This window comes from Cupressus sempervirens, chromosome 7 (assembly GCF_028749045.1).
Source record: "Cupressus sempervirens isolate cs-2001-9-10 chromosome 7, ASM2874904v1, whole genome shotgun sequence".
Lineage (NCBI taxonomy): Eukaryota > Viridiplantae > Streptophyta > Pinopsida > Cupressales > Cupressaceae > Cupressus > Cupressus sempervirens.
The window spans coordinates 491,137,029-491,281,207 of record NC_143124.1 but is presented as its reverse complement, the minus strand read 5'-3'; positions in this window follow the sequence as shown (position 1 = coordinate 491,281,207).

Below are 144,179 nucleotides of genomic sequence, written 5' to 3'. Positions count from 1 at the left end.
ATTAAATGCCATCCACTTGCCTATCCCTAAGCTAATCCTAAACCATCCTAATCCATCCTCTAATCATTTTCACAATCCTAAGCAAGCTTAAAACCTTCCTAATCAAGCCCAAGTCAAAATTCCTCTCATCTCCCTCAAAATATCCCAACCATAAAACTTTATGAAGTCCACTAGGCCATAAATGACTCTTCCAAAGCCCTTTCATTGCTCTTACAAGCCATTATGAGGGTCTTTATGAAGATTTTATCCCTTGAGCCTCCTTTGTTGACTCATCCTTCCCCTTTCCTCCATCCTCTCACCCTGTGACATGTGTCACTCCTTGATTGGCTATAAGGAAGCACAATCTATGTGCTCTCCTCTCATGCAATCTGAGCCCTCCATGAGCTTTTTCCCATCCTTTCATCTTAGCCCTCAAACCCTCAAGCCTCTTGCCTATAAATTGGATCCTTCCCCTTTGCAAAACAACACAATCCATGAAGTAAAGTCATAATGCCATTTTAAGAAGCTATTTTACATCAAAACCATACACTCACACCCAAATTCCAACTCTATTTGAATCCCTTTTTGAAGCATAAAGCTTGAGCATACATCCTATCTATTTAGACAAAGCTACTCAACAAGAGAGCTTCTCATTGAGAGAGCCCATTAATGGCTCATATTCTCAATTGAGAGCTCATCTTAGTCTATCTTGAAGTTTATGAATTTTGTTTAGTTTGTAGAAGCTTTATTTAAATTTGGTTTCTATTAGCATACTAACATTGCTCATATACAAATATATGCTCCTATCCAATACCTTCAACCCACCATCACACCATGACCCTTTTCTCATTGGTGTTTGTATCTTGTCAATCAAATTTATTCAAATTATGCAAATGGACACAAGTATATTATTGCACCACCAATTACTTCAAAAAGTGGGTCAAGGCTATCCCTTTAACCTACACCACTAGAAAAAGGGTTTCCAAGTCCATCTTGAACTACGTTATCTATTAATTTGACATTCCCCAAGACATCATGACTAATAATGGGACTCCTTTAAAAAATTAGGAGATCACCACAATATGTAGAAAATTTAGAGTTGTCAAACATTTCTCCACCAAATATGTCCCCTAAGGAAATGGTCAAGCTGAAGCAACTAATAAAACCATTTTAAAAATCCTCAAGAAAACTATTGATGCCACTAGTTGTGGCTGGCACCTCCAAATTTCTCCCAACCTTTGGTTCTATCACACCTTCATATGTACTCCCATGGGAGCTACTCTGTTTTTCCTTGTTTATGGGTCTAAAGTTGTATTACTAATTGAAATTGAGCTCCCTTCCCTAAGAATATTTCTTAATTAGAATATGATGTCTGAAGAAGAATATTGAGTTGCTCAGTTGCAAGAGCTGCAACTATTCGATGAGAGATTCCTCACTACATCAAACCACTTCCATGTGTATCAATGTTCCATTCAAATTTGGGTTCACAAAAAGGTCAACCTTAGGAATTTGAGGTTGTATGACCTAGCTAGTGTTGTAGCATAATATGCAAATCTCCAAAATTGAGAAAAGAAAGGAAAGTTTGAAGCCAATTGCTTTGGTCTATTTATTCACAATAAAGTATAGTTCTAGGGCATATCAGATTGCCACTTCAGAGGGAGATCTACTCCCCAACCTTGTAATATTCATCATCTCAAGTAGTTATATACTTGAGTGTTGTAGTTCATGTGCAGTGTCGCTAAGTTTTGCAAAAAAATCCAAAAAAGTTGGAAGATCAAAAAATCCAAAAATATTTGGAAACAATTCCTAAAGAAAAGACTAAAAAGCATAAAAAAGTTCCTAAACAAATCATTTTTGTGGTGAAAACTTGGTGAAAAAGCACCTCAATCATCTCAAAAACATTCAAAACAGAAAGAGAAAGAAGCAATTCATCTAGTAGTGACAACTTGGTAATTCAAGCACTCTGGACAAGTACCATGGTGAAAACCTATCTAGGAACTATGTCTAGCAACTAGATCCATTATCTATGATACTTATCCCACTTATCATGATTCCTCCATTACATCCCATATTTTGTGTAGGAGCCCTATCTGGCTCACACTTTTCATGCATCCAATAAAAGGCCTCTTTTCTATGAGGCTTTCATCCACTTTCATTTTTCATAAGACCTCTATTATTTGAGACAGTTTCCCATCACATTTATCTTAATAAGAGTTCACTCTACTCCCATTATATTGAGCTTTTTCACACAATAGTACCACAATAGAGCCCAAAAAAAATCTCCATTGAGATTAAATGATTTTAGAAACTTTTTCTTTCCACATCCATTGCCAATGAAACCCCATGACAAAGGCCTAGACAAATAATGCCTCACAGAAAGACTTCTTCCTACAAAGACATAAAAAAATTTACCATCAGAATAATGTTCATGGTAGGAACGATGGACTGAATGACTACTTGGTCATGTGGTCTATTTTTGTTGTCATTAATCTAATCTTTGTGTGTTAGTGGTTGCCTCCCCAAGTTTGCCTCAAATCTTCAATATCTTGGTATTACTTGAATGACTCAAACTAACTACATGTATTATTTTAAGTATGACTTTTTCATGATTCTTTAGTACATATATGTCAATTTCTAAGTTACGAATGCACTACTTACTAGGAGCATCATGTTAGCATACTTTCCACCAAGGTCCTTAAAAGAATTTGGGTGTGCCTAGAACTCTCTAGTGTGTAAATGTCATTTGTTCCATCATGACTATGAAAACTACATCCATTGTCCTAAAGTCTATATTGTGTTGAGCATCTAGTCCATGCAAAGGAACCTTATCATCTATGCTACTATAACATTTGATACATAACTCAGTTTGTAAGATCAAACTAGGGTGTGGTCTCCCATATAAACACAACTAAATCCCTTGATATCATGTACTTAGGCTTCATGTAGTGTAGGGTTTCATTATGCTCTTCTTGAGATAAGGGTTTTTTTACCATCCCCCCCTTCCTATGCCAACTACTTGATTCCTATGAGCTACAGTCTTGTTGGAAAAATGGTTAGCACTCCCCTCAAGAATCACGACAAGGGATTAACTACCTCCTATGTACTATAAGTTGAGTGGTTGTATCAGGCATTGATAGATCAATCTTTTGGTGCAATCACAACCCCACTCTAACAAGTTGTATCAGATCTTGGTCATAGGTTCGAATCCTCAGACCCTCAGATAATGCTAAGGGGGAGATTTTTAGAAAAATGGTTAGCACTCCCCTCAAGATTCATGACAATGGCTTAACCACCCCTATGTACTATAAGTTGAGTGGTTGTATCAAGCATTGGCAGCTCGGTCTTTTGGTGCAACAACAAGCCCACTCTAATAAGTCTAACACAGGTCCATCTTGTAGGTCTCATTTGGTACATTGCATTTTCATAATTAATATTTTCATATTTTGTTGTCATTACATGTTTTTCATTCTTTCTATCATTCATGATTGGTGTGACTTGGTATGTTACTAAAATTTCCCATTTAGGTTATATTAATTTTACATGTTGCATTCATTACACCTATATTATGCATCTCATATATTATTAGCCATTAGGTTACCTTATTCATTCGTTACATTGCTAACATACGTATTACAATACATCCATTTATATCAACACATCTCATATGGTCATCCCATACATACAACATAAAATTGCATACATCTGATACATCGCCATCATATTTGACCTGCATCATACACACATTAGACATCATGTATACATCATAGAAAGAATTACATCCCATCACACACATCATAAATCAAAATTTTAGTAGCATCATCATAAAATAATTCTATGCATCATATATAGAACTTGTAACCATCATATGCATAAATATCAATAAAAAACCATCACATATACACATATAGGATCATCAAATCATGTCATCATATATGTATCAGAAAATGAGTGTCCATGTACAATCCATATACAAAAGGTTCATATAGTAGATCATGCAAGAGACATCATAAAAAAATCATTACATCTCTACATACATATATGTATGTCACTATGTCAAAACCAATTGTTCTAGGGATCAATTGCCCAGCTATCAAGCCCCTACTCCTCCTGTGTAACCTCCTTGTGGAGGTCTCAACTATCCAACTGACTGCTCTAGTCTCTAATGACCCCCTATGGCCCAAGAGTTGTATGTCTCCTAAAAGTTAGGTTTTTGTTGGTCTGATGACATGACATCATGGTACACTACTCAATAGTCTACTACCTCTCATAGAGCTTGTTCCTCATGGTAGTGTGCAAGCATGGCCTTCCACATCACTATCACCATTCCCATATACTATGTCACCTTCATGGTGATATCTCATTTTTTATGATAATCATTTTCTCATTTTTATAGAGTCTCTCTATCAGCTTGGAGGGCAGATACCTCTTGGAAAAGGGCATCTAGCTCTACAAGATCCTTTGCATCAACATGCACTATAACAACATTGAAATATTTTTCTCCCCCTAAGGCCTTCTAAATAATTTCTACTCTTTCCTTCTCTACCTATAGCTCTACCTATAATCTGGAAATCTCTTTCTAAGCAGTAGTAGTCCTGACCCTTTCTTTCACTATCTATCCCTATAGTCAAGAAACCTCTATCTGGAGGGTATCTCACTCTATTCTAACAATTTCATCAGTAGCCTACTATGCTAGTGGTAACCCCTTTGATACCTATAGTATATGTTTTGGCTATATTCCATGTCTCTATACCTATGGATCGTAATGTACTCCTTGCGCTAGCGATGACACTAGTGGTGCATGCCCTCCCCACTCACGTACTCATCATCTCTAACCTTATGGCCCCTGTACCTACCTTAGTCCCTTTTTCCCCTATATATATGGACCCTTCTCCTCCCCTCCTCCATCTCCCCTTCTATTACCATCCTCCCTATCTCATAGCTTCTTTTCTGGTGGTAGTGCTCCTAGCACTATCAATCTCACATGTTAATGAACTGCCCACCATTGTCTATATGTTAGCATCATCTTGGCATCTCCTTGATCCTTCCCCTATACCTGTGGTACTAGTTGCATGCCCATCCATGATTCTCTATCTAATGATATGGTAGTACCCCATACCACATTCTTCCCACCTCCCAAGATACCACTTGATACAGGAATCTATCTGGCACTATATCCTAGATGTGTTTGAATTATCTCTACACCCTATAGGGCATGTATCACATCAAAATATACACTATCTAGTCAATTAAATAATAGTATGACTACACATACTACAAGTAGAATCTATGATCCTTTAAATCATCATCTCCACCTATAAGAAGTGTAGGCCCCCAACACTCGTAACCTACATACGATGTCTAGTCAAATGATATTCTCATCCAAACAACATCGCCAAAATTCTACAAACTTGATCAAGGCATATTGGATGGGTGATATGTACCAAAAAGTATAGGGCTCCTTAGGCTATCATGTCTCTCACTATATAATAGGTTGTGTCACGCTTATGTGCTCTAATGACCACACCATTAGTAGTGTCAATCAAGGGCTAATGGTCCTCTATGTCCTATAGGTATACATGTGCAAGTCATAGTATAAGTGGGCTAAGATGTTGTGTCCCTAGTAGAAGATCACTCTATCATCCTATAATAGAATTCTTATAACTCATGCCCATCCAATAGGAAACCCATGCCTAACATGGTTTGATACCATCCTCCATATCAAGGAGGCCAAGTAAGGGCTAGCCAGGGAAACCCCTGGTCAATTGCCTCTCTCTATGCCAACCAAGTCTATTGAATGGGAAGATAGTGTCTCTTCCAACCAAATTAGTCACATGGATAAGTATTTGCACCTTCTAGAACATACTCTAGATATCTCCCCCAAATTGGAACTTGTAGTGTCTTCCACACATCTAGCAGTGTCACTGTCACCTCTCCTTTTGACAAATTGAAGCTTAAAGTCAATGTATGCCACCTCTCCACCAACATGAATAATTGTGTTGCATGTGTCCTTAGGTCTAGCTACTCATGGACATACTTGAGCCCACAAAGTTTTACATGTCCCCACTCTATATCTATCAATCTCTCACCTAAAGCCATGGTTTTTGGATAATGTTCCTATGACTAGAACATTATTGTCAACTTCTATAGCATAGACATGTAGTAGTTAGCCCATAGTCAGTTTACCAACATAGTTTTATTTTATCATCCTAGGGTTGGACATCTTTCCCTACTAAACCTAGTCATCTATGCTTATGTTGTTTTCTTATGTGTCCACATCCATGAAGATATCATCCACAAAAATGTGTGTTGGCTCCTATTTTAACAGTTTTGGAAATAACCAAGAAACTAGACCAATACATGTAAGGTTAGAAAATTCCTATGATGGATACACTTGATTACAGTCTTGGGCCAAATATAAGGATAAATAATTCTTCTTCTTTAGGCTCTATAAGACCTAGGTGGATGGACCTCAAATTCTTTATATGGTACTAGTGTAAAGGCATACAACTAAATCTGGAGAATAGATAAAATCCATTAATCTTCTACATTTATGCAAGCATTCATGGATGAAATAGCTAATAACAGAGCACATGAACTTGATAAACCTAGTGAGGGAAAACTCTTTTAACTCTTAAACATAAAGGGAAAGATATTCAATTGATAATTTCAATCTCAGCATAACCTGGGTATGCAACAATAGAGGACATGCAATCTCCAAGATGACTAGTCCCTTATCCATTGGGCATCAACTAAACCTTAACATATAGATGGATACCTAAATTATACTCATATATTCAGAAATTTGATCTATCTATTTAACTTGCAAATAGACATCAATCTTCATAACAAATCTCATACTTATGGTGAAATCCTTCTAGTGTAACTTGCAACCCTGTCAATGTAAACAAGTATTTACATTGATCTTTGTTCCAACAGCAAATTCATCATGACATACAACCTTAAGGGATTGCAATTGAGTTCAAGCTCTTCATTCTCAAAAACAAAACATTATAGTTAATAGAAGAAGGAGATGAGAATCAAAATGAAACTAAGAAGGTTAAACTCTTGAATTAATTTCCTTGAAACCAATACATCATCTGTATGTCAAAATTCAGTAAATACAAAATGAATGACTGTGTAATATGAAATACTTCAAAAGAAATACAATATGATATTTATAATAGAAGAACACTTGGAAAGATGAAAAAAAATGTTTCTCCCTTAAAATTATCAGGTTAGTTTGTTGAGGAAGATGAAAATTCAAGACAAAAATACATGAGTTTGAAGGAATATGAGGAATTCTAAAAACTAAATATTAGATCTAGACATGTGGATGATGAAATGGAAAAGGTGGATAGATACTTCAATGGCCTAAGAATATCAATTCAAGATGAGATTAGCTATGTTGAGATAGATAGTGTGGAGGAATCATATCAAATTTCTTTAAAGGATGAAGAAATATTGACAAAGAAACATGATTAGATATGGAGAGGAAGAGGTGGTAGATTTCAAAGAAGTAGAGGCAAAACTTATGGAGAACATAGATCTAAAAATACAGTGCAAGATAAAGGATGGAGAATGGTAGATATTTTGGGTAGTAGAGGAGGAGACGACTATGGATTAGTATGGGAAATGTATATGTTGGAGTTGTGTGCTAGGGCCCACATGCCCTAGCCTTTGGTCCTTTGCTCCTACTCATAGTTGCAAGCTACACTTTTAAGTGCATGGGGGGGGGGGGGGGGGGGGGGGTGGGCAGGGAGGTGGGGGGGTGCTTTTTTCAATGTTTAGGGGTGTGTGGACAAGATTGTAAGTCCATAATTTTCTTTGGCTAAGGGTAGACACATGTTATTGCATTTTTTGGTGATTGTTAGGTTTTTGGTTGGAGGTCTTTTTGGGATTGGAAACTGTGAGCTTCCTATCCCATCCTTTTTTGTTAGTGGATTTTTGGGTTTTCCTTATGGTGAATTAGGGTTTAGTTTTATCTTATATTTCCTCTAAGGATATGGAGATGGTTGACCCATCTTCTTCAGCACATGCCAATGGTGAAGATCAGATGGGTAAACCTACAATGGGAGATGGGGTCTCATCCTCAAAAGGGATGCCTCAAATTTAAAAAGTAAATGGATGTTTGAAAAAGATCTAATAACCGACCTATTTTGGTTATTCAACCTAAGAAAATTTTAGACGATGTTGAATACTGGCATAATCATTCCCTTATTTGCAAATTTTTGGGCCTTCATCTCTCACTACCTGTGTTGGACTCCTAGGCTCATCGGGTTTGGAATCCTGAAGGTGATATGGAGATTATATTAGTAGTGAATAATTATTTTTTGGTTATCTTCTCATGCATGTTGGATAGGAATAGGACATTTGAAGGGGGTCCTTGCTTCTTTAACCAGGTGGGGCTTTTCATCAAGCTTTGGCACATAGGCTTCAATTCATCCAAAGAGATCCCCTCATAAGTACCTATGTGGGTTCGCTCGTTGAGACTTCCTTTAGAGTTTTGGAGGGATGATATTCTCCACTCAATCTGATTACTTCTTGGAAAGCCTATGGGAGTGACTACACAAACTCAAGATCATAAGGTAATCTCTTATGCTCGTATTTGTGTAGAAGTTAATTTTAAAAACCCAGTATTAGATTCTATGGAAATATTCCTGAGATCTTCTTCTTGGATCCAACAACTAGTTTATGAGACCCTCCCTTTTAGATGCTAAATCTATCATGAATATGGTCATTTACTCCACAAATGCCCCAGATTCAAGCCCACTCCCTTGGATGCTTTCAAACCTCATAAGGGGGACAAGGGGAAGGCTCCTACATCTATTGAACCTTTGGACAATGAAGGCTTTGCTCAAGTTAAATCTTGTAACAAAGGCAAAGGTAAGAGGAGAACCTAGCTGGATAGACACAATGATGGTACTTTTAACAGATTTGATGTTCTTGAATACTTGGTATAAGAGGAAGGTATTATGGTTGATCTTTCTTCTAGAGATAAGGGTCTACATGAAGTTTAGGAAGATACAAAGGAGGATCAGTTGCTATCTTTAGAGGACCTTGAGAGTGTAAAAATTAACGTGGATCTACCTTCTTAGGTTCAAGATACCAAGAATCCCTAGGGATCACAAGCTCTAATGAGTTCAATTGTGGTGGCTCTAGATCCCCCTGCTCCTGAGGGGGCCTTAGATTTGGCCAAGGGAAACAAAGGCCATCCTACTTTAGGCCTACAATAGAAATCCTTAAAAAGGGGTCTCTTGGTAAACCATCAAGGAGTGGCAGAAAGATTGATTAGGAGAAGGTCAAGATTATGGAGGATACTTTGGTTGATTCTGGGTCTATGAAACCCATTAATTCCCACTTCTCCCACCCCCATAAATGATTGTTCTATCATGAAATGTTAGGGGGTTTAACAACATCCCTAGACAAAAGGTTGTTCATAGATTAATTGATTCTTAGTTACCTAATATGGTTTTTATTCAGGAAACTAAGCATATAGTAGAGGATTTGGTTAATTTTGCTTCATGCATTTGGCCCTAGGGAAATTGGAAAGGAGTGAGAGCTCAAAATAGTTTAGGGGGGTTGCTTTCTTTTTGAACATAAGAAAATTTCTCTCCTTATGGTGGATTTTGAGTTGATCCTCTATCTCTTTGGTTGCATCTTGTTTGGTGAATGGAGAAAGGTGCCTTCTATCCAATATTTATGCTCCTTTTGATATTTAGGGAAAGTCACATCTTTGGGATCACATTAGCTTAATTTAGGCCTTAGACCCATATCTCCCATGTATTTTGGTTGGTGATTTTAATTTTGTTACTAGTTTAGAGGGAAAATGTGGTGGAGTTGCTAGGCTGGATCCCTTTGCAAATATTCTCAAGGACATGATAGATTCCTTAAATCTAATTGATGTGTAGCCAAATAATGGTGTCTTTACATGGAATAATAGTAGATGTGGAGCTGAGGCTATCTCAGAAAGGCTTGATGGATTTTTGGTTTTTTGTTATTGGATAAATAGAAGGTTGATCACCACTTCAGAAATTCTTGATTGGAGAGGCTCTAACCACTAGCCTATCAAGCTCTTGGTTACTACTTATGGAGTCACCAAAAAACCTTCTTTTAAATTTTAGTTAATGTGGTTAAGAGATTAATATTTGTAGGATTGTATCGTGGATTGGTGGTATTAGGGGATGCCTCCCCATGGGATGAAAATGCTTACTTTTTGTAAGAGGCTTCAACATGTTAAGTATAGGCTTAAGAAGTGGAATAAATAATGTTTTGGGAATCTATAAGCTTAGAGGATCACTACTTAGGTTAAGTTAGACAACATCATTTGGTTGATTAAGGATCAAGGGAGGACCCTTGATCTAAGTGAAGTTGAGTCCTTAACTCTTAAAGGATTTGAAGAGTGGGAGCTTCAGGGGGAGATCTTTTGGAAGCAGAAATCTCATGTGAACTAGCTTCAGGATGGGGATAGGAACACTACATTCTTTCATAATTCAGTCAAGGCTCAGAGATAGGGGAATTATTTCTCCTCTTTGATCTTGCATAAAGGGGCTCATCTCTCTTCCAATGTTGATATTTCTAGGGCCACAATAAACTATTTTTAAAATCTCTTTTCTAAGGAGGATCTTGATACTAGGAATGAGGAGAGGGTATTTTGGATTGAATTCCTCACCTAGTCTCTACAGAGATGAAAGGGGCTTTCTTACATCCTATTTTGCTACCTAAATTGGAGAAAGTAGTGTTTAACATGAAAAAAGGTAAGTCTCTTGGCCTTGATGGGTTTTCGATTGAGTTCTTTTAGGTGTTCTGGGAAATAATAAAGTTCGATCTTCTTGAGGTGGATCAAGAATCTCATAGGAATAAATAGATGCTCAAGTCCATGAATTCTACTTTTTTGGCTCTCATACCTAAGTAGGAAGGGGCTAAGCAGCTAGCTCAATTTATACCTATTACACTATGTAATGTTGTTTATAAGATCATCACCAAGCTAATTACAAAGAGAATTAAGCCTCTACTCAGTACTCAGATTTCTTTGGAGCAAGGGGGTTTTATTGAAGGACAAAAAAATTTGGATGGTGTTGTGGTTGCAATGGAAGCTATTCATTCTATGGCTAATTCTAAGGAGAATGCTATTTATATGAAGCTTGATATGGCTAAAGCTTATGATTGGGTGAGCTGGGAATCCCTACAAAAAATTATCTTGACATTTGGCTTTGCTAAGGAGTGGGTGAATTGGATTCTTAGCTGTGTGACCTCTTCTTCCTTTTTTTTTCTTGTAAATGGGGAACCATCAAATTTGTTTAGTGCTTCTCATGCACTTCGGCAAGGGGACCCTCTATCTCCTTATTTATTCATTATCATGGTAGAGGGTCTTGGAAGATTTATTAAATCTCATGTGGGGTAAACTCTTATTCAAGGTTGGAGTTGGAATTATTCTCTTCCTTCCTATCCTCACCTTCAGTTTGTGGATGATATTGCATTGTTGGGCATGGCCAAAGTTAGTGAAGCTATGAACTTCAAAAGATCTATAGACATCTATTTGAAAGCCTTAGCTTAGTGTATTAATGATGACAAATCTTCCATTTACTTCTTCAATACCCTTAGCCTATTCAAAATAGGATTTCTAGGATCCTTAGATTTCATATTGGTTCTCTTCCCCTGATATACTTGGGGGTCCCTCTGGCTTTTGGTTCTTAGTATAGAGTGTATTGGCAAGGGATCTTGGATAAGTTTTGAAGTAAAGTCAAGCATTGGACTTACATCTGGCTTTCTTCTACTAGGAGAGTGGTTCTTCTAAAGACCATGGTGCAGTCTGTCCCTATTTATAGGTGTTGTGTGCAAGTTCCCCCTTCCACCTTTTTGAAGGATTTTGATGCTCCTTCTCGATAGTTTCTTTGGTTTGGCACTCTCCCCTCATCAAAGTCGAGTTTAGTTAAGTGGGAGTATGTATGTAGGCCAAAACATGCTAGGGCCATGATCTTAGGTCAATGGTGCTTGTTGTCACAACCCTAGTTGCTAAGTTGTATTGGAGGTGGTGTAATAATTAGCAATTAGATTGGGCCAAGATTCTTGTTGGAAATCTGATTGAAAAGATCATTTTTGAAGAACGAAGAAGATTGATTGCAAAGAAGGAAGATTATTGTTAAAAGAATGTTTTCAATCATTGTTTTGTTATTAATGTCAAACCTACTATTTTTTGGAATGACAATTTCTTATAAGATTCAAGTACTATTACTTAGTTGATTGATGAAGGGGATTTAATCAACAAGATGTAACAAAAGCACCTAAGGGGGAAGGTTGAGTTATAGTTTTGTAATGAAGTGCAAGGATCAGTTAAGACAATGGTTAAATGATGTATTGATAACATACTTGAAGGTACAGAGGTTGACCACACTTAGAAATATTGAAAGAATAATTTGGAACAAAGTTGACTACAAATCTTAAATTAAGTTCATTAGTAAGTGCTAAGCAAGTTAGTTCAAGCCAAGCAAATTCTTAGTTAGTGTCAAGCAAATGAAAAATCTAGTATGTGCCAAGTGATACAAAAGGAGCCAAGCATGTTTAAGTTTTGAGCAAAGTAATAGGTGTCGAGTGTCAAAAAAACTTAATATGTGTCAAGTGATGCAATAAGTGTCAAGCATCAGTAAAATGTAGTTGATGTTGAGTAACACAATGTGTGCCAAGCACCAAAATTTTAATAGTGTCGAGTTGTTGCATTATTGGAAAGGTCAAGGATTTGCCAAATCTAAGCTGACAAAGTTGTTACCTTGAATTTTTTGAACTAGTTGGAGGATAAGGATGATTAGCTGGTGGCATAGAAATTTATGGAAACCATTTTTTAGAAAATTCAAGAGGATTCTTCAAGATGTTTCTAGAAGGAACAAGATGTGGGTTATATTCAATGAATCCTACCTAATCCTTTTAGATTGAAAGTAAAGGAGGGAAGAATCGAGTGGGAAAAGCATTTCCAAACTTCTATTTAAGGAGTCACAGGCCAAGAAGCAAGAGTTGTTGGTGTGCCAAATTGTGAAGTGGTTAAATGGTGTCAAGAAGAAGGCATCAAGGAGAAGGAAGAACTGAGCACAGAGACTCTTCTTTGATTAGTGGTCATATAAAATATTGCACTGGTACATTGAGCATGAAGACTTAAAGGAGACAAAGCTTTAAAGGAAGGCAAGCTGTCAAGAGCTGGAGAGACTGAAAGCTAGGCAATGTGAAGAGTTGAATAGAGATATGAAATCTAAAAGATAAGTTGTGAATTGTAATTAGGTCAAACCCCTTATTGTTACTCTCTAGCCATTGTATTAGTTAGGGTAAAAATCCTCTAACCAGGCCCACTTCTAACAGGGTGGTTAAATCCTTCAACTAGGTCACATTTAATAGTGTGTTGTAGCCTTTAACAAGGTAGGCCTTTCATAGGGCATCACTTTAGAAGAGTGAGAATTGAGTAGCATGTTACTAGTGGATTTTTCCAAATTGGGTTTCCATGTAAATCACGGTGTTATGTGTTGATTTTCATGTGTGATGCTTGCATACTGATTTATAGTAACTTGCTAAGTAGGAAAGTCTAAGCTTGGATAAAAGAACAATTTTGAAGAAGAAGGTTTTAATTGGACATTTGGACCTTGAATAATTGATTCACCTTCCATCTTAGTTATTCTAAAGCATTTCTAACAATTGGTATTAGAGCCATCTATTGATTTAATTTGAAGGTATTAGAAGCAAAAAGATCATGATGTCCAAGAGAGAATTTCTAAAGCTCAACAAAGATAACTTGGTTGCATGGAAATTTTTTATGAAACTACACCTTGGATCAATAGGTGATTATGCAAAAATCTCAATTGGAGTGGAACATGTAGATCTAGCTCGACCCCTCTCTATAGATGATTTGAACAAAAGGAAGGAGCACAATCAGGAAAGGTTGGAGATTGCCTCTACACTCAGTTATGTTGAATTTTATGACATCAAAGGATGTGATACTGAATTCAAGATGTGGAAATCCCTCTCAGACATCTATGGAGGAGATCAAAATGTTCAAAGAGCAAAGAGAGAAAACCTCAAAAGAAAGTTTAATGACATAAAAAAGGAAGAAGATGAAAATGATGCTCAATATGCCTCTAGAATGAAAGAAGTGGTAAGTGCAATAAGAACTCTAGGTGGTCATTTGGATGATGATATTATTAATAGAAAATATTTAAGAACCTTTCTCCCCATTTATGCTTTTAGAGTTTCAGTCATCCAAGAGCTAAGGTGTGTACTAGGAAACACACTAACTTTTGAAGGTATAGTGGGAAGATTTACTGCATTTGAGTTGTATGACTTTGATAACTATAGACCTAAGAATCTTGAATCTACTTTCAAGGCCAAGCTAACATTGAAAGATACTAAAGAGGTGAAATCAAAGAAGAAGAGTAGAAAAGGAAAACATGCATCTAGTGACAAGAGCATAGATGAAGAAGATGTGGAACAATTGTAAGCACTACCAGCAAGAAGATTCCACAGAGACAAAGGTAAATTCAAAGGTAAGTTTCCTATCATTTGTTTCAATTTCAATGAAGTAGGACATATTACTACAAGGTGTACATAGAAGAAGAACTAAAAAATAAGGAAACAAGTACAAGAACAAAAGAGAAGATGATAGTAGAGATTACAAGGATAAAGGAAAAAGATGCTACATTGTTGAAGAATATTTTGATGAGAATGATGATGAGCTGGTCTATGTAGCCATGATGAATGAATTAGATGAAGATGAAGTAACAAAACTAGTGACTTGTGCAAAGAAGAATGACAAGTGGATCATAGATAGTGGATGCTCACATCACATGATAGGAGACAAAAGTAAGTTTATTGCCTTTACTTAGTATGATGGAAATAGTGTTAGATTTGGAAATGATGCTCCATGTCAAATCAAAGGAAAAGGTTCTCTCAAGCTTACAAAGAAAATTTTATGTGATAATGCATACTATGTTGAAAGATTGAACTAAAATTGTTTGAGTGTATCACAGTTAGGCAATGTAGGTTGCAAAGTAGAATTTGGAAACAAAATTGCCAAAATCTATGATACTGATCAAAATTTGATAGGAAAAGGTGAACAAACTAGGACTAATCTATTTTACCTAGATATGGAAGATACAACTTGTCTTGTTGTTAAATTTGATGATGTTTGGTTGTGGCATAAAAGGTTGTATCATGTTAACTTTGACAATCTGATTAAAATTAGCAAAAAGGAGAAAGTTAGAGGTTTTCCCAAGCTGAAGAAGTTTGAAAAGAAAATGTGCAAACAATGTCAACTAGGAAAAATGACCAAGTTAAGCTCAAAAGAAAAACCTATACTTCTAAAGAAGTACTAGAGTTAGTCCATATAGACTTATGTGGCCCAATAGAAGTGCAAAGCTACCTAGGAGACAAATACATAATGTTATTTGTAGATGACTATTCTAAGATGATGATTGCAATGTTCTTAAAGAAAAACTCTGATGTCTTTCAAATGTTTAAGTGGTATTTGGCCAAAGTTAAGAAGGAAACAGGTAAAAATCTAAAGTGCATAAGATCAAATAGAGGAGGAGAATTTACATCAAAGGAGTTTGAGATATTTTGCAATGATAAATGTATCAAAAGGAAAACATCAACACCAAGAACTCCCCCACAAAATGGCATTGTAGAAAGGAGGAATAGATCAGTAATAGACTGTGCCAAAACATTGATGATGGAGAAAAATGTTGCTCTAAAATATTGGAGAGAAGCTGTAAGTACTATTATTTACACCCTAAATCGAGTTCAAGTCAAGAAAGGTACAAACTCAAAAACTTTTGAACTTTGGTATGGTCATTCACTTAATGTAAAACATTTCAAAATATTTGGTTGTAAGTGTTATATTCTTAAAGTCACTAGAAATGGAAATTTTGATGCAAAAAGTGATGAAGGCATATTCTTTGGATACTCCACTAGAAGTAAAGCATATAAGTGTTTGAATACTACCACTAACAAGAATATGGAGAGTGCAAATATAAATTTTGATGAGCATGCAAAAGTCCAAGTTGATGAATCCAAGAAACTAGAAGATTATAGATCTTTTGTATACTTCTATGAAAGAATGACTATTGAAGATGAAGTTGCCAATCAAGTTGGGAATCAGCAACAAATTTTAGTGTCAACCAAGTCACAACCAATGAATGCCAAGTTACATTCAGAAACCAAGTTGTAGAATGAAGAAAATGCACATTTTGATTCTAAAATTAGTACACATGGAAGAGATGATAAAATACCAGAAAGAGAATAGCAAAATGACTCTGAAGCTGAATTACCAAATATGGAAAGAAGGATAGAACCAAGATTAGCCAAGTATGTAAGAAGACATCACCATGTAGAACAAATCATTGGTGACAAGGATGTAGGACCAATGATAAGAAATAGATTAAGGAATGAATCATGTCTACTGAGCAAGGTTGCAAAATAGTAAAAGATGCATTACAAGATGATAATTGGCTTAAAGTTATGGAAGAAGAGATAGATCAAATTGAGAAGAACAACACCTAGAACTTAGTTCCAAGAATAGCTAATAAGAATGTAATTGGTACAAAATGGGTCTTCAGGAACAAATTTGATGAAAATGGTGAGATTACAAAAAAATAAGGCTAGACTAGTTTGCAAAGGCTATTCATAAGAAGAAGATATAGACTATGGGAAACATTTTCCCTTGTTGCAAGAATGAAATGAGTAAGAACACTACTTGCATATGCTACTTACAAAGGTTTCAAATTCTACCAAATAGATGTAAAGTCTACTTTTATGAATGGTATACTAGAAGAGAAAGTCTACATAGAACAACTAGAGGGATTTGTTGATGACAACAATAAGGATATGGTTTGAAAATTACATAAAGCACTCTATGGTTTGAAATAAGCACCTAGAGCATGGTATGAGAGACTGCATAAATATCTTGTAAAGATAGGATTTGAGAGAATAGATGAAAACAACAACCTATATATCAAAGTAGAAAAAGGAAAAGGCATTTTGATATCTGAAATCTTTGTTGATGATATAATATTTGGAGGAAAAGATGTCCTATGCAAACAATTTGTTAATCAAATGAAACATGAGTTTGGGATGTCAATGTTTGGAGAAATAAAATTCTTTGTTGGATTACAAGTACATGAATTGAAGCATGGCATATTTGTGAAACAATCAAAATACATCAAGGAGATACTCAAGACATTTGGATTAGAAGACTCAAAACTAGTCAGTACAATAATGGTAAGTGGACATAAGTTATCCAAGAATGATGAGTCAGCTAAAGTAAATCAGATATTGTATAGATCAATGATCGGAAAGCTATAGTATGTTATGCATAGTAGGCTAGACATTGCATTATTAGTTGGAATAGTGGCAATATTTTTTGCTAACCCAAGAGAAAATCATTTGATGGCAGTAAAGAGAATACTGAGGTACCTAAAATGAACTAATGACTTTGGTTTATATTACAAGAGAAGTAAAAATTTTGAGTTGAGAGCCTATACTAATGTAGATTGGGGAGGTAATATTGATGATAGAAAAAGCACCAGTGGAGGAGCACTTTTTTTAGGAAAAAGATTGATTACTTGGACCAGAAAAAAGTAAAGTTGTACCTCACAATCCACAATAGAAGTTGAATATGTTGTAGCTGCTATCAATTGCACCAATATTATATGGATCAAAAATCTATTGCAAGGTATGAAAGAAGAAGTAACTGAACATGTGATACTCTATTGTGATAATACAAGTGCCATCAAAATATCAAATAATCATGTGATGCATGCCAAAACAAAGCATATTGCAATCAAGTATCACTATGTAAGAGAATTGGTGGAAGATAAGCAAGTAAGGATGGAATATGTTAGTTCAAAGGAACAAATTGTTGACATATTTACAAAAGCACTACCTAAAGATTTTTTAGAGTATCTTAGAGATAAGTTAGGGGTGATACCCCTAGCCAAGGCTACTTAAGTAACAAAAAAGACTACCCTGCATCAAATGAGTTGATTGTTAAAATATTACATTGATGTAAAGTACACTTACTTGAGGATTTTTCTGAAGTAAATAAAGTGCTAAAGTTTCAAATTAGTCACAAGTAAGGTGATAGAGGGAGAAATTGGAAGTACCTACAAAATGCTACACTAACATGTTAAAGATGCTAAAACAATACATCTTTGACATTGTTGTCAAGGAGGGAGAAGTAACATAAAACTAATGAATAGTTGAGGGAGAAGTGATAAGACAGTTGAGGAAGAAGTAGCAAAAAGCTAATCAAATCTATAGGATCAAGTAGACAAAGGGAGAAGAAGCTGATACTAGTACAATAGAAAATGAACAATACATGCAGAGGGAGTGATAATGAAAGAAGAAGTCAAGAATACTACAAGATCAAAGTAAATAGTAGTAAGTCATAGAAAAGAGGGATAAGTAGAATTAAAAGTAATTAGGATAGTATATTAGAGAAGAAATTGTGAAAACTAATGGTAAGAAATTTTTCTTTTTGGTATTTGACTTACTATTCTAACCTAGTTAGCACTCTGATAACCTAGTTGAATAGTTTGGTTTGATGGTTGATCAGTTTGTTTTTCCATCAATGCTAAAGAGGGAGATTTTTGGAAATCTTATTGAAAAGATCATTTTTGAAGAATGAAGAAGATTGATAGCAAAGAAGGAAGATTGTTGTTAAAATAATGTTTTCAATCATTATTTTTTCATTAATGTCAAACCCACTATTTGTTGGAATGACAATTTCTTATAAGATCCAAGTACTATCACTTAGTTGATTGATGAAGAGGATTTAATCAACAAGATGTAACAAAAGCACCTAAGGGGGAAGATTGAGTTATGGTTTTGTAATGAAGTGCAAAGATCAGTTAAGACAATGGTTAAATGATGTATTGATAACATACTTGAAGATACAGAAGTTGGTCACACTTAGAAACATTGAAGGAATAAGTTGGAACAAGGTTGATTGTAAAGCTTAAACTAAGTTCATTAGTAAGTTTTGAGCAAGTTAGTTCAAGCTGAGAAAATTCTCAGTTAGTGCCGAGAAAATGAAAAATCTAGTATGTGTCAAGTGATACAAAAGGAGCTAAGCATTTTCAGTTGTCGAGCAAAGTAACAGGTGCTGAGCATCAGAAAAAATTAGTAGGTGCCAAGTGATACAATAGGTGTCAAGCATCAATAAAACATAATTGATGCTAAGTAACACAATATGTGTCAAGCACCAAAATTTTAATAGTGCTAAGCTGCTACATTACTAGAAAGGTCAAAGATTCACCAAATTTGAGCCAACAACATTTTTACCTTGAATTTTTTGAACTAGTTGGAGGATAAGGATGATGAGCTAGTGGCACAAAAATTTATGTAAACTATTTTTGAGTGAATTCAAAAGGATTCTTCAAGATGTTTCTAGAAGGAACAAGATGTGGGTTAGATTCAATGAATCCTACTTAATCCTTTCAAATTGAAAGTAAAGGATGGAAGAATCGAGTGGGAAAAGCATTTTTAGACTTCTATTAAGGAGTCACATGCCAAGAAGCAAGAGCTATTGGTGTGCCAAATTGTGAAGTGGTTAAAAGGTGTTAAGAAGAAGGCATCAAGGAGAAGGAAGAATAGAGCACAAAGACTTTTCTTTGATTAGTGTTCATAGAAAAGATTGGACTAGTACATCAAGCATGAAGACTCAAGGAGACAAAGCTTTAAAGGAGGGTAAGCTATCAAGAGCTACAAAGACTGAAAGCTAGGCAATGTGAAGAGTTGAATAGAGATTTGAAATCTACAAGATAAGTTGTGAATTGTAATCAAGTCAATCCCCTTATTGTTACTCTCTAGCCATTGTATCAATCAGGGTAAAAATCCTATGGACTTAGGTTGGTTTAATAGCCATTTTTAAATCCTTTAATGGGGTGACATTCCAAGTGAATGTTCAATGTTCTCTAACCAGGCCCACTTCTAACAGGGTGGTCAAATCCTTTAACCAGGTCACATTTAACAGTGTGATGTAGCCTTTAATAGGGTAGGCCTTTCACAGGGCAGCACTTCAAAAGAGTGATAATTGAGTAGAATTTTACTAGTGGTTTTTCCCAAATTGGGTTTCCATGTAAATCACTATATTATGTGTTGATTTTCATGTATGATGCTTGCATATTGATCTACAGTAACATCTAAGTAGGAAAGTTTAATCTTGGATGAAAGAATAGTTTTGAAGAAAAAGGTTTTAATTGGACATTTGGACCTTGAATAAAAATTCACCCCCCTCTCAGTTATTCTAAATCATTTCTAACAATTCTTACTCACAAGTATTTTCTTGGTGTTGATAGCTCAAATGTGTCACGACTCACTTTGTTGGGTAAAGGTTCTTGTGTTTGGAACACCCTTAAGAAGGGAGCTCAGTTGATTAAGCAGGCTCTTTTTTGGATTTGTAATAGAGGGTTAGATGCTCTATTTTGGTAGGATTCTTGGGATTGCCACTTGCCCTTGATTTCTAGATTTCCCCAGCTTCAGCCTTTATGCCACACTTTTACTAGCACTAGCTGGCTTAAGCTGGAGCATTTTAAGATTGTCAAGAATTTCAGTCAGGTGGAGGTGATTTTCTAGAAAGATTCTCAGGAGTGGCTTGGTAATGGTTCTAATGAGGATCACACTCTTCTTTCTCATGTATTGGAGAATAGGTTTTGTAGCTCCCTCAATGGGAGGATGTTTTGGTTAGGAGTCCTAGCCCAAAAGTCAAATTCACTATGGCTCAAGGCTATGCTATACTTGATAGGAACCTAAATGGTCTAGCTGAAGTGCACTTGTGGAAGAAGGTTTGGAATAAATTTTCTTGGCCCAAATGTAATTTTTTCTTATGGTTGTTGGCTCAGAAGAAATGTCTCACTTGGGAGAATCTTCACAAAAGAGGTTTTTAAGGACCTTCTATTTACTTCTTATATGTGCACAATGAAGAGTGTACCTCTCATTTGTTTTTTCTTTGCCCTTTTTTGAAGGAAATATGGCATAGATGGTGGGAGGGTTGGAGTCATGGTTGCATTCACATCACTTCTCTCTTTGATTTTTGGGAAAGCTTGGGAAAACCTCCTCTGAAGACTTCTTTCTTGTAGATTTCCTAGATGGTGGGGCTGATTTTTATTCTATAAAACCTCTAGTTGGAAAGGAACCATAGAATTTTTGTGGCTCTAAGTCATATAGCCTTCAGTTGTGGAGGAAGATTCTTAGTAGGCTTCGGGAGACTATTTTGGCAAAGTGTGATATGTCTGAAAGTATAGGTCTTGGTGATCAAACTATTGTGAGTAATTTGAACCTAGATGGTAATAATAGGAGATGCACTCTTTGAAAAAGGCCTTGCCATGGCAAGCAACATGTTTGTAGGAATGGGTGATGGACTCCTCCCCCAGCTGTGATCTTGAAGATTGATATGGATGGGTCTTCTTAGGGGAATCCTGGTCATGCTAGTATTGGGGCTATAGGTAGAGGTAATGATGGTGATGCTATTTTTCTCTTCTCTATTTACAAGGGTCAACATTGTAATAATTTTATGGAGGCCCTTGCTATTAAGACTGCTATTGAGAGAGGATGTTCTTTAGGCTGGAAAAAGATCATATGTGAGTCTGACTCTTAGATTGTTGTTGATATGTTGAATACCCAGAGTTTGGAGAATGTTAATTGGAAATGAACTTATTTGGCTAAAAAAAATTAAGTCTATGTAGTTCCTTGGATTTTGTCTACTTTCGTCATATCCCTCACAAGTGGAACAGAGTTGTGAATTGTTTGGCGAAGTGGGCTTTAGAGAATGTGGATAGTTGGGATATTAGTGGAAGGAATGAATTACCTTCTGAATATCATGGGATTTTTTATCAGCTATTATTGGAAGATAGGAATATGTAGTGTTTTGGTGGGCCTTGGGCCTTGCTCTGTAATTTGGATTTGACTGAATAAATTTTTACCCCTTTTACAAAAGAAAAAAGAAAAAAAAGATAAAGGATGGAAGGATAAAACTGCTGGTAAAAGAGGTAATTACTCTAGAGGGATCTATATAGATTACTTTGAGAATTATAATGGAAAAAGGGAAGAAAGATCTAGGTTTAAGGGTACTTGTTACAAATGTGGAGAAGAAAGTCATAGAGCTTTTGAATGTACTAACTCAAGAAATAAGCTAAACACTATAGTAGAAATACTTTGGCTTGTGAAGAAGTTGATGAAACATCTAACAAACTTGAGAAGGGTGAGAAATCGATGGTGAGAAGAGTCTTGTAGAATGAAGAAACTAATGAAGAACCTATTCTAAGAAGAAGTTTATTCAAGACCAAATGCAAGATTGCTGGAAAATGTTGTAAGGTAATCATTGATACTGGAACTTCTAATAACTTGGCATTTGAAGAGCTAGTTAATAAATTGTAGTTGCAGAGCTTGAGACACCCTAAGCTATACCATGTGCTTGGATCTAGAAGGAGCATAAACTACTTGTAAGTGAACAATGCCTTGTCAAATTTAAAATTGGGAATTATCATGATTAAGTCTTGTGTGATATTATGCCTATGGATTGTTGTCATATTCTTTTGGGAAGACCTTGGTAGTATGATAGACAAACTTTGCATGATGGAAGATTGAATCAATATACTATTTGGGTGAATGAGATGAAAAAAAATTGTTACCTTTGGTAGAGAAGTTGAGTGAAAGTCATTGTACTATAGTCAAAGTATGTTTAGTTGAGGGTAACAAGTTTGCAATAGAGATGAAAGAACCTAATGTTTTCTATTTTTTGATTCCAAGGAAAACTTAGAAACAAGATGAATTAGAACATGCAAATGAGACTGAACCTTTGTTGACATAATTTTTTGACATCATTTCTAATAATGTACTTGATGGTTTACTTCCTATGAGAAGTATAAGTCATTGTATGGATTTGATACCTACCGCTATTTTTCCTAATAAAGAACCACATAGGTTAACACCTTATGAAAAAATTGAGCTAAACAGACAAGTGCAGGAATTGCTAGAGAAAGGGTTGATCAGAGAAAGTTTGAGTCCATGTGTTGTGCATGTGGTATTAGCACCTAAGAAGAATGGGGAATGGAGAATGTGCACTGAGTCTCTAGAGTTATAAATAAAATAATAATTAAATATAGATTTCCTTTTCTTAGGATGGATGACATAATGGATACTTTAAGTCGAGAAAAATATTTTACAAAGATTTATTTGAAAAGTGGATATCACCAAATTAGAATCAGAGACGGAGATGAATGAAAGATTGTTTTTAAGACTAATGAAGGTTTGTATGAATGGTTGGTTATGCCCTTGGGTAAGTTTTTGATTGCATACCTTGATGACATTTTGATATTTAATAAAACTAAGAAAGAGAACCTTGAACATATTAGAAAAGTATTGCAGAGATTGAAAGAGGAAAAGTTGTTGATTAACTTGAAGAAATATTCATTTATGAAACATGAGATTGTGTACCTTAATTTTTTAATTTTAGCTATTGATTTGAAGATTGACCCTAAAAAGGTGAGAGTTATTCTTGATTGGCCTACACTTGAGAATGTTGGAAACGTGAGGTCATTTCATGGATTAACAAACTTTTTTGGGATGTATATCAAGAATTTTAGTTCTATTTGTAATGCTATGACTAAGACAATGAGAGGAGATAAAAGGGGTTTCAAATGGATACATGGAGTACAAAAGAGTTTTAATATGTTGAAGCAAAATATTGCAGAATTGCCTACACTTGCTTTGCTTGATTTTAGTAAAAAAAATCAAGTTGAATGTGATGCTAGTGGGAGTGCAATTGGAGTTGTTTTGAGTCAAGAAGGAAGACATGTAGCTTTATTTAGTGAGAAATTTAATAATGCTAAGAGAAAATATTCACTTTATGATAAGGAATTCTATGTTATTGTTCAAGCTATTAAGAAGTGGATGTTAGGATTAAACCATGGACATAAATAACAATTACATGCAAATATAACCAATAACAAAAAATAATAGATCACATAGAAAAGAACATAAGGCATCAAGATTTAACATGGTTCACCCAAACCCTAGGCTATGTCCACCAAATAGCACATCTAATATTATTATGATCCAATGATTACAACCTGATTACAATCCATAATTCTTTATTGCTCAATACTGCTGCAAGAACCAATTTTGCATCACAACGTAATGAAAATACCTAACCCTAAGCCATTTTATACAAGTAATTTTATGTACAGTACTTTCTTGATCAATCACCACAAACTAATAGTGGAGACATTATCTAATGCTTAGGGATTTTCTATTGCACACTAACCATAAAGCTTTGCTATATTTGGGAAGTTAGAATATGGTGAATAAGAGATATATGAAGTGGGTTGAATTCTTGAAGAATTTTTCCTTTTCATTGAAGCATAAAAGTGGAAAATTAAACAAAGTTGATGATGCATTGAGCCAAAGAAGAAATTTTCTGACAGAGATGAGAGTGGAGGTACTTGGCTTTGATGACTTGAAGTGTTTGTATGAGATTTGTAAAACCTTGGAAATATGTTAAGGAACAAATAGTAAGTGACAAGTGGATTGATTATTTCATTCAAGAGGATATGTCAAGAGAAATTTAGGTATGCATACCTAGAGGATCTATGAGTGAGAACATAATAAAAGAGAAACATAGTTCTAGATTTGCTAGATATTTTGGTATTGATAAGACTATTAAACTAATTTTTGAGAGATATTTTTGGCTAGAGATTTATAGGGATATGCAACAAATGGTTAGAGGTTGCAAAATAATGTGGGATTTTATTCACATTTACCTATACCTGATAGACCTTGGGAAGATGTGAACATGGATTTTGTTCTTGGATTTCCTAGAACTCGGAGAGGTAATGATTCTATTTTGGTAGTGGTTGACAAGATTTTCAAAGATGGCACATTTGATAACTTGTAAGAAGATCTCTAATGCATTACATGTAGCTGAGTTATTTTTCAATAAGTAGTGAGATTACATGGTTTACCTAAGACTATTGTTTTAGATAGAGACTAAGTTTACTGGTTATTTCTGGAGAACACTTTGGAAAAAGATGAATACATAATTGAATTTTAGTTCTAAATTTCACCCTCAGATAGATGGACAAATTAAATTAGTAAACATAATTTTGGGTAAGTTATTGAGATGTTTAATTGGAAATAAGCTTGCTAATTGGGATTTAGTTTTGGCACAAGCAGAGTTTGAATACAATAATTCTATGAATATAAGAACTAAGAGGACATCTTTTCAAATTTTTACTAGATTTTATCCTAAAGGAACCACAAAGTTGAGAGAATTTCCTACTAAGACAAGAAGGATTGTTGAAGTTGAAGGACTTTATGATTTTCATGAAGAAGTTAAAATAAATTTGGAAGACAACAATCAGGAGTATAAATAGAGAGATGATAAAAGGAAGAGAAAAAAATCTTTTGAAGTTGGTGATGGGGTTATGATTCATTTGAAGAAGAATAGATTTCTGGTTGGTACCTACAGTAAGCTGAAAATAAAGAAGTTCGATAGTTGAAATGCCTTTTGACGTAGGGAGATAGGAGTATAACTAGTGCCAAAGGCACACCCAACTATCCTACCACCTACATGGAGTAAATATAGTGAAAATACAACACAAAGAACAACAACTCATGGAGGAAAGGAGAAAATAATTATTGATTCATCAAAAATCAGCATACATGCACACTTGTAAGGCCTTCTGGGTTATAGCCATATAACTATTCAATTATAATCCTCAATGATTCCTACCTCACATTCTTGCCCCTTCCAATTCTAAGTTCTCCCCCTAAAACTCAATCTTAGACCTCCTTAAATACTTGTGTGGCCATAGCTTGACCTATCATAAAATTTAAATCTTACATTAATGCATGTGCAACCACAAGTAGGCTCACATCAATTATTAACTACTAGCAACCAAAGACCACTTGGCAACCAAAGAACACTCAGTAGAAACTATGAACTCGGCATCATCTAGGAATCTTGGCATCCACTAAATGCTTGGTACCATCTAAGAACTTGACAACTAAAAATTAGCACTTGGCAATAATTGGAACTTGGTAGCAACTGGCCAAATGAACAAAAGTGTAGGATTAAGAGGAAATCCAGGATGCTCCTGCATCAGACAACCAAGGTTGGAAGAAATGATTCTCCTGAATCATGCAAGTGTCACAACCTAAGCTAAATCCAACTCAAATTGAGGAATCCATATAGAATCTTCAACTAGTCTATTCTTCCACTTTACCAAATATTCATAGTAATATTTTCCTCTTGTGCTCTTACCAACTCTTTGATCCAATACCTTTTCAACATCTTCAATTTTCTTCTTAGGATAATCATTTGATTTAACAACTTCATCATTAGAATCATGATACTTGTATAAATCAACAACATTGAATATAGGAGATATATCCATGTCATTAGGTAACTCAACTTCATAAGCATTACTACTATCAAAATTCTTCAAGATCTTACATGGTCCAAACTTTTTCATCTTTAGTTTACTATATGTTCCAATAGGAAATCTTCCATTCTTCAAATGAAACATCACCTCATCACCAACTTGAAAAACATGATGTCTTCTAATCTTAATAGCATTCTCTTTATACTTTAGATTACTTTGTTCCAACCTCAACTTTATTTCCTTATGCAAAGAATCCATAAAATTAGAAAATGCTTCCACTACAACTCTTCTCTTTTCTTCACTAGCAACATCCCTCAAATTTGATACTCCTCTAGGTTATATTCATATAACAATCTCAGAAGGTGTTTTCCCTGTACTCATATTCATAGAATTATTATATACAAAATAATCTTCTGCCAATACCATCTCCCAATTACTTGGCTTATCTCCAACTAAATATATTAGCAAATTACCCAAGCTTCTATTCATGATCTTTGTTTGACCATCTGTTTGCATATGGAATGTAGAACTAAATTTCAACTTAGTACCCATATTCTTCCACAAAGTCTTCCAAAAAAAACCAATAAACTTACTATCTCTATCAAAAATAATATTGCTTGGCAATCCATGAAATCTCACAATCTCTTTGAATAAAAGTTTAGCAACATGCTTGGCATATGATGTCTTCTTACATGGTATGAAATGAGCCATTTGGAAAATTTATTCACAACAACAAATATAGAATCATACCTCTTCACTATTTTAGACAATCCAAGAAAAAAATCCATACTGACATCACTCCAAGGTTTCCCGAGAATAATAATAAGTGTATACAAACCAATATTTTCACTTACTCCTTTTACAACTTGAAAAACTCCACAAATATTCACAAATTTTTAAACATCCTTATACATTTGTGGGCAATAATACTTCTCTTTCAAAAAAACTCAATGTTTTATCAATTCCAAAATGTCCAACCAATTCACCACTATGCTTATCCTTATTCAAATTAAACTCTATAGAACTTCTAGGAATACACTTGAATACCTTTGAACAACATACCATCTTGAATAAAATATTCATCATACTTACTCATGTGATCTATTAGATTTGGTGCCTTACACTCTCTCCATGCCTCAAAAAAATCAAGGTCAATATCATACAACTCTTTCATTTCATCAAAACCAAGAACTTCAACCTTCATTTTAGTCAACAAAGAACATATTATGCTCAATGTGTTAGCAACTCTGTCAGTAACTCCACTCTTATGCTTGATAACAAATGTGAAACTGTGCAAGTACTCAACCCACTTCATATGTATTTGATTCAATTTATTTTGACATCCAAAGTATTGTAAATCTTTATGATTAGTATACAACACAAACTCCTTAGGAATCAAATAATGTCTCCACTTCTTCAAGGCTTGAACAATAGCATAAAACTCTTGATCATACACAGAATACTTCCTTTTAGCATCATTCAAATTTTCACTACAGAAAGAAATAGGTTTACCTTATTGACATAGTAGAGCTCCTATAGCACTACCACTTGCACCACATTCAACTTGAAATACCTTATATTGAAATCAGGCAAAGTCAATATATGTAACTCAACAACCTTTTGTTTCAAAGTCTCAAAACTCTTATCAACTCCATGTGTCCACTTGAATTCCTTTGTATCTCCTCTCATTCTCTTAGTCATAGCATTACAAACAAAACTGAAATTTCTTATGAACTTTCTATAAAAACTAGCTAAACCATGAAATGATCTTACCTTACCCACATTCTTAGGTGTAGGCCATTCCAAAATTGTGTTAACCTTCTTCGGATCCATCTTCAAACCATCAATTGAAATCACAAATCTCAAATATACAATCTCTTCTTGCATAAAATAACACATCTTCAAATTAATCATCAACTTCTCTTCCAATCTCTACACTACTTGTCTAACATGCTCAAGATGTTCTTCCTTAGTCTTATTGAATATAAAAATGTCATCCAAATTAACAATCACAAACTTACCCAAGAATCTTTTCATAACTTCATTCATCAACCTCATGAAAGTACTAGGTGCATTAGTCAAACCAAAAAGCATAACCATTCATACAAACCATCTTTTGTTGTGAAAGAAGTTTTCCATTCATCACCTTTTTTTATTCTAATTTGATGATAGCTAGTCTTCAAATAAACTTTGGTAAAATACTTTGCTCCACTCCAATAGATTATTATGCCATCCATCTTTGGCATAGGAAACCTATATTTCACTTAGATATTGTTAATAGCTCTTGAATCAGTACAAATTCTCCATTCTCCATTCTTTTCAGGTGCTAATATAGGAGGTACAACACATGGACTCAAGCTTTCTCTGATCAAACCTTTCTGCAACAACTCATGTACTTATCTATTAAGTTCTTCATTCCCTGTAGTTGTCAATCTTTATGGTACTTTATTCAAAAAATTGGCTCCAAGAATTTGATCCATACAATGACTTATATTCCTTATTGATGGTAAACCATCAAGAATATCTTCTACAACAATATTCTTGTATTCATTCAAAAAAAATTCAATTTTTGATGATACTCAACTTCTACCAATTTCCACTGTCACTAGGCAATTCCCAAGTTTTGCTATCACTCAGTCATTACTGCCAAAAATTGGTCCTCTATGAATTATAGCAAAACAAACTTGGTTCCTTTTCATTTCTTTTTCAAATTTTTTCCCATTAACCATGCAAATTTTCATAGTAATACAATTAACCTCATCTGGACTTTCAATTAAATGCAGTAATATTTTCTTTTTTCCATTCACCTAAAGAGTATATTGATTCAATCTTCCATCATATATATCATATCTATCATATTTCTAAGGTCTACCTAATAAAATATGACAACAATCCATAGGCATAATATCACACAAAATTTCATCAAAGTAATGTCCAATCTTGAACTTCACAATACATTATTCACTTACCAATATCTTATGCTCATCTTTGATCCATGAAACATGGTAGGGTTTAGGATGCTTCAGCCTCTATAACTTTAACTTTGTAACTAGCTCTTCTAATGCCAAATTGATAGAACTTCCACTATCAATGATTACCTTGCAACATTTTCTAGCCATCTTACATCTAGTTTTAAAAAGACTTCTCCTTAGTAAAAGTTCCTCATCACTTCCCTTATTACATAAGGTTCTTCTTACCATCATATCTTCTCTAGCCTCAAGTTCACTTGGTGAACCCTCAGCATCTCCTTGAATCACAACATTTATGTTACCTTACCCACTTTCAAAAGATCTACATTCAAAGAATCTATGCCCCTCTTTACCACATCTAAAATAATTACTATAAAATCCACCTCTAAAATAAAAATAACCTCTTCCTTGGTAAGAACTAATACCTCCTTGGTAAGGATGACCACCTTTCCACTTAGTCTCTCCTTTGTCATCATTCTTCCATTTATATTTTCCCTTATCTTGTATAGAATTATCAGATCTACCACCTTCACCATAAGATCTACCTTTGCCTCTTTGGAATCTACCTCCTCTACCTATTTTTCTTTGTCCATGCTTCTTTGTCAAGATCTCCTTAGCTTTCAAGGAATTTTGGTATGCTTCCTCCACTCTATCCAATTTTACAAAACTTATTTCATCGTGAATTCTAGATCTCAATCCATTTATGTACCTTGCAATTTTATCAACATTATCATCCACATGTCTATATTTGATGTCCAATCTATAGAATTCCTGAGTATACTCCTTCACAATCATGTCTCTTTGTCTCAAATTTTGCATCTTTCTCAGAAAACTAACTTGGTAATTAGTATGAAGGAATTTGTTCTTTGCCTTGTTCACCATATTCACCCATGTTTTTATCTTCTCCTTTCCTCTCCTTTGTCTATTAGTTTGTAGATGCTCCTACCACAATGAGGCATGTCCTTTCAACTTAGTAATTGTTATTTTCACCTTCCTATTATCATAAGTGTTTTCATACTCAAAGAACTTCTCCATTTTAGAGATCTAATCTAACACAACATCGGTATCCAATTTCCCATAATAAGGAACTACTTCTACAACAGGCTTGGAATTTTCCCTAGACAACACTCTCAACAACCTTGCTTCATCTTGATCTTCTTTAGGTTCTAGATTAGGGTTTGGTGCTACTACTTCATCATCACTCGCATCATCAAGATCTGCTCCTCTCCTTTGGGCTATCTCCATGGCATCTAATCTGGCTACAATCTATCTCAATGTATCCAACATTGCATTATCAACATTTCCTCTACCTTGAACCATCTTTATAAATCAAGTTCCTACAAGATCGCATCCCTCTACAAGCTATAGGTCAAATCCATAGATTTGCAACCCTACAACCAAATTCATTTAGGGTTCTACATGATCAAACTTTACAAGGATGAACCTTGAGCTTTGATACCACCTAATGCAAGGAGATAGGATTATAACTAGAGCCAAAGGCACAACCATCTATCCTACCCCCTACATAGAGTAAACACAACTAAAACACAACACAAAGAAAAACAACTCATGGAGGAGAAGAGAAAACACTTATTGATTCATCAAAAATCAACATACATGCCCAACTGTAAGGCCTTTTGGGTTACATCCATATAACAATTCAATTATAATCCTTGATGATTCCTACCTCACATTCTTACTTCTTCCAATTCTTAGTTCTCCCCATAAAACTCAATCCTAGACCTTCTTAAATACTTGTACAGCCATAGGTCAGTCTATCACAAAATTAAATCTTAAATTAAATGCATGCATAGGCACAAGTCAACTCACATCAAATATTAACTACTAATAACAAAATTAAATTCATGCAAGGTTGGCCCAAACTAGAACTAGACAAAGATAACTCAGCAAACAAAGGCTCCACAAAATACTGACACTTGGCATCTACACATTCACTCGACAACCATACAAACTCGGCAACCAAAGATCACTTGGCAACCAAAGACCAGTCAGCAACCAAACAAACTTGACAACCAAAGAACATTCGATAGAAACTATGAACTCATAATCAACTAAGAAGATTGGCATCTACTAAATGCTTGGCACTCACTAAGAACTCAAAAACAAGTAAAAATTAGTTCTCAACAATAACTAGAACTTAGTAGCTCAGCTGGCTAAATGAACAAAAGTGTAGGACTACAAGTAAACCCAAGATGCTCCTACATCACCTATGAAGTGGAATTACTAAAGGATATGGATATATTGCCTATATTCAACATTGTAGATATCCTTGAGTATTATAAATTAGAAGATGAGAATGACAATAACCCAAGTTATCCTAAAAACCATAAATAAAGCATTGAAAATATTTTGAATAGAAGAGTAAGAAAGAGGACTAGAGGAAAGGATTACATGGAATACCTAGTTCAGTGGAAAGATAAACCAATTGAAGATAGTTCATGGATTACACAAGATGAGTTGGATCTTTATGATCTAGGTTATAATATGAGTAGTGCCTGATGTGGAAATCATTCTTTTTGCAACCCAAGGTGATTGATGTAGGAGCATCTTGGGTCATTGAGCAATCTTTCATCAATCAAAAATATTTTATTTTCTATACCAGTTTGTTATTTGTGAAGTACTCATTACTGATGTTGGTGTTGTGTTATGTGCAGTTAACATGATGATGAGGACCTATCCTTGATCATCCTTCTAAGAGTGCAAGCTTTGATCATTTGTATTTCTCAAGTTGTGAACCATTCTTTGTGGTTTCTATTTTTAGTGTGTTTCATTCTAGCAAGGCATGTTATTTCTTGTAGCACAGTTTCTTATGTTAACATGACATGTTGCCAAGTTAGGAGCCAACTCCTAGGACAAGTTTGGATCTACCTACAAGGGCACAATGCTTTATTTTTCATTTAGTGTCATTTTTGGTTTACTCTCCCTAGGTTGGACCTATAATGTAATTAAATGCTTGACTAACTAACTTGTGGCTTAGCTAGCTAGCTATATAAAATCTTGGTTAGAGTAGAAGTAGTAGAAAGGGGATTATATGATTATGAAGAAGTATGATAGGATACAATTTTTCATTCTAACTTCATAAATAGTTGTATATAGCTAAAACTAGGAAGGCCTCACAGTCAAGCATATTGATATAGATCTTTTAATTATTACATCAGTGTAGCTGCCAATTTCCTAGCCTTATATGGATCTTATTTCCATTGTTTCATGTGATATTTATATTTCTTCTATGGGTGGCTCTAAGTAAGACTTGTTGCATGTTTAAATTGGAGTTTTATGCTTGAATATACCCTGTCCCTACGTCACTTGAATACTCCAACCCACTATAATCAAAAAGCCCTTGGAAAAGAATAAATTCCTCGAGGGACATAGTATTTCTATTCATTTCATGAGGATTCTCATGGGATTGTAACCATGGTGGAATTTCTAGGTGGGTATGATTATTTGTGTTTGGGGTCCTTAAGGCATTATTTCTTGCAAGACCATCACATCTAAGTACTCTTGTGGCTATGAGGCCCTAGTTCTATATCAAGGGTACTATGAATGGAGCACTTACTGAGAACCTATGTTAGAAGCTAGCCTTTTTTAACTGCATTGACACCTTTGTACAAGGAATGATCCAAGTGGACTACTTGGATCACTCCAAGATTTGACTCAATATATTTATTTATTTGGATGTGTTAAAAGAACTCCATGAAAAAGAAAATATCTCTTTATGTGAGGTAAGGAAGCATCAAGTTGTGGGTCAAGGTATTGATGCAAGTCATGACTTTTAGGTAGATTTTTGCTCGGTGTTTCTTCATTTAATGCTAAGACCTTTGGAAATATATTGAACATACACATAATAGTATTATTAGGGATTTTATTTTGAGACCTCACACATTCTTGTCTCATGCAAGGTTACTTTGTATCTTGATTGTTTGCAGACTACTTCATGTGTCACATTTTTCTTTCTAAGACTTTCTTTTTGAGCAATAAAATGTTCATGTAATTGAGTATAGATATTGTATAAACATTTAGCATTGCCAAAAAAATCAAAATACTAAATAAAACTAGGGCTATTAAGGTCAAAAACTTAGTTTTTTGTATTTCCAAAATCCTCATTTTCTTCCAATTCTAAGATATATCATATGACATTTTAGAGTATCACCTTCCAGTCTTATGATCCATTGGCTTTAGGGGAAGTTTTCTCTTGATGTTGTTTTGTTTCCTATCTCATTATAGTGCATTGTATGACCGTTGCTTCCAAATTTCTTCCAATTACAACTTGTCTCGGGCTAGTTAGGGCAGCCTATACTTAATTTTTGTTGTCTTTAGGATACTTTTAGTATGTTAGAAGTTGTTTCTTACTTAGAAAAATCACATGGGTTCCTTCATTACACACTTGATTAATGGATTTCTCACTTGTCCATATCTTTCTTATCACCTCTTTGGTTTTTTTGACTTTATCTCTTTGATTGCTTTACAAGTGTTGTGCATAGGGTATATCAAGCCCAAGACTTGGACAGCTTGTGAAATTTATATTTGATATCTTTTTACTCCCTATTTTTCTTTTCTCTTTTGGACAAGTGGAAATTTTTCTCATCTAGTTTGGACATCAAGTCATCCTAGTCATCCTATTAGCATTTACATCACCCTTCATGTCAATGAACACTAAATACCAAATCTGCAAAGGAAATAAATCTTGGCCTCTCTTTCATGAGTCACCTAGAAAAGTCAACAAACTTGGTTTAATCCCTATAATACCACTTTTGAATCACCTCTTTTTTCACCTAGGTCTGTACAAGGCGTGTCTTTGGTCTTATATGGGGAAGAACATGACAAATACTTGAACAATATTTTAATGGTAGATTTAGATGCATAGAATTAGAAAAATGAGCTTACATGGAGGAAAAGGAAAGATTCTTAGCTCCACAATTCAATGCAAAAACCTTTTAAAATGGTTCACATTTAAGAACACCCCCAAGATCAACACACAACTAGTATGGTTCACCTCCTAGGCCATCACACACTAGACATGCCTCACACATCTTTTAACATGGAGATAAATATGAACTTGAGATTAGTGAAGATGAAATCCTAAAATTTCAACAAGATAGACATTTTAAAAGACTCATGAAGAAAACCTTAGAATAAAATATAGATCAATACTTTCTACATGTGTCCTCTCAAGGAGTGAAACTAGCACATGATTCTAATGTTGATGCCTTGATTCAAAAAGAGAAACCTTTACCCCTAGGGGATGTATCAATAGAATTGTAAAATATGGGGAAGGATATGTCACACATTAAAAAGGAGAATGAGAAGCCCAAAACAAAATAATCACTTGAGGCTATATGTACACTTTCTTTTGACAAGCATTTATACATACCTCCATCGCCTTGTAAGGTTGTACTTCCAAAATATGAAAAATATGATGGTAGTAGGGATCCTTATGATAATTGTGGGTTCCTCATGGTAGTAGTGCTTACCTATTTCCTTCCTTACAATATTATAGATAAATCAAGATTATTACTAGATGTCATCCCCCAATTTATTTTGTCAAAACTATTTATCTTACTAACCTGTGTTCTTCATTCACTAAACATCTTCATTTCCTTGATTAACACTATCCACTTGGTTAAAAATTATTTTCTTAGTAACACTTTCTTTCTTAGTAAAACTATCACAAAGTTTCTCTTTAACATATGTTTCGTACACTTCCATTGAACAATATCTTTTCTTACCAACCATTATTGCTAACTCAATAGAACACACTCATTTCTTATCTTTTTCACTTCACATTTTAGTATTTTATTACCAACCAATATAACTAACTTGAAAATCATTCTAACACTTCATAAGATCATATAAAAAATCAAACCAATATTACTATATCAAATATTGATTCATCAGTTTCCCATTTAAGCTCATACACTTAGTGTCACTTCTTCATTTCATATTTTGTCTTTTATAGCCTTTTTTTCCTGAACATCACATGCTTCAGATGATTTGACAACTTACATAACTAAGTAAGTCAATAGGTTTAACATGAATGACAATATAAAAACTAATCTAGTTCTTCTACACTCCTTTCAATGCTCAGTTAACTAACCTTGTCCATCATCAACATCTATATGGGTATCAATATTAGTTGTAGTAATGATCCTTTGACATTGATGGCAACATGTCTAAAATATATCATCCAATACTAGTAGTCTTGATCAACTATATTCTATTCTCCAATCTTCACAAATACTTTCTTTTTTTGATACTTCACATACTTCTCCCCCTTTGATTACTCTTCCCCTTGTCACCATTCTATATATTATATCCCTCTTTCTCTACTCATCTCCTTTTCTATATTTCATTCCTCCTTTGATAGCAGTGCTAAAGTTGAATGCAACACTTGAGCTAAAACTAATTTTTTTGGACTTTTCCCTTGTATCTTGATGTTACCAGTCACTTCTATTTCCTCACATCTTTCACCTTCATAACAACTTTAGGCTACTCCTAAAGAGTGAACACAAACATCAACTCATAAATAGATAATCTAACAAAATAAGAATTGATGCAACATGCATATTTCTCTAATTAACATTAGATAGGGGAATGACCCTTAGTTTACCGCTCAAGTACTCAAAAGTATCCTTAAGTAATGCCTCTGTGTAGACATCAACAATCCAATTTTTAGATTTTACATACTCCAACTTTACTTGTTTCTCATGTACTTGTTCTCTCAAATAGTGATACTTGATGGATATATGATTTGGCTTGGAGTGCATCATAGGGTTCTTTGAAAATTTTATAGCCCTAGTATTATTAAAATACATTGTCATAGGACCATTTAATTCCTCTTATATCCCTTCAAGTATCTATTTAATCCACACAATATTTGAATAATTGATTGCAACCGCTACAAAGTTAGCCTCAATAATATACTATGGAATGTGAGTTTGATTTTTTTCTTATTCATGTCACCAATATATCTCCTAATAAAAAGCTCATCTACTTGGTCATTTTTCATTATCCACATTAGTTTCCCAATTAGCATCAATATACACTTTCAAATAAAAACCTCCATTCTTTCTAAATTTTAATCCATAGCCCTCGATTCCTTTTAGATACCTTAAGATATCTAAATATTATCTTCACAAAAGTCATATGTGTCTCTTTAGGATTAGAAGAAAATATTTCCACAATACCTACAACATAAGCAATGTTTATCCTAATATGAAAAACATATTGTATCTTTCCAAACATGGATCTATAATATGTCTCACTTACCTTGGTAGATTAATCTTCCTTTGATAATTTACATCTAGTTATCATTAGTGTACCAACTAGTCTTCAGCCTTCCATTCTAAAATTTCTTAGGATCTCCTTGATATATTTTGACTATGTTATGTATATCTCATCCTTGTTCTATTGATCTTATAATATAATGATGAATTTTATGTCTTTAATCATGAACATTTCAAATTCATTTCTTATTTCATCAGAAGTTGATCTATGCAACTCATTTCCTCCAAATATAATATCATCAACAAATATTTTAGATAGTAATAGCTTATCTTCAAATTCTCTTTTCAAGTATAAGAAACTATTTTCACTAGTTCTAATGAAACCTATCCTCGTTAGATATGAGCAGATTCTTTCATAACATGCTTGGGTGTCAATTTCAAATAATATAGTGCCTTATGCAATTTGCATACCATATTTTATTGTCTTTGTCAATAAATTCTTATGTTTTATTAATGTACACTTCGTATTCCATCATTTCATTCATAAATGTAGACTTTACATCCATTTGTTATATGTTGAATCATTTTTAAGTTGTATATGCAAGTATAATTCTCACACCTTCTAATCTAGCATTAAGAGAATTTTTTTTCCCATAATTAATGTCTTTCTCCTAAGAATATGCTTTTCACACTAGTTTTTCTTTGTTTCTTGTCACATATCCATTCGTATTCATCTCACTCCTAAAAATCCACTTATTTCTAATAAAAATGTATCCCTAGGTATCAGTACTAATGAACAAGTATTTATTTTTTCAATCTAATTAATATCTTCCTTAATTAAATTAATCCAATCTTTGTTATCTAATGCATCTTTGACTAATCTAGGCTCACATTTAGAAATAAAAGATGCATTTTCTCTTAACTTACTTCTTTTCATGACTCATGCATCTTCATTTCTAATTATTTGATTCAGTGAATGGTTCCTTCTAATATACTTTGATAAGACAAGCTCAGCTCTTTATTGTTCAATATTTTCTTCACTTTTGTATCTTTCATAAAGTAACACCCACTTCAAAATATTTTAAAGTATCTAGCATTAGGTGTATGCCCATACCAAAGCTCATAAGGAGTCTTATGTGTACCTTTCTTTAGTTGTACTTAGTTGAGGTTGTAAACAATAGTACAGATAGTTTCTCTCCAGAATGTTTGTGCAACCTCCTCAAATTTCAATTTTCTAGCACAAGAAACTATTGATATGTTCCTTCTTTTAGCTATGCCATTTTTTTGTGGAGTTCTCAATATAGAGAGTTGTCTTCTTATTCCATTTTGGTTGTCGAAGATAGTAAATTAAATAGAAATAAATTTACCTCCTCTATCAGACCTTAAGAACTATAGTGCTTACTTATTTGCTGACTATACCTATCCAATCCTACATTTTGCAACTTGAAACACTTTGTATGGGCTCATCTGGACACATTTTTAGGTCCCATTTTTTTAAAAAGTGCTTTTTTTGTTTACTTTCCATATCTAAAATAAAATTATAGGGTTTTGTGGAAAAAAATATCACTTTTAGAATTAGGTCCTTTTTTGCATTGTATTTCTTTGATTACTCTTCAAAATTGTTGTACATCTGAGCTACAGTGCTTAATGAAAAATTTGAGTTTCAAAAGGTAGTTGTAACCAAACAAATTAGAAGCCCTCTTTGTACATTTTTGACAAGTGGCCTATTGTACATGCACTATCTATAAAGCACCAAATCATATATTGGGGAGTTGATTGTTTGTTTTTGCATCTTGGATGGTACAATGATTAGTACATCATGGATGAGGAAGATTTAATTACTTTGACAAAACAAAACTATAAGTAGTGGAGTCAATTGGCTCTGGCTTATCTTTCTTAGCATAATGCATTGCCATATGTGAAAGGACTTTCATACAATGGTGACACTAGTTCCATTATTTTTCATGCCCTATTTCTACATATGGATATGGAGGTTATGGATTCTCTTGATGATATAAAGTCAACTAATTTATATGATATTTGGATCTATCTTTGGGAGATGTATGGAGATCCACACATTCCTCCATTCCCAAAAGATCTTCTACCTCTTGTTATAGTTGCATCCTCTCTAGATGACATCACACCTCCTAATTCTCCTGTTGCTACTACTAATCCAATTCCAAGGATAGATGCTTCTAATTCAATGCAATAGGAACCTCCATATCTTCCTACTTCAACTTCATGGGATAACTTCCTTCCAGATATTGCAGAGTTGTTTGTGGAGTCCCACATTGAAGATGTGGGAGACACCATCGATGCTATTTGTCTTCTCTTTGTTGATGTGAATACTTCATCCATTTCCATAGTGATAGGTTCATGTACTTTGGCACAATAGGGTACACCTTGTCTTCTATTTCTAGCATCAATAGATGACTTCTTGACAAACATTGAAGGTTTAACTCATGCAATCACACATAGCAGATTTGAGAGACATTTTTGATGATCTACATCTTCTCTTTGATGAGATAGATCTTTCTTTAGTTTTTATAAGGGCTCACTCTAACCCTCCTATTCTCTACATGATCAATCCTCATAGGCTGATATGATTGTGAATCCTTATGTACAGTAGTTGTAGGAGGTCTCTTTATCATTTAAAGAGATATTTTGTTCTTTGGAACATGTTCTACATCCATCCTTGCTAGATCTACACTCCTTCTTTTCAAAAATATTGGAATGAGCGACCATCAGTATCAACATAGGGATAGTTGAATAGGTTTCTAAGACACCATCCATCTTTGGGATTATTTCTACACATACGGGAAGCATCTCACCTATACCTCTACCATTGTTTCTTCGAAAGGGGAGGAACATTATTTAGTGGTCATGGATTAGCTTCTACATTACAGCACCTCTCACTGATCACCATTCTACATTTGGGGGGGGAGGGGGAGGACTGCCTTGTCTCCTTCTTCTTCTCTTTTATGGGGGGGACTTTTTCCTCTTATGGGGTTTTTTCCTTCTACTTTTTTTTTGTATATACTTGATGTATGTCATAATGGGGGTTCTTGATTACTGCATCCATCCATGCATCTTATTTTTTTCATCTCTCTTTTTGGAGGAGGGTTTTTCCCATGAGGTTTTCCCTCTTTCTCCACTTTATGACAAATTGTATTGATTTTGTAAATGGGTACCTAACATGGCCTATTAGCTAGGACCCATTATGCATTTTCATCCTAGCTTTCATAAGCTTAAGTGCATTCCCCTAAGTTGCACTTAAGGGGGGGGGGGGGGGGTGTTACTATAAATAAGTATTCACTATTTACACTTTACTTAAGTTTACTTAGGTCAATGCATTATTTTATTATTTCTTAGGTGAGACACTTAGGATTTTGCATACTCTTATGAGTTGTCTTGTTGACAAAACTAGAGTAAGCAACTCTAATTTAACACATGGTGTCTATGACACTAGAGTTTGCATAGTTAACTAAGTTGTCATGTAGACAACATAGTTATTCACACTCTTATTTTATCACATGGTGTCTACAACATAATTTTTTGTGCTACACCTTTCTAAGCTTATCCTCTCATCATCGCACTTACTCCTATGCTTAATGGAGGATAATCCACTTCTACTGGACATGTGCCTTGTTGTAAGACTTATCAATTGATGACTCCTAGGAATTTTAGAATCATTCCAGAGGCCTTTATATTCAAGAACTCCTATTGTACTTGTACATGACAAGATAGAACATTGAATGACAATAAATTAATTTTGGATATTGTTATTCTAATCATACCTTGTTGGTCTATTGTTGAGCTTGTGCTTGAGTTCCTTGATCTTGGACCATTTTTCCCTAAGGAAAATTCTTACATGGTATCAAAGTTATTCCAAATTCTTACAGACATCTTATGCCAAAGATAATATTCAATGAGTATCAATGTACTTGATGTACTGATTCATATGTAATTTTCCCTTTTTTATTATTATATCAACTTGACTAATCTTCAACATGCTCTATTTGATGCATAATTAAACTTTGATTAGTGAGCTTCAGATAGGGGAATAACCCCTAACTAACCTCTTAGATACAAAAATGAATCCTTAGGTAATGGCTTGGTGAATATGTCTACAATTTATTCTTTAGTATTCACATATTCCAATCTCACCTCTTTGTCTTGCACCAATTCTCTTAGAAAATAATATTTTATTGCAATATATGCTTGGTCTTGGTATGCATCACAAGATTCTTTGATATATTAATCACAGTGGTGTTATCAAAAAAGATAACCAGTAGATCCTTGATATCTACCTTCATACCTACCAAACTTTGTTTGAACCAAACAACATTGGAACAATTAACTATTACTATAACATACTCTACCTCTATTGTAGACTAAGAAATACAATTTTTCTTCTTACTTATCCAAGACACTAGTCTTTTACCAAGAAAGAATGCTCCAGCACTGGTACTCTTTCTGTCATTGACACTTCTTTCCCAATCAACATTTGTGAAGGTTTTTAAATCTAAATTGCCCCCTTTGTTGTACCATAATCCATAATCTTCAATACCCTTTAGATACCTAATGATTCTCTTTATTTCCATCATATGATTTTCTTTAGGATTAGCTAAAAATCTTTCCACCATACCAACTACAAGAGCAATATTAGGCCTAGTATGTACAACATACTACAATTTTCTTATCATTGATCTATATGTGGTCTGAGCTACCTCCTTGGAATCATCATTTTTGGAAAGCTTATGTCTATTAGTCATATTTGTTCCAACTAGTCTTGAATCCTCCATTCCAAACTTCTTCAATATATCCTTGATATACTTACACTGAGTAATGTAGACACCATATTTCTTCTATTGAATCTGCAAGCCAACAAAGAGTTTGATTTCTTTGAACATTGACATTTCAAATTCCTTACTCATTTCCTCTAAAAAATCTTTGTACAAATCATCATTTCTAGTAAACAGTGTATCATCCACAAAGATTCTTGCCAACACAATCTTCTTTTTTAGTCCTTCCTTGATGTATAGGCTACTATTATCATTTGTCCTTTGAAAGCCAATCTTTATAAGATAATTATGAAGGCTTTTGTACCAAGATTTGGGAGCTTTTTTGAGACTACACAATGCTTTATGCAATTTACAAACCATGTCTTTTTTTCTAGGATCTACAAAATCTTTAGGTTGTTCTATGTAAACTTCCTCTTCTAGATTTTCATTCAAAAATGCAGATTTAACATTCATCTAATATACTTTAAATCCTTTATATGCAACATAATAAATTAGAGTCCTATTAATTGCTAATCTTGCAATAGAAGAAAAATTTTCACCATAATCAATACCTTCCTCTTGAGAATAACCTTTGCATACTAACCCTACTTTATTTATTGAAACTTCTCCATCTTCATTCATCTTATTTTTAAGAACCCACTTTGTGCCAATTACATTCTTATCCTTGGGTCTAGGAAAAAGAGTCCTTTCTATTTGGTCTATCTCCTTATTCATGGCTTCAATCTAGCTTTCATTATACAAAGCATCTTAAATTGTTCTAGGTTCAAATTTAGTACGAAAACATGCACCTTTCAATTTTTTCATTGTTATTGTACCATTTAACTTGACTCTAATGATCTTCTTAGGTGCATGGTGTCTTCTGACATATCTTGCTAATACATGCACTTTGGATTTAGAACTTGTTGCTTTAGCCTCACCATGATATTTTTCATCATGCCTGAGTCTCATTGTCAGTCACTTGGGTCCTTTAGATTTAGACTTGGGTTGCACTAGCTGCAACTCAGTAGCTTTTCACTATGACTCAGGTCCTTTAGACCATGACTCAAGTTGCACTAGCTACAACTTAGATGCTTCTTGAGATTTTGGGGACTTAGGAGGTCAAGTCTATTGACTTCCAATCAAATTAGGCAATGTATCATGTTCAAAGTAGATAATTTTTTGTAACCTTCAAGTTCTTTGTTGCTTTCTTCTTCACTCTTTTTTGCAAACTCATCAATCTTCCCATGTGAACTTTCTATGATCTTATGAGTATTTAGATTCAAATATTTGTATGCTTTACTTTTGCTAGAGCATCCTAGGAATATGCCTTCATCACTTTTGACATCAAATTTTTCATTCCTAGTATTCTTTAGGATATAACATTTTCTACCAAATACAAATAGCTTACATTGGGTTTTTAGCCATACCATAGTTCATAAGGAGTTTGATTGATTCTTTCTTCAGCTGCACTTTGTTTAAGGTATGAACTATTGTACTGATTGCTTCCTTCTAGTATTTGATTGCAACATTCTTTTCTATCATCAAGGCTATTGCACAATCCATGATTGATCTATTCTTTCATTCTACTATACCATTCTGTTGAGGTGTACCAGGGGCTAATACTTGCCTTTTGATTCCTTTCTCAGTGTAGAATTCATTAGAAATTAATTCACCTCCTCTATCTAACCATAAACACTTCAACTTCTTTCTTTTTTCTTTTTCAACTCTAGTTAGATATCACTTGAACTTTTGAAAAGCTTCAAACTTATCTTTTAGATACATTACTATCATCATTCTAGAACAATCATCAACAAATAAAATAAATTATTTATCTCCATTATAGCTCTCAATGCCAATAGTTCCACATAGAACTATATGAACCAACTCCAAGACTTCTTCATAATGATATTTCTTTCTCTTGAAACTTGCTTTACCCATCTTACCAATTTGACAATTCTTACATAGACCCATAGCAAGTTTCTTCAAACTAGGAATACCTCTCACTCTTTTGTTTTTCCTTATCTTGATCAAGTTATGAAATTTCATATGACACAACCTTTTATGCCATAACCAACTTTCTTCTACATGAGCAATGAAATATGAACTTCCACTGAGATCTAGGTAGAATAAATTACCTTTTATTTGAATACTAGACCCAACTAGATTTCCTTTTCTATCTAGTAGCTTGGCCTTCCCATTCATGAATTCTACCTTGAATTCAATGTTATTAAACTATGCCACACTTAGTAGATTATGCTTTAGTCCTTCAAACCAATAAGCATTATCACATTTGAGTTTATTGGTTAGAGAAATATAATCTTTTCTTTTTATGCAACATGCTTCATTATTTCCAAATCATACACTTCCACCATCATAGTGTTCCATATGTTTAAATTGTGTTTTATCATTATTCATATGATGAGAATAATCACTATGAATAATCCATGTATCATTTTTTCTAACATCAAAGATAAGTGCCATTTTATCTTCTTCATCATTAGATTCATCTTTTACAACAATATAGACCATTTCATCATCATCAGTACTATCTGAATCTTTAGCCATGAAACAAGACTTCTTACCTTTGTCCTTGTAGTCTTTGTAGTTCTTTAAATCCTTCTTTCCTTTATACATGTTGTTCCTCTTTTCATCTCTGTCTTCTCTTTTTGGAAACTTTATTACAAGAAAAATAGATTATAGGAATTTTACCTTTTTACTTTCCTTTGCCTTTGAGATATCTTCTTGCAAGAAATATTTCAATGCCTTCAAGATGACTATCAAAAATATCTTCCTCTTCACTTTTAGATTGTTTTCATTTATACTTTGTAGCTTTATTCTTGAGTGACAACTTGGCTTGAAATGTAGATTCAAGATTGTTAGAACTAGGAACATAATTATCATAGTTATCTATCTCAAATGTCGTCAACCTTCCCACTAGAGAACCCAAGGTTATTTTATTATTTGGATCAAATCTCATCTCTTTAATAGAAGATACTTTGATTGCATAGATAGGAAGAAGGGTCCTAAATACCTTGCTTACCAGTGTCACATCATCAATTATCCCTCTAGAGGCTTTGATTGCACTTATAATAGCTTTGATTCTCTCAACATATTTTGCAATGTTTTCATCTTCTCTCATTTTTATCTAATCAAACGAGCCTCTCAAGATTTTTTCCTTAGCTCTCCTCACATTCTAATCACCTCCATAGATATCCTTCAGTTTGGTCCACATCTCATGAGTAGTAACACACCCTTTCACCTCATCAAATTCAACATTGTTAAGAGTGGATGCAATGTCAATCATCATGATATTATGATTCTTCTTTTCAACTATCTCCTCCATAATCATAGTTCTTGTAGGAGCTTTATACTAATTATTTAAATATTTTAGACTTGAATCATTGATAGTAGCCAAATTTAGCTTCATAAGTTCCTTTCATGCCTCAAAGTTATCTTTGTTCAACTTGTGGATCTCTCTTCTGTAAGACATCTTAATATTTAGCTTAGGTCCTTGACAACTTTTCTACAAGCACCAAAAGCTCTGATACTAATTGTTGGAAATATAAGAGGAGTAACTAAGAGGGGAGGGTTGAATCAATTACCATAAAAATAAATCCCAAATCCCTTAGATGTCAATATAAAACATAAACTCTACTAAAACTATTGTTACTTGGTTAACACATAGGCACTCAATTAACACTAACAATATGTTGTAACTCAACAAATACTAAAGATGTAGATCTTAAGATGATAACTATGATTAACCTTAATTAACTTTCTTGCATACACATAAAAGTAAATAGCATGAACACAAGTGATACCAAGATTTAACGTGCAAAATGAATTTGTGAAAAATCACCAATTGCAACTAGTTACTATTTTTCACTCTTCTAAAGTGAGCCCTATTAGGAGCCAACCCTATTAAAGGTTACAAAACACATTGTCAAGTGTGACCCTATTAGAGGATTTAATCACCCTATTAGGAGTGGTCTTGTTAGAGGTCCTTAGAAACCTCAATCTAGAAATGCCACCTATTAGAAATATAGATGGAGTAACTGAGAGGGGGGTGAATCAGTTACCACAAAAATAAATCCATAGATCCCTTAGATGTCTTATAAAACTAGTTACAACTATCACTCAGTAACAACACAGAAAAATGTTGTAACTTGGTAGATGCAATGTATGTTATCTTTAATAAAGCTTAAACATTCATAGTGATTATCATGCATGCATAAAAGAAATAACATGAACACAAGAGTCACCAGATTCAACATGGAAACCCAATATGGGAAAAACTATCAAGTAACTAGCTATTGATTTTTACTCTTCTGAAGTGAGCCCTATTAAGAGCCAACCTTGTTAAAGATTACAAAACACACTATTAGGTGTGACCTTATTAGAAGATTTAATCACCCTACTAGGAGTGGCCTTACTAGAGGACTTTAGAACAATTTAATAGAACTATCACCTTGCTAGAGGATTTACAAATGGTTGTTAAACCAACTCTATTAAGAGATTTAGGAATCACTATTACAATAGTGAGAAGGTAACAATGAGTTGACTTGAATGAGATGCAACTAAATTGTTGATATAGATCTTGTTCTTCTTTACTAGATCCTCTTTGATTGAATAAATCTTTGCTACTCCTCAAGGATATCTTACCATCCTTCAAAGTTTGCTCACATTTTCTTTTTTTCATAATCAACACTTGCATGCTCGCTCATTACACTTTAGAATTCACAACTTGACCTTTTATTTATAACTTACAAACTATCGAGTCAGCTCATTTACAAGGTACAATTACCAATAATCATTACCTTGGTTGACTACAATTATTGCATAAAACAATTAAGATTTATTTCTCAAAATAATGAAATCCTTCATTGGTCGACCTTGCTTGGTAAACACTATTCTAGAACTGATTTCTAGTGTTAACCAACTCAAGCTCAGTTAACATAGCAAACTCTACAAAATCCTTTGGAGACTGAGTGAACTCATTAAGCACTAAATTTCCTTTGCTAACCTTATGAGCTTAGTTACCACTGACTTTTACCACAAAATTCTTCAATGCCCAAGTGAGCTTGGTAGAAATTGTTTCCACAGAATAATTTTCAAGAATGCTTGGTAGACTATTGAATTTTCTTTCTGACCAATTGAACTTGGTAGATACTATCTACTAACTGATATGACATTTGTGTAACATCAAAGACAACACACAATTAAAAATTGTATCCAACAATCACCCTCTTTGGAATTGATGGCAACACAACATGTCATAGCATAATGAAATTTGAAAACAAGTCTTTTTGTATCAGAACATTTCTCCCTCTTAGATTTTATGTCACAAACTTCTCTAATGTAGTAATCTCCCTCTATGAAATAATTACATATATTCTTTTCAAATAGCAAACTCTCTACAAAAAAATTCAAATTTTAGAAAGATATGACATTAAACTCTCCCTCTTTGACAACACATGCCAAAGACAAAACATACCAAATGAGTAGCAATGTACCTTGAGTACTGATTCATATGTAATGTTTCCATACCTATGTTGTATCAACTAGATCTTCAACTTGGTTCCTATTGATGCATCACTAAAATTTATTTTAGTGAGCTTTAGATAGTGGAATGACCCCTATGTTACCTGTTAGATACAAGAATGTATCCTTAGGTAATGGCTTGGTGAATATGTCAGCAATTTGTTCTTTTGTATGAACATTTTCCAATTTGATCTCCTTCTCTTGCACCAATTCTTTGGCAAAGTGATACTTTATTGCAATGTGCTTAGTTTTTGAATGCATTACTGGATTCTTTGATATGTTGATTTCACTTGTATTATCACAAAACATAACAACTAGTTCTTTAATTTCAACTTTCATGCTTTCTAATGGCTATTTAAACCAAACAATATTGGAATAGTTTACTACTGTAGCAACATACTCTACTTCTACTATAGATTGGGATGTACAATTTTGCTTTTTACTTGTCCAAGAAACCAACCTCTTTCCAAGAAAGAATGCTCCACCACTTGTACTATTTCTATCATCAATGTTTGCTGCCTAATTAGCATTAGTAAAAACTTTCAAGTCTATATTTCTTCCAAATTTGTACCACAATCCATAATCCCCTATGAATTTCAAGTATCATAAGACCCTTTTGGTTGCCATCATGTGATTTTCTCTATATTTTTCTAAAAATCTTGCTACTATACCAACTGCAAGAGCAATATCAAGCCTTGTATGAATTACATACTACAATTTTCTAATTATTGATCTATATAAGGTCTGATCTACCTCTTTTGATTCATCATTCTTGGTAAGCTTTAGTCCAGTACACATGGGAGTTCTAACTGGTTTTGAATCTTCCATACTAAACTTCTTGAGTATTTCCTTGATGTACCTAGATTGAGTAATTTAGATACCATTCTTGCTCTACTGAATCTAAAGACCAACAAAGAATTTGATCTTACCAAACATAGACATTTCAAATTCCTTGTTCACTTTCTCTAAAAACTCTTTGCATAGATCATCATTCCCTATAAAAAAAAAGTATCATCCAAAAATATTTCTGCCAAAACAATCTTGTTATCTAGTCCTTCCTTGATATACAAGCTACTATTATTATTAGTTCTCTAAAAAATAATCTGAATAAGATAGTTATGCAATCTTTCATATCATGCTCTTGGGGCTTTTTTTAGACCATACAATGCTTTGTGTAATTTGTAGACCATGTCCTTTTTTTCTGTATCAACAAAACCTTCAGGTTGCTCAATGTAGACTTCTTCATTAAGAATAACATTAACAAATGTAGATTTGATATCCATCTAATATACCTTAAAGCCTTTGTGTGTAGCATATGCAAGTAAGGTCCTGACACCTTCCAGTCTTGCAATAGGAGAAAAAGTCTCTCCATAGACAATCCCTTCTTCTTAAGAGTAGCCTTTACATACCATTCTAGCTTTGTTTCTTGATACTTTACCATCTTCATTCAACTTATTTCTAAATACCCACTTAGTCCCAATCACATTTTTGTCTTTATGCCTAGGTATTTTCTCTATATCTGCATTCATAGTCTCAATCCAACTTTCATTTTCCAATGCATCTTTGACATTTCTAGGTTCAAAATCAGCAAGTAAACAAGTACCTTGTAGCTTACTTCTTGGCATAGTACCTTTAGATTTATCTCCAATAATCTGGTTTGGTGCATGATGTCTCCTTACATACTTGGCCAATACAAGTTCCTTGCCTTTTGAATGAATTGCATTGTCATCCTCTTGCCTTTCAACTTTAGGCTCTAGCTTCTCTGGGTTGATAGGCATTAGCTCAGTAGCATCTAAATGTGACTTGGGTTCCTAATCTTTAGTTTGAACTTCTTGCAACTCGATGACTGAAGACTCAGGAGTAGAAGTTTCCTAATTGAAAGATGTATCTGGCACTATATCAGGTTCATTGAAAATAGATCTCCTGTAATCTTATAGTTCTTTTTTGTTGTCTTCTTCAATCCTTTTTATAAACTCATCAACTTTCACATGAGCACTTTCTATGATTTTGTGAGCAGACAAATTCAAACATCTATATGCCTTGCTCTTGCAAGAATATCCAAAAAATGCCTTCATCACCCTTCACATCAAATTTTCCTTTTCTAGATTCTTTCAAGATATAACATTTACTTCCAAATACTTTTAGGTAACTTACATTGGGTTTATAGCCATAACATAACTCATAGGGGATTTTGAATGAGTCCTTCAACTGTACTTGGTTCAAGGTATGAACTACAGTGCTAATAGGTTCCTTCTAGTATTTGATACCAATGTTCTTTTCAATCATTAGAGTTCTTGCACAATCCATGATAGATCTGTTATTTGTTTTAGTTATTCCATTCTGCTTAGGAGTTCTAGGGGCTGATACTTGTCTTTGATTCCTCTTTCAATGCAAAAGTTATTGAATTCATGGGAGATGAATTCACCACCTCTATCTAATCTCAAAAATTTTAGTCTTTTCCATGTTTCCTTCTTTACTCTAGTCAAATACCATTTGAACTTTTCAAATTCTTCTAACTTCTCTCTAAGATACATGATAATCATCATTCTAGAGTAGTCATCAACAAAAAGAATGATGAAATTTTCTCTAGTATAGCTCTCAATTCCAATAGGTCCACACAAATTTGTATGCACAATTTCAAAAGTTTCTTTAGATTGATAGTTTTTACTTTTAAAGCTAGTCTTTCCCATGTTACCAATTTGACAGTTCTTGCATAGACCAATATCAGGTTTCTTTATACTAGGAATGCCTCTCACTTTCCTAAATTTTCTTATTTTCACCAGGTTATAAAAATTCACATGACATAACCTTCTATTCCATAATCAACTCTCTTCAACTTGAGCAATAAAACATGAGCAATAACCAAGTTCAAGATAGAACAAGTTACTTTTTTTTTGTATGCCTGATCTAATCAGCTTTTCTTTGTCATCCAATAGTCTTGCTTTTCCATGCATGAATTCCACCTTGAATCTAATATTGATTAGTTGTGCTACACTCAATAGATTATTCTTTATTCCTTCAACTCAATAGGCATTATCACATACAAGCTCTTTGGTTAGTGATATTCTTCCTCTTCCTTTTATGTAACAAGGTTCATTATTACCAAACCTCACACTACCACCATCATAATCTTCAAATTGTTCAAACTTTGTTTTGTCAACAATCATATAATGAGAACAACCATTGTATATGATCCATGTATCATTTTTTCTTACATGAGAGATAAGTGCCATCTTATCTTCCTCATCATTATTATATTCATCTTTCATAGCAATGTAAACAATTTCATCTTCACTATTATCAGAATCCTTAGAATCCTTAGCCATGAAACATGTTTTCTTACCTTTGTCCTTGAATGATTCGAAGTCTTTCTTGCCATTATACTTGTGACCTTTCTTCTCATCCTTGTTTTTCTTGTTTGGGCACCTAGCAGCAACATGACCAATTTTCTCACATGAAAAATAGATTAGAGGAACCTTTCCTTTATATTTTTCTTTGCCTCTAGAATATTTCCTTGCAAGTAGAGCTTCAACCACCTCAAGATCACTGTCAGAACTTTCTTCTGATTCTTCTTTACTTTTTGACTAAGAATCCTTTATCTTCTTGCCCTTTTCTCTGAGTGAAAGCTTGGCTTCAAATGTTGATTCAATGTTCTTGGAAGCTGGAACATACTTATCATAGTTATCTAGCTCAAATGTAGTCAATCTTCCTATAATGGCCTCTAAATTTATCTTATGATTTGTTTCACATCTTCTTTCTTGAATTGTAAAAACTCTAATTGCATAATTGGGAAGCAATGTTCTAAGAACTTTACTTACAACTATTTCCTCTTTGATATCTCCTCTAGAAGCCTTGATTGCACTAACACTTGCTTTGACTCTTTCAACATATTTGGCAATGTTTTCGTCCTCACTCATCCTCATCTTATCAAATTGTCCTCTTAAACTTTCTACTTTGGCTCTCCTCATATTGTCATCACCTCCATAGATATCTTTCAACTTGTTCCACATAGCAAAGGCAGTTGTGTAGTCCTTGATATCATCAAATTCTTCATAGCTTAGGGCAGATGCAATGTTTATCATCATGATGTTATGAGTCTTCTTCTCAGCAATGTCATTGACAAATAATGTACCAACAGGAGTTGTATATTCTTCATCAAGATATTTTAATCCTATATCTCCAATGGAAGCTAGATGGAGTCTCATGAGACCTTTCCATGTTGAAAAGTTATCCCTATTAAGCCTTGGAATTTCCCTCTTCTAAGACATTCTGATCTTTAGATTAGATCCTTGAAATCCTTCTTGCAAGCACCAAAAGCTCTGATACCAATTGTTGGAAATATAAATGGAGTAACTAAGAGGAGGGTGAATTAGTTACCACAATAATAAATCCACAGATCTCTTAGATGTCTTATAAAACTAGTTACTATTGTCACTCAGTAACCAGACAGAAAAAAACTATAACTCAATAAATGAAGTGTATGTTATCTTTAACAGAATGTAAACATTCATAGTGATTAACATGCATGCATAAAAGAAATAACATGAACACAAGAGACACCAGATTTAACATGAAAACTCAATATGGGAAAAACTACCAAGTAACTAGCTACTAATTTTTACTCTTCTGAAGTGAGCCTTGTTAGGAGCCAACCCTGTTAAAGGTTAGAAAACACACTGTTACTTGTGACCTTGTTAGAGGATTTAATCACCTTGCTAGGAGTGGCCTTGCTAGAGGACTTTAGAACAATTTAATAGAACTATCACCTTGTTAGAGGATTTACAAATGGTTGTTAAACCAACTCTATTAAGAGATTTAGTAATCACTACTACAATGGTGAAAAAGTAACAATGAGTTGACTCGAATGAGATGCAACTAAATTGTTGATATAGATCTCTTGTTTTACTTCACTAGATCCTCTCTGATCAAATAAATCTTTGCTACTCCTTAAGGACATCTAACCATCCTTCAAAGTTTTCTTACACTTTCCTCTTTTCACAATCAACACACTTGCATGCTTGCTCATTACACTTTAGAATTCACAACTTGACCTTTTATGTATACCTTGCAAATTATCAAGTTGGCTCATTTACAAGTTACAATTACCAATAATCATTACCTCAGTCAGCTATAATTATTACATAAAACAATTAAGCTTTATTTCCCAAAGAAATGAAATCCTTCATTGGCCAACCCTATGCATTAAACACTATTCTAGAACTAATTTCTAGTGTTAAAAAATTGAAGCTTGATTAACATAGTGAACTCTACAAAATCCTTTGGAGACTGAGTGAACTTAGTAAGCATTGACTTTCCTTTGCTAACCTTGTGAGCTCGGTTACCACTGACTTCTACTACAAAATCCTTCAACACCTGAGTGAGCTTAATAGAAACTATTTCCACAAAGTAATTTTTAGAAACGCTCAGTAGACTCTAGAATTTTCTTTGCTGACCAACTGAGCTCAGTAGATACTGTCTACTAACTGATATGACATTTGTGTAACATCAAAGACAACACATAATTAGGCAATTGTATCCAACACCACCTTGTTAGAGGATTTGGCAAATAGCTATTAAGCCAACTCTATTAAAATATTTGATACACTACTACAATGGTTAGAGAGTAACAATGATATGACCTGATTGCTAATACATATATCATACGTTAAGAATAAGGTGTCTCAACCTTAGATAATTATTATTCTTTTTTTTTTTTTTTGTAAATGTATTTTTTGCAAATAATGTAATTAAGTGTGAGTGTACATATCTAATTGGCATGTTGATGTGTCACTCCACTTGTATGTGACAACATCTTGAATTGTGTGTAAAGAGATCATGGCTAAATGGTTATGAAAAATTCCTATGATGTGTAAGAGCTATCTTTAGAAGATTTAATGATGGGTGAATATGTGAAGACGTGCATCAATTGATCATTGAGTATTGTACACTCGAGTCTCCAATTATTCCTATTTTTCAGAGAATGGAAAAAACCTAATATGGTTGTTCTTTAGAAGTTTCCCTAAAATGGAAAGTGCATGATATAAGCATTTTTAGGGTTGTAGGTGCAAGAGTGAGAAAGTGTATTGTTAGTATGGTATGTTGCTACTGGATTGGTCTTTTGTGTCTTGAAAGAACTTGCATTTCAAGTGTATTGTAACCTTTTGTGTTGAAGATAATACATTGTGCAAGTTTTGGAGGGGTGGGGTTATTTTATTGACATATTTTTTTTCCCATTAGCATATCTTTGTGTTTATATGTTTTCTTTCTCTATCTATTTTATGTATTCATGGTTGACTACAATATTGCTTACATAATATCAAATTTGAAATTGTAAGGATTTAATAGGAATTTGCACAATACTTTCCTTAAGGGATTAGTGTAGGAAGTTATTTCTACACCTAAGTTTCCTTACATCATATGCATTGACAAGTCAGCTTGAATACACCTTAAAATAATGAATATTCATCTCTTTACTTGGTTGGAACCAACAAACAAATCTATTAAACTCAATACACCAAAACAAGAAAATCCTTTGTTCACTAACCATGCTCGATAGATACTAACACTGAAATGATTTTCTTTTGTTAACCAAGTGAACTTAGTTAACACTTCATCTTTGCAAACTTTCTTTGGTAATTGAGTGAACTTGATTAACACTAGTTCTATCCAGTTGTCCTTTGTTAACCATGTGAGCTTGGTTAACACTCAACTTCTATGAACTTCTCTTTGATGCCCAAGTGAACTCGGTAGAAACTATCTTTTGAAATTAGTGAACACTAGAATGCTCGATAAATATAGGAAACTATTTTCACCACACAAGTGAACTCGACATACACTAACTGGTAAAGATATGATATTTTGTGTAACATCAAAGATAATATACAATTAACTAATTATTTTCAACAAGAACAACTAGAAGGATTAATTGAATTTAATCAGAGGAACATCATTTAAAAATTAAATAAGGCATTGTATGGACTGAAACTAGCACCAAGAGCATGGTATGAAAGGTTACATTCATATTTGGTTAAGATTGGATTTTTTAGAAAAAGTGAGAACAATAATCTATATTTGAAATGTGAATCTGATGATATGGTATTGATTATTGAGATATTTGTTGATATATTATATATGGAGGAAATATCATGTTGTCTAAGATATTTGCTAATCAAATGAGTATAGAATTTGATATGTCAATATTTGATGAGATTAAATTTTTCATTAGATTACAAGTTCATCAAATAAGGAAAGGTGTATATGTCATTCATTCTAAGTATGTAAAGGAAATCTTGAAGATATTTGGAATGGAGGAGTCTAAGCCAATCAGTACACCTATGGTGACTAGAGAAAAATCATATAATGAAGATACATCTATTGAAGTAAACAAAACACAATAAAGATCAATAATTGGTACACTATAGTATGTTATGCATAGGAGACTAGATATTGCACTTTTTTTTGGTATAGTTGTAAGGTTTTCATGTAATCCAAAGGAGACACACATGACTATTGTGAAAAAGATAATCATATATCTTAAAGGAACTAAAGATTTTGGCCTATGGTATAATAAATATGATGACTTTAATTGTAAAGTCTACACATATTTTGATTGGACTAGTAATGTGGATAATAGAAAAAGCACAAGCGATGGAGCTTTCTCTTAGGAGAAAGATTGATTACATGGATAAATAAGAAACATATTTTTATTTCAGAATATATTGTTAAATATAAGTATGTTGAAGCTACAATCAATTTTTCAGATATTTTATGGATTAAAAAATTATTGCAAGGTATGCAAGAAGAGATAGCTGAGCCTATTACTATTAGTTGTGATAACACTAGTGCAATAAATCTATCAAAGAATTTGGTAATGCATGCAAAAATAAAGAAGATATCAATCAAGTATCATTAATTGATGGAGCAAGTACAACATATACAAGTGAGGCTTGAATATTTAAAGTCCAAAAAAAAAAATTGTAGACATATTTACTAAGCCATGTCCTAAGGATGCTTTTGAGAATCTAAGAAGTAAATTGGGGGTCCTGCTCCTATCCAAAATTCACTAGGTGAAGATGCATGTTGCATCAATTCATAGATGAAAGTTCACACTTTAGGAACAAATTTCATCTAAAGTTCACACTTTAGGAACAATTTGAAAGTTGTGAAGATGACTTTGATGGAACTAATGTAAATAGTACATGCAAGGTACAAGGATAACTACAAGGTTTTATAAGTTTCATATTGGAACTTATAGTTAACTTTTGCATTAATGTCAAAGGGGGAGAATATTAGTAGTAATCTAAGAGAGATAATCTACAAAGAAGAGAAGTATACCGAAGGAAGAGATTATCAAAAGAATAAAAAGAGGGAGAGCACCAGTAAAGAAGATATGGGAACTAGTGAAGGAGAATATTAATAAGAAAGAGAGAGAGGAAGATGAAGAGAATTAGAAGAATGCTATGCAAAGGGGGAGTAAATGTGAAAGAATCAAAGACATGAATTTAATAATGAACTAAGAAAGATCATATCCTAAGGGGAAGAAAGTTTGAAGATAATTGTTGTTGCTGAAGATATAGACCAAGATACACAGAACCTGATGATGAAGATAAAGAGGTAAAAAATTGTATTCTTGTTAATGTATATATTTTATTATCTTATGTAATGTAAAATTATATGTTATGTGTTGCCATCAATGTCAAAGGAGGAGATTGTTAGCCCCAAATGATAACATAATTGGTAATGCTATGAAAGTATATGAAAGAGACATATTAGTTGTTATATTGTCATAAAAGTCAAGTCTTAGTTGATGAGACATTATGCTAACACAATAAAGTGGTATATAATTTGATTGATGAAGAGGATTTGAAGAAAGTATGTTGAAGACAGAGTTGATAAGTATGGTATTCAATAGGAACTTGAAGGAGTTAGACAATGATAATATATTTTTTTATTTTTTTTAATGACATATTATTGTAATGTATTAAGCTATATAAGATATACCTAGGGAAAAGATTAAAGAAGGAAGACTATGTTCACAAAGTGACTATAGTGATCATCGAGCATTTGGCTAAGAAAGTGAAAGTTGAGTGTTACTCAAGTGAGTTTAGTATTGTCCACGTAATATTTTGCCTAAGTGAAATATTATGATCACCAAGTAATGGCAAGAAGAAAAAGTTTGTAAAAATGGAATTCGAGGCCAAATTTTGGTGGAAATAAATACTGTATGAGAAGTTCAAAGGTATGAGTCAAAGTTTGTTACAAGATCAATGACTGGAAAAATGCAATGAAGATCTAATGATGGAGATTGAAGAAGGATAAGGATGAGCACAAAGTTCTATAAAAGTTTTATTTTCTAAGTGGTTACATGCAATAAATTTTAGATCTATGATTGTCATTAAGTGATAATAATTGAAAGAATCTGGAAGCACAAATACTACTCTTTAAGGAGTAGTTGAGCATATTTTGGTTGTTGATGATGCCAACTAAGTTTCTAGTTAGATGATAAAGGTGATCAAAGTATGTTGTTGAAGGAAATAAGAGATGGGAGAATCGAGTAGAGAAGAGAGGAGATCAGAGAAAGGATAAATAAGGTGAAAGGGAGAAGGAATGAATTCTCCAAGTAAAGAGATAATAGGATAGAGATCATAAATAGACCAAATAGAAAGGAGATCTGAACAAGTAAGGTAGTGCTAAACCTAAGAGATCAATTTATACTGTTACTTTCTAATAATTTTAGTAGAAAAATATGTTGGATACAATTGTTCAATTGTGTGTTGTCTTTTATGTCACACAAATGTCATATTAGTCATCAGGACAGTGTCTACCAAGCTCAAAAGGTCAGTAAGGCAAAGGACAGTGTCTACCGAGCTCAGAAGGTCAACAAGGAAAAGGATAATGTCTACCCAACTCAAAAGGTCAGTAAAGATAGCTTTGCAGTGTCTACCAAGTAGACAGTTGATTACTAAGCTTTCAAGGCAATCAAAGAAATTTAGTTCTTACTGAGTTCACTCGGTCATCAAAGGTAATTTGGAAGAAGTAGTTTTTATCGAGTTCACTTGGTCATCAAAGGTAATTTGGAAGAAGCAATTCTTACTGAGCTCACTCGGTCATCTAAAGTAATTTGGAAGAAGTAGTTCTTATAGAAGGATTTAGTTCTTACTGAGAGAACTTGGCAGCCAAAGGATTTTAAGGATATTGCAATGTTAACTAAGTCAAGATAGTTAACTCAGGAAATTTCTAGAAGTAGTATTTACTGAGCAGGGTCGACTAGTATAGGATTTCGTTATCTTATAAAATAACATTTATTTGTTCAGAGTAATATCTGTAGCCGACTGATGTACAATTTATTGGTAAAGGCAACATGTAAATAGGTGGACTTGACAATCTAAATGGTATAAGTAAGAAGTCAAGTTGCAAATTTTAAAATGTATGAAGTGGAAAAATGTGGAATTAATGTGATATGAAGACTGATTGTTGTGGAAGCAGATTTGAAGGATGATCAGAGATCATTGAGGAGCAGCAAAGCCATATTTGATCAAGGAGGATCTAATGATGCTGAACAGAGACCTATAACCAGCAAATTCATTTGCATCTTGTTCAGGTCAATTCATTGTTGCTTTCTAACCATTGTAGCAATGATTTCAAATCTCTTAACAGAGTTGGTTTAATAGCCATTTTGTAAATCCTCTAACAAGGTGACAGTTTAGTTGAATTGTTCTAAACACCTCTAGCAAGGCCACTCCTAACAAGGTGATTAAATCCTCTAATAGGGTCACACCTAACAGTGTGCATTGTAACCTTTAATAGGGTTGGCTCCTGATAGGGCTCACTTCAAAAGAGTGAAAAATTGGTGACTAGTTACTTGGTGGTTTTTCTCATATTGAATTTCTATGTTAAATCTGGTGTTTCTTGTGTTTACTTTATTTTCAGTTACATGCATGAATGCTTGAAAAAGTAATAGTTTAATCTTATTGAGTTACAGCATTTGTTTACCAAGTAAAAGCGGTAACGAGATATTTAAGACATCTAAGAAAATTGTGAATTAATTTTGTTAGTAATTGATTCACCCCCCCTCTCAGTTACTCTATCTTCAATTCCAACAATTGGTATCAAAGCTATTGGTGCTTACAGGAAAAGATTTCAAGGATCTAAGCTAAAGATCAGGATGTCTTACAAAAGGAAAATTCCAAGACTTAACAGGAACAACTTCTCAGCATGGCAAGGCTTGATGAGGCTTCATCTAGCTTCTATTGGTGATATAGGGCTGAAGTACCTTGATGAAAAATATGAAGAACCTTTTGGTACATTATCTATCAATGATATTGTTGAAAAGAAGACTCACAATAACATGATGATAGATATACCATCTGCTCTAAGTTATGGAGAATTTGATGACATCAAGGATTGTAAAACTACTTTTGAAATGTGGAACAAGCTAAAAGAAATCTATGGAGGAGATGATAATGTGAGAAGAGCCAAAGCAAAAAGTTTGAGAGGACAATTTGATCAAATAAGGATGAGAGAGGATGAAAATATTGCAAAGTATGTTGAAAGAGTTAAAGCATGTGTTAGTCCAATCAAAGCATCTGGAGGAGATATTAGAGAGGAGACAGTTATAAGCAAAGTTCTTAGGACTCTATTTCTTATTTATGCAATCAGAGTCTCTACAATTCAAGAAAGGAGATGTGAGGCAAATAATAAAATAAATTTAGAGGCCATAGTTGGAAGATTGACTACATTTGAGCTAGACAACTATGACAATTATGTTCCAACTACCAAGAATGTTGAATCAGCATTTGAAGCCAAGCTTTCACTCAAAGAAAAAGGGAAAAAGATGAAGGATCCACAATCAGACAGTGATGAAGAATCAAAACAAAGTTCAGACAATGATCTTGAAGTGATTGAAGATCTGCTAGCAAGAAAATATTCAAGAGGAAAAGGAAAATACAAAGGTAAGGTTCCTCTAATCTGTTTCTCTTCTGAAGAAATTGGACATATTGCTGCTAGGTGCCCAAATAAACAAAACAAAGATGAGAAGAAAGGTCACAAGTACAATGGCAAGAAAGACTTTAAATCATTCAGGGATAAAGGTAAGAAAACATGTTTTATGACAAAAAATTCTAATGATTCTAATGATGAAGAAGAATATGAAATTATCTACATTGTTGTAAAAGATGAATCTGATAATGATGAGGAAATGGCACTAATTTCTCATATGAATAGAAATGATACATGGATCATAGTGATCTGGTGGATAATTTCAATGAAAATTGAAGTGTCTTCAAATCTCTAGATTTTTGAACCATCAAAAAGATCTCAGTGTCTTGATTCCAACGCAACTTGAACGAAGCAAAAAGTAGTCTGTTTGTGCAAGTTATGCTCGGTCAAAGTATTGGTCAATAGGTAGACCAAAGGACTAGATAAGAGGTGAAATAAAACCATCTCAAAAGTGGTCAACAATGGATTCCAAAATGAAGAGCCTGATGAGAGCTTTCCAACAATGTTTGTTTTGTCAAAAACGGACTTCATATGTGAAAGTTATGGCCGTTTGAATTTTGGAGGCAAAAATGTAATAGTGATGATGTCATCATGATATCAGCAGCTCAAGTGATGACACATGTCAAAAATATGAGCAAATAAAGTAGTGCCACATAGCACCTCAAGCTCAAATTTGGTGGTTTAAAAATTTGTTGAAGAGATTTGAATCTCCAACCTCTCATTCCCTACTTTCCCTCCTTGCCACTACACCACGTGGAGCTTTTAACAACTTTGTAGCAGATTTCTTATTTAATCTAGGAATGCGGCCAAAGTTGTTTGAAAAGATGCATAGGTGGGTGTTGAACCCTTGACCTAGCCGCCCCTAAAATAGCTACATGCCAATACACCACTGGTGTGGCTTGTTAAATGCATGGCAGATGTGTTATTTAACCTGTATCAAACAGTAAAGCCCCCTTAAAATAGATGTATTTGTTATTTTTAACAACATTAATCCCTAAAATTATATAGATGCCAAAATGTAAAAATGGCAAAGGGGGTTATTCAAAGGGGATTTTTTTTTTATACCCTTAGTTGGTTTTGAGCCAATTTAAGCAAGTTATTTTGTATAAAAAGGGGGGTAGGATGTCATTTGGGAAATTAAGGGAGACTTGAGAGAAATTGCTCTTGGTGAAGTTTTTCAAAGGAATAGGGGGATTTTTCTAGGAGATTTTTTGGAGGCATTTTCGTAGTTCAGAGTATTGTTATGCTATTGAAGTGCTAGAAAAAATGGTCTTCTTTGGTGCATATTTGTAATTGATTTTTGGAGATTAATCGGATTAGTCGTACTCTATTAGAGCCGACCTGGAGACATAGTCACGTTTGTGGCGAACTCCAAAGTCAAACTTTGTTTGCACTTTCTATCTTCTTCTCTCTCTCATTTTTTTTTATTTCTCCTCAAGTTTTTTTTAGTTTTGATGCTTAATTTATGTATAAATGTATTAAGACTTTCGTTGAGTTGTGTTTTTAATTAAGCATTCAATATTGCAATTAGTCTAGATCCATCCATCAGATCACATAGATAGTGGTTGTTCTCATCACATGATTGGTGATAAAACTAAGTTTGAATATTTTGAAGACTATGATGGTGGCAGTGTAAGATTTGGTAACAATGAACCTTGTTGTATAAGAAGAAAAGGAAGAATCTTGCCAACCAAGGAACTTTTATGTGATAATGCATATTGGGTAGAAGGACTAAAGCACAATTTGTTGAGTGTGGCACAGCTACACAATAATGGATTCAAAGTAGAATTTATGTATGGAAAAGAAAGATTGCTGGATGGCAAAGGAAAGTTGATTGGATCAGTGACTCAAATAAAAGGTAACTTATTTTATCTTGAACTTGGTGATTGTTCATGTTTCATTGCTCAAATTGAAAAAAGTTGGTTATGGCATAGGAGGTTGTGTCATGTAAACTTTGACAATTTAATAAAAATTAGTAAATTCAGGAAAGTAAGAGGTATTCCTAACATAAAGAAACCTAAGGTTGGTCTATGCAAGAATTGTCAAATTGGTAAAATGGGAAAGACTAGTTTTAAAAGCAAGAACTATTAGACTAAAGAAGCTTTAGAAATTGTGCATATTGATTTGTGTGGACCTATCGGCATTGAAAGTTATACTAGTGAAAAAAAATTCATTCTATTTGTTGACGATTATTCAAGAATGGTGACTGTCATGTACCTTAGAGAGAAATCAGAAGCATTTGAAAAATTCAAATGGTATTTGGCCAGAGTAGAAAAGGAAATAGGCAAAAGACTAAAATGTTTAAGGTCTGACAGAGGTAGTGAATTCATTTCACATAAGTTCAATAACTTTTGCATTGAAAGGGAAATCAAAAGATAGGTTTCAGCACCTAGAACTCTAGAATAAAATAGAATAGCAAAAAGAAGGAATAGATCTATAATGGACTGTGCAAGAACCTTAATGATTGAGAAAGGCATTGCTATCAAATACTGAAAGGAAGCTATCACAATACAGTTCATACCTTCAACTGAGTATAGCTGAAAAAGGATTCATTCAAAACACCCTATGAGTTGTGGTATGGCTATAAACCCAATGTAAGTTATCTAAAAGTATTTGGAAGCAAATCTTACATTTTGAAAGAATCTAGAAAAGGTAAATTTGATGTAAAAAGTGATGAAGAAATATTTTTGGGATACTCTTGCAAAAGCAAAGCATATAGATGTTTGAACTTATCTACTCACAAAGTTATAAAAAGTGCACATGTGAAAGTTGATGAGTTTGCAGAAAGAACAGAAGAAGAAAGCAAAAAGGAACCTGAAGACTATAGAAGATTTGTTTACATTAAACCTAATACAATGCCAAGTATACCTATTATTTAGGAATCCTCAACTCCAGAGTCTTTAGTTACCGAGTCACAGGAAGTTCAAATCGAGCTAATGCCTCCCAAGCTGCAAGAACTTAAGTTGCAAATAGAAGCTACCAAATTAGCATCTACCGAGTTCAAGCAACTAGAATCAGAACCAGAAGTTGAGACACAAAAGGATAACAATGCAAGTCATTCAAAAGGAAAGGAGCCCATGTTACATGCACCAGATCATATCATTGGTGATAAATTAGAAGGAACAATGACAAGAAGTAAGTTGAAAGGCACTTGTTTACTTACTGATTTTGAACCTAGAAATGTCAAAGATGCACTAGACAATGAAAGTTGGATTGAAGCTATGAATGAAAAAATAGAACAGATAGAGAAAAACAAAAAATGGACTCTTGTACCTAGACCCAAAGACAAGAATGTGATTGGAACAAACTGGGTATTCAGAAACAAACTAAATGAAGATGGTAAGGTATCAAAGAACAAAGCTAGACTAGTATGCAAAGAATACTCTCAAGAAGAAGGTGTAGACTATGGAGAAACTTTTGCTCCTGTTGCAAGACTGGAAGGTGTCAAAACCTTACTTGCTTATGCTGCATTCAAAGGATAAAAAGTTTATAAGATGGATGAGAAGTTAGCATTTCTCAATGGCATATTGGAGGAAGAGGTTTACATTGAGCAGCTTGAAGGTTTTGTTGATCCATACAAGAAGGACATGGTTTGCAAATTGCATAAAGCATTATATGGTCTGAAACAAGCCCCTAGAGAATGGTATGAAAGATTGCATAACTATCTTATTCAGATTGGTTTTCAAAGAACTAATGATAATAGTAGTTTGTACATAAAGGAAGGACTAGATAATAAGATCGTTTTGGCGGAAATATTTGTAGATGATACTTTGTTCACAGGAAATGATGATCTTTGCAAAGAATTTTTAGAACAAATGAGGAAAGAATTTGCAATGTCAATGTTTTGTGAAATCAAATTCTTTATTGGTCTTCAAATTCAATAGAATGAGAATGGCATCTACATCACTCAATCTAAATACATCAAGGAGATACTAAAAAGGTTTGGTATGGAAGATTGCAAACTAGTTGGGACTCCTATGTATACTAGATTAAAACTCACCAAGGATGATGAATCAAATGAATTGGATCAGACATTGTATAGATCTATGATTGGAAAGTTACAATACGTAGTGCACACAAGACCAGACATTGCCCTTGTAGTAGGGATTGTAGCAAGATTCTCAGAAAAACCAAAAGAAAATCACATGATGGCAATCAAAAGGATCATGAGATACTTAAAAGGAACTGAAGATTAGGGATATGGTATAAGCTTGGAGGAAAACTAGATTTAAAAGTATTCACTGATGTAGATTGGGAAAGAAATATTGATGAAAGAAAGAGCACAAGTGGAGGAGCTTTCTTTCTTAGAAAAAGGTTGGTTTCTTGGACAAGCAAAAAGCAAAATTGTACATCTCAATCCACAGCAGAAGCTGAATATGTTGTAGCAGCAGTAAATTGCTCATACATTGTGTGGTTTAAACAATTATTGAAAGATATGAAGCAAGAAATCAAAAAACTAGTTGTTATGTTTTTTGATAACACAAGTGCAATTAACATCTCCAAGGATCCAGTGATGCATTCAAAAACCAAGAATATTGCCATAAAATATCACTTTGTTAGAGAATTGGTGCAAGAAAAGGAAATAAGATTGGAATATGTGCATACAAAGGAACAAATTGCTGACATATTCACAAAGCCTTTACCTAAGGATGCATTCTTGTATCTAAGAGGTAAGGTAGGGGTCATTCCCCTATCTAAAGCTCACTAAAATATAGTTTTAGTGATGCATCAACAAGAATAGAATTAGAAATCTATCAATTGATGCAGCAAACAATTAAAGATATTGCATATGAATCAGTACATCAAGTACAATGTTATTCAGTTGTTTTGAGTTGTCTTTGGCATATGTTGTCAAAGAGGAAGAATATACTATCATATCTTTCTGAAATTTGCAAAATAATAAGAGTATGTGTAAGAGGGAGAGATTAGTATAAAAGAGGGAGTTTTTTTTTATGTCATTAAAAGACTTGGTTTCAAATTTCATTCTGCCATGACATGTTGTGTTGCCATCAATGCCAAAGAGAGAGATTGTTGGATACAATTTTTCAATTGTGTGTTGTCTTTGATGTCACACAAATGTCATATCAGTCATCAAGACAATGTCTACCGAGCTTAGAAGGTCAATAAGGCAAAGGAAAATGTCTACTAAGCTCAAAAGGTCAGCAAGGCAAAGGATATGTATACATACATACATACATACATACATACATACATACATACATATACATATACATATACATACATACATATCCTTTCTTTTTAGGAAGTTGACAAGGGTAGTGTTGGAGAACCTTCTTTTATCATTGAAGGAAAGTAACAAATGTCTCCCTTATGTGTTTCTTGGTATTGAAAAGATCAAACATTGTGATAGGATGTTGGAAGTTGTAAGAATATTGTTTTATCAAGAATTCTTGCAACTCATCAAAATTACTAAGAGGTGGAGAAAGTTTAATAAACCATTCCATTGCTTGTCCACCAAGGCTTCTTGGAAATAGCCTCACAAGGTAAGTGGTTTCATCTAAAAGTTTCATACTCAAATCATAAAACTATCTAATGTGTATTACTACAATTGATATAGATACCCAAATTGAAGTTAAGGATGAAAAATGTTAGTCAACCAAGCTCTAAAAGGAATGTAGAAGAATTGGATCAGTTGTTATATTTTCATTGATCATGTCAAGCCTATTGATGTATTGACTTATGTAAGTTGCCAAATCATCTGAAGGATGTGATGTTGATAAAAGAAATGGTTGGTAAAGAAAAATGATGAAAATTAAGAAGTGATGTTAAGTGTATAAGCTTAAATGGGAAATTGATGAATTAGTCTTTGACAAGTTGATATTGGTTTGACTGTTTTACATGATTTGATGAAGTTTTAGAGTGATGCACACATCAGTTATACTGGTTATTAATAAAGGATTGAAGTTGTGAAGTGAAAAGATAAGGAATAAGTGTGTGCTACCAAGATAGAAATTGTGGTGAATAAGAAAACATATGATCTAGTGGAAGTGTATTTAACACATGTTAAAGAAATATTTTTCATAGTGTTACGAGGAAAGAAAGTGTTACCAAGAAATGAATTATCAATCAAGTGGATAGTGTTAATTGAGGAAATGAGGATGCTTGGTGAAGGAAGAATATAGGTCAATAAATATAAATAGTTTTGGTAAAACCAATTGTGGGATGGCATCAAGTGAGAATTAAGATGATCTAGAAGATTTTAAGGAAGGAAAAATTTTTTTTAGAGAAATCTATGGATAAAATTGGGTAGGTAAGAAAAAATTTAGGAGATTTAAGGAAAATTTCATGACCCAAGAAAAGTTCAAGTTCCAAGGTGAATTATAGTTGACATGATGCATAAAATAATTTTTTGAGTGTCAATTACATTGAATGTAAGATGAGATGTGATTGAAAGGATTAGAGGAAATTAGGAAAACCATAATATACCTGACTAAGTGGAAAAAACAATGTCTACATAAAGGATGAGCAAGAACATTGTTGTTGTTGATATCGAAACAAGTATGAAAGGGAACATCAAGGAAAATAAAGCCAAAAAAAGGTGCAAATAAAGTGAAGAAAAGTGATTAGAATGAATTGTGTCTAGTGATCAACCAATAAGGAAGAGTGTGAAGAAGAATAAAGAGAGAAAAGGAGATTAGAACATCCAAAGGTAGTTTCTATTTCTATAGATCATTTCACTGTTACTTTCTAACCATTGTACCAAAAAATCTCCTAAACTAGTGGATTTAATAGTCTTTTTTGCAAATCCCTTGTAAGGTGGTATTATAATTAATTTACCAAGTCCTTTAATTAGGACACTTATTGAGGTGTGATAGATCTAATTGATCTTAGGTGCAAATCCCCTAACAGGGTCACATTTGAAAAATGTGTTTGTAATCTTTAACAACATTGGCTCTTAACTAAGCTCACTTTAGAAGAGTATATTTATTTTTGGGTAATGATTCCCATGGTGGTGGTTTCTACATTAAATACTGGTGTTAATGTGTGATTTATTGTGTTGCATGTTATTTCATATTTTCACATGCATAAAGTTGTAAATTGTTGTTGGCCAATTACATGTTAAATCTGCTTACAAAGGATTATATGTTGATAGTTTAAGATGTAAAAGTCATTCTAAAGGGATCTAACATTGTTAATTAATAGCCCCAATTTATCCAACAATTGGTCTCAAAGCTATTGGTTCTTAAAGGTTAAAGTTTAAAATACTTGAGCTAAAGATCTAAAGATGTATAAGAGAGAGGTACTCGTTGAACAAGGAAGACTTCCCTACATGGAAAAGAAGGATGAGATTATATCTATCTAGAATTGGAGATTATGTATTATACTACTTAGATGATCACTAAACTTCACCAAAACTTATACATATGATAGTTGAGGAGAAATGAGGAAAGAAAGAACACAACAAGTTAATAATTGAGATATCTTCTTCTTTGACTAATGTTAAATTTGATGATACCAAGAACTATGCTACAACAACAAAGATGTGGGGAAAACTTGAAATTTTTCATCAAAGATGGTTAGAATATAATGAAGGAAAAGGTTGAGAGTCTGAGAGGAAAACTTGATGACAAGAGGATGCAATAAGGTGAGAACATTATACTATATAATAATAGAATCAAGGAGATAGTTAGTGCTATCAAATGAGTTGGTAGAATCATAAGTGAAGAAGATATGGTAAGAAACATTCTTTGAACTATCTTACCTATATATGATATTAGAGTCCCTTATATTCAATAATTGAGGACCATACCTGAAAATATTGTTACCATTGATGATGTGATTAGTAGACTGACTAAATTTGAGCTTAATAATTATGATAATAGTTTTTCAAAGATAGAAACTACTTTTAAGACATATCCAACCATTTCTAGCCCAAGAAGAGAAAAAGAAAGAGAAATTCACCATAGTTCAAGTAGAAGTGGCTATGGATGCATATTACCCAAAGATAAAGAACCAAAAGAACTAGAAAATTATTAGCAAAGAGGTTGCTAAGAGGAAAAGGAAAGTACAAAGGTAAATTGACTCTAAAATGTTTTAATTGCAACAAGATGGTCATATAGAATCTAGGTGTCCTAGTGATTAAATGAATGATAAGAAGGATAAAAGGGAGTACCAATTTTGAAATTTTAGAGAAAAAAGGAAAACATAAAGATATCATGTTACTTATCTTAGGAAGGAGAATCTGATAAGGATTTGATGACTTAGAAGATGGTGAAGAAGTAGTTTAGATTTCTATGAATGATGATTTGGAAAGAAAGGTGTGCGGATAAAAAATCCCTCATTTCTCAAGTTGATAAGGTTGATACATGGATTACAGATAGTGCTTGTTCACATCATATAACTAGTGATACTGATGATTTTAAAAATATAGAAGACTATGACAGAGCATGTGTTAGATTTGGTAATGATGCTCCATCTTTTCTAAAAGGAAAAAGGAGCCATTGTTCTAAATGAAAAGATTAAGTGTAACAATGCTTATTTGGTTTAAGGAATAAAACATAATTTTTTGAGTGTGGCATAATTGAACAACATAGGTTGCCAACTATAATTTCAAGGCTAAAATGTGAAAATCTATAATGCTACTAGAGAATATATTAGTACTAGTGAACAATCTAAAAGTAATGTATTCTATCTAAACTATACTATAAATACATGTCTTATTGAAAGAAGTGTAGATGCTTGGTTATGGCATCAAAGGTTATGTTATTTGAACTTTAATAACTTTTTCAACATTAGTAAGAAGAAAAGAGTTAAGGGTTTACCGAGATCAAGAAAGCTAGACAAAGTTATGTGTAAGGGATGTTAGATCAGTAAGATGATAAAATAAAGTTTTTCAAGAAAGTGATATTCATCTAATGATATGTTAGAGGTGTTTTTTTATTGTTCTCTATAGTCCTATGAGAGTGCAAAGCTATTATGGTGATTGATATTTTGTTTTGTTTGTTGATGACTACTCTAAAATGATGTTTGTAATCTTTTTGAAGGAAAATTTTGATGTATTTCAAATGTTTAAATGCTATAAGGAAAGAGTTGAGAAGGAAAATGCAATTTCTAACAAATTTGTGCACCAAAACCAGAAAAGAATAGCACCACTAAATTTTTTAGGAAATTCTAACCAAAATTTAAAAAATCACACCTAATTTAGAGTTTGGGTGACTAAGTTATGGCCTCCCAAAGTTGGACTATCAAATCAAAACTGGATCTGGAGAGGGGTCTAGGTAGAAAATTTTGAGGTTAAATTTGATGTTCAAATGGTTGTTACTATAGTGCAAAATTGCTTAGAAATCATCGTCTAATTTAAGACAGTGTCTAGCTAACTTCAACAAAAAACTCCCCCTTGTTGATATCACTATTGATAGGGTCATATGGATGACATCAATGTGTATGGAATCATACGAAAATGTTGACTTAGTGTATAACATGGACATGGACACCTTAGATGCTGACATGTCAAAATACGACACATGGCAAAATTATATTATATTGAGGGGTGGTCTGAGACAGGTCAGCCAAAAAGCTAAACACATTGCCTGGTTGCTAGAGGTCTGAGCTACCAACACATGGCGTTGCCTCGGCAAGCTAGAGAAAGTGATAGCAGCTGTGGCCAAAAAATTAGATGGCAGTCAATGGTAAGTCTTCAATGCCAAAGGACAATTTTGAAATCCCAACTACTGAAGTAAACAAAAGGTAGTGTCAGGAGGTGTAAATGGCATGGTGGCCTAAAATAATCAGCAAATGGTTGTCAAAGTAGGATAAATGGAAACAACAAAAAAAAATTTATTATGATCAAGTTTAGCTACACCTGTGCCAGGAAAGAGGGTTTTTTCATTGTTGGGGTGAGCTTACTCAGAGCATCGACAGATGGGATAATCTTTTTTTCCCACCTTGACTATGGGAACACCTCTTTGGGTATTTAAAAAGAAGATTCCATAGAAGCCAAAGTAAATGGTGTGGCCACTAGTAGTGGTGGATCCTATGTCAAAAAATGTAATGCCAGACTTTGTATGGAAATGTCACCGAAAATATGAAGGAATATTTTGATGTGCAATGAATATTCCACCTGTAGGGGCCAGGATTTCACTGCCTAGTTCCTACAAAAAAAATTCTCTACAAGCACTATAGGCCAAAAAATTTGAAAATTTGTAGACAAAAATCAAAGAGAAAATTAAAATACTAATCTAAATTAAATTAAATTTCAGATCTAATAGATCATATTGTACATGCAAATTGGGCCTTCGGGTGCCGATTTGCAAAACAAATTGCCTCAAATTTGACTATGGCCTAGGGTAGGCAAATTTATAGTCAATTTTCATTCAATCAACATTCTAGATGTAATGGTGAGGTCTGCTTTGGCTCTAGATGCTCCCAATGACTGTGATACTTTGAATCTAGGTCGAGGTGTTCTTAGAGAGGTGAAGCAAGATCAATTTCAAATGGCTATGTGAAGAGAAATTCCCCAAGCTCTAATACCATGTAAGAATTTTCCTTAGGATAAAATCATCTAAGATCAAGGAACTCAAGCACAAGCACAATAGTAGACCAACAAGATCTGATCAGAATAAAAATATCCAAAATTGATTTGTTCTCATTCAATGTTTTGTCCTATCATGTACAAGTACACTAGGAGTGCTTGAATATAAAGGCCTTTGGAATGCTTCCAGAATGTTTAGGAGTTAACACCTGATAAGCCTTACAAACAAGGCACATGTCCACTAGAAGTGGATTATCATCTATTAAGCATAGGAGTAAGTGTGATGATGAGAGGATAATCTTAGAAAGGTGTAGCATGAAAAATTATGTTGTAGACACCATGTGCTAAAATAGGAGTGTGAATAGCTATGTTGTGTACATGACAACTCAGTTAACTATGCAAACTCTAGTGTTGTAGACACCATGTATTGAATTAGAGTTTCTTACTCTAGTGTTTTCAACAAGACAAATCATAAGATTACGCAAACTCCTAAGTGTCTCACCTAAGAAATAATAAAATAATGCATTGACCTAAGTAAACTTAAGTAAAGTGTAAATAGTGAATACTTATTTATAGTAACAATGTCAAAGAGGGAGAAGTTGGTTTTTATATCATATCATAAAAAATATATTTGAATATATGAAGGAGAACTTGGTCTGATATTGAAGAGGGAGAGTTTTCTGTCAAAAGAAGATATTGAAGACAGAAGAGTTTGCTGACAGGGGGAGAAACTGAAGTCAGAGAGAGTTCACACTAATAGAGGGAGTTCTCAAGGATGAAAATCAAAATGAAACTAAGGATATTATCCTCACTATTATTTTTATCTAAAATTTTATTATATTATGACATGTTGTGTTTCCATCAATGCCAAAGAGGGAGATTGTTGAAAACAATTGGTTAATTGTATATTGCTTCTGATGTTACACAAAATGTCATATCTTTACCAGTCAATGTATGTCAAGCTCACTCAGGAGATGAAGATATTTTCCTATCTCTTTTGAAAATTCTAGTGTTTGCTAAGTTTAAAAGATAGTGTCTAGCAAGTTCACTGGGCATCAAAGAGAAGTTAGCAAAAGTTGAGTGTTAACCGAGCTCACTCAATTAACAAAGGAAAGTTGGATGGAACCAGTGTTAACCTAGCTCACTCGGTTACCAAAGAAATTTTTTGAAGATGCAATGTTAACTAAGCTTACTTTCTTAACACAGTAAAATAATTTTAGTGTTAGTATCTACCAAGCAAGCTTGGTTAAGAAAGGATTTTCTTGTTTTGGCATATTGAATTTAATAGATTTGTTTGTTGGTTCTAGTCAATTGAAGAGATGAATATTAGTTATTCTAAGGTGTATTCAAGCCAACTTTTCAATTTATATGATATATGTATAAGGTCAAGTTAAGGATTGAAAGTGTGTAGGAATTTGTAGAAGATAAGAAAAGAATTGGAAGGATAATTAGAATATCCTTGAGGAGTTACAAAGATACAGTTGATCAAGAAAGATCAAGTACTGAAACTAGAATTGAGATCTAAAATTAGAAAAGATAAGTATGCATCAACAATCAAGTCATATCATTGTTACTCTCTAACCATTGTAGTAGTGTATCAAATCTCTTAATAGAGTTGTCTCAACAACTATTTTCCAAAACCTCTAACAAGGTGGAATTTCTAGATTGAAGTGTCTAAAAGACATCTAACAAGGCCACTCCTAACAGGGTGATTAAATTGTCTAATAGGGTCACAACTAATAGTGTGTTTTGTAATCTTTAACAAGGTTGGCTCCTAATAGGTCTCACTTCAAAAGAGTGAAAAACAATAACTATTTTCAACTTGGGTGGTGTTTCTAATGTCTCTTCATACATGTAGAAAAACTTGTTGTAATCTTAGATACAATTGATTAATAGTGTTTTGTCTTTGATGTTACACAAATGTCATATTAGTTGATAGTTAGTGCATGTCGAGCTCACTTGGTTAGTGAAGATAGTTTTCCTAGTCTACTGAGAATTCCTCAGTTTACTTTGTATAGAAGGTAGTATCTGCTGAGCTCACTTAGGCAACAAATGAAGTTATGTAGAAAAGAGTGTTAACCAAGCTCACTCAGTTAACAAAGAAAAAGTTGAACAAAGTCAGTGCTAACTGATTTCACTTAGTTACCAAAAGAATTTTGTAAGTTCACAATGTTAACTGAGCTTCTATTGGTTACCACAAGAAATCACTTCAGAATCAGTTTCTACCAAGGTGGGATGGCTACCAAAGGATTTTATTATTTTAAGCATATAAAGATTAATTAATTTACCTATTGATTCTAGCTAACTAAGGTGATGAATGTTTGTTATTCTAATTTTTATTTGAGCTGACTTGACAATCTAGAAGGTATAAGTAAAAGGTCAAGGTGTGATTTCAAAGCGTGTGATGCAAGTTGAATAAGTTGAAAGAGATCAGAAGAGGAAGTGAACTTGAAGGATAAGCATATATCCTTGTAGAGTAGAAAAGTATTATTCTATTAGGAAGGATCAAGTATTAACTAGAAAAAATATTTGTAATCAGCAATTTAGTTGCATCACAATCAATTCATTTCATTGTTACTCTCTAACCATTGTAATAGTGATCAGAAATCTATTAACAGAGTTGGCTTAATAGCCATTTGTGAATCATCTAACAAGGTGGAAATTCCATTGAATTATTTCAAGACATTTTGCAAGGCCGCTCCTAATAGGGTGATTAAATCCTTTAACAAGGTCACACCTAATAGTGTGTTTTGTAACCTTTAATAGGGTTGGCTCCTAATAGGGCTCACTTGAGAAGAGTGAAAAATAGTAAGTAGTTACATTGGTGGTTTTTTTTTGAAATTGGGTTTCTATGTTAAATCCTAGTGTCTCATGTGTTCATTTTATTTATTTAATGCTTACAAGTACTTACTAATAATATCTTAAGATCTGCTAAAGTAATACACATCTACATTTACCGAGTTACATCAATTTCTAAATGTTTACCAAGCATGAGTGGTAATGAGTTTTATCAATTTGGATTTTATTTGACATATAAGGGATCTTTGATTTATTTTAGTATTAATTGATTCACCCCTCCCCTCTTAATTACTTCTCTAATATTTCCAACAATTGGTATCAGAGCTTTTGGTGCTTGCAGAGAAGGTTTCAAGGACCTAAGCTAAAGATTAAGATGTCTTACAAGAGAGAGATTCCAAAGTTGAATAGAGATAACTTTGCAGCATGGAAAGGACTTATGAGGCTTCATTTGGCTACCATTAGTGATTCAAGATGCAAGTATCTTGATGAATAATATAAAACTTTCACTAGAACATTATCAGTTGAGGATATTGCTAAGAAAAAGAACCATAACATTATGATGATTAACATTGCATCTATTCTCAGTTATGCTAAATTTGATGAGGTCAAAGACTACAAAAGTAATTTTGATATGTGGAACAAACTAAAAGAAATCTATGGAGGAGATGAAAATGTAAGAAGAGCCAAAGTAGAATGCCTTAGAGGGCAATTTGATCAAAAGAGGATGAGAGAAGATGAAAATGTTGAAAAATATGTGGAAAGAATCAAGTCCAGTGTTAGTGCAATTAGAGCATCTAGAGGAGAAATAAAAGAAGAAACTATTGTAAGTAAGATTCTTAGAACTTTGCTTCCCATTTATGCAATCAAAGTGTCTGATATTCAAGAAAATAGATGTGATCAAAATAACAAGATATGTTTGGATGCCCTAGTAGGAAGATTGACAGTGTTTGAACTAGACAAATTTAACAACTATGTTTTTGCTTCCAAGAATATTGAGTTTGAATTTGAAGCTAAACTCTCACTCAAAGAAAAAGGCAAGAAATTATAAGATAATTGATCAGAAAGTGAGCAAGAAACTGAAGAAAGATTTGATAGTGAGCTTGAAATTATTAAAGATCTACTTGCAAAGAAATATTCTAGGAGTAGAGGAAAGTACAAAGGTAAAATCCCTCTAATATGTTTCTCTTGTGAAGAAATTATTCATACTACTGCTAGGTGTCCAAACAAAGAAGGTAAGGAAGAGAAGAAAAGCCACAAGTACAAAGGTAAGAAGGAATTCAAAGGTCACAAATCCTATAAAGACAAAGGTAAGAAAACTTGTTTCATGGCTAAAGATTCTAATAATAATGAAGATGAAATAGTGTATATTGTTGTAAAAGATGAATCTGATGATGAAGAAGATAAGATGGCACTTGTCTCTCATGTTAGCAAAACTGACACTTGGATCATAGATAGTGGATGTTCTCACCATATGACTGGAGACAAAACTAATTTTGAACATTTTGAACACTATGATGGAGGTAGGGAAAGGTTGAATCTCATTAACCAATGAACTTGTATGTGACAATTCCTATTGGGTTGAAGGACTAAATGTTGGATACAATTGTTAATTGTGTATTGTCTTTGATGTTACACAAATGTCATATCAATCATCAGACAGAGTCTACCGAGCTCAGATGATCAACAAAGCAATTTTATAATGTCTACCGAACATTCCTAAAACATTACTCAATAAACTCAGTTCTTATCGAGCTCACTCGGGCATCAAAGGATTTTGTAACAGAAAGTTAGTATTAACCAATCTCCCAAGGTTAATAAAGAAAAGTTAATATTCATCGAGCTCACTCGGGCATCAAAGGATTTTGTAATAGAAAGTTAGTATTAACTGAGCTCCCAAGGTTAACAAAGAAAAGTTAATATTTACCAAGCTCACTCGGGCATCAAAGGATTTTGTAACAAAAAGTTAGTGTTAACCAAGCTCCCAAGGTTAACAAAGAAAAGTTAACGTCTACCAAGATCACTTGGTTATCAAAGGAAATGTGGTAGAGAGTTAGCTTCTATCGAGCTCACAAGGTTAGCAAAGGAAGGTTAGTGATAACCGAGTTCACTCAGTCTCCAAAGGATTTTTGCAGGGTTTGCAGTGTTTACCAAGCCTCACTTGGTTAACACTAGAAAACCATTCTAGAGTAGTGGTCACTGAGCTGGGTCGGCTAGCAAAGGATTTTATTATTTTGGTATTAAGTTTAATTGTTTCATGCAACCGACTGATGTAATGATTTTTTCAGTTGTTGTAACTTATATTTGAGCTGACTTGATAATCTGGAAGGTATATATTTAGATGTTCAAGTTGTGAATTAAAGTGAGAGTGAAATATATGGATGAGGATAAGTGAATATTGAGTGAATTCTAATGAAGGATTAGATATCTTGGAGGAGCTATAAAGTTGTATTTGATCAGTAAGGATCCAATGAAGCCGAACAAAGATCTATAATCAGCAAAAGATAAGTTGCATATCATTCAAGTCACCTCATTGTTGCTTTCTAATCATTATAACAGTGAATCTAGAATCTCTTAACAGAGTTGGTTTAACAGCCATTTTGTAAATCCTCTAACAAAGTGACAGTTTAGTTGAATTGTTGTAAAGACCTCTAACCAGGCTACTCCTAACAGGGTGATTAAATTCTCTAACAAAGTCACACCTAACAATGTGCATTGTAACCTTTAATAGGGTTGGCTCCTAATAGGGCTCACTTCAAAAGAGTGAAAATTGGTGACTAGTTACTTGGTGGTTTTTCCCATATTGGGTTTCCACGTTAAATTTAGTGTCTCTTGTGTTCATTTATTTTAACCTTTGCAAGCATAATATTAACAACGAATGATAGATGATCAGTAATTAGTTAACCTACCAAGTTACAGTATTCCTGCACTATTTACCGAGTATCAGCAGTAAGTAAGTATTATAGACATCTAAAGAATTTTTGGAATTGTTTTTGTGGTAACTGATTCACCCCTCCCCTCTCAGTTACTTCATCTATATTTCCAACACTAAAACATAATTTACTGAGTGTGACATAGATGAACAAAATTTGATTCAAGGTAGAATTCATGAATGGCAACGAAAGATGTCTTAGAAATTGGTAAAATGGGAAAGACTAGTTTTAAAAGAAAAAACTATCTGTCAGAAGATGTCTTAGAAATTGTGCATACCAATTTGTGTGGTCCCAATGGAATAGAAACTTATAGTGGAGAAAACTTTATCATTTTTTTTCTTGATGATTATTCTAGAATGATGATTGTTATGTATCTAAGAGAAAAATTAGAAGATTTTGAGAAATTCAAATGGTATCTGGCTAGAGTGGAAAAAAATTTGGAAAAAGATTAAAATGCTTAAGATTAGATAGAGGTGGTGAATTCATCTCAAATGAATTAAATAATTTCTACATTGAAAGAGGAATCAAAAGACAAGTATTAGCCCTTGGTACTCTTGAGCAAAATGGAATAGTTGAAAGAAGAAACAGATCCATCATGGATTGTGCAAAGACACTAATGATTGAGAAGAATGTTGCTATCAAATACTAGAAGGAAGCTATCAACATTGCAATTCATACTTTGAACCAAGTTCAATTGAAGAAGGACTCAAACAAAACTCCCTATGAACTATGGTATGGCTACAAACCCAATGTAAGTTACTTGAAAGTATTTGGCAACAAATGTTATATCTTGAAAGAATCTAGAAAAGGAAAATTTGATGTAAAAGGAAATGAAGATATATTTCTAGGATATTCCTACAGAAGTAAAGTATACAAATGTATGAATTTGTCCACTCACAAAATCATAAAAAGTGCACATATGAGAATTGATGAGTTTGCAGAAAAGATTAAAGAAGAAAGCAAAAAAGAGCCAAATGATTATAGAATATTTGTCTATTATGAACCTAAAACATTGCCAAACACATTTGACAAAAATGAGACTTTATCTCCTAATCTCTCCAAATCTACATTAGTTACCAAGTTGCAAGAACTGCAAACTAAGTCACAGGGACCCAAGTCACATTCAAAAGCTCTTGAGTTAGTGCATACCGAGTCTTAAGAACCCAAGCCATAGATAGGATAGAAGCTAGAAATTGAGATTCAAAATGAAGATAGCTCAATTCATTCCAAAGTCAAAGAACTTGTATTGGCTAAATATGTCAGAAGGCATCATGCACCTTATCAGATCATTGGAGACAAATCAAATGGAACAATAACAAGAAGCAAACTAAAAGGTGTATATGCTACATTAGTATGTTAGAAACACTAAATTAAAAAATCAAAAGCATTTACAAACTAAAATACCATAACATAAATGAGAGACTAAAGAGGAAACCCCAATTGAAAATGTGAGCCAAATGAATGGACTCTCAAAATAGGATTTAGCTCTGTGCTTGGTAGATGAGTCTAAGGGTTGGAATGTATGCTAAAGTTCTCAAAAGTTTCTTCAATGGATGTTGGATGGGTAATGGAAAATTGGTAGCTTTGTGAGCTCTCAATTTGACATTATAAAGGTATGGTTGATGGCTTTTGGTTCTCAAACTAGCATTATAACTTTGGCTTAAAGGTTCTGATGATATGGCTTGGGAGGTGATTCAATTTATAGGCTAAGGGCTTGAGGGATGGAGGGTTAAGATGCAAGGAGAGATGAAAGCTTAAGGAGGGCTAGGATGCACTCAAAGGGGAGCACATGGATTGTGCTTGTTTAGCACCAACCAAGGAGTGACACATGTCACAAGGTGAGTGGATGGAGGCAAGGGGATGGATGAGTCAACAAAGGAGGCTCAAGGGATAATATCTTCATAAAGACCCTTCATAATGGCTTGTAAGGGAAATGAATGGGCTTGTAAGAGTCTTTATGGCCTTTATAAGAGCATTCATGGCTTGGTGGTTGGGATATTTTGGAGGGAGTTGAGATTGTTGACTTTGCTTGGCTTAGGAAAGTCTTAAGCTTACTTAGGGAATGTGACAAGGTTAGGAGGGGGGATTAGAGGTGATTTAGGATTAGAGGTAATAGAAAATTGGTAGCTTTGTGAGCTCTCAATTTGGCATTATAAGGGTATGGTTGATGGCTTTTGGTTCTCAAACTAGCATTATAACTTTGGCTTAAAGGTTGTGATGATATGACTTGGAAGGGGATTCAATTTATAGGCTAAGGGCTTGAGGGATGGAGGGTTAAGATGCAAGGAGATATGAAAGCTTAAGGAGGGTTAGGATGCACTCAAAGGGAAGCACATGGATTGTGCTTTTTTAGCACCAACCAAGGAGTGACACATGTCACAAGGTGAGTGGATGGAGGCAAGGGGATGGATGAGTCAACAAAGGAGGCTCAAGGGATAATATCTTCATAAAGACCCTTCATAATGGCTTGTAAGAGCAATGAATGGGCTTGTAAGAGTCTTTATGGCCTTTGTAAGAGCATTCATGGCTTGGTGGTTGGGATATTTTGGAGGGAGTTGAGATTGTTGACTTTGCTTGGCTTAGGAAAGTCTTAAGCTTAATTAGGGAATGTGACAAGGTTAGGGGGGGGGTGGGGTTTAGAGGTGATTTAGGATTAGACTAAGCTTGTTAGAGATTTGCAAGTGGATGGCATTCATGAGGGTGGGTGAGTTAGTGGCTAAGCTTGGTTAGTATGGGTGGATGGGGTGGATTAGGCTAAAAAGGAGGTTTAGGATAGTTTAGGGGTTATTAGATTTGAGGGCTTTATTTATCAAATATATTTATTTAATAAATGAGGATTTTGGAATTAGATAGAAGAATAGGATTAAATTGATAAATAATAGGTTATTTGTTTTATCAATTAGGACTATAGATAATTAATTAAATTAATCAGCTAGGGGATAGCAAAGGATTAATTAAATAGGAATTTAATTAATGATGTCTTTAGAGATAACTAAATAGGATTACCAAAGCGGTGTAGTCAAATTTAGGTGTCTACAAAAGGTACATGTTTACTTGCTGAATTTGAACTTAGAAGTGTTAAAGATGCATTGGAAAATGAAAGTTGGATTGAGGCTATGAATGAACAAATAGAACAAATAGAAAAGAATAAAACTTGGACTCTTGTACCTATGCCTAAAGATAAAAATGTAATTAGTACAAAATGGGTATTTAGAAATGAGCTAAATGAAAATGGAAAAGTGTTAAGAAATAAAGCAAGATTGGTGTGTAAAGGCTATTCTCAAGAAGAAGGTATTGATTATGGTGAAACTTTTTCCCTTGTTGCAAGATTAGAAGATGTTAGGACTTTAGTGGCTTATGTAGCTCACAAAGGATTCAAAGTATATCAAATGGATGTTAAATCTACATTTTTGAATAGAATTCTTGATGAGGAAGTATACATTTAACAACCAGAAGGTTTTCTTTTATTTAGACAAAAGAGACATGGTCTGCAAATTACACAAAGCCTTATATGGTCTCAAACAAGGTCCTAGAGCCTGGTATGAAAGACTACATAACTATTTGATATAGATTGGTTTTCAAAGAAAAAATGATAATAGGAGCCTATATATCAAAGAAGGATCAAATAGGAAGATTGTATTGGCAGAAATATTTGTGCATGATACTTTATTCAAAAGAAATGATGATTTATGCAAAGCATTTTGAAAAGAAATGAATAAAGAATTTGAAATTTCCATGTTTGGTTAAATAAAATTCTTTATTGAATTTTAGATATAGCAGAACAAAATGGTATCTATATCACTCAATCTAAGTATATCAAAAAGATACTCAAGAAATTTGGAATGGGTGATTCAAAACCAGTTAGAACACCCATGTGTATTGGACTTAAGCTTACCAAAGATGATGACTCCAAAGAAGTAGATCAAACCTTATATAGATCAGTGATTGGGAAATTACAATATGTGGTACATACAAGGCCTAATATCTCCTTAGCAGTTGGGATTGTGGCAAGATTCTCAGCTAAACCCAGAGAAAACCACATGATGGAAAAAAAAAATCTTGAGATATCTAAAAGGTACTAAAGACTATGGCTTATGGTACAAAATTGGAGGAAACCTTGACTTAAAAGTATTTACTAATGCTAATTGCACTAGAAATCTTGATGATAGAAAGAGCACCAGTAGCGGAGCATTATTTCTTGGTAAAAGATTGGTATCTTGGACAAGCAAGAAGCAAAACTGCACATCTCAATCCATAGCAAAAGTAGAATATGTAGAAGCAGTAGTGAATTGCTTTAACATTGTTTGGTTCAAACAATTGTTGGAAGGAATGAAGGTTGAAATCAAAGAGCCAATAGTGATGTATTATGATAATACCAGTGTAATCAACATATCAAAGAATCCAGTGATGTATTCCAAAAAAAAGCACATTGCTATAAAATATCACTTTGCAAGAGAATTAGTATAGGATAAAGAAATTAGATTGGAATATGTGGATACAAAAGAACAAATTGTAGATATATTCACCAAGCAATTACCTAAGGATGCATTCTTGTATATAAGAGGTAAGCTAGGGGCCATCCCCCTATCTGATGCTCACTAAATAAATTTTAGTGATGCATCAATGGGAACTAAAGTGAAGATCAATCAATTGATGTAGTATTGACAAGGACACATTGGAAATGAATCTATACTCAGGGTACATTCATACTAATTACAATTGTCCTTGGCATGTGTTGTCAGAGAGGGAGAAATTTATTGTCATATATTCCTAAAATTTTGTAAAGGGAGAAGTTAAGTAGTTCCTTTATAGAGGGAGAATACAATAGGAGAAGTTTTAAGTATAAAATCAAAGAGCGAGAAACTTTTTGATAAAGGGAGTCTTGTTCTCAAAATTTTATTGTGTTATGACATGTGTTGCCATCAATGCCAAAAAGGGATATTGTTGAATACAATTGATTGATTGTGTGTTTTCTTTGATGTTACACAAATGTGATATCAATTGAGAGTTAGTGCATGTCAAGCTCACTTGGTCAGTGAAGACAATTTTCCTAGTCTACTCAGCATTCCTGAGTTTACTCTGTACAAAAGGTAGTATCTACCAAGCTCACTCAGGCATCAAAGGAAGTTATGTAGAAAAGAGTGTTAACCAAGCTCACTTAGTTAACAAAGGAAAAGTTGAATAGAGTCAGTGCTAACTGAGTTCACTCAATTACCAAAGGAATTTAGTAAGTTCAACGCATTAACCCAACTTCTATTGGTTAACACAGGTAATCACTTCAGAATCAGATTCTATTGAGCTGGGTTGGCTACCAAAGGATTTTCTTATTTTAAACATGTAAAGCTTAATTAATTTACCTATTGATTCTAGCCAACTAAGGTGATGAATATTTGTTATTCTAATTTTTATTTGAGTCGAGTTGACAATCTAAAAGGTTTAAGTAAATGGTCAAGTTGTGATTTCAAAGCATGTGATGCAAGCTGAATAAGTTGAAAGAGATAAGAAGAGGCAGTGAACTTGAATGATAAAAATATATCCTTGTGGAGTAGAAAAGTATTTTTCAATTAGGAAGGATCAAGTATGAACTAGAACAAAGATCTGTAATAAACAATTCAGTTGCATCACAATTAGGTCATTTCATTGTTCTCTCTAACCATTGTAGCAATGATCAAAAATATCTTAACAAAGTTGGTTTAATAGTCATTTGTAAATCCTCTAACAAGGTGGCAATTCCATTGAATTGTTTCAAGACCTTTTGCAAGGCCACTCCTAACAGGGCGATTAAATCCTTTAACAAGGTCACACCTAACAGCTTGTTTTTAACCTTTAATAAGGTTGGCTCCTAATAGGGCTCACTTTAGAAGAATAAAAAATAGTAACTAGTTACATTGGTGGTTTTTCCCAAATTGAGTTTCGACATTAAATCCTAGTGTATCATGTGTTCATGTTATTTCTTTCATGTTTGCAAGTAATTACTAATAATATCTTAAGATCTGCTAAAGTAATACATACTTTGCATTTACCAAGTTATAGCAATTTATGAATGTTTACCAAGTATCAACGGTAATTAGTTTTATCTATTTGGATTTTATTTAACATCTAAAGGATCTAGGATTTATTTTAGTATTAACTAATTCACCCCTCCCCTCTTAGTTACTCCTCATATATTTCCAATAATTGGTATCAGAGCTTTTGATGCTTGCAGAGAAGGTTTCAATGACCTAAGCTAAAGATTAGGATGTCTTACAAGAGAGAGATTCCAAAGTTGAACAAAGATAACTTTGTAGAATGGTAGGGAATGATGAGGCTTCATTTGGCTACCATCAGTGATTCAAGATGCAAATATCTTGATGAAAAATATAAAACTCTCACTAGAACATTATTAGTTGAGGATATTACTAAGAAAAAGAACCATAACATCATGATGATTGACATTGCATCTACTCTTAGTTATGCTAAATTTGATGAGGTCAAAGACTACAAAAATATTTTTGATATGTGGAACAAACTAAAAGAAATCTATGGAGGAGATGAAAATTTAAGAAGAGCCAAAGAAGAAAGCCTTAGAGGAAAATTTGATCAAATGTGGATGAGAGAAGATGAAAATGTTGCAAAATATGTGGGAAGAATCAAGGCTAGTGTAAGTGCAATCAAAGCATCTAGAGGAGAAATCAAAGAAGAAACTATTGTAAGTAAGATTCTTAGAACTTTTCTTCCCATTTATGCAATTAGAGTGTCTACTATTCAAGGAAACAGATGTGATCAAAATAACAAGATATGTTTGGATGCCCTAGTAAGAAGATTGATAGTGTTTGAACTAGATAACTTTAACAACTATGTTTTTTCTTCCAAGAATATTGAGTTTGAATTTGAAGCTAAACTCTCACTCAAAGAAAAAGGCAATAAATTATAAGATAATTGATCAGAAAGTGAGCAAGAAACTAAAGAAAGATTTGATAGTGAGCTTGAAATTATTTAAGCTCTACTTGCAAAGAAATATTCTAGGAGTAGAGGAAAGTACAAAGGTAAAATCCCTCTAATATGTTTCTCTTGTGAAGAAATTGGTCATACTACTGCTACATGTCCAAACAAAGAAGGAAAGGAAGAGAAGAAAAGCCACAAGTACAAAGGTAAGAAGGAATTCAAAGGTCACAAATCCTATAAAGACAAAGGTAAGAAAACTTGTTTCATGGTTAAAGATTCTCATAATAGTGAAGATGAAATAGTGTAAATTGTTGTAAAAGATGAATCTGATGATGAAGAAGATAAGATGGCACTTGTCTCTCATGTTAGCAAAAATGACACTTGGATCATAGATAGTGAATGTTCTCACCATATGACTAGAGACATTACTAAGTTTGAACATTTTGAACACTATGATGGAGGTAGTCTAAGGTTTGGAAACAATGAACCTTGTTCCATAAAAGGGAAATGTTGAATCTCATTTACCAATGAATTTGTATGTGACAATGCCTGTTGGGTTGAAGGACTAAAGCATAATTTACTAAGTGTGGCACAGCCCAACAACATTGGATTCAACGTAGAATTCATGAATGGCAAGGAAATATTATTGGATAACCAAGGAAATTTGATTGGTTCAAGCAGGCAAAGAAAAGGTAACCTATTTTATCTTGATCTTGGTGATTGTTCATGTTTTATTTCTCAAGTAGAAGAAAGTTGGCTATGGCACAAAAGACTATGTCATGTAAACATTGATAATATGGTAAATATTAGCAAACTTAGAAGAGTAAGAGGTCTTCCTAGTTTGAAGAAATTTGATGTTGGATTATGCAAGAATTGCCAAATTGGTAAAATGGGAATGACTAGTTTTAAAAGCAAAAACTATCAGTCAGCAAATGTCTTAGAAATTGTGCATAGTGATTTGTGTGGTTCCATTGGAATAGAAACTTATAGTGGAAAAAAAAAATTCATTCTTTTTATTGATGATTATTCTAGAATGATGACTATTATGTATCTAAGAGAAAAATTGAAACCTTTTGAGAAATTCAAATTATATCTAGCTAGAGTGGAAAAAGAAACTGGAAAAAGATTGAAATGCTTAAGATCAGATAGAGGTGGTGAATTCATCTCAAATGAATTCAACAATTTCTACATTGAAATAGGAATCAAAAGACAAGTATCAACCCCTGGTACTCCTGAGTAGAATGGAATTATTGAATGAAGAAATAGATCCATCATGGATTGTACAAGGACAATAATGATTGAGAAGAATGCTGGAAGGAAGCTATCAGCATTATAGTTCATACTTTGAACCAAGTTTAGTTGAAGAAGGACTCAAACTAAACTCCCTATGAACTATGGTATGGCTACAAACCCAATGTAAGTTACTTGAAAGTATTTGGTAGCAAATGTTATATCTTGAAGAATCTAGAAAAGGAAAATTTGATGTAAAAGGTGATGAAGGTATATTTCTAGGATATTCCTATAGAAGTAAAGAATACAAATGTCTGAATTTGTCCACTCACAAAATCATAGAAAGTGCACATGTGAGAATTGATGAGTTTGCAAAAAATACTTGAAGAAGAAAACAAAAAAGAGCCAAAAGATTACAAAAGATTTTTCTATTATGAACCTAATACATTGCCAAACACATTTGACAAAAAGGAGACATTATCTCCTAAGCTCTCCAAATCTCCATTAGTTATTGAGTTGCAAGAAGTGCAAACTGAGTAACAAGGACCCAAGTCACATTCAGAAGCTCCCAAGTTAGTGTATATTGAGTTTGAAGAACCCAAGCCATAGATAGAAGGATTGGAGCCAAAAATTGAGATTCAAAATGAAGATAGCTCAATTCATTCAAAAGTCAAAGAACCTATATTAGCTAAATATGTCAGAAGGCATCATGCACCTGAACAAATCATTGGAGACAAATCAAATTGAACAATGACAAGAAGCAAACTAAAAGGTACATGTTTACTTGTTGAATTTGAACCTAGAAGTGCTAAAGATGCATTGGAAAATGAAATTTGAATTGAAACTATGAATGAAGAAATAGAATAAATAGAAAAGAATAAAACTTGGACTCTTGTACCTAGGCCTAAAGATAAAAATGGGATTAGTACAAAATGAGTATTTAGAAATAAGTTGAATGAAGATGGAAAAGTGTCAAGAAATAAAGCAAGATTGGTGTGTAAAGGTTATTCTCAAGAAGAAGGTATTGATTATGGTGAAATTTTTGCCCCTATTGCAAGATTAGAAGGTGTTAGGACTTTACTAGCTTATGTAGCTCACAAAGGATTCAAAGTATATCAGATGGATGTTAAATCTACATATTTTAATGAAATTCTTGATGAGGAAGTCTACATTGAACAACCAAAAGGTTAAGTTGATCCAGACAAAAGGGACATGGTCTACAAATTACACAAAGCCCTACATGGTCTCAAACAAGCTCCTAGAGCCTGGTATGAAAGACTACATAACTATTTTATATAGATTGGTTTTCAAAGAAAAAATGATAACAGTAGCCTATATATCAAGAAAGGATTAGATAGGAAGATTGTATTAGCAGAAATATTTGTGCATGATACTCTATTCACAAGAAATGATGATTTATGCAAAGCATTTTTAGAAAAAATGAATAAATAATTTGAAATGTCCATGTTTGGTGAAATAAAATTCTTTGTTGGATTGCAGATACAACAGTACAAAAATGGTATCTATATCACTCAATCTAAGTATATCAAAGAGATACTCAAGAAATTTGGAATGGACAATTCAAAATTAGTTGGAACCCCCATGTGTATTGGACTTAAGCTTAGCAAAGATGATGACTCCAAAGAAGTAGATTAGACCTTATATAGATCAATGATTGAGAAATTACAATATGTGGTACATACAAGGCCTAATATTGCCTTAGCAGTTGGGATTGTGAAAAGATTCTCAACTAAACCCAGAGAAAACTACATGATGGCAATGAAAAGAATCTTGAGATATCTGAAAGGTACTGAAGACTATGGCTTATGGTACAAACTTGGAGGAAACCTTCACTTAAAAGTATTTAATAATGTTGAATGGGCAGAAAATTTTGATGACAGAAAGAGCACTAGTGGTGGAGCATTCTTTCTTAGTAAAAGACCGGTATCTTGGACAAGCAAGAAGAAAAATTACACATCTCATTCCATAATAGAAGTAGAATATGTAGTAGCAGCAGTGAATTTCTCTAACATTTTTTGGTTCAAACAATTGTTAGACAGAATAAAGGTTGAAATCAAAGAGCCAATAGTGATGTATTGTGGTAACACTAGTGCAATCAACATATCAAAGAATCTAGTGATGCATTCCAAAACAAAGGACATTGTTATAAAATATTGAAATATGTGCATACAAAAGAAAATTTTGCAGATATATTCACCAAGCCATTACCTAAGGATGCATTCTTGTATCTAAGAGGTAAGCTAGGGGTCATTACCCTATCTGAAGCTCAGTAAATAAAGTTTAGTGATGCATCAACAGGAACTAAGTTGAAGATCAATCAGTTGATGTAGTATTGACAAGGAAACATTGCAAATGAATCTATACTCAAGGTACATTGATACTAATCAAAATTATCTCTGGCATGTGTTGTCAAAGAGGGAGGAGTTTATTGTCATATCTTTCTAAAATTTTGTAAAGGGATAAGTTAAGCAGTTCCTTCAAAGAGGGAGAATTCTATAGAAGAAGTTTTCTATATAAAATCAAAGAGGGAGAAACTTTCTAATAGAGGGATTCTTGTTTTCAAAATTTTATTTTGCTATGACATGTTGTGCTGCCATCAATGCCAAAAAGGGAGATTATTGAATACAATTGATTAATTTTGTTTTGTCTTTGATGTTAGACAAATGTCATATCAATTGATAGTCACTACATGTCAAGCTCACTTGGTTAGTGAAGATAGTTTTCCTAGTCTACTGAGTGTTCATGAGTTTACTCTATATAGAAGGCAATATCTACCGAGCTCACTCAGGCATCAAAGGAAGTTATGTAGAAAACAATGTTAACCGAGCTCACTTGATTAACAAAGGAAAATTTGAATAGAGTCAGTGCTAACCAAGTTCACTTGGTTACCAAAGGAATTTTGTAAGTTCACAATTTTAATGGAGCTTCTGTTGGTTAACATAGGTAATTTCTTTAGAATCAATTTCTACTGAGCTAGGTCGGCTACCAAAGGATTTTCTTATTTTAAGCATGTAAAGCTTAATTAATTTACATATTGATTCTAGCCGACTAAGGTGATGAATATTTTTTATTCTAATTTTTATTTGAGCTAACTTGAAAATCCAAAGGGTATAAGTAAAAGGTCAAGTTGTGATTTCAAAGCATGTTATGCAAGTTGAATAAGTTGAAAGAGATAAGAAGAGGAAGCAAACTTGAAGGATAAGCATATATCCTTGTGGAGCAAAAAAGTATTATTCAATCAGGAAGGATTAAGTATGAACCAAAAAAAAATCTATAATCAGCAATTCAAATGTATCATAATCAAGCCATTTCATTGTTACTCTCTAACCATTGTAGCAGTGATCAAAAATCTCGTAATAGAGTTGGCTTAACAACTATTCGTAAATCCTCTAACAAGGTGGAAATTTCATTGAATCATTTCAAGACCTTTTGCAAGGCCACTCCTAACAAGGTGATTAAATCCTTTAATAGGGTCACACCTAACAATGTGTTTTGTAACCTTTAACAAGTTTAGCTCTTAACAAAGCTCATTATAGAAGAGTGAAAAACTGTAACTAGTTACATTGGTGGTTTTCCCCAAATTGGGTTTCTACATTAAATTCTAGTGTCTCATGTGTTCATGTTATTTCTTTCATGCTTGCAAGTAATTATTGATAATATCTTAAGATCTGCTAAAGTAATATACACTCTGCATCTATCGAGTTATAGCAATTTCTAAATATTTACCAAGTATCAGTAGTAATCATTTTTATCAATTTGGATTTTATTTGACATCTAAGAGATCTCAAATTTATTTTATTAGTAACTAATTCACCCCTCCCCTGTCATTTACTCCTCTTATATTTCCAACAAATCTTATGGCTCCTTTTTTCTTTCATATTTATTCTTCTCTACAAACTCATCAATCCTTATATTTTCACATTCAATCATTTTGTAAGTATCTTTGGTCAAATATTTATAAGCTTTACTCTTAGATGAATAGCCAAGGAATCAATCTTCACCTCCTTTTGGATAAAATTTACCATTACTTTCACTCTTTTGAATGTAATACCTAATTCTAAAGATTTTGAGATAGCTTACATTAGGTGTATGACCATACTGGTGATGATCTCATAGGGTGTTTTATTTATTCCTTTCTTCAAATGAACTCGATTGAGAGTATAAATAAAAGTACTAATAGATTCTCTCCAAAATATTTATTGATTTCATACCTTGGATTTCTAGTATAATATTTTTCAACTCCCAACATATATAGATTTAAGATATGGCTCAACTCTATTAGAATTACCCCCTTTATGTTGTTTGAGGAAACATTCCTATTAAAACCATATGAATTTCTCTTTTCATGCTAAATTTTACTAGACCATGTGTATCATCTTAAAATGGAAGCACTTACATGTGAAGAGCATTTAGCCCTCCAAATAAGTTGTATGGGGTCATGTCAAGTGCCTTGAATAGGTCTTTGCATGGATCTAGATGTTCCTCCTTGTTCTTCTTTTCTTCCACTATTTCTAGTGCCTTTCCAAAAAAATTCTCTAAGAAACTAAAGACTTTGACTTTCTGGGTCAAGCATGACCTTTTGGATCAAGGTCTACCTCGACCCGGACCTAGGTCAAGGACAACTTCAACCCTGGCCTAGGAAAGGGTCAACCTTGTGCCTATCCCCAAGTCCAATTTTCAAGTTTTAGGAGTTTTGAGATATCAAGCTTCTAAAAGTTTTATTTTCTTGCTTCTAGGTCAGTTATTTTAGGTTTTAGAATGGTACACTCTTAAATTGCATTTGATCTAGGTCCATTTCTATGGGTCAAGGTTAATTGTGATTTAATACTCCCATCTCAGCCTTCTCTAGAAGTTTATGCCCTAGATCTCTATTAATTAAGCCTTCTTCTCTCATTTTGGACATCTATGATCTATCTATTATCCATCAACTTTCTATGAGTGACTACCTACTTTTATAAGGAGACAATTCGAAGATAAATTTATATGATCAAGCATCCACATTATATCATTCAAGAATTCAAGTTTTCTATTGAAGATCAAGGATTGAAGCATCCAAGCCTCTAAAGGGATTTGGTTCAAGCATTCAAGATTCATCATTCAATCCCTAGATCTATCCATCATGGTGGTGTGATCTTCCTTCAAGATCCTTTATTCATCTTCTAAATCAATTCATTCTTCTCTCAAGCTGGATTCCAAGCATACATCATGGAGGTTTTGATTTACATTTGTTAATGTTATGTTCAATCTTTCATATCAACATACTTGTTTACATTTCAAATACAATTGCATATATATTGAATATCATAGCTTTAGTGTTAGATTTACTTCTACTACTTGCTAGCATTCTCTATTTCAAATCCATTATTAAGGTTGATTCCAAGCTAGGGTTTGACCAAGGAAAACCCCTCATCCAAACAAAAAAATGCTTTTTCTTGTAGATACAGGTGTGGAACAGTGAATTAAAGTGAAAATTTGGATACCCTTTTTGTCAAACTTGTAGGGTCCATAAATAGAAATTTTGTCAATGTAGTGCAAGTCAAAGTCAAATTTTTGGGGCACAATTATGCCTCAAGGTAAGATTGTACCTTGTTATCTAGGTCAAGGTCGAGTTGCCTTCAAAAGAAAAGAAAAAGGTTTTCTAGGTTTTCTCTATCTCAACATTTCAACTCCAAAATAGGTTGCAAAATTTCTTGAAACTGTACATAGATATCAGAAATCAACATTTTTTAGTTTTTCCTTACATAGATTTCAGTAGCGCATGTATGGGCAGAGAATTGGTCCGAACACTCTATTTTGGTGCATCACCTCCTTAGATTAGACTAGGTAGATTTGCCTTCATGCTCTTCTTCTCCCTTTTCCTCTCCAAGAAGTAGACAGGTGTGCCCTGATAGTAAGAGGAAGTCGGCCTTCTCCGGAGACTCAACCTCACAGTTCAAGTCCCATAGCTTGGAGGTTGTTTCCATGTTTCACTAGTTTGTCCTTGTGCATAGGCCTTGGACAAGGGTGCAAACCTAAGTGACAACAGTTTTTGGCACACCCGATGAGATTGTTTTCGAACAAAATTTAAAGTCTACTGGTGTCAAGAAGAAGGAGTTTCAGAGATTAATGCTAAAGAGGTAGTGTTGGCTTCAGTATTCAAGCCTTCAAGAGGCTGATTCTTCAAATTACTTGGTGACTCTAAACATCAACAAATCTGGTTCCAGGCCAAAGTTGCAGTGACTCATGCCCAAAGCTGAAACAAGGATGTCTTCTAGAGGTAAATTTCAATATCAAGAGCTTTCTCTTTTAAAACCTAGAAGAAGGAGGACTAGAACTTCATTATCACCAGTTAGGGGTGTAATAACAGTTAATATACCTGTAAGATCTATCTCTACTCCTCCTGTTGCTTGAACTCAGCCTAGATTTCCATCAACACTCATCAATAGAACACTTGTTTACATGGCACAGCCAAGAGTTCATGCTTTTTCCACCTTTAATGGTGGAAGTCCTCTATTATTAGCCCAAAGACATGATATACCGGTATCTGCACTCAAAAGTATACCTAATTTTACTGGTGAAACTTCCATCTCCCCTTTAGAGCATATCCAAGAAGTAGCAAATATTTGTATAAATTCATGGTATTACAGAGGATGATGTTGCTATCAGACTTCTAGCCTCATCTTTAAAAGGAAAAGCATTACAGTGGTATAGAGGCTTAGCTCATGGTTCTATAACCGATTGGGATGGACTAGGAGCAGGGTTATGCAAACATTTTGAGGATAGAAGTGACCATCTGTCACTTTTAGAGAAATTGACTACTATTAAAAGAGCCCCCCATGAATGTATGACTGATTTTAATTATAGATTTCAGAAGACATGGGATAGAATACCTACGTCGGTAAAACCCACCCCTGGTAATGCCTTCTTGCATTACCTTAGAGCTTTTAACAGTGATATTGCCACTACAATCCCAACTATGGGAGGAGATACCTTGCCTAATGCCTATAAGATAGCCATAAAAGATGAGAACATCCTAATACAAGGAGGAAAGTTGGCTCCAAGGCTCCCTATGCCTTTCTTTCCTGATGTTCCCAACCACCAACTAGCAATGGCCCCTCTTCCTACAACTTCTACATCACAAGCCCTTCCTCCAGTCCCTCAAGCTTCCACATCCTCAAATGGGATAGATGAACTCAAAGAGGTGCTCCAAGGTCTAGTGTTGAATATAGATAAGAGAGAGAAGACCCTGGATAAAAAAAATTGCAAGAGCAGGGGAGGGAGTTGAAGGACCAAGGGAATAGATTAGAGGATAGTTATTCTATAATACAAAAAATGAGTAACAAAGTGGTGGCCTTAGAGAGGCACCAAGATCAAGGTGGCAAGCCTCCCTAATTGCAATATCAGCCTCCAAATGGTGGTAGGCCTCCTAATCAATGGAATAGCTCTTTTGATCAGGGGAGGAAAGATAGTCATGCTTCTACTTCAAGCTCAAATCAGAATAGAGCTATAGTCCCTCAAAATAACTTAGCCCAAGATCAAGATTTCTATCCTTCTTGCAACTATTCTTATGCCTATTGCATGTTCCAAAAGGCATAATCTTATTTGGCCCTAACTGACCAAGAACCTGCAGCAAAGCAATCATACAAGGAGGATCATCCCAAGGAGGCCTCATATATTCAAGGACATGATGATTGCTCTTTCATGAATCATCAGATTGGGGAGCATTGTAATGTAAACCAGGATTTCGTTGCTCATAACACAAGAAGTAAGAAGAGAGCTATGGAACATGTTGCCCCTCCTTCTCCTAAGCAAGCCTCAACTTCAAGTGCTGCACCTCATGCACATGCAGCAAATGAACCAACAAGTACTTCACAGCAGCAAAAGCAAGATTCTAGAAAGAAAGATGCAAGTGATACTTATGTTGCCCCATCTCAAACTCTTATAATTGCAGCTCCCAAAGTTTCTACCAAAGTTCCTAACACACCATTCAATGTGGTAGAGCAAATGAGGAGGACAAATGTGAAAATTTCTATGTGGGATGTTGTTGCTACCATACCAATGCAGAAGAGGATGCTGCAGCAAGAATTAGAGAAGATTGAACCCAAGGATCAGCCATCTACCATGGAGAGTGCCACAAGTCTAGTACAACTAGCAAGGGATGTGGATACAAAGAAAAAGGTTAGACCTCCTCTATTCTATGTTTCTCTAATTATAGGGGGCAAATTAGTCCACAATTGCATGATAGATTCAGGGGCTAGTAGCTCAGTAATGCCTAGGTGTGTTGTTGATGCTTTAGGAATGAAATATGAGCCCATTGTTAGGGACTTTTTACAATTAGATGGTAGTACTGTCAAAACTGTAGGTATCCTTAGGAATGTGAAGATGGCCCTACATGCATGCCCTAGTTGCACTGTGATTCAAGACATATCTGTTGCTGAAGTCAAGCCCCATTTTTCTATCTATCTTTCAAGAGACTTCACTGCTCAAATTGGTGGATTCATATCTGCTGATTGGTCATATATGTCATTTAAGACCAGATATGGAGCCAATGCCTCAATTAGAGCAAAACCTCAAGCCCTTCATCACACTAAATCTTACACCCCCAATCCCATCAACATGAATTGCCCTATTCTAGAGATGGATGAAAATAACATAGTAAATGAGCCTGCCACTTCCATAACAGAGATTCTTGATTTCTTCTTGGATGAATGGGCTAGTACATATTAGTTTGAACCTATGTCAGAAACTCTTGAGATAGGCCTTAGTACATATTGCACAATAGAGAAAGAGGCTCAAGTTCTTGATCTTGTTGGGACTAATGATGGTATAAATGGAACATGGAGTATGTACTTTGATGGCTCAAGGAATAGAAATGGATCAAGGGCTGGTGTTATGTTGATCTCTCCTGCACAAATAAGATACTACTTCTCCTTTAGGCTCCAATTCAGTTGCACCAATAATGTGGTTGAATATGAATCTTTGATTCAAGGTCTCTTACTTGCCCAAAAGAGAGGAATTCAAGCCTTGAGAGTATATGGGGATAGTGAGTTAGTAGTTAACCAAGTGAGAAACTAGAATATCACCAAAAATGGCCTACTCAAGTCTTACAAATGCAGAGTCTAGGATTTGCTTGAGGGCTTCAATGCATTTAATATTCAGAGCATTCCTAGGAAAGAAGATAAACATGCTGATAGACTTGTAGCAATAGGTGCATCTTATGATGTACCAGAGAATCTTGAAGAGAATAAGAAGCAAAAAATAAAGGTGGTAGTGAGGCCTTCCATCCCTGACAACAACACTCATTAGCAAGTGTTTGATTATGAAGAGCAAATTGTGAGTTTCTTACAGAATGAGGCAAAATTCTTGAAAAGAAACCAGTCAAGACTGGGAGATCAGTATGGTGATCAGATCATTCATCTCAGTTCTAACAAGTTGCCCAAGGGTCTCATTACCTTGGAGAGTGTCTTTAATCCTGATGATCAAACAAGAGGCAAAGGAATGAATCTAGCTCCAGAAAAGGATGATTATGCCCCAGTTACAATTGTTGATGGAAAGTTTCTAAATATGGGGAAGGTATGTTCCGAAACTGAGCAAGAAAACTTCATTCATCTATGTCAAGAATTTAATGATGTATTTTCTTGGACATATGATGACTTAAAAGGATTTGATCCTAGTTTTTTCTAGCATACCATAGATTTAATTGATAAGGCCAAACCAGTAAGGCAAAAACAGAGGCCAGTGAATCCTAAGATTGAACCTCTAATGACAAAAGAACTATCCAAGTTGATAGAGGCTAACATAATTTTTCCCATCAAACACTCATCATGGGTAGCTAACCTTGTCCTTGTAAGGAAGAAAAATGGAGAAATCAGATTGTGTGTGGACTTTAGGGATCTTAATCAGGCTTCCCTTAAAGATCACCATCCTCTCCCTTCCATGGAGAAAATCCTGTCCAGAGTTAGTGGGTCAAGGAGATTCTCTTTTCTTGATGGATTCTTTGGTTATAACCAAGTGTTGGTTAAAGAATATGACAGACATAAAATAGCATTTACTACTAAATGGGGCACCTACACTTATTTCAAGATGCCATTTGGACTAACAAATGTGATGTAACATCCCAACCTTGCTTCCAAACCCCAAGCTCTCTCTCAGGGCTACCTTAGGTCATTCACTAGACCCACTAGGGCTTCTTCACACCCTATAATTACTAGGACCTTGCTCAAGAGATCCTAATCCTTCAGTTGGGGGTACACCAACAAAGTAACATCAAATTTCTTACTAGCCGGCTTCAGTCCGCTATTAACCCTCAAGTCCATCTATAGCTCCAAGGGTACCAGTTCTTCATCTAGGGTTTTTTTAGACTCCTTCTAACATCCATGACCCTAAACAATTCTGATTTCATAGGGACATTCAATCTACTAGGGAAGATACACCAAATTGCTCCAAAAAGGCTACTAGGAATTAGCCCTCCTAAATAGCTGGAAACAAGATTTCTTGAAAAACTTCTTAACAACCCTACAAAAAAATTATATTTTTGGATACCCTTTTTAGAGTACTTCAAGATTTTGTAATTTTCCAGCCTCCAAACTTTTCGTACAATGAAAGTACAGTTTTAGGCCAAAAATGAGGATTTCAAGTGCTTTATCGTTGTTGTGATGGAAAACCACCTTAGACACCTTTCTAAGACCTCTCCTTTGGACTGGAGCAAGGTTAGACCTTCTCATTACTCACTGTGCAGCCAGATTAAGGTATTTGTACACTCAATCCTCTCCATAACTCATTTTCCAACTGTGATTCCTAGCCAAGTTGCATTTGGCTTGCCTAGGGCATCACCTTAAAAATGCTTGCTGATGCTTTCAAGGGCCCTCCTTCTTGATACATAATGTACATGGATCCTAGTTCCAAATCCCAAAATACCAGAGGTTTCCAAAGGTGGGAAGTGGCCCTAAGATCCCATTTTCTAAGTGCAACCCTGTTCAGATCAGCAACTTGCCAAGAACAAAAAGATTTTTCTACACTAATGCAAACGAATTAAAATGATCAAACCAACACTACAAAAATATTAAAAACAATATTTCAGAACTTTTCCAACACAAAAATCAGGCCATTCAATCCTCCTCTATTAAAAATGCCTTCAAATGCATAAAACCGGCCACAAAATACTTGCTCAATTCGTACAAAATGCAAAACCAACTTGTCCAACCCCCTGAAAATGGCTGTCCTCACATTTTTAAAGGCTCCTCCATCAGTTCCATAACTGTTCTAAATAGTTAGGATTTTCTAAACACACAAATGCCAAAAAGTTGCTTTTTGCAAGAAAATGTTGTCATGACAACATGACAACATTTTAGCAACTTTTGTTCTACATGGAGTTAGACCTCCAAATTTGGCACAAAAACAAAGTAGACATATAATATGCATAAAATGACTTCAAATAAACTATTCAAATCCATTGGAACCTTTCTAGACCATTTTAGCCTTTACCGGACCTAAGTCACCTAGTTGACAATAGTCGGCAATTTCTAGCAACTTGGTCACTTTGGATCTTGCCAAGTCTCCTAAACACACCTAAGGACCACATAGGACCTATTATTAGAATAGTGATGTGGCTAGCATCACTACAAGCCAAAAATAAAGAAATACCTAGGTTTCACACTTAGCCTACCTAGGTGCTCCTGCACCAAAATGTAGGTGCCACATTTCAGAAGGCAATGGAGATGGCCTTCAAAAAATTATTTGACAGGTTTGTCTTAGTATACCTGGATGATATAACTGTATATTCAAAAAATATAGAAGATCATTTTGATCATCTAAGATAGGTATTTCTAAGATGTAGAGAGTTTGGGGTTTCCCTTAACCCAGCCAAGTGTGTCTTTGCTACAAGCCAAGGAAAATTATTGGGACACATTGTATCTAAGGATGGGCTGACCATTAATCTAGAAAGAACAAAGGAAATGCTTGCCCTTCCTTTTCCTAAACACAAGAAGGGGCTGCAAAGTTTCCTTGGTAGAATAAATTTTGTAAGAAGGTTTATTCCTAATCTTGCTACCATGGTGAAACCTCTTACAACTATTCTTAAGAAAGGTATGGTCTTCTCATGGACCAAGGAAGGGAAGGAGAGTTTTGAAGAGATCAAGATAGCCATAGCCTTAGCCCCTACTCTTATGAACCCAAATTTTGAGAAAGATTTCATCCTCTACACTCTAGGTGGTGAGTCAAGTATCTGTGCTATCTTGACTCAAACAAATGACAAGGATGAGGAATAGCCCATAGCCTTCTTTAGTGAAGGGCTCAAAGAATATGAAGATAAGTACAGCTTTGTTGAGAAGCAAGCCCTTGCAGTCATTAGAGCCTTGAAGAAATTCAAGCACCTCTTGTCCCACAATAAGATACATTTTTTGGTGCCCCATGCCAGTGTAAAAGACTTCTCGTTAAGAAAAGATATCAGTGAAAAGAGAGCTAGATGGATCACTAAGGTAATGGAGTATGATATTGATATTTAGATTACCAAGCTGGTGAGAGGGAGAGGGTTGTGCAAAGAAATGTTATCAGGTCAGGATTCTGATGAAGAGGCTGTTATGGTAATAACAGAGCAGCAGGAGGAAGGAAATGTTAATGGTCCAAGGAGTTGGATAAATGATATGAAGAGCTTCTTATCAGGGAATGGATACCCTTAGGGATTGGACAAAGCTAAAAGAAGACAATATACACTGCAGTCCATTCCCTATGTTGTGATTGATGATATCCTATTCAGGAGGGATTTTAATGGGACCCTGTTGAGATGCATTGAAGAGGATCAGGCTGAGAGGATGATTAAGGAACTTCATGATGGCCCTAATGGTGGCCATTTCTCTACAAGAACAACTGCCATGAAGATCATGAGGGCTGGTTATTACTGGCCATCCTTGTTTAATGATTGTTATGGATATGTGAGAAAATGTGAGAAGTGTGCTTTCTTCTCAGGCAAACAAAGGCTTGCAGCTCTCCCCCTTCGTCCTATTCAGGTGGATCAGCCCTTTACTCAGTGGGGGTTGGATTTTATAGGCCCCATTAATCCTCCATCTAGTGTAGGTCATAAATGAATTTTGGCTGCTACTGATTATTTCACTAGATGGACAGAGGCAGTTGCCTTGAAGGATGCCAAAGAACCATCAGTTGTTGAATTCCTTGATGGAATTGTATCTAGGTTTGGTGCTCCTTCTACTATCATCTCGGACAATGCTAAGTCTTTTGTTCGAATCCAGATTTGTGCATGGGAAATGAATCACAATATCTACTTGAGCACATCATCAAATTACTATCCCCAGGGTAATGGTTTGGCTGAATCTTCCAACAAGAATCTGATCAAAATCATGAAGAGGACAATAGAAGACAATCAAAGGGTCTAGCATAAGAAATTAAGAACTACTCTGTGGGCTAATAGGATAACACCCAAGAGATCTGTTGGGAATTCACCTTTTGTGCTGGTATATGGTAGAGAGGCCAGACTCTCAATTTCATTAGAATTCCCATCCTTGGAGTTGGCTCATCAGCTTGAATTGATTGAAGATAGTGCCATGTCAGTAAGAATGGCAGAGCTAATTGAGTTAGAAGAGAAAAGAAATAAAGCTATGTAGACCCTAGAGATGCATCAGCAGTAGATGAAAAGGAGTTTTGATAAGAAAACTAGGGTCAGAACCTTCAAAGAAGGAGATTTAGTTATAAAGTGGGATGCAGATAGGGAAAAACCAGGAAGACATTCCAAATTTGATGCACTATGGAGTGGCCCCTATCTGATTGCCAGTCGCAAACAGGCTAATGCATTCTAGCTAAGCTAGCCCAATGGAGAGATTTTTCCCATTCCAGTCAATGGGATCTATCTAAAGCCCTGTTTCTAAAAATTTGGGAATCCATGTACATAAGTAAGTTTAGTTTCTTTTCTGTTGTTTCCTGCTTTTCAAGAAGTGCGCGGGCACAGCCGTCTCCCTGTGAGGTAGCGGATTTTGAGGTGTCTCAAGTTGCAGAGGAAGTTTTGTTTTTTGTTTCTAGTTGCAGTTGCAGAGCTAGGATTTTCAATGTTTTGATCTCCTCACAGAAGGGTTAGGGTTTTGTAGTTCTCAGATTCATACTTTTTTGACTCCATGGCCTAATGGATTGTTTACAGGCACTGGTCATGCATCGAGCAGGCTCATGCCCCCTATGAGTCGCCAGAAATGTTGTATTTTAATCTTCCCACCAAAATTCATAATTAATATTGCCCTTCCTGCCTTTGAAATATCCATAGTCAAATACCCGTGGAGATATTTAAATACCAAAGTTTTAAACCTTATGATATATTTTGCGGCCCGCAAGTTCTCCATCGTCAAATCTACAGAGATCAAGGGCAGGCACCATCGCGCTATGGAGAAGCTACATGAGATTTATGTTAGTGACATGATGCCCTGATGACACATTGCAATGGTGGGTCCACATCCGGGTGAACATGTTTTGATGGGCCGAAAAGTTCAAAAGGTGGCAAGGCACCATGGCGCCAAGGAAAAACTCACAAGTTTTTCGTTAGCGACATAGCGCCTGGCCAACCGAAGGGTGTTTCTACAGTGAGCCCCAATCTTCGGCAGGCAAGGTTCGCGGTACCGAAAAACATTCATGAGCGAACCAACGGAAGTGGGCCAAGAAGTCAAAAATGCTGGTGGGGTGCCATGTCACCATCAAAAAACTCATGAGTTTTTTGATAGCGACATAGTGCCCGAATAGAAAAGTCACCATGATGAGACTTCAGGAAAATGGATGGGTCCCAGCTAGTACTTTGTCAACATGCTAACCAATCAAAATGGAACACATCTGCAAAGGAAGGAATTATTACAATTGGGCGCTATGGCACTATGGGGATTTGGCCTCAATTTCCTCATAGCGACATGGCGCTTAGTTGACATGTGGCCACTCTGTGGGGTCAAAGTCTTGGGTCTGCCAGGTTGGTGCTTCGAAGGCCAATAGGGAGGTGCCAAGTGTATGAGTCAGAGCATATGTGGTTCATGAGCCCAGAGATTTTTAGGGGATGTGCAGAGTACGAGGTGGTTTCGATCATCAGATTGAGATTGATCTACAATGGGTGCCATCGCACTATGAGGAACTGCTCGAGAGATATCAACAGTGACATAGTTCCTAGGTGCCACGTGTCCTGGTGGGACCATATTTTCATGTAGCTAGCGCAGTAAAGGGTTTGGGTCACTCATGATCACCAAATCAGTCTAGATCGACAGATGGCACCATCTCACTATGGTGAAGTTGCGCGATCTTTACCATAGCAACATGGCGCCCTTTTTCCACGTGTCAGTGGGGCCAGGTCTCACCAAGGTGTGGTCGTGTAGGTGATGCCAGGTGTGCTGACAGCATTTCGTGGGCCTAGAAGTTGAAAAGCAAGCACAGAACATGACGAGTCTTCACAATCATTAGATCAGGGCAGATCAACGAAAGGCGTTGTCTCACTATGGTGAAATTATGTGATCTTTAACATAGCGACATAGCGTCTTGCTGACATGTGTCTCGCTGGCAAACTAGGGTTGACGGTTAACGGTTGGCAGTCAGTGCAATCGTCGTAGTCAATATGGCAGTTAGTTTTGATGTTGCGGCTAGATGGTGGAAAGGTGGCGCAATTAGGTTGAGACCACTAAGCGCTATGGTGCCATCAGGATTTTCGAAGACTTTTCAATAACGACATGGTGCCCAGTCAATATTAAGGGTGGTCAAATCTGGAAGGGGTGTCTAGAATAGCAGAAGGAAGGAACGTGATTCGCCCACATGGCCTAGTCAGCATGTGGAGCCATTTGACCTCGCTGACCCTACTGATTCATGAACCAAGAAATGAAGGTAATTAATTTTGTTGTGCAATATAATCTTCATGGTCAATCTCGACCTACCCAAAATGAATGCAGAGTGAGGAAGAACACTCCACCACCTCAGTCGATCCATCTACCCAGTCATAACATCGATGGCACCATTTTCAGTCCTCTCAGGACACCTGTTGCAACAAAGATTAGATTTTCTTTAGATTTCCATGATTGTCCTCTGCAGGACTTAATGGCAGGTAGCTGCGAAGTCATTTCAGCTGGAAAAGATCTCAATTATGCCTAAACTATAAAGGCAGATTTGGTAGTTTTTGTAAAAAAAGGGGGAGGACCTTCTCTCTGATTTTCCTCTACTATTGTTCTGCGATTCTAGTGTAAATTCCCCTGTGCCTCTGAACTTTCTGATTCTCCACTTATCTCCTTCAGTCAGTGGTATTAAAAGTGCAAGAATTCTTTGCCTGTGCCATTGCCTTATGGAAATGTGTAATCTGCATGACTGTATCTTTGCTAGCCTGTGAATGATATATAAGTGAAACTTCTTCCTTGTGTCATTCATTTTGTTTTTCTGATATGTATGTGGTTATTTGATTAAAGCAAGTCTAGATGTGTATATCCTTAGTTTCATTCTGGTTTAGTAGCGCATGTATGGGCAGAGAATTGGTTCGAACACTCTATTTTCCTTTGTGCTCTTCTTCTCCCTTTTCCTCTCCAAGAAGTAGACAGGTGCACCTTGATAGTAAGAGGAAGCCAGCCTTCTCCGAAGACTCAACCTCATAGTTCAAGTCCCACAGCTTGGAGGTTGTTTCCATGTTTCACTAGGTTGTCCTAGTGCATAGGCCTTGGACAAGGGTGCAAACCTAAGTGACAACAGGAATTCCCCTCCTTCTTTTATAATATAAATTTCTTTGCCTCTTGTCTCTAGACTAAGGGAAAAGAGGTGTATTTTCATCCAATCACATAGGATCCATTAGGCCTTTTATGTGGCTTAATTAGTATTCTCCTCCTATTATTCTATGATTTTGTATTATGCTCCATAACAAATATCTTATCTACGACATTTGTTTGTAAAGGTATCCCAATTAACCTTCTTTCACTTTGTCTAGGGAACTACTTTCTTAGCTTAGTGGTACTTATTTAAATTGTAATATTATTTCATCATACTAATAGATATTTTGACTATGGATAATCTTTTTATATGAGAGATTGTTGTCCTAGATCATTGCCTCTTCTTTATGTTGCAAAGGATGTTCTTTATAAATTATTACCCTTACTTTGGTGTTAGAGTTGTTTTTCTCATTCCAAACATTTCTCTTTCCTCTTCTTTATAGGGGGCTTGATGATTGAATCTTTGTTCCTATTTGGTTTATCTTTGAGAGATGATATTTTATTTAAAAGCACTCCTCTATGGTGGTGGGGGTCTTGTTGATAACATCTATTTTCTTGAGGATCCTTTTTCCATGACTGACATATTCTTTTCACAATTATCTATACTCTTGGATATAGGGATCAATATCCTTTGCTAAGAATACAGTGTACATTGTTGTTAATAGGATATCTCCTTGTGTTGTGAAGTAGGTATCCTCTTCCTATTCCTTATCATGTCTAGTAAATAGCCATGATAAGGAAGGGGCATATATAGGGTTTCCCTTCTACTATAGTTTTTATTTTATTTTCAATATCCTAAATCTTGGAAGGTAACACACATAAGTTGCTAAGTCCTGAAGAGACACGTATTTTTCAAATTTTCAAATTTTCAATATGCTAAATCTTGGAAGGTAATGAACATAAGTTGCTAAATCCTAAAGAGACATGCATTTTTCAATTTTTCAAAATGCTAAATCTTCTGAAGGTAACACACATAAATTGCTAAATCCTGAGCAGACACATTTTATATTCATAGTGATACAAGAAGGTGGATCTATGGGTATTCCAGAAGCTATCAAAAGATGTGTTACAATTACTAGAACATTTTTTGGTTGAACTATTAGGTTTTTTCACCTATTGGGCTTTCCATCTCTCCCTTGGTGATTCATGGTAAGGTGGGCATCTTACTAGGTGAGGTAATCAAATTTTCTTTTCTTTCTTTTTGCTTTCATGCTAGTAGGACTGGATCACAAAGCTATTTTATTTAAAGTCTTGCTCTTGTCTTTCTTATGTAATCATTTATGCTTTTATGATAGCTATCCAAATATGATATTAGTATGACAAATGTTTCTTAGCAAGGTTTCTTTTGCTATTTGATTTGGGTTTGTTTAGTACTAACCCTTCTTTTGTGTTTTTTTGGTTTTATTTTTTATTTTTTGCACCCTTTTGCATGTATGTTGAGTTAGGATTCTTAGCTTGGAGGCTTTTATCCTTAGCTAAGTGTTATTTTATCTCATTGTAAATCCACTAGGATCTTTTCTTCTTTCTTCTCCTTTACCAAAATTTTGAATTGATAAAGGGGGGGCTTAATGTATCATCTTAAAATGGAAGCACTTCCATGTTGAGAGCATTTAGACCTCTGAGTAAGTGGATTGGGATCATGTCAAGTTCCTTGAATAGGACTTTTCATGGATCTAGTTGTTCCCCCCTATTCTACTTTTTTCCCCCTATTTCCAACCTCTTTTTGACAACTTTCTCTAAGAAATTGAAGACTTTGACTTTATGGGTCAAGGACCACCTTTTGGTTCAAGGTTGACCTTGACTCTAACCTAGGTCAAGGATGACCTCAAACCTACCCTGGGGGAGGCTCAACCTCATCCCTAACCCCAGGTCCAATTTTCAAGTTACTAGAGTTTTGAGATATTGGGATAAAAAAGTTACATTTTCCCACTTACATGTTGGTTGTTTCAGGTTTTAGAATGGTACACTCTAAAATTTCATTTAATCTAGGTCCATTCTAGGGATTAAGGTTAATTGGGATTAAATTCTCCCATGTCAGACTTCTCTAAAAGTTTGTGCCCTAATCTCTATATAAGGAAGCCTTCTCTAATTTTGGACAGCTATGATCTATCTATTATCCATCCACTTTCTATGAGCAACTACCTACTTTTCATAAGGAGATAATTTGTAGATAACTTTCTATGATCAAGCATTTGTATTCTACCATTAAAGCATTCAAGTTTTCCATTGAAGATCAAGGATTGAAGCATTCAAGATTCATCATTCAAACCCTAGATCTATCCATCATGGTGATGTGACCTTCCTTCAAGATCCTTTGTTCATCTTCTAAATCAATTCATTCTTCTCTCAAGGTGGATTCCAAGCATACAATCATGGAGGTTTTGATTTACATTTGTTAACATTATGTTCAAGACTTCATATCAACATACTTGTTTACATTGTAAATACAATTGTGTATCTATTATATATCATAGCTTCATTGTTAGATTTACTTCTACTACTTGCTAGCATTCTCTATTTTGATTCTATTATTAAGGTTGATTCCATATTGGGGTTTGACCAAGGCAAACCCCTCATCCAAAAAACAAAACCCTTTTTCTTGTAGATAGATGTGTGGAACAACGAATTAAACTGTAGATTTGGATACCCTTTTTGTTGAACTTGTAGGATCCATGAACAGAAATTTCACTAGAGTAGTGCAAGTCAAGTTCAAATTTGTGGGGCACAATTGTGCCCCAAGGTAAGATTGTGCCATGCTATCTAGGTCCATGTCAATCAGGAAAAACTTTAAGGAACCTCCCCTTCCCAAAATTTATAAAATTGTGGTGAATCACATGTCATTTGGCCGAAAAAAAATAATAGTGTTGGCGAACTATGCATAATCGATGGATATTTGGTGGTGAATTTTTAATAGTTTAGACAATTTTTATAAAATAATGGCAATTATAATTTTTGTTTTTAATAAAATTATTAATATTGATGGAAAATTATGATTTGAAATGTAATTATGTTAAATGTATTATTTGAGAACTCAGACCATCTGATGATCCAAGATCAATGGCTGAGGTTTAATTTCAGCCAACATTTCTTGAAGGAAGAAGAATTGTCAAGGTAGTCACCGGAATGTTCACACGTATCAAGGTAAGTTTTCTGTGGAGTACAGTGTCACTCATAATTAAAAAAAAAATCACATAGGAAAATGGGAATTTGGCGAATGATGATCGTCAAAAGAGACACTCAATTAATTCCATGGTGAATAAGAGTAAACATTAAAGAGAAAGATGGGCGAAGAACCCGACTACCAAACTGAAATTATGTAATAATAGTGGCGAACATTCTGACCACTATATGAGTATTTTATAAAATTTGGGTGAACTGGTCAACTAGTATACAGTGTTTTTTTAAGCCAATTTCTATAGCCCAATCGGGACATATTAGCCAATTGGAAAATAATAGCCACTAAAAAAATCCTTGATGTCAATGTGACTTCAAAAGGACAAAAGTTTTATGGGTTTTCTTTGTCTCAACATTTCTAGTCTAGAACAGGTTGTAAAATTCCCCAAAATTGAATATAGACATTAGAAATCAGCATTTTCCATTTTTTCCTACTTTGAGGTTAGTCTTTGTCTTCTATTCATTACATATTTCAAGTACATACTTTTCCATAACCAAGATTATAGGATCTCCTCCTTTCTTCATATTCTCCATTGCTTGACCCATTTGTGCATTGATCACTTCCTTGTGGTTAATCAATTTGGACCATTCCTTTTGAGAATTTTGATAACGGATAGATCCTATTTTCTTTCTATTCACCGTGTGCAAGTTATAGATACATAAATATTTTTCATAGTAGGACTCTTATATTTTTAGTATAGGTTAGAACATAAAAAGAAGTAAGGCTTCTAAACTTCTCAAATTTTAAAGGAATCTTTCCAATCAAGCAGTTGCCATGGGCATTGCTATAAAGAAAAGGCAATTGGAATACAAACTTAGAAAACTTAAGGAATACACATCTCATAAAAAAAATATACTTTCATACTATATAACTTACAAAAAATTAAAAGCAACACATGAACTAAATTTCTCTATAATGTAACCTTTAAGTTAATTCTTAGCCAATTTTATGGATGCATAAAAATAAGACATTGATAAAAAAAAAAAATCCTTATTTAGACAACAAGATGTTCAGTTAAAAAATGTCCATTAGTCATTTTCTCAAGAAAATTTTTGAAACATATACATAACTTACAATTCAAACAACTTTTCCAATTTCCCACTCTCTAGAGGAATCTGGCCCAATAGATGATTATCATTTAGTTGTCTACACATTCGTACAACTTAAATTGATAGCTACCAAATGGAAGTCTCCAACCATGCATTTTTAGTACAGTGCGAACTTAAAGGAACTTGCAACTTTTCTGTGTAGGTTAGATTTCCCAGGATGGGAGAAATCAGTCTAGTAAGATAATTATCACTTAAATTCATACACTAATTTAACTAAATAATTTAATTATAACAAGACAAATTTTATATTTGAAAACGTGACCATTAAATTTTGAATTAAAGACTAATAGAATTCAAATTGATCCACTCTAAATAAAGCACTCAAAATCTCCATACTTTGCAACTTTTCTAATATTAGTCCATGACAAATATCTATAATAATTGTGTTATTTATGAATTCTTGTCAAATTGAATGAAATTCTCTCATCGATAAAGGTCAAACATAATACTTCCATAATAGTGACGACCTGTATAATACCAAGGACTTATGGGATCCTCCCTATCAACTTATTTCCATATAACAACCTATAAGAATTGGACAACAATATTATGATTAGTAGAGAACATACATTTTAAAGATGGAGAATTATTGAGTGTCTAAATCAAAAATGTCATCTTAATAGTCACCAACACTTAACACCCTATATTTTTTATACCCTATATTTTTTATTCTTGTGAATCTAATAGAAAGATTCTTCTTAATTTGACTTCCAAAATAATTTAAATTTCATCATGCTATGGTTTTGCAGATGCAATTTATTAGAAAATATGCATTTACTGACAATGTATCAATTTGTAGAAATCCAATAGTGAACTTGTAGAAATATCACTAGTATGTTAATTGTTAGAAACTTGTAGAAATCCTAAAGTAGGAGTCTTTTAATGTTTAGCTCTTCAAAATAAATTTTTAACATTGGATAAGTTTAGAAGGATGGGATGATGGCATAAGGGAATTAACAGTTAATCATACTCATTCGTAGCCTTATCGATAAATTAGCCAATGTAGGGGAATATGGCATTAATGAAACTATTATCTACCATCATTATTGCCCTCCTTAATCTTTCTTTGTTTTTATTTTCTCCAATCCCCATCCGTTTGCTAATCCCATGACTTATTAATTAATATCTTAGCTTGTATCCTTAACTTTTATTTTTAGTATTGATATTCTTATCAATATCTTTCCCTCTCACACTTAGGATTTTCATTGATTTACAAAACTACCCTTTCACTTTTATCATTCATTTATTAAGTGTGGTTGGTTTAAGTTAGTATGGACTCCTTGTTTAAAGAAGGTGATATTTTAGTAGGCATTTTTTTAGCGACAGATGCTCCTATTGATTTAAGATACTCTTAAAAGCTTATGGCCTTTGATGCCCCCATTACCCTAGATAGGATTCAACAATTTTCCTTGTTAGGAACAAGGTTATATGGAGGGCACTATTCCATTTTTTTGGCATCCAATACATAATTTCTACTAATAGGTTCTAGATGAATGTTGATATAGTCGAAACATTTATTGATATTGTTAGAAATACTTTAGAATAATTGAGAAGGGGGGGTGAATCAGTTATTCAAGGTCCAACACGTCCAATTCAAAAAATTTCACATGTTGTGAGCCCATTCAGCCATTCATTCATCCAAGCATTAACTTTCCTAATCAGCAAGTTACTATAAATCAACATGCAAGCATAACACATAAAAGATCAACACATAACACAGTGATTACATGGGAACCCAATTTCAGAAAAACAACCAGTAACATGCTACTCAATTCTCACTCTTCTGAAGTGATGCCCTATATAAGGCCTACCCTATTAAAGGTTTACAACACACTATTAAATGTGACCTAGTTAAAGGATTTAACCACCTATTAGAAGTGGACCTTGTTAGAGGACTTTAGAACAATCACTTGGAATGCCACCCTATTAAAGGATTTACAAATGGCTATTAGGCCAACCTAAGCCCATAGGATTTCCATATCTAATACAATTGTTAGAGAGTATTAGAAATTCTTTGACCTAATTACAACATGCAACTTAACTTACAGATCTTAGATCACTCTGTAGCTCTTCGCATTGCCTAGCCTTCAATCTCTACAACTCTTGATAGCTTGCCCTCCTTTCAAGCTTAGTCTCCTTGAGTCTCCATGCTCATTGTACTAGTGCAATCATCTCTTCTTCACCACTTGTAGAAGCAAAGCCTCAGTTCCTTTCCTTCTCCTACATGCCTTTGCCTTGACACCCTTTTAACCACTTCTTAATTTGGCACTTTAGCAGTAGCAGCATTTTCGTTTTGGTGTATGACTCCTTAAATAGAGATCTACAACTCCTTTTTCCTACTCGATTCTTCCCTCCTATTGGTGTAAATAAGTATTTACTTATTACACTTACTTAAGTTTTACTTAGTTTAATGCATTATTTAATTATTTTTCATTATTTTATTATTATTTTAGGTGAGACACTTAGGAGTTTGTGTACTCTCATTGAGTTACACAACTCTAATTATGCACATGGTGTCTACAACATAGGAGTATGCACCATTCACTGATTTTTCATGTTGACAACATAGTTATCAGCACTCCTCATTTAGCACATGTTGTCTACACCACTAATTTGCATGCTACACCATTGTAGGCTTATCCCCACATCATCGCACTTAATTTCGTGCTTAATGGAGGATAATCCATATTTGATGGACATGTGCCTAGTTGTATGACATATCATGATGCTGACTTCTATGCATTCTAGAAGCTCTCCTGAGGCCTTTATATTCAAGCACTCCTAGTCTACTCTTGTATCTAGTTATTGAATGAATATTGTCATTCTGATCATACTATGTCTATTTTGGTCTACTGCGTGCTTGTGTTGAGTTCTTTAGTTCTTGGGTGAATTCTGGGCTAAGCCAAATTCTTACATGGTATTAGAGCCAAGGGAGATTCTCATCAAGTAGTCATTCAAGATTGTTTATGTTTCAGCACCTCGACACAAATCTAGAGGATCTGCAAAAATTGGGAGCATCTAGAGCCAAATTTGACCTCACAGTTGTGTTTGGAGCGTCGATTCGATGAAAATTGACTATAAACTTTCCTATCTTCAGCTAAAGTTGATCATGAGGCAAAAAAATTTTACAAACTGGCACCTGAAGGCACCGATTTGCAAATCAAGTGCGGTTATTTTCGGATCTATTTAATTAATTTTTTAGATCTGATCATTATTTCATCTTTGCCTTTATTTTTCGATTTGAATATTTTTGAAATTTTTTATATAATAGAGCAGAGAAATTTTTTTAGCCAAACCGGGCTGTGACACCCCGGCATGACTCTATATTTTTTGTGCGATTTTAGTATTTCACAGGTTTCATACTAGTTGCAAACTATTCTGCGAACTGTACCTATTTAATCCGAACATATTTTATGGCAGTGGCTAATCAAACCGGCAACCTCATTCCCGTCATCGCAATCTAACGGCAGGCTTGCTCTTTATTGTTATAGTCGTGGGCGTTTGCTTTTAAAAACCTTTGCAATACAAAGTACAATGAATGTGGGACAATTTACCCACATCCCAGCAGTCAGTGCTCAATCTTCTGGCTAAAAGCACAATTCGGCGAAAAAATTTTGACGACGCATTTGAAACCCCTGGCACCAATACGACAGGTGTTGTAGACCCTACTGTCAGTCCCATTTGCTCACAGTCAACATTGATTATGCCACGCAGTCCATGCCAGCCTACGCTATCACTATAACATATAATTCGTACATCACGACTTTTCGTACACTATGACATCACCATGACGTCTTGTTGATGTCATCTGAGGGAAGAGTTTTGCTGAGGTCACTCGTTCATGAGTCTAAATTTGATGCTCATCTGGACGTCAAAATAGGGCAACATAGAATTGTTGCAATGGTTGTATGACCATCAAACTTAACCTCATCTTATGCTGGTGCAACCCCTCTCCAAATCAATTTTGGATTTTGTTGTTCGACTTCAAGAGGCCAGAACTCGTACGTCCAAACTCCAAATCAGGTACAATTTTTTTTGAAATTGGGTAAAATTTTCTAATTTTTTTAGTGGTGTAGCTAGTTTCTAGTTTTGGTTCACGAATTGTTCAAAATTTTCATTTTTTGGTGACTGTACTTGGATAATCCTACATTTTACAACTTCAAAAGCTCCGTATGGGCACATCTGGAGTCAAAAATAGGTTCTATTTTTTTTTAAAGTGCATTATTTTTCATCTACTTTCCAGATCTGGCATTAAATTGTAGTCTTGTGTGGAAAAAATTGTCACTTTTAGGAATAGGGCATTTCTTTGCTTTGTAATGCTTCAGTATTGTAGAACATTGTAAAGTTTCAAATTTGTACTCCATTAAGAGGTTGTAACAAGAAAAATCAAAATTCCATGAAGGCCAAAATTGGCAAGTGGACCATTGTAATCACACTACTGATAAAGTGCCCAAAGCATCTATTTTGAGGGGGTTTTTTGATTTAGTGAAAAGGGGGGGTGTTCTTGGTGTTGTTTTCTCTCCTTTCTACACTTTTCTTTCATTTTTTGCATTATGAGTAGCTTTAAGTTTCCTAAATTAACTCCTCATAACTATGCTTCGTGGTCAATCAAAATGTTGTATCACTTAATGCATAATGGAGTTTCACAATATGTAGATGGTACTCTTCCTAAACCAACAGGTGATAATGTATCAATAAGTCAAATTTCAGATTGGGTAGCCATGGATAGGAAAGTCCTAGGTGATATATGTTTGCGGGTAGATGATAAAATCATGTATCAAATCATAAAATGTACTACATCCAAGGAAGCTTGGGATACCCTCGAAAGCCTTTATGGTAAAGTGTCTAAAGAGGATGTGTTCAAAATTGAAGATGAGCTTGTTTCCTTAGATCCTAAGTCATATGACTCAATACAGGACTTCCTCATTAAGGTGAATGAATTAAGGACAAAGCTTACTGAATGTGGGAATTCTATCAAAGAAGACAGACTAATCTATCTCATACATAACAAGCTGTCATCAGAATATTCCACATTTGTATCTTCTTTTAACACCTCAAAGACTACTTTAGGGTCTACCTACAAGAAAGTCACTTTTGATGAATATACAAAACTATTGGATGATGAAGAAAAGAAGTTGAAAACAATGGGGATTCTCAAATCACCTCAGTCCAAAGCATTGGTGGCTAATGAGGGTTCTCAACATTCAACTGGGTAGTCTTCAAATAAAGGAAAGGGTAAGAAGAAGTGGAAGAAAGATAAATCTGAGGATGCAAAAAAGACAACAGCACAATCCAATCAACAAGGCAAGTCCTCGAATTCCAACAAGAAAGGGGACAACAATAAGGAGAAGAAGTGTGCTTATTGCAAGAAATTGGGTCATGAAGAGCATGAGTGTTATCTCAAAAAGATTGATGAATTAACCAACATCATGAAGAGACATAATGTTCCATTTCCTAATGAGAACAAATCTTCTTTAGATTCAAAGGGCAAAGGGAAAGCACTCATGGAGAATGAAAAGTCTTCAAAAGAATGGATATTTGACTCAAGTGCCTCATATCACATGGGTTCTTCAAAGGAGGATTTTTCTTCATTAAATCACTGTTAGGAACCTGTGTGTTCCTTCTATTTATTTTGTTAGAGTAGAGTTGTTGGACGCATATGCTTTGTAAGTCGTCCCGTGAGTTTATTTTATTATCCCACATGCATAGGTAGTATTACTTTTCTAGATCGTACCCAGTATATAAGAATAGGTTGAGGCCCTTGATGGGCACGGACGAATTTATTGTATTGAGCTTGCTCAAAGGAGGTTACTCCCTCGAAGTGGCCTGCGATCAGTAGATTTATTCTGAGTTCTGCTATCACTTTGTATTCTGTTATTTCGAGCATTCTCACGATATTGCTATAAGGAGGTTCTTCTCATCTGGTATCAGAGCACTCTCTTGGGCTCGCTGGGTGGAAATTACATCAAATTTTTTTCTGTCGTGGCCTTCAGGAGCAAAAATCATGGAAGAGGAAATTGCATCCCTCAAAACCAGACTTCAAGATCTGGATGACAAAATTCTGGGTCTTAACTTTCAGCAGTCAGCCATGAGCCGAAACCATTCAGGAGATACTGGGTCCTCTTCTGGCAATTTCCGTGGACCAAAGCTTGATTTTCCACGCTTCGATGGTTCTGATCCGACTGGATGGATCTATAGGGCAGAGCAGTATTTCAGCTTGCATAATACTTTGGATAACCACAAAGTCTCCCTTGCATCTTTTCATTTGGAACATGAAGCTCTTCAATGGTTCCGTTGGTACATCAAGGCTAATGTAGGCCCAACGTGGAGCGAATTGTGCACCCTCATTTTGGAGCGCTTTGGCCCTAGTTCCTTTGATGATTTCACAGGAGCACTCACTAAACTGCGTCAAACAGGCACTGTAAGAGAATACCAGACAGAGTTTGAAAAATTAGCTAATCACACAGAGGGCTTGTCTGATGAATTCTTCCGTAGTTGTTTTGTCAGTGGTCTGAAGGATGCACTTCGCTCAGAAGTCAAAATGTTTCGACCTACTACAATGATGGAAGCCCTTGGGTTGGCTAAGTTAGCGGAAGACAAGATTAGTGCTCTACAACGCTCCAGATCTAATTTTGTTCCATTCAGAAATACAGGTTCTCACAACCCTCCAGTCATACCAGCTCCCAGAACTACTCCGATCAAGCACTTGTCTGAAACAGAGATGCGAGTTAGGCGAGACAAAGGGCTTTGTTATAATTGTGATGAGAAATGGTCTCGGGGCCATAGATGTGTTCAGCAAAAGCTCTATCTCTTGGATGTGGATTCTCCACCGGAACTGGAAGAATATGTAGATGCTCAGGAAACAGTGGATGCTGAGGTTGAGCCTCACCAGCCTGAACCTCCTTCCCCAGAAGCTCCACCAGAGATATCTGTCCATGCTTTGGCAGGAGTCACTACTCCACAAACCATGCGGGTCCAGGGTTTTTTCAAGAAGATCCCTCTTACTATACTCATTGATTCTGGTAGCACTCATAACTTCATTGATCCACGAATAGCCAAACAGGCTGATTGCTTTATCCATCCCTGCTCTAGCTTTGAAGTCATGATTGCCAATGGGGGCACTTTACCTTGTAAAGGGAAATGTCGCAATGTGCGTCTCTCTATTGGAGATTATAACATGTGCTCTGACATGTTTGCCTTACCCTTAGGTGGCTGTGATGTGGTTTTGGGTGCCCAATGGTTACGCACTCTTGGCCCCATTCTCTGGGATTTTGCTGAACTTTGGATGCAATTTTCAGCCGAGGGGCACCAACACACTTTGAAAGGCTTACAACCAGGGTCTCTCAGCATCATCAGTTCACACCGTATGGAAAAACTTCTTAAGAAGAATTCACATGGTGTCATCGCTCAGCTCCATTCCATTCAGATGCAGCCATCAGCAGTCTCTAGCACTCCTGCCGATCTCCAACACATTTTGGACAAGTATTCTGGTATATTTGCTGAACCTGTGGGATTACCTCCTTCTCGTCCAGAGGACCACCGTATTCAGCTCCTTCCTGGCAGTGTTCCGCCCAACATCAGGCCCTACCGCTACCCATTTCATCAGAAGACCGAAATCGAGATACTTGTCCGTGACTTACTGAAGCAAGGTATTATTCGCCCTAGTACCAGTTCCTTTTCTTCTCCAGTTCTGCTTGTTCGCAAAAAAGATGGGTCATGGCGACTCTGCATTGATTTCCGAGCACTTAATCATCTCACTATAAAGGACAAGTTTCCCATTCCAGTTGTTGATGAACTTCTTAATGAACTTCATGGGGCTCATTTTTTCTCCAAGTTAGATCTTCGTTCTGGGTATCATCAAATTCGGGTTAATGAGGAGGATATACCTAAAACTGCCTTCCACACACATGATGGTCACTATGAATTTTTAGTCATGCCCTTTGGCCTCACGAATGCTCCTTCAACATTTCAGGCAGTTATGAATAACATATTTCGACCATACCTCCGGAAATTCATTCTGGTCTTCTTTGATGATATCCTCATATATAGCAAAACTTGGGCTGAGCATCTCCATCATCTGGAGCTTGTCTTGCAACTTCTCTCTGATCATCAACTCTATGCAAAACTATCTAAATGTGTGTTTGGCCAGGAGGAAGTGGAGTATCTCGGGCATATTGTTGCACACCATGGAGTGCGGGTGGATCCTACAAAAATAGATGCCATGAAAACTTGGCCGCATCCTAAAACTCTCAAGAGCCTTCGGGGTTTTTTGGGGTTGACTGGCTACTACCGCAAGTTTGTCAAAGATTACGGGAAAATTGCAGCACCATTGACAGCTCTGTTAAAAAAGGATGCCTTCTCCTGGACCCCTGTTGCTGAGACTGCATTTGAACAACTGAAACAGGCTATGTGCAGTACACCTGTTCTCGCGATGCCAGATTTTTCCAAACCCTTCACTATTGAGAGTGATGCTTGCGGCAATGGATTGGGTGCTATTCTCCTGCAAGATGACCATCCTATTGCGTTCACTAGCAAAGCCCTCTCTGGTAAGAATCTAGCCCTCTCTACTTATGAAAAAGAAATGATGGCTATTTTGCATGCTGTACAGAAGTGGCGGCCATACCTCTTAGGGAGTCATTTTTGCATCAGAACCGATCACCAAAGTCTGAAATACTTCCTGGAACAACGGGTATCCTCTCCTACACAACAGAAATGGGTCAGCAAACTCATGGGGTATGATTATGAGATCACCTACAAGAAGGGTAAGGAGAATATTGTGGCAGATGCTCTTTCTCGCACATTTGATAATCAAGCTTCCCTTTCCGCTATTTCTAAGCCCATTCCCAATTGGTTAGCGTCTGTTTAGCAGGGCTATGATAGTGACTCTTCTTTATCTCAAATCATTCACCAGCTAGCCAATAATCCTTCTGCTATACCACATTACTCTTGGGATGGTGCTTCTCTTCGATACAAGGGTCGGCTAGTGCTTCCTCAGAACCCAGCTCTACATCAGGCTATTTTTTATGAACTCCATGCTTCTCCTTCAGCAGGGCACTCAGGCTTCCTCAAAACTTATGAGCGAGCAAGGAGAAACTTCTTTTGGAAAGGAATGAAACAGACGATTCAACAGATGGTGGCTGAATGTGATACTTGCCAACGCCACAAGGGTGAAACGACCCTCCTTCCTGGCTTGCTCGAACCATTGCCCATCCCTACACGGATTTGGACTGATATTTCTATGGATTTCATTGAAGGGCTTCCTAAATCCGGTGGCAAGACAGTGATCTTGGTTGTGGTTGATCGTCTCTCGAAATATAGTCATTTTTGTGCCCTCAGCCACCCCTATACTGCCTCCTCTGTTGCACAAATCTTCATGGACCAGATATTTCGTCTTCATGGACTCCCTTCTTCCATTGTCTCTGATCGTGATGCAACTTTTACCAGTCATTTTTGGACTGAACTGTTTCAGAAAACGGGCACCAAACTGAAGATGAGTTCGGGCTATCACCCACAAACTGATGGTCAAACGGAAATTGTCAATAAATGCTTGGAAACTTATCTTCGTTGCTTCACTTCCGAACAGCAACATCAGTGGGCCAAGTGGCTCCCTTTAGCTGAATGGTGGTACAATACCTCTTACCACACTGCCTCTAAAATGACTCCATATGAAGCAGTCTATGGTCAGGCACCTCCAGTGCTCCTTCCCTACACTCCCAACAGCTCACCAGTCCAGGCAGTTGACATAGTTCTCCGCAGCAGGGATCAGATTCTTCATACCTTACAGGATAATCTTCACATGGCCCGTAATCGGATGAAACAGCAAGCAGATCAACACCGTTCTGAGCGCTCATTTCAAGTTGGGGATATGGTTTTTCTTCGTCTACAGCCATACAAACAATCCTCCCTAAAGCTGAAAGGGCGTCATAAGATGGCCCCAAAATTTTATGGGCCTTATCAGGTTCTGCAGAAGATTGGTTCAGTTGCTTATAAACTGGAACTTCCTCCTTCTTCCCGCATTCATCCAGTTTTTCATGTTTCTTGTCTAAAGAAAGTTCTGGGTACCACTGTCAGCGTACAAACTACTCTCCCTGAAATGGATACGGAAGGATCCATTATCCTGGAGCCGGTGGCAATCATTGACCAGCGCACTCGCCAGCTTCGCTCTCGCTCCATCTCTGAGGTCTTGATTCAGTGGCATGGCATGCAACCAGAGGATGCTACCTGGGAACCCCTTCTTCAGATTCAACAACAATTTCCACACCTTAAGCTTTGAGGACAAAGCTTTTTTCTAAGGGAGAGGGGATGTTAGGAACCTGTGTGTTCCTTCTATTTATTTTGTTAGAGTAGAGTTGTTGGACGCATATGCTTTGTAAGTCATCCCGTGAGTTTATTTTATTATCCCACATGCATAGGTAGTATTACTTTTCTAGATCGTACCCAGTATATAAGAATAGTTTGAGGCCCTTGATGGGCACGGACGAATTTATTGTATTGAGCTTGCTCAAAGGAGGTTACCCCCTCGAAGTGGCCTGCGATCAGTAGATTTATTCTGAGTTCTGCTATCACTTTGTATTCTGTTATTTCGAGCATTCTCACGATATTGCTATAAGGAGGTTCTTCTCAATCACTCAAAGGTACCACACATCTTCATGGGGAATGATAGAAAAATGGAAGTTGAAGGAAAACGAAATGTGGAGATGGAAAATGGATATTTTCAAGAGGTTCTCTATGTTCCAAACCTAAGTTCAAATCTCCTATCAATCTACCAAGTCACTCACTTTGGAGATGGACATAGAGTTGAGTTCCTTCCAGACTCAGTAAAAGTGCATAGTCTTAAAGATGATTCCTTGGTTACAGTGGGAAAAGTGAATGATCACAAGAGGTTGTACTCTTTCTTTCATTTTGTACCCAAGTCTTCTTCAAAATCCTTGTTATCTCAATCCAATTCAAACATGCAATTATGGCATGAGTGGTATGGTCATCTTGACTATCGCTATCTTCAGCAACTTTGCACATACCACATGGTAAAAGGTCTACCTCAAATCAACTTTTCTAAGGGTGAATGTTCAACAAATTTAGTGGATATGCATCCAGAAGGGAAGTTACAAAGAGGGAAGTCTTCTAGAGCAACACGTATTCTACAAATGGTTCACATGGTATTAGCCAATCCTTTTGCATTCAGCTAGGGTCACTACATACTCACCTTAGTTGATGACTTTTCAAAGTTCACTTGGGTCTACTTTCTACATAACAAGAATTAAGTGTTGGACAAGTTTCTAGACTTCAAGGCTCATGTTGAATGGAAATCTAGAAAGGCCATCAAAGTACTATGCATGGATAATGGTAACATGGATGTGAACAGAAGACTTAAAGACTTTCGCAGACATGAGGGAATTGATCTTCAGACTCCTTCAGCATTCAGTCCGCATAAGACAGATGTTGCAGCTTTGAGAATACAAACTCTTAAGTCTATGGCAAGTTTCATGATTCATGCCAAGTCTCTCGATCCATCATTAGAAGTCAAAGAAATCTCCAGTGCAACTCACATTCTTAATCATTCTCCTCATCCAGCCTTAGATGGAAAAACTCCTTTTGAGGCTTGGTGTGGTAGAAAATATATTGTGACACACTTCAAAGTCTGTGGTTGTCCTACGTGGGCAAAGAGATCTTCCAAGAGTCGCAAGGAAGAGTCATATTGGCCTTGTACTTTCATTGGTTATGAAGATAGTGTGAAGGCATATAGACTTCTAGATCCTAAGATACATCAGATATTTGTGGAGAAGGATGTACATTTTGAGGAAAGTTCACCTAGCTTATCCTCTAATCCTCTTTACACCTCATATAGTGTGGAAACTGATAGTGATTCTCGCGATAGTGCTTCAACAGATTCTAACACATGGGGTTCTATCAATAGATATAATGAGAGGTCACTTCATCAATTTAGTCCGCATGCATACATAGCCATAGTGATAGGTCCAGAACAATAGGGTACATTCAGTCTTCTAGATACAAGTTCAGTAATAGATTTGGGAGATAGTATTCATGATCTGCCTCTTCTTCTTGATGCAGAAATACCTTCTTTAGTTGTCACAAGGGTTCCAAACTCTCTTGTTCATTCTCTACATGATCGATCCTCACAGGTTGAAGTGATTGTGGATACTTATGATCAGCAGCTGCAGCAGGGTTCTTCATCAATTACAGAGACAGATAGTTCTTTGGGATAGGTTCTTCAACCAGATGAGTAGGTTTTAGAGACATCACTTTTTCATGGGATTCTTTCCACACATAGCAGAAGCATCTCAGTTGTACCCTTGGCATTGTTTCTTCCTAAGGGGAGGAACACCATTCTGCAGTCTTGGATCAGCTTCTTCATTGGAGTAGTCACTGTTCGGCATTCTTCTTTTGGGGGGGGGAGCCTATCCTATCTCTCTTCCTCTTCTCATCATTCTCTTATGTATATACTGGATGTATGTCATCATGGGGGGGTCTTGATTACTCCATCCATCAATGCATCCTTCTTTATCTCCCTTTTTAAGGGAGGGTTTTTCCCATGAGGTTTTCCCTCTTTCCCTGCTTTATGGGAGATTGCATATCATTATGTACATGGGTACCTAACATGGCCTAGTAGATAGGACCCATATTGCATTGCATCATAGATTTCATAAGCTTAAGGGCATTCCCCTAAGTTGCACTTAAGGGGTGGTGTTGGTGTAAATAAGTATTTACTTATTACACTTACTTAAGTTTTACTTAGGTTAATGCATTATTTAATTATTTTACATTATTTTATTATTATTTTAGGTGAGACATTTAGGAGTTTTTGTACTCTCATTGAGTTATGCAACTCTAATTATGCACATGGTGTCTACAACACAAGAGTATGCATCATTCACTGAGTTGTCATGTTGACAACACAGTTATCAGCACTCCTCATTTAGCACATGTTGTCTACACCACTAATTTGCGTGCTACACCATTGTAGGCTTATCCCCACATCATTGCACTTAATCCTATGCTTAATGGAGGATAATCCATATCTAGTGGACATGTGCCTAGTTGTATGACATATCATGATGCTGACTTCTATGCATTCTAGAAGCTCTCTTGAGGCCTTTATATTTAGGCACTCCTAGTGTACTCTTGTATCCAGTTATTGAATGAATATCATCATTCTGATCATACTCTGTCTATTTTGGTCTACTGGGTGCTTGTGTTGAGTTCTTTAGTTCTTGGGTGAATTCTGGCCTAAGCCAAATTCTTACACATCCTTTAATTTCAATTTTTATGGATTAGGTAGGATTCATTGTATCCAACCCATATTTTGTTTCTTCTAGAAACTTCTTGAATAATCTTTTGAATTCACCCAAAGATGGTTTACATAGAATTCTATGCCACCAACTCATCATCTTTATCCTCCAACTGATTCATAAAATTCAAGGCAACAACTTTGTTGGCTCAGATTTGGCAAATCTTTTTCATTTAAAATAATGCAGTAGCTCAACACTATTGAAATCCTGATGCTTGGCACATACTGTGTTACTCAGTATCAACTACATTTTTACTGATGCTTGGCACTTGAAGTTCACTCAACACCAACTAAGATTTTTTGATGCTTGGCACCTAATACTTTACTCAGCACTTGAACTTCACTTAGAACACACTAAATTTTCCTCTTGCTCAACTCCAACTAAGAATTTTCTCAACTTCAACTAGCTTGCTTAGCACCTACTGATGAACTTAGTTTAAGCTTTACAATCAACCTTGTTACAACTTATTCTTCTAATGTTTCTAAGTGTGACCAACCTTTGTGTCTTTGAATATGTTATCAATACATCATTTAACCATTGTCTTAATTAGTCCTTGCACTTTATTACAACATCATAACTCAACCTTTCCCTTAGATGCTCTTGCTACATCTTGTTGATCAAATCCTCTTCATCAATCAACTAAGTGATAGTACTTGGATCTTATAAGAAAATTTCATTCTTACAAATAGTAGGTTTGACATCAATGACAAAAAAATGATTGAAAATATTCTGTTAACAACAATCTCCCTCTTTGATCTTCAATCTTCTTCTCATAATGATCTTTTCAATCAAATTTCCAACAATCTCCCTCTTTGGCATTGATGGCAAACCAAACTGATCAACCATCAAACTAAACTATTCAACCACAAGCTAACTAGGTTAGAACAATAAGTCAAATTCCAAAAAAAAAAAGTAATTGTGTTACCATTAGTTTTCACATCTCCCTCTACTATCCTAATTACTCCTGATTGCTTCATTTCTACTTCTTCTTAACTGCTATATCTTTTCTTACATTTTCTCCCTCTATATGCATTGCTCATCTTCTACTATTCTTTGTTCTAATCAGCTTCTTCATCTTCTCCTGCCAACTGTTAATCATTTCTATCTACTTCTCCCTCTAACTTCATTTGATTAGTTTCTACATTTTTTTGACATTTCTCCCTCATACTTTTGATCAAATGTTGTTGATCAGTTTCTCACTACTTCTCCCTCTTTGACAACAATGCCAAAGACATAATAGCATCTTATCACACAAGTGTAGCATTTGCAAGTTCATTCAATTTCTCCCTCTATCACCTTTCTTGTGACTAATTTGTGACTTTTTCACTTTGATTACTTTAGGGATGAATTCTAAAGTAAACATCCTTTGCAGCAATGTGTAAAATCGTCAACAATCAGCTCATTTGATGCAGGGCAGTCTTGCTTATTCTTAAGTAGCCTTGGCTAGGGGTATCACCCCTAACTTACCTCTATGATACTCAAAAGTATCTTTAGGTAGTGATTTTGTGAAGATGTCAACAATTTGTTCCTTTGAGCTTAATATTCCATCTTCACTTGTTTGTCTTCCACCAACTCTCTTACATAGTGATACTTGATTGCAATGTGCTTAGTTTTGGCATGCATTATAGGGTTCTTTGGTATGTTGATAGCACTTGTATTATCACAATAAAGTATCATAGGCTCATTTACCTCTTCCTTCCTACCTTGCAACAAATTTTTAATCCATACAATATTGGTGCAATTAATAGCAGCTCCAACATATTCAACTTCAGCAGTGGACTGTGAGGTACAACTTTGCTTTTTTATTGGTCCATATAATCAATCTTTTTCTCAAGAAAAGTGCTCCTCCATTGGTGCTTTTTCTATCATCAATGTTACCTCCCCAATCTACATCAGTGTAGGCTCTTAGCTTAAAAGTTTCACTCCTCTTGTAGTACAAACCAAAGTCATCAGTTTCTTTTAGGTACCTTAGTATTCTCTTCACTACCATCAAATGATTTTTTCTTGGATTTGTAGAAAATCTTGCCACTATTCCAATAGCTAATGCAATATCTGGCCTACTCTGTACAACATATTGTAGCTTTCTAATCATTGATCTATACAATGTTTGATTCACTTTAGCTGATTCATCATTCTTAGATAACTTATGTCCTATTGCCATTGGTGTGCTGACTAGTTTTGACTCTTCTAATCCAAATGTCTTGAGTATCTCCTTGATTTATTTGGATTGGGTCACAAATATGGCATTCTTCAATTGATGTACTTACAATCCAACAAACAATTTGATTTCTCCAAACATTGACATCTCAAACTCATGTTTCATTTGATCAGCAAAATCCTTGCATAGAGCATCTTTTCCTCCAAATTTTATATCATCAAAAAAGATTTCTGATATCAAAATTTGTATACCTTTTTAGCTTTGATATACAAGTTGTTGTTTTCATCTATTTTCTCAAATCCTATCTTCACAAGACATTTGTGTAATCTCTCAGACCGTGCTCTAGGTGCTTGCTTCAAACCATAGAGTGCCTTGTATAGTTTGTAGACCATATCCTTGTTCTTTTCATTAACAAATCCCTCTGGTTGTTCTATGTAGACTTCCTCTTCTAGTATACCATTCAAAAAAGTAGACTTGACATCCATTTGGTAGACTTTGGAACCTTCGTATGTAGCATATGCAAGTAGTGTTCTTACTCCTTCCATACTTGCAACAGGGGAAAATGTTTCCCCATAATCCTATCCTTCTTCTTGTGCATAGCCTTTGCAAACTAATCTGGCTTTATTTCTTGTTATCTCACCATTCTGATCAAGTTTATTTATAAACATCCATTTGGTACTAATTACACTTTTGTCATCTGGTCTAGGAACTAGAGTCCAAGTTTTGTTCTTCTCAATTTGATCTATCTCCTCTTCCATAGCTTTATACTAGTCATCATCTTGTAGTACATCCTTCACTATTTTAGGCTCAACCTTTCTCAGTAGACATGATTCATTTCTTATTCTATTCCTTGTCATTGGTCTTGCATCCTTGTCACCAATAATTTGATCTGCAAGTTGATGTCTTCTTACATACTTAGCTAACCTTGGTTCTGTCCTTCTTTCCATGTTTAATCCTTAAGCTTCAGAGTCATTTTGTTCTTCTTCATCTAATACTTCATCATTTCTCTCATGTGCACTAATTTCAAAGTCAAAATGTACATTTTCTTCATTCTGCAACTTGGCTTTTGAATGCAGCTCAGCATTCACTAGCTATGACTCGGTTGATACTGAATTTTGTTGTTGATTCCCAACTTGATTGGTAGCATTGTCTTCAATAGTAATTCCTTCATAGAAGTATACAAAGGATCTATAATTCTTTGATTTCTTAGTTCCATCAACCTAAATTTCTACATGCTCATCAAAATTTACATTTTCACTCTCTACAATCTTGTTAGTGTTAGTATTCAAACACTTATATGCTTTTCTTCTAGTGGAGTGCCAAGGAATATGCCTTCATCACTTTTTTCATCAAACTTTCCATTTCTAGTATCTTTAAGAATATAGAATTTACAACCAAAGACTTTGAAATGTTTTACATTAGTTGAGTGACCATACCACGATTCAAAAGGTGTTGCATTTGTACCTTTCTTGACTTGGACTCTATTCAATGTGTAGACTGCAGTGCTTATAGCTTCTCTCTAGTACTTTAGAGCAACATTTTTCTCCATCATCAAGGTTCTTTCATAGTTTATCATTGATCTATTCCTTCTTTCAGTAATACCATTATGTAGTGGAGTTCTTAGTGTTGATGTTTTCCTTTTGATACCTTTATCATTTTAGAATACTTCAAATTCATTTTATGTAAACTCACCTCCTCTATCTGATCTTAGGCACTTTAGACTCTTACCTATTTCCTTCTCAACTCTGGCCAAATACCACTTGAACATTTGAAATGCATCAGATTTTTGTTTCAAAAACATAGCAGCCATCATCCTTGAATAGTCATCTACAAATAGCATTATCTATATGTCTCCTAGGTATCTTTGCACTTCTATTGGACCACATAAGTATTTATGGACTAACTCTAGTACTTCTTTGGAAGTGTATGTTTTACTTTTGAAACTAGACTTAGTCATCTTCCCTAGTTGACATTGTTTTCACATTGTGTTTTTAGGTCTCTTTAGTTTAGGCAACCCTTTGACCTTCTTTTTGCTAATGCTAATTAGATTTTCAAAGTTAATATGACATAGTATTTTATGCCACAACCACACATCATCAAGTCTAACAACAAGACAAGTTGCATCTTCCATATCTAGGTAAAACAGATTACTCCTAGTTTGTTCACCTTTTCCTATTAGTATCATACATCTTGGCAGTTTTGTTTCCAAATTCTACTTTGCAACCTACATTTCCTAACTATGATATACTCAACAAGTTTTAGTTCAATCCTTCAACATAGTATGCATTATCACATGAAATTTTCTCTATAAGTTTAATAGAGCCTTTTCCTTTGATTTGACAAGGAGCATCATTACCAAATCTAACATTATTTCCATCATACTAAGTAAAGGTAATGAACTTACTTTTATCTCCTATCATGTGATGTGAGCATCCATTGTCTATGATCCATTTGACATTCTTGTTCACACAAGTAACCAATGTTGTTGCTTCATCTTCATCTTTATCCGATTCATCCTTCATGGCTGCATAGACTACTTCATCATCATTCTCATCAGAACCTTCTTCAAAAATGTAACATCTTTTGCCTTTGTCCTTGTAATATTTTCTATCATCTTCTCTCTTGTTCTTATACTTATTTCCTTCTTTGTAATTCTTCTTATGTGTTCTTGCAACAATATGACCTACTTCATTACAATTGAAACATATGATAGGGAGATTACCTCTAAATTTTACTTTTCCTCTATGGAATCTCTTGGCTAGTAGTGCTTCTAACTATTCCACATCTTCATCATTTGTGTTGCTATCACTGGATGCATGTTTTCCTTTTCTTCTCTTCTTGTATGATGTCTCCTTGTGTCTTTTATTATAAACTTAGCCTTGAAAGCAAATTCAAAGTTCTTAGGTCTGTAGTTGTCAAAGTTGGACAATTCAAATGCAGTAAGTCTTCCCACTATACCTTCAAAGATTAGTGTGTTTCCTTGTACACGCCTTAGCTCTTGGATGGCTAAAACTCTAATAGCATAAATAAGATATTGAGCAGCATTTTCTCCTTCCTCCATTTTCATGTCATCAAACTTTCCTTGAAGACTTTCTCTCTTTGCTCTCTGGACATTTTGATCTCCTCCATAGATATCTTTTAGGGCTTTCCACATCTTGAATGTAGTATCATAATCTTTGATGTCATCATATTCAGCATAGCTAAGTGCAAAGGCAATCTCTAGCATTGCCTGATTATGCTCCTTCCTTTTGCTCAAATCATCTACAGTAAGAGGTCCAATTGGATTTACATGTTCTGTTCCAATTGAAGTTTGTGCATAGTCACCTATTGATCCAAGGTGCAATTTCATCCGACTTTACCATGTAGAAAAGTTGTCTTTGTTGAACTTGGGAACTTATCTCTTGGACATCTTGATCTTCCTACTTCTAGTACCTTGAAACTAAATCAACAAATGGCTCTGATACCAATTGTTAGAAATGCTTAGAATAACTAGGGGAGATGAATCAGTTATTCAAGGTCCAACATGTTCAATTAAATCTTTTTCACTATGTGTTGTGAGCCCATTAAACCATTCATTCATCCAAGCATTAACTTTCCTAATCAACAAGTTACTGTAAATCAACATGCACGCATAACGCATAAAAGATCAACACATAACATAGTGATTTACATAGAAACCCAATTTGGGAGAAACCACCAGTAACATGCTACTCAATTCTCACTCTTTTGAAATGATGCCCTGTGAAAGGTATGCCTTGTTAAAGGCTTACAACACACTGTTAAATGTGACCTAGTTAAAGGATTCAACCACCCTATTAGAAGTGGGCCTTGTTAGAGGACTTTAGAACATTCACTTGGAATGCCACCCTGTTAAAGGATTTACAAGCCAACCTAAGTCCATAGGATTTCCATATCTAATACAGTTACTAGAGAGTATTAAAAAGTCTTTGACCTAGTTACAACATACAACTTAGCTCATGAATCTCATATCACTCTTCAACTCTTTACATTGCCTAGCCTTCAATCTCTGCAACTCTTGACAATTTGCCCTCCTTTCAAGCTTAGTTTCCTTGAGTCTCCATGCTCATTGTATCAGTGCAATCATCTCTTCTTGACCACTTGTAGAAGCAGAGCCTCTGTGCCCTTCCTTCTCCTAGATGTCTTCACCTTGACACCCTTTCAACCACTTCTTAATTTGGCACATTAATAGCAGCAGAATTTTCTTTTTGGTTAGTGACTCCTTAAATAGAAGTCTAGAACTCCTTTTTCCTACTCGATTCTTCCATCCTTTTGTTTCAATTCGTATGGATTAGGTAGGATTCATTTTATCTAACCCATATTTTGTTTTCTCTAGAAACTTCTTGAATATTCTTTTGAATTTTCCCAAAAATGGTTTACATAGAATTTTGTGCCACTAGCTCATCATCCTTATCCTCCAATTGATTCACAAAATTCAAGGAAACAACTTTGTCAGCTAATATTTGGAAAAAAAAATTCATTTGAAATAATGTAGCATCTCGGCACTATTGAAATCCTAATGCTTGACACATAATGTATTACTCAGCATCAGCTACATTTTTTTTGATGCTTAGCACCTAAAGTTCACTTGGCACCAACTAAGATTTTTTGATGCACGACACTTAATACTTTGCTCAACACTTGAACTTCACTTGGCACACACTAGATTTTCCTTTTTCTCAGCTTCAACTAAGAATTTTCTCGACTTCAACTAGCTTGCTCGGCACTCACTGATGAACTTAGTTTAAGCTTTATAGTCAACATTGTTACAACTTATTCCTGCAATGTTTCTAAGTGTGACCAACCTTTGTGTCTTTGAGTATGTTATCAATACAGCATTTAACCATTGTCTTAACTTATCCTTACACTTCATTACAACATCATAACTCAACCTTTCCCTTAGGTGCTCTTGTTACATCTTGTTGATCAAATCCTCTTAATCAATCAACTAAGTGATAGTACTTGGATCTTATAAAAAAAATCCATTCCTACAAATAGCAGGTTTGACATCAATGACAAAATAATGATTGAAAATGTTTTGTTAACAACAATCTCCCTCTTTGATCTCCAATCTTCTTCTCAAATGATCTTTTCAATTAGTTTTCCAACAAATATTTCTAAGCATATTTATGAAGACAAAGATCTTATAGCTAGCTTGTATAGGGAATTATTTGAGGAAAAACTTTTAGGGGATCTAGACACAGTTATTGTCAACATAAGGGAGGACTTTAGTATCCCTTTGGATGAGAACATATATCTAGGGGTATCTCATTCCCACCTATCCAATCATTCTCTTGGGTGACCAAGAAAGGTTTTTGAAAGATAGGGCTATTTATGAGAGAAATATGTGCTTCTCCATGCTATTCTTTAGTATTTTAGACCCTATTAAGGATAATTGGTTGGAGTCTAACTTTGAAGAGGAGGGTATTTTGCATGAACAGTTGCCTTAAGTGGCCATTCTTGATCTCATGGATTTTTATTGAAGAGGGAGTTTAGGGAACCTCTTTGGAAATAATATGATGATTAGCTTGATTTGAAAGATCTCTCATCTTTCAACTATTGTAAAATTTCATAATTTTAAAAAATCATGGCTTTTTATACTAAATGATACTTATATTATCTAGTTAGACTATAAGTTTAATGCTTAAATATTTTTAATTATTGGCATAATTATCTCTATGAGTACTTTTTTTTTCTCTACAATATGGAAAGGTTAATTTGTTGTTATAGTGTTTAGTCAAGTTTTCTATTATGAGTTTAATTTACTAGTATTTTTCAAATTCCTTTAGTAGTTCTAAAACTGAAGGGAAATTTTTGGGGAAACTCATAAGGAATAAAGGGTTTGATTCTTTCTCTTTGATTCCACTGAAGCTATAAAGTAAAGTTTATTAGATATCTAGTTCTTTCTAGCATTTTTGGGACTGTTGGTTTAATTTACATTTATGTGGTTACTCAAATACCTTATTTATATCCCAATATTCTGAATGTGGAAGGCTCCACGTGTGTTATCTTATGTGTATTTATTTTAAACACTTGGTTTACTATCTTTAATTTACATAATATGAGCAGGAAAATAAATTTGGTTAACTTAAATATATTGAACAAACTCTTCTTTTGTAACTATTTTCTCTTAAGTCATGATGCTTGGGTTTTTCTAACCTCTCTCTATTCAAGTTATGTTTTCTGTATTTGGTTTATGTAGCATTATGTCTGATATGTCCTAGTTCAGGTTTATGCAACATTGTGGTTGATGCTTGACTAAATTTTAGGTTTATGTAGCATTATAGTTGATGCTTCATTTGTATTCAAAGTTAGCTACACAGGGGATAAGAGCTTCTCTTTTGGATTATAATTTTCTAATTTTAAGTTGATTAACAAGGTCAATCATGCTTTAAAAAAGAAGGTATTCCCTCTTGAATTTGTATAAATGGGCTAGTTTTCTATAATTTAATAGAGTATAGGCATCCTTCATTATGTGTATTAAGGTCTATTTTGACATCTAAAAGAAGGTATGCCTTCTTCAAGTCCCATAATGGGAAGTTGTATGTATGAATCAAGACTTTGGTTTGGGGCTACACCTGGGGTTTTCTTCCCCATTCTTTTTCCTCCAGCATCTACAATTTGAACAAGATAAAATTGCAAATAAATTTGATATTAATAACAAAGGGAATTTACCTTTTATTGACCAAGAAAAAATTGATCCTCCAGAAAATGAATTTGAGATGATGCAATTCCTATTTTTTTATTTTGAAAAATGACAAATTTATTAATGTAGATTGTTACATAATGTATTGTTTAGTCTAAAATAATTGTATCAATGTTGACTGAAAAATCATTCCTTAAGAAAATGAATCCAAGGTGATGTAATGTTATTAATATTAATAAAATCTATACAAAACTATTACCCAAAAGAAAAAAATAGAGATGAGGTGGTGGGGCCATTTTGTAATACTCTTTTGTTATTAATAAAATATATAAAAAAACTATTTCAAATAAGATAAATTTCTAACTTAAGTCAACTGCATGAGCATAACTTAATATTTTGTGTAGCTTACATACTTGTGATTATGAACTTTACCCTTTTGTGTGCTCACAACCTCTAACAATTAGGATTTCTAAACACCATGACTTGGTGCATAGCTTAGACCATTGGAATGTGAATTCAAAATTCCTAGAACTAATTGAATTTTGACCTTATGGTGCAGGAGCACCTAAAAGAAAAGAACAAAATGAGGTTAAGAGTCCTAATGTGAGATATTTAAATTCATTTGAGTGATTTTTAATTTATTTGAGTCCATTAAGTTGAGATATAAAGGCTAGAGAAGCCATTTATATAAGTTGTCAAAATTTTGCAACGAGGTCTTAAAGTTGTCAAGAAGGTCAAAATATGAAAGAATTCCTTATAAAGGATAAAATTGATGTAAAATTTCCATTTAAGTCTATGCTAGGGTGATTCAAGTGTTTATACAAAGATTGGTCAATTTTAGAGTTAAACTTGTAAAAGATGTAATATAAAATGCATAAAATATTGTCATAAAAATGCATCATGATTAAAAGAACGTAAGGAGTTGGTTCAAAAGGCAGTTGGGAAGTTGTAAACTACCAAATATTTTGTAAAAATTGATTTATGATCTAACCAAAGCATAATGGAAGGAAATAATTACATTTGAAACAAATTTGGAGTGATTCTAAGTTCTTATTTTTATTGGTTTTTCAGTTTTTGTGTTGGTTCTGTTGGCTCTTGATTTAACAAAGTTTGAATAACAAGGTATGCAAGGCAAGAATGCATCTATGGGTAGCTATCTTCAATAATAGACACAATTCACCAAGAACCCAGGCCAACTATAAGGCTACACTCCTTCACTTTAGGCTTTGCAAAACCTAAGCGAGTGAACCTCTTAAGATCTAACTATGTGACTAGTGAAATCAGCATAATCAGGATCTAGAATAATAGATGAAATCCCTAAATCTTCTATACTTAACCCCAAGAAATCAGAAGCATGAGATAGCTAAGAACATGACTGGTGAAATTGTTAAGCTAAGGGAGGGTTAGACTTTGAATAAATTTCAACATAAAAAGGGAAAAGATGATTTAATGTTGATATCAGCAAGACCTAGGTATGAACAAAAAAATTGAATGATCCTATCTCTGATCAGTGCCTTATCTATTGCACAATTACATGAATTAAAACCATACATCTCCTGGAAATATCTAACATAATTCCTACATCAAGATCCCTAATCTATCTTCCACCTTGTGAATAGACATCAGCTTCAAAATGAATCTCGTACTTAGACCATCCTATCATGAAATTTGCAAACGCTATGATAAACATCAAGCAATTACATGGCTCTTTGTTCCATCAGCAAGATACTTTAGTCACATACATTCCTAAACAAAATGCAACCTAGTTTATGCTCTTTGTTCACAAACTAGAAAAGATTACAAATCCATGAACAGGAGATAAGATTCAGACTAAATTTAAAATCCTTTGCTATGTTTTATTCATTCTCCTTGATAATGAATACATGAAAGATGTGTAGAAATACTTCACAAATCACTTAACAAACAAGAATTATCTACATAAAAACTTAAATGCTACTCAATACAAGAAAAAAATGCTAAAGAATGGTGTCTCAGTAGTAAGAAGTTTTTTTCTCAAAAAATTGGAACCAACCGATTTCACAGTAATGACTGGAACCCCTACAATGGATGAAAGAAAGCAAGATATAAAAGAGAGTGAATTCCCAAATCTGATCTAAAGATGACATGTGTGCACTTGAAATTCCCTCCTTTGCAGTGAAAAGAATCTCTCTTATCTCTCTCCCCTTTGATATGATTTGGTTTTCATTAGTATTCTATAATTGACTTGAAAATTCTCCTTTTCAATGATGAAAACCATTATGGTTGCCAAAATTCTGAAAGCCTCATGAAATACTGGTAAGATTTGGGTTTAAACTGAATAAAAGTGATCAAAATTGACCCCAACTACATTCTTACCATGTTTTACCAATCCTCTAACTGAATTTTCAATTTTTACCAATTCGACTAAGAAGGCCCTGAATTTTACATTTTTGGCTATAACTCAAACTAGTGAATTTTTGTGCAAAAACCAACCTCAGAATCGAAAAGTTTGTCTTCTCCCAATTTTGGAAATATATAATATGCCTATATTTACCTCTCGAAAACTCCCATATTCTCAATTTGAAAAATACCCCCTGCTATAAGTGTCTGGTCTGCATCTTAAATTTTCAAAAAAAAAAAAAAAATCTAAAGTTTAAACTTTAGAAAATGAACACTTTTGCATTAAAAAATGCACATAAACCTTAAGAGAAATAAAATATTAAAAATTAATATTTCATTTGAAAATCCCTCTTCCTTACTGTGTGTATTGGGCGCCACTAGGGCTGCCACATGGTAGCCCCTAAAAGGCTGGCCTATGCCACATACTCACCCACAAGCCACCATGCCATCACCCTAAGCCCCGATTGGATTGCCACCTCAGAATACATCCTGGGCCTACTGCCATGTGGTACCTAGGCACATTTACACATTCCTTAAATCCTAAGAACTTCTATTTTGTGGGCGTGCGCCATCAATAGGATCAGGATACGTGGCACAATCTTATTGCATCTCACCACATCGGTGCACTTGTCTATTTGTCTAAAATTTCCAACATGTGGCCTCCAACTTAGCATGGGCCCACATGAGCTTGCCTTTGCAAAATGTGTTGTCTTTTAAGACATGTTACTTACTATGTGCTTTTGTATTTAAACAACTAAAAAGTTACCCACACAGGCAATGTGGGACAAATCCAGATTTTGAAATTCTCCAATTTAAAAAAACATTCATGACATTTTGAGAAAACCCTTTACTCCTCCTTTAAGAAAACATTTCATTTGTTGTTTTTAATCATTTACAGAGCCAAACAATCATGTTTTCCAACTTATGGGTGAAAATTTTAGTTGCAATTTTGGAGCTTTCTGTAGGTGGATTTTCTCAACATTGTTGGTGTGTCATAGTCTTCAATTTTTTTGAAGCAACCTCATCTATTTTGGATAATAACCATGACACATCAAAGGAAACTAAGCGAATGAAGAGGGATTGGCTCTGGAGGAAACCGTTAGCGGTGCTTATACTTGAACCGTAAGTTGCTAACATTTGATATCAAGAGATTCTTTATAAGTTGAACCTGCAACATGACTCTTTTCTCCTGCATGATTTCCTTTTGTTGCTCCTCAAATGTCTCTTTGTTGGTAGCTATTCTTGCATTCAGTTGGAAGCTTTCAAGTCTTAGTCATCCCTACCCTTTTGTTGCGCGCCACATTATTTCCAACAAATCAAGCTCCCCTCTTTTATACATTGGATTCTACTTAATGCGGGTTCCTTTGTTCATCATGGAGTGTCTTTCTAACTTTTTCAGTTGAGTTCTATGGTGGTCTAAATCTATTGGGATTTCTCTCTTCATTGCATGGGCATCCTCTACCCCTTGCATGGACTTCCTTTGCTTGGCGACAGATTGTCTTCTTTTCATCCGTGGGTATCTTCTTGTTGCCATCCTCTGCCTATTTCATGTGAGCTCCCCTACCTATGACAGCATTACCATAAATTTTTCATGCATTGAACAAGGCATGCCATGCCACATCATCATATTCCAATTTCATTTTCTTGATGAAGATCTCTACCTCATCCAGGTGTCCAACACAGCCAAGATGGTCAACAGTGCAAGCATAGTGATCAACTCTTGGTGGGATGTCATGATCTCTACTCATGGAATCAAAGTAGTAATAGCCTTCATTCACTAAGCCTGCATGAGTCCATGCACATCAACAAGAGCACTTTCCACAAAGGAACTCTCATCTAACTCGCTTCTAATTATATGGCCATGAGCTTGCTTTCCCAATTCTAATGCCAATTGCATTGCATATGCAATTAATAAACTAGAAAAAGTAAACTAATTAGGCTTCATCCCCACCATTTTCATTTGAGCAAACAAATTCAAGGCCTTCTCGCCCTACCCATTCTGAACAAGACTCCCAATTATAACAGTCCATGAAACCACATCTCTATCATGCTTTTTCTTAAACACTTAGCATGACTTTTCTAATGTCCCACATTTGGATTTGATATTTGTTTACTGTAGATAATAGTCGGTGGTTATTTTACACATTTATCTTTAGTCTTGTATTTGCCAATCTAGCGAGATTAGTCGAGCCCCAAAGTGGGTCTTGCTAAAAAAAAAAATTTCAGACAACTAAAATGTTGAATTGATTTATTCACCATTTGATACAAATACAAATCAGATTTGACCACTGAATCAACATTTGAAACTTAATTCATCTCTTTCTGCAACTAATCAACTCTGTGTCAGGAGGTCCTTTGACTAGCCTTAAAAACTAACCAGAACACCTGATTGGGCTCTGAAATCAACAATACTAATTCTCTATACCACATACTTTTACCCTATCAAATCTCATCTCATGATGAATTTAGGGTCAAAAGATATTGACCGTCAAATTTTCCCTTTCAGAATTGCCTACGAGAAAACATGTCAAAAAACACTAAAATGTGTTCAATTTTTGCTTTAAAAATGGGGCAAACTGACATTTTGGGGTACAAAACCTAGGACATTGGTTCATTGTCATGAGAAGAGTATAAATCTATGATTTGAGCTCATGATGAATAATAGGATGCATTTGGTGAATGGTCAAAAGTGGGTTACTCAGAATTTGCAAATCGAAACAATGGTAGAAAAACATTTTTTGCAAATGGATTGACTTGGGAAAGTATGCAAATGGTTTTGTCATGATTTGAAAATTGACACACTTAAAGTATTTTTGAAGGAGAACACAGTGGTGCAATCTATTTGATCTCATCTATCATGGATTTTAAGTTATGACATCATGAACAGGGATACTAACAAATTTGCACTTCTTGACACCAGTAAAAACTTAGAAATTGCAATTGGAATCACATGTGAAAATTGATCAAACAGATTTGTCATAAGCTCAAATTTGAAACATAACAAGTTGTTGACTACTACAATGCAATGCAAAAGGAATTTTCTCATTTTTTTCAACTGGGTCAAAATTATAACAATTCAAATAGGGCTTCCCAGAATTCAAAACAATTCATATCAGCATGACATCAATAAATAACCAACTTTGAGGGATTCAAAACCTAGTTAAACGGACTCAAAATGACTCAAAATTTGAAACATAAGCTCTCTGGTATGGATAATAGTCACTCCCAAAGTGGATAGTCATGAAAAATTACTTGGTGTGAGATATTCACATGCAAACATGGCCTCCTATCGTTGTTTGACACAGGCAAAAATGCAAAATTCACAATTGCTCAAAACGAGACTTCACGAAATGGCTCAGAACAACAATTTATCATCATGAAATGCTTAGATGAATTGAATTCATGGTGTTAGAAACACTAAACACCTCTTGGGCCTCAAAAGGAGATTCAGGTATACATGCATCAAAAACATTTAAAAGGGCGTAATTTCTCAATGGTACTCAAAACTGAGGCTTCAATTTTTGAGTCCCAATAGTGGCTCTATCTAGGGATGCATGTCCCTTGGTGGCATGGCAAGAATTCAGATCTCTAGAAGAAGTAGACCATTCCCAAAACTACAAAAATTTTTCTCTTGAATAGCTTTATTGAAAGCAAGAACAACTACTCCTACTATGTACAAACGATGATGTCGGGCCACCAGACTTCAACAAAACTTCTTACCTCTATCATAAACCTATTTTTCATTTGCATTTTGCTGAGGTAACTTGAAATTATCTTTCCCATCAATTCCACGAATCAAATTAGCATCATAAATCAACTCTCTTGGTAAAATTGAATCTACAACTTCACTTTCATAATTTATATAAAAACTAAATTTACTTTCAACCACTTGCTCATTATGAAATTTCTAATCAGCATGCCCACAACTTTTCAACTAAAACTAAAAATCCTCTTCATTTAATGACTCATGCATGCTATCATTCTTGACTATGAAAGCTTCATATTCAACATGGGGAAAGGGATCACACATACCTTGAAATTGTGTATCCTTATGTATAACCAAAGAGTATTCACATGAGCAATCAGATTTGTACTCGCACATGTCATGAATGTTAGAATTTGAAACTAATCCAAAATCCTTCAATGATTCTTCACAATCAGCAAATGGATTAGTTGTCACATTAAAGTATTCATCGTAAAATTCATTACAAGGTGCATGCTAATTTTTAATAACACCTTCATCAAACACCTTTTCATCTATATTATGAGATGCAACATCATAATCATTTTCATTGTCATACATGGAAGAAGAACAATCTAACTTCTCATAGCAGTAAGACAAGGTATCATCATTATACTCATTCTCAACTAAATCTAAAACTTCCATGTGCTCTTCAAACAAAGGACTGATAAGTCCATGTAGTGACCCTCTTTGAACATTTTAACAAAAAATGGGTTGATCATCATCATATAAAGCATTAGTATACACTTTAAATTCACTACTTGTTTCATCTTCATGAAGACTTTTAGCATGTGAAGAAAAATCAGAACTATATGAAGACACGCTTTCTACTCCATCAACAAAGCATGTAGAATATAAAACAAAGTTACTTTCATTCTCTCCATTAAGATGATTCAAATGTCTTGCAAACTTATCATTATTTATCTTACCAATAGATGCTGATGCATTGATCTTAGGATCATTTGTATGCCGATTATTATTGCACTCATATTTAAGACATTCATCTACATGATTAGGTAATCCATTCTTATAAATAACCTCTTTATCCTCATATTGTGTAGACAAATCTTCTTCATAACTTTCAATATCAAACTGATTTACACAATTCTAAAATGGAACTTGACTTTCAGATTTAAAAGCATAACTCATACCTTTACTGGCATAAGAATACTCACTCCCATCATTTCTTTCTTCTTACCAATTTGCATTTGATTCACATGAAGATGAACATATAATAGTACTATCCTCTTCTTGACTTGAGTAACAACTCTCATCATTGTCTTCACATGAGGCTTCTTCACAATATGTTAGATGAGAAAATTCACCTTCATCACTTGACACATCACTTCCAACTTCTTCATCCTCATACCAAGATGAACACCTTTCCTCTTCTTGATTCAATATGTTTTCATCATAAAGCAAGTCACCAATAGAAGACGGAATGACTAAACTTATCTCTTGCATGAATGACTCATCAAGTGAAATAACTTTATTTTTTGTTGTTGTAATATTATAAACATATGCACTATTTTCAACAATAAAAGAATCAGCTCCTCTTTGCAACAAAAAGTCTTCATCTGCACATGCTTTTACATCTAAATTTTCAACACAATGACTCATAACAATAGTAGTGTTTATTTGCTGATCTGAAATCAAATACTCTTTATGACATTGACTCTTCCTTGGAACCTCGTCTTGCCGACAAACATTCCTAGAGAAGTGACTTCTAGTTATTCCATAATTATGTTGTTTTCAATCTCTATTGCCATCATGAATACTTGATGCAAAGTTTTAGGTTCTTTATCTCTTAACTATTAACTCATTTTCTTATCAAATGCATCTAGGTAAACAACTAGATAGATTTGATCATTTTCAAGAATATCATTTAAACCCTTTGCAAATCTAATGTTAAATTCAGGCACTAACTCACTATTCCTGATTTGAATTTTCAAGAACCTATCAAAATAATCAAAGATGCTCACTCTTTCCCCGAATTGCTTCATGAAGGCTAAAATTAATTCATCCCAAGATGAAATTGAACACGTTGGTAAAAACAAAAACTAGTCCCTAGCATCATCTTCCAAAGTTTGAACAAACAACTTCATAAGAACGTCTTCATGAGCAATTTCAAAATCACCAACCAAGTCACTAAATATCTGAACATGATGACTGGGTGAATTTTCATGGTTCTCATTGAATTTAGGCAAATATTTTTTGAGATTATATGGCATAGTATTTGGGAAACCATGAATGTCATCAAAACATAATGGCATGTATCTCTTGGTAGAAAAAGATCTATAATTCTCACTAACCAACTACATACTTGATGAAAATAAATTTGACATTCTTCAAACTTAAAACGCATTCATCATAAATAATCTTAGAATTTATTAATTGCAACAAATCTGAAATTCTCTCTACCAATTTCAACTCTGAACATACTTCAAAATATGAAAATACTTGTTGAATCTGTCTCTCATAAAGTATGTTGAAATGTATTAAACCATTCTCCTATTTAATGCTGAAAACCATTTGATGGAGAATCTTTTGTAAAGATTGCTTTCACAGAATTGAAATCACATGAAAGAGGAAAATACCTTTCAACACTAATGCTTGCAACTACTTCAACACTGCAAATAATAGCTAATTCAGATCTTATCTAGATTTAGTAACATTTGCACTACATCTCACCTAATTCTTTCACCCATTGTCAAGAACTTGAGATGAATTCTTCAAATCTACTTTCCAACTATTGCATCCTTTAGAATACCTTCACATTCATGAAGCACTGGTGCAAAGATATAACTTTGAGTTGCCACTCACTTAGTGAGAAAAGATTTACCAAACTTGCAAAACATAACAAGTTGATTCCAGAATTTACAATAGGTATTTGAAAACTTATTCAACAACATGGGAATTTCACACTCTGGACAAAGTGAAAGAACTTGACATTGACCCTAAATTCTAACAGCAACTTATCAAAATGCCAAATGACTTTGATATTACAATGTATTCAATTCAGTCACATTACTGTTGTCAATGAATAAGGATACTAGGGAACATGAAACTTCAGCAAGGAAATAAGAAACACATCTTGCTATATATTTACTATATCCAATCTATTTCATGCTAGAGATTTTAATTCCTTCTATACACAACTCCCTACCAAAGTCACCATTTTGTTGGCTCCTAATTTAATAGAGTTTGAATAACTAGGTATGCAAGGAAAGAATGCATTTATGGGTAGCTATCTTCAATAATGGACATAATTCACCAAGAATCCGGGCCAACTATAAGGCTACACTCCTTCTTCACTTCAAGCTCTACAAAACCTAGGCAGATGAACCTCTTGAGATCTGACTATGTGACTAGTGCAATGAGCATAATCAAGATCTAGAATAATAGATGAAACCCCTAAATCTTCTATACTTAACCAAGAAATCACAAGCATGAAATAGCTAAGAACATGACTCATGAAACTGGTAAGCTAAAAGAGGGGTAGACTTTGAATAACTTTCAACATAAAAAGGGAAAAGATGATTTAATATGTTGATATCAGCAAGACCTAGGTATGAGCGATAAAATTGAATGATCATATCTCTGATCAGTGCCTTATCTATTGGGAAATTACATGAATTACAACCATACATCTCCTAGAAATCTCTGACATAATTCCTACATCAAGATCCCTGATCTATCTTTCACCTTGTGAATAGACATCTACTTCAAAATGAATCTCATACTCAGACCATCCTATCATGAAATCTGTAAACCTTGTGATAAACATCAAGCAATTACATGGCTCTTTGTTCTGTTAGCAAGATACTTTAGTCACATACATTCCTAAACAAAATTCAACCTAGTTTATGCTCTTTGTTCACAAACTAGAAAAGATTACAAATCCATAAACAAGAGACAAGATTTAGACTGAATTTAAAATCATTTTTTGTGTTTTAGTCATTCTCCTTGAAAACAAATACATGAAAGATGTGCAAAAATACTTCACAAATCACTTAACAAACAAGAACTATCTACATAAAAACTTAAATACTACTCAATACAAGAGAAAATGCTAAAGAATAGTGTCTCAGTAGTGAAGTTTTTTCTCAAAAAATTGGAACCAACTAGTTTCATAGTAATGATTAGAACCCCTATAATGGATGAAAGAAAGAAAGATATAGAAGAGAGTGAATTCTTGGATCCGATCTGAAGATGACATGTGTCCACCTGAAATTCCCTCCTTTGCAGTGAAAAGAATCTCTCTAATCTCTCTCCCCTTTGATCTGATTTGGTTTTCATCAGTATTTTGTAACTGACTTGAAAATCTCCTTTTCAATGATGAAAACCATTCTGTTTGCCAAAATTCTAAAAACCTCATGAAATACTCATAAAAAAAAAATTTAAACTAAATAAAAGTGATCAAAATTAACCCCAACTACATTCTTACCATGTTTTACCAATCCTCTAACTGGATTTTCAATTTTTACTAATTTTGCTGAGAAGGCCCCAAATTTTACGTTTCTGGCTATAACTCAAATCAATGAATTCTTGTGCAAAAACCAACCTCAGAATTGGAAAGTTCATCTTGTGCCGATTCCAGTGATATATAATATGCCTATATTTTCCTCTCAAAAATTGCCATAATCTCAATTTGAAAAATACCCCCCCACCCTGTGCTATAAGTGTCTGGTTTGCATCCTTAAATTTTCAAAAATTAAAAAAAATCTAAAGTTTGAACTTTAGAAAATGACCACTTTTGCATTAAAAAAATGCACATACACCTTCAGAGAAATAAAATATTAAAATTTAATATTTCATGTAAAAATCCTTCTTCCTTACCAAGTGCACTGGGCGCCACCTGAGTTGCCATGTGGCAACCCTTGATAGGCTGGCCTATGCCACATACTCACACACAAGGTGCCACATCATCACCCCTAGCCTTGATTGGATCGCCACCTCAGAATGCGTCTCGAGCCCACTACCACGTAGCACCCGGGCATATTCCCACATTCCTTAAATCCTAAGCACTTCTATTTTGCAGGCATGCACCATCCACAAGATCAAGACATGTGGTACAATCTTAGTGCATCTCACCACATCAACGTGCTTGTCTATTTGTCTAAAATTTCCAATAGGTCACCTCCAGCTCAGCACGGACCCACATTCCTTTCCAAAAGGTGATGTCTTTTAAGACATGTTACTTACTGTGTGCTTTTGTATTTAAACAACTAAAAAGTTACCCACATAGGCAATGTGGGACAAACCCAGATTTTGAAATTCTTCAGTTTAAAAAAACATTCACGACATTTCAAGAAAACCCTTTACTCCTCCTTTTAGACAATGTCTCATCTATGGTATTTAATCATATACAAAGTGAAATGATCCCTTTTTTCAACTTATGGGTGAAAAGTTTAGTTGTGATTATGGAGCTTTCTGTGGGTGGATTTTCTCAGCATTGTTGGTGTGTCATAGTCTTTGATTTTTTTGAAGCAACCTCCTTTATTTTGGATTATAACTGTGACACATTAGAGGCAACTAAGCGAATAAAGAGGGATTAGCTCTAGAGGAAACCATCAGTGGTGCTTATACTTGAACCATAATTTTCTAACGTTTGATATCAAGAGATTCCTTATAAGTTGAACATGCAACATGACTCTTTTCTCCCATGTGATTTCCTTTTGCTTCTCCTCAAATGTCTCTTTGTTAGCAGCTATTCATGCATTTAGCTGGCAGCTTTCAATTCTTAACCATCCTACCCTTTTGCTGCATGTGTGCCAAATTATTTCAAACAAATCGAGCTCCCCTCTTTCATACGTTGGATACTACTTAATGTGGGTTTCTCTGTTCATCGTGGAGTGTCTTTCTAATTTTTATGGTTGAGTTCTATGGTGGTCTACATCTGCTTAGGATTTCTTTCTTCATTCCATGGGCATCCTCTACCTTTTGTGTGGACTTCCTTTGCTTAGTGGCACATTGTCTTCTTTTCATGTGTGAATATCTTCTTGTTGTCATCCTCTACCTATATCGTGTGGGCTCCCCTACCTATGACAATATTACCATGAATTTTGTATGCATTGAGCAAGGTACACCATGCCACAGCATTAGATTCCAATTTCATTTTCTTGATGAAGAGCTCTGCCTCATCCAAGTGTCCAGCATGGCCAAGAAGGCCAATAATGCAAGCACAGTGATCAACTCTTGGTGGGACATCATGATCTCTACTCATGGAATCAAAGTAGTAATAGCCTTCATTCACTAAGCTTGCATGAGTGCATGCACATCAACAAGAGCACTTTCCACAAAGGAACTCTCATCTAACTCGCTTTTGATTATATGGCCATGAGCTTGCTTTCCCAATTATGCACTTAATAAACTAGAAAAAGTAACTTGATTAGGCTTCATCCCTGCCATTTTCATTTGAGAAAATAAATTCAAGGCCTTCTCACCCCGCCCACTCTGTATAAGACTCCCAATTATAATAGACCATGAAACCATATCTTTGTCATGCATTTTCTTAAACACTTGGCATGACTTTTCCAATGTCCCACATTTGGATCTAATATTTGTTTACTATAGATAACAGTGGGTGGCTCTTTTACACATTTAATCTTCAGTCCTATATTTTCCAAACTGGCGAGATTACTCAAGCCCCAAAGTTGGTCTGACTAAAAAAATTTTGTTTTCAGACAACTAAAATGTTGAATTGATCTATTCACCATCTGATACAAATCCAAATCAGATTTGACCACTAAATCAACATTTGAAACTTAATTCATCTCTTTTTGCAACTAATCAACTTCGTGCCAGGAGGTCCTTTGATTGGCTTTAAAAACTGACCAAAACACATGATTGGGCTCTGAAATCAACAATATTGATTCTCTGTTTCACATACTTTTACCCTGTCGAATCTTATCTCATGAAAAATTCAGGGTCAAAAGATATTGAGCATCAAAGTTGCACTTTTAGAACTGCCCACAAGAAAACATGTCAAAAAACACTAAAATGCGTTCGATTTTGGCTTAAAAAACAAGGCAAACTGACACTTGGGGGTGCAAAAACTGGGACATTGGTTCATTTTCATGAGAAGAGTATAAATCTATGATTTCAGCTCATGGAAAATAATAGGATGCATTTGGTGAATGGTCAAAGTGGGTTACTCAAAATTTTCAAATCGAAACAATGGCAGAAAAATATTTTTTGCAAATGGAATCGACCTGGGAAAGTGTGCAAATGGATTCGTCATGATTTGAAAATTGACACACTTAAATTATTTTTGAAAGAGAACATAGTGGTACAATCCATTTGATCTCACCTATCACATATTTCAAGTAATGACATCATGAACAGGGGTACCGACAAATTTGCACTTCTTGACACCAGTAAAAACTTAGAAATTGCAATTGGAATTGCATTTGAAAACTGAGCAAATGGATTCGTCATAAGCTCAAATTTGAAACATAACAAGTTCCTGACCACTATAATGTAATGCAAAAGGAATTTTCTCATTTTTGTCAACTAGGTCAAAATTATAACAAGTCAAATAGGGCTTCCTAGAATTCATAACAATTCATATCAGCATGACATCAGTAAATAACCAACTTTGAGGGATTCAAAACCTAGTCAAACAGACTCAAAATGACTCAAAATTTGAAACATAGGCTCTTTGCTATGGACACTAGACACTTCCAAAGTGGTGATTCATGAAACATTACTAGGTGTGAAATATTCACATGCAAACATGGCCTCCTATCATTGTTTGACACAGGCCAAAAATGTAGAATTGACAATTGCTCAAAATAAGACTTCACAAAATGGCTCAAAACAACAATATATCATCATGGAATGCTTAGATGCACTGAATGCATGTTGTTAGAAGCATTAAACACCTCTTGGGCCTCAAAAGGATAGTCGGGTATGCATGCATCAAAAAGTGTTTAAAAGGGCTTAATTTCTCAATGGTACTCAAAATTGAGGCTTCAATTTTTGAGTCCCAACAAGTTCTAGGCATTGTACATCCATGTGCAGCCTAAAACCCATTATAATCTATACATTTTGATATTAGGATGAATAAAAAATATTTTGGCTTTGTTTTGAGTTTATTTCATTAAGAAATGAATAAGTTGTTTCAGTTTTGGTAAAAGTTGTTATTTGCATATTTGAGGATGCCAGACTATAGTCAAATTGAAATGTTTGGTATAGATAAATTTTGATGAATAAGGAACTATATTTATATTAATTAGAAAATTATGTGAACTATATTTAATTTCCAATTGGTTTGAGTTATTTTTATGTAGATTTGTTTAAGTTATTTGCATTGTGTTGGTGTTTGAAAATGTTACCCATTTCCAATTACCCTGATGAGAACAAAACGCATCTAGGGGCAGCTAACTCCAATTATCAACACACCCATTCAGACACTAGGCCAACTATAAGGCATGACCCTTCTTCTTCTTCAGGCTCTGCAAAACCTAGGCGGGTGAACCTATAGATTCCTTATATGGTACCAATTGTCAAAGCATACACTAAATCTAATATGAAGTAGATAAAACCCTTATTTCTCCTAAGAACTCATGAAATAGCACAAACCTACGATAGCTAGATGCAGATCTATGAACCTCATAAGCTGAGTGAGGGCATTCTATGATAGCTCTTCAACATGAAAGGGGAAAAGCATTTGATTTTTCATGTTGATTTCAACAACCCTCAGATATGTAGCAATGAGAAAGTAATGACCCTGTAGCTTATCAGTGCCTAGTCCATTGGGCAAATTCATGGATCACAAACATACATATGAATATCTGAGACATGTTTGTATCTTCAAATATAGATCTATCTATTTAACTTGTAAATAGACATCTATGTTTAGTTTAAAATCTCGTTCTTACCTAATATCCTCCCCAATAAATCTGCAACCATGTTGATTTCTATGAAGCATTTACACAATTCCTTGAACTATCAGCAACAATGAAACAACATAAAGTCATAGGGGACTGCAACTACGACCTAAACTCTTTGTTCAGAGATCGTAAAACATTGAAATTTAATGAGAAAGGAGACAAGATTCAACTGAAACTTAATCATCTGCTGCTCTTTGCATTGTTTCTTTGAAAATATACAATCATATGCATGAAATGAAAGACATGAAACAACCTAACAGATCTTAACTATCTGTATTTATCTTCCTACTGCTATTCATACAAGAAGAATATTGCTGAAGGAAAATGGTGTACAGTCATCGGAATACAACCAGAACTAGATCCAAGACCTTGGTATCACAGTAATGTGCAGACTTTCTCCAAAGAACTGGAACTTCCCAAAAATTGGAACCCTCATAATGGAAGAAAGAAAGAATAATATAGGATGAAGATGAATTCTCGGATTGAACCTACAATCGACAAGTGTCCCCTTAAAATTTCATCTCTTGCAACTAAAAAGACTCTCTCTAACCTCTTTCTTCCATCTGATTTGATTTTCTGTTTCATCATTATATTGCAACTAGTTTGAAATATCTCTGCCTAATGATGAAATCCTTTTGCATCTAAGATGTCTGAAACCTTATGCAATTCTAGTGAAATTGTGAGTTTTTACTGATTTTAATGTAACTAATTCAACCCCAACTGCATTTTTACCATCTTTTATGCATATTCAAGTCATTACCTTGCCAAAAACCAATTCTAAACCTCCTAGTCTAAAAATGGTTGCAATTCAGGTACCTGGGACAAATCCTCCTATAGCTCAAACAAATTGATACCTGTGCAAAAATTGACTCCAGAATCGGATAGTTCGTCTTCTCCTGATTCCGACGATATATAACATCGCCTATTTTGCATCTCAAAAACCCACTGAAAGTCATTTTGAAAATGACTCCTCTGCTATAAAAAAAATGTCTGCACATTTGATTTTTTATAAAATTTGAAAAATTCTAAAGTATAAACTTTAGAAAATGTCCCATTTGATTTTAAAACTTGACGTGGGCATTTTCAACAAAAATAATAATAAAATATTATTATTTTTAACTCTCCAATATTTCCTTGACCCTTTTAATCCATGCTCAACCTTGGTTTGACTAGTGCCACATGTCACTTGCTGATTGGCCTACCTAATTTGCACCATCTGCCACGTGTCATCTTCTCGCTAACTCGCTATGTTAATTGTCGTGCATCTTTTGCTTGGCGAGTAAGCGAGGACCGCTGGATGCACCACGTGTCATAATTCCCTCTCATCTGGAGCATCTCATCGTTCGCTAGCAAGATTATTTGGAATTTTTCGGCAAGCACCATAGTGACCTGCCAGATTTTTTACTTTTTACAAAAATAATAATAAAATATTATTATTTTTAACTCTCCAATATTTCCTTGACCCTTTTAATCCATGCTCAACCTTGGTTTGACTAGTGCCACATGTCACTTGCTGATTGGCCTACCTAATTTGCACCATCTGCCACGTGTCATCTTCTCGCTAACTCGCTATGTTAATTGTCGTGCATCTTTTGCTTGGCGAGTAAGCGAGGACCGCTGGATGCACCACGTGTCATAATTCCCTCTCATCTGGAGCATCTCATCGTTCGCTGGCAAGATTATTTGGAATTTTTTGACAAGCACCATAGTGACCTGCCAGATTTTTTACTTTTTTGGCCGCTTCAATTTACTGACGTCATTGGTCTTTAATTGCAGGTTTGTTTAAAGTTACTTTGTCTTTGACGGCGTTTACCCTTTTCTCATATGGGTCCCACCTTGCACTTCGTTGCTTCCAAAAGCCCCTAATTCCAATTCATATTACTTGTAGTGTTGTATCATATTTAAACAACTCAGAGATGATTTCCACAAAGAATGTGGGATATAAGGCATTTCTGCTACAACAAACTCCATCAGTATGAGGGTGCGCCCATGTTTGGGGAATAGACCATCATGCTATTGCATGCGTCTTCCAATATATTTGGAGTCGCTTCCACCGTCTCATGTAATTTCTTACCACATTGTCATCTCTTTTATTACTAATTCCCACTGTAAGAAAGATGACATTAGCAACTATGAATGCACAGGTCAAAACGGTAAAACAGGTTGCTTAGTGATCTTCTGCCTGTTGTAGTGTTGCTCTGTTCTACCATTGAATATTTTGTAGCTTACATTAAGAGAGCCCATTTATGTTACAGAATCGCTACCCCTTGCTTGATCATTTCTTGGAGGCAGAACAAGATAATCATCGGGTAAGGTATGGCTCGGCTCAGGCAAGGGTGGCTATGTTTGAATCACTTTAAGTGCTATCTTGGCTTCTCTTTAACACATGGATACACCTTGTTTATTTGGCCAATGCCTCTGCCTGCTAAAATGTAAATTGCCCCTATTCTTAGAGCCAGAGCTTTTTTCTTTCTTTCATTGGTGTGGGACTTCTTTCTAGCGTGAGGGTCTTCTTTATAAATTGCGTGGGTTTCTTTTAAAAACGTGGCTCCTCTTTAGTTCGCTGCAGGCTGTATGATGTTGAATCACCTACCTCCATCTCTTCCACCTCGACCTCTGACTCGTCCACTATGGCCCCCATAATCCCATCTTCCCCCACGTCCCATCTTATAACCAGATCGAGTAGCCACATCCTTCAATTCTGGAGGAACTCTTTGGCCAGCAACTTCAAGAACC